The 142,329-nt window shown below is 48.3% G+C and overlaps 3 protein-coding genes and 3 long non-coding RNA genes across 7 annotated transcripts; 5 read left to right on the plus strand and 1 right to left on the minus strand.

Annotated features, from left to right (window-relative positions):
- The first annotated feature begins 3,625 nt into the window (after positions 1 to 3,625).
- LOC118727964 (sulfotransferase 1C4) lies at positions 3,626 to 9,309 on the plus strand. 2 transcript variants are annotated; one of them, XM_045587240.1, is made up of 8 exons: positions 3,626 to 3,966; positions 4,601 to 4,726; positions 5,177 to 5,274; positions 5,514 to 5,640; positions 6,067 to 6,161; positions 8,052 to 8,118; positions 8,328 to 8,441; positions 8,989 to 9,309. In XM_045587240.1, exons 1-8 carry the CDS (start codon positions 3,813 to 3,815, stop codon positions 9,093 to 9,095), a joined length of 888 nt encoding a protein of 295 aa, XP_045443196.1. In that variant the 5' UTR covers positions 3,626 to 3,812; the 3' UTR covers positions 9,096 to 9,309. The 2 variants fall into 2 exon arrangements, with proteins under 2 accessions (XP_045443196.1, XP_036309920.1); XM_036454027.2 differs by having other exon boundaries at positions 3,627 to 3,966; positions 8,052 to 8,112; positions 8,322 to 8,441.
- Positions 9,310 to 14,681: 5,372 nt separating this feature from the next.
- On the plus strand, positions 14,682 to 34,597 carry LOC118728004. The gene is made up of 3 exons (XR_004990745.2): positions 14,682 to 14,694; positions 23,587 to 23,594; positions 34,492 to 34,597. It is a non-coding gene; the product is annotated as an uncharacterized LOC118728004 (long non-coding RNA).
- A 7,962-nt stretch (positions 34,598 to 42,559) lies between these two features.
- LOC118727974 lies at positions 42,560 to 43,688 on the plus strand. Its single transcript, XR_004990738.2, has 3 exons — positions 42,560 to 42,630; positions 42,755 to 42,937; positions 43,281 to 43,688. It is a non-coding gene; the product is annotated as an uncharacterized LOC118727974 (long non-coding RNA).
- Positions 43,689 to 52,357: 8,669 nt separating this feature from the next.
- Positions 52,358 to 100,302, plus strand: LOC118727992 (protein Daple-like). The gene is given in 23 exon segments (XM_045587239.1): positions 52,358 to 52,417; positions 53,147 to 53,241; positions 57,525 to 57,630; positions 73,772 to 73,820; positions 77,214 to 77,272; positions 78,047 to 78,130; positions 81,329 to 81,504; positions 81,627 to 81,634; positions 81,878 to 81,995; positions 82,692 to 82,773; positions 83,035 to 83,196; positions 85,201 to 85,338; positions 86,934 to 87,006; positions 87,009 to 87,352; positions 87,820 to 88,021; positions 88,187 to 88,276; positions 90,873 to 91,038; positions 93,154 to 93,201; positions 93,529 to 93,627; positions 93,733 to 93,772; positions 96,564 to 96,718; positions 98,311 to 98,400; positions 99,960 to 100,302. Coding segments are annotated over 23 exon segments (2,787 nt in total).
- Positions 100,303 to 103,349: 3,047 nt separating this feature from the next.
- LOC123653030 lies at positions 103,350 to 109,852 on the plus strand. Its single transcript, XR_006742663.1, has 4 exons — positions 103,350 to 107,382; positions 108,280 to 108,348; positions 108,552 to 108,657; positions 109,005 to 109,852. It is a non-coding gene; the product is annotated as an uncharacterized LOC123653030 (long non-coding RNA).
- Positions 109,853 to 128,912: 19,060 nt separating this feature from the next.
- On the minus strand, positions 128,913 to 141,347 carry LYG2 (lysozyme g2). Its single transcript, XM_036454080.2, has 5 exons — positions 141,305 to 141,347; positions 132,911 to 133,051; positions 131,559 to 131,755; positions 130,436 to 130,574; positions 128,913 to 129,188 (listed from the first exon to the last, which is right to left on the minus strand). The coding sequence occupies exons 1-5, from the start codon at positions 141,345 to 141,347 to the stop codon at positions 129,070 to 129,072; spliced, it is 639 nt and encodes a 212-aa protein (XP_036309973.1). The 3' UTR covers positions 128,913 to 129,069.
- Between the last annotated feature and the right edge of the window lie 982 nt (positions 141,348 to 142,329).

Here is a 142,329-nt window from a genome sequence, read left to right on the forward strand (position 1 = left end):
GTATTTTAATATCACTATTCACCCTTTCTCTATAATAGAAGTGTCAACCAAATTCACAATCGAGAATGACAGATTGAAACACACATGTGATTGGCACTAGTGAGAGCTTTGTATGTACCGCACATGTGCAAGTCAACTTAGCCTTTTATAGACATAGAATAAACTTGCTTCATTAGACCTGCTTTGAGATGTAGCTAAAACTTTTCCAGCTTAGGAAAGCACCCCAACTTCTCTTTCAGGTAATTGTCAGCAACACAGCAGTAAATATCATCACAAAGCAGGTTATTATTGTAGATCACACACGGAGAACAAAGGGTAAAATATTTAACTGTAGCAGTTTTTGACTATATTCTGTGCAGTGAGAAAACCTGAAGTCACTTTCAAGGTCCACCATTTCTTACATCTCTTCAGTTGGGTCAAGTTTCTGAACTTTCTAAATTTCCATTTTCTGGCTAATGAAAATAAAATAGTATTCCATAGTCTCCTATCTACCTACTCCAGGACTTCTGTGAGGATCAAATGAGATGACACTTCTGAAAATGCTTCACAGACATTGATTGAACTGTCAAATGTTTGCACCTGGCTATAAAGGAAGTCATATTCCTGGGCTGAAGAAACTGCAAGGAGGTTAGTCCCTAGAGAGAGGAAGCCAGGCATTGCTACTTGACGTTGTTATCTGGCACCCACAGTGACTGTTTCTGAGTGGAGGTGGGCTGTGGGCCGTATTTTGTGCCATGGGGTCATAGCAGTGTCAGCTTCCATTTGGTGGGGTGTTGCTCCAGGGTGGTGGCGGGGCCTATGTCACACTTGGGAGAAGCTGAGTGTTGGTTGTCAGCGCCAGCTCTGTGGTGCTGTTTATTTTTAAACTAGAGGCCATTGCACGAAGAGACTCGTGCAATAGGCCTTCCTTCCCTTGGCTTTCAGCACCGGTTTTCCTCCACCTGGGACCCAGGCCTTCGCTCTGGCCCGAGTCTGCCATCTTCATCTTTGCTGCAGACTCCAGAGTCTGCAGTATTGTCTTTGCTGTGGCACTCTGCTCCTGTAGATCCCTTCACCCCCCACCCTCCCTCTCATAGCAGGCGTCCTGTCCTGCCTGGCCACTCAGTGCCTGAAGCAGCTGGGTGGCTACCATCTTTGGCCTTGTAATTTGCATACTCACTCTAATTGGCCGTGGGTGTAGCAGAGATGCGGTCAATTTACATGTTTGTCTATTATTAGGTCAGATGGGCAGTGTGGGTCATGACAGCTCCTGCGTGATGCACCTGCCCCCTGGTGGTCAGTTGGATGGATGGACACTTAGTCTTTTATATATACAGCTATGCATAGTCCATGGACAGACAATAGAGTGGTGAAGGCCTGGTAAGTGTAGGTGTGGGTTAAAGGGGGTCAATGGTGAAAAAATAATCAAAGGGAAATCTACAATACTTTCAACAATAAAGACACATTACAAAAAGAAAAGCAAATGTTATATGATCTCACTCATTCATGGTATACTTTTTAAAAGGAAACCAAAGACAAATGAACAAACTCACAGACAACAGATCAGGGGCTGGGCCTAGGGCTGGGGCTGGGGCTAGGGTGCGAGAGGGTGAAACATGTAAAGGGCCAACTGTATGGTAACAAAAGGGAGCTGGACTTTGGAGTGAGTGCTACGCAGCTGGACTGTATAATGCTGCACAACTGAACCTAGTAGACTGTAATAAGCGAGTGCCATGCCCACTCACACAGCCACATCGGGAAAGATCCGAGAAGGGAAGGAGGTGGGACCTGCACGGGACCTGAGTTCAGGGGGGCCTCTCAGAGAGGGGGCATGGTGGGAAGACATTAGAGCAGTCGAGAAGGAAGCCAAAGAACTCAACATGCGCGACCTGCAGAGCCAATGAGCATGCCAGAAGAGATGTGGTTTCTGCAACCCCAGAGGGAGCTGGTGCCAGGCAGGCATGGCCTTGGGGCTGCCCCGTGAGAGGCAGCGGGTGAGGCTTAGCCTGGGTACAGGGAGGCCTCTGCACGAAGGCCTTCATGGGAGCTTGTGAAGATTTGGGGGAGGACTTAAGCAAGAACAGAACTTCCTGATTTCTGGGGACAATGGATTCTGAGAGCCATTGAGGGTTGCTGGGATGCCAACAGCAATCCCCGACGCCAACCAGGGTCCTAATTCCAATCAGTCGGCAACGACCACCTGCCGGTGTGCAGACCCAACACCCAAGGACAGTTGCTCACAGACTGCCTGTCTGTGGTGCCAGCCAGCCCCAGGCTCACCCGCACCGATGACCAACCAGCCCTCCTGTGGGAGTTCCCGTGTCCCTCTAGTTCACTAACCCACCAGCAGGATCGCAGGGCTCACAGAAGGCTCCATGCTCACAGCTTTACCATGAGGATGCGGTCCGGAGCAGTCCAGTGGGGAGGTGCATAGTTCAAGGTCTGGGGAGAGGGGCAGAGTGTCCAGGCCCTTCCCCATGGCACTGGGCATGTCGCTTCCCCCGCCCCCCACCCAAGAAAATGACGTGCTCATCACCCACTGATGCTTCAGTGGCCAGAGCTTTCTTGGGGCCTTATCCCCTCTCCCCTCCCTGTAGGTTGGGGATGGGCCTAAAAAAGTTCCCACCCTCATCATGGCTGTCTTCCTGGTGTGGCCAGCCCTCTCGCTCCAGCTCAGAGACTATCCCAGGGCCCCGCCCCCTCATTAGCATACGCCCAGATGTGGTGGAATGGCCTCCTTATGAATAACCAAGGGCACTCCAACCACAGGAACTCCCAAAGGTTAGGAGCTCTGTGTGAGGAAAAGAAACAGGAGCAGAGATGTCTGTTCCGCTGCATCACAGGAAGGCAGGGAAGTTGGTTGGCGACCAGTAGCACTCAGCATTGCAAGGAGCAGTGGAGAGGAGCCTGGCCTCTGGCAGCTGGTCAGCCAGGAAGAGGGCGGGCCGGGAGGGAGGAGGAACGCAGCTCCCCCAGGAGCCAGGCTGCTCCCGGGAGAGGAGCCGGGAGCCCAGACAAACCGGAGGCTGTGAGGGAAAGGAGCCCACAGCCGCCTCTGGCTTGAGCCTGGGGCGTGAACCCCAAGAAGGAGGAAGCAGATGGGTCCTAACACAAACCCCCTGCCACTCGTTTGCTTTTGAGACAAACTGTTCTTAGAGCCCTGAAAGACAGCTGTTGGTATGAACACTAAACGGCCTCCAGCAGGAAGGAGCCTTCCCTCACAGGCCGGTCTGCCTTATTCTTTAAAACCCAGAGCGGAGCCTTTAGGTTTCTGGGCCGGGAGGGTCCATGCAGGACCTTGTTGGTCACAGCCAGAACCTGCCCTCCAGCCACCGGGGAAGCCGCTCAGGGCTGTAATCCCACAGGCAGATCCTCTCCAACTCTTCCAGCAGTGCAGACCTTCCAGAAACAGCTGGGGCATCTGTGCCTTATTCTGTGAGCACAGAGATGACACATGAGCCCTGGCACTGACCCTTGCTGCACTGATGCCAGAGGGCAGGGCCAGCAGATCCCAGCGCTCTAGATTGGTGGATTGGCGAGGCCCGGGGTGTCGCTGATTGGGGGAGGGTCGAGGCCTGGAAGTGGAGGGCAGGGCCAGCAGATCCCAGCGCTCCAGATTGGCGAGGCCCGGGGTGTTGCAGTTGGGAAAGGGCCAAGGCCAGGAGACGCCTGAGTGCAAATCCCAAACAGGCCTGGCTCTGGGCGGGACCAGCAGGCCAGCGTCTCTCCCCGCTCAGCGCACAGGCTCCCAGGAGGGTGTCAGACCACAGCTCTGTGCTGACAGAGCCCGCAGCCTGTGGGAACAGCACTCCGGCTCCTGACACCCGAACAGAATGGAGGAGCCGAAATGTGAATGGACAGAGCGCATAGCTGTGGACTATGTGAAGGGAATCCTTCAACCCAAACCCACCTGCGACACCTGGGACCAGATCTGGGACTTCCAGGCCAGGCCCGACGACCTGCTCATCTGCACCTACCCTAAAGCAGGTGGGCGGAGCGGGGGTGCAGGGAGGGGATGGGAAGTGCATTTACAGGGAAATAAAGAGATGATGGGGTTTGAGTGGAGGGCTGCTGGCTGGGCAGTGAGGGCTACAGAAAACCGCTGTGGAAAGTGAAACTGAAACAAGATTTAAGTGTTTAATTCTCCCAGTGACACACGTTTCTTTTTACCTCCTCAGCAAGGAACGCACCGGCTCCAGACTTGTTGATTGCTTTGTTCCCAAGGCAGGCCTTCCGTGTGGGCCGAGTACAAGGCCGCTCTGTGTGAGCGAGCGGGAAAGGGCCCCAGGCTGATTGGGGGCCGATTAGGGAACTGTGGTTCTGCATTGCAGATCGGCTCGGCAGCCTCAGAACATGCAGGCAGGGTCGGAGGGCTGTTCTTCCTGAGCAAAGTGCAGCTCAGCCACCAGGACAGCTCGCAGGGAATGGCTGAGGCAGGAAACAATGAACTGCACACACAGGTCTACTTCACCCTGTAGCCTTTTCATAAAAATCATACTATGCTAAAACAATTCCATCGTAAACCTGGCTTCACAATGCACACAGATGTCTAACAAGCACTTGACCATCTTAAGGGCATAGTACACTAACGGTCTACTCATCTCACCTCCTGCTGAACAAGGGACAACGTGGACTCAGGAGATAGTGGACTTGATACTAAACGATGGTGATGTTGACAGAACTCAGCGAGCACCTACTCACGTGCGGTTTCCTTTCATCGAATGGATCATCCCGTCCATAGGATCGGGTGAGTGTGGAATAACCTCACTTGATTGCACTCCTAAACGCAGACTCAGAATGCTGACTGTCAAATGGCCTCTCACAACTCCAGACATTCGCACAAGTAATGATGGGTTTTGTGACTCTGTCTTTTTAAAAAACTGTATCAGGCCAATGCTGTACTCCAGCCACCTCTTCTAATGAGTCCCTGCTTGTACGGAAGGAAGGTACATTTTGATCCTCCAATTAAACATTAATTTTACTCGGCCAGGAGGACTTCCTGGGCAACAGGTTTGGGTTTTTGGGTTCTTATTCGTTTGGCTTGGTTAGACACTGTTCAAGCCAGAACATTAACTCACAGGTCAGAGCACAGAGCTGCCTCGAATTGTCCACTTGGCCCTTACGGGGTAACAATGAACGCAGCAGTATTTTGAAGCACAGAGAACAATAGTGGGAAATGATCAAAATCATTTTACAGGCTTGGAACAAGCTAATGCGATGCCCTCGCCACAGACCCTGAAAACACACCCTCCCTTCCAATTGCTGCCCCCGTCCTTCGTGGAGAAAAACTGTAAGGTAAAGGGCGGCAGGAGCTCTGAGTTATGCTCTGGTCTTCACTCTATTTCCTCTGAAAGCACTTCACTTCTTAAAGGGTTCACCTCTTCACCACAACCGCGTGCACACGGCCGTGAGCTTTCCATCTCCCCTCCCGCCTCCCCAGGATCAGCAGCCCAAGACCCGTCCGGAAGGATGCAGCTCGTGGGCGATAGCCACCATGCGGCAGCCTCACCGGCTATTTCTCTCCCCCTTCCCAGATAATCTATGTGGCGAGAAACCCCAAGGACAATCTGGTGTCTTACTACCATTTCCACAGGATGAATAAAGCGCTTCCGGCCCCAGGGACCTGGGAAGAGTATTTTGAGAGCTTTCTGACTGGGAAAGGTATGAACCTTCTGCTCTGAACCCCTTTCTAAGCCTCAAACACCATAAAAAGGGCCATTTTCTGAGGACCCCTGGGGCCTGCCTTCTTGGATGTGAGGGGATCACCACCTGACAGTGGGAACTCTCTCCTCCGTGGGGTGTCAGCTGGTGACCCCCTGGCCCCACCTCATTCCCTGGCCCCCTCCGACGCCATGTCCCCCATCCCATTCCCCTTGATCCTGCCCCATGCCCTGTCCCCCGTCCCATTCCCCTGGCCCCGCCCCATGTCCCATTCCCCTGGCCCCGCCCCATATCCCATTCCCCTGAACCCATCTGGCCCCATCCCACATCCTGCCCCCCCTCCCCCCCCCCTGCCCCGGCCCATTCCCCTGGCCCTGGCCCTCGCCCTTTCCCCCATCCCCGCCCTGGCCTCGCCCTGTCTTGCAGTGTGCTGGGGCTCATGGCACGACCACGTGAAAGGATGGTGGGAAGCCAGAGACCAACACCGCATCCTCTACCTCTTCTACGAGGACCTGAAGACGGTGAGGGGCAGCAGGTTCCTTTTTGACCAGGAAATATTACATCACAGCAGGGGGCTGCCTCAGGGCCTCGCAGAGTGAAAGGGAGCAAGAATGGCTTCATTTCACTGGATAGCTGCCCGTGCGCAATGCCCCGCTGTCCTGGCTCCCGCCTGCCACGTCGCCCGCAGCTCCTGCTGCTGGTCCCTCACCCGCCTTCCAGCACATTTTACATTCTGCTTAGAAGGGAAATGCTTTTCTAACACACTTTTTTCCATCGAGGAACATCAATTTAAACAACAGTTTAAGAAATGATGGTATAATGGGAAAACACTAATGATTTAGAGTCAGAATTATTGAATTCAAATTCTGGCTTTATTGCCAGATACAAAATATCGAGAATGAAAAACAGTATCGTTTTCTATGTTTTTAATTGAGATCACTGATTTGTAACATAGTGTTAGTTTCAGGTATACAACAGGATGAGTTGATATTTGTACTCCTGGCAAAATGAGCACCACAGTAAGTCTACTTAACATTTGCACCAAATAGAGTTATAACTATTTCCTGTAGTTGGAACTTTAAGATCTCGCTCCCCGACTGTCAGGTATGCAGCACAGTATCATTAACCACAGCCGCCTGACTGACTGAGCGGACAGCTGGGAGTCTGTGCCTCCGACCCCTCCCCCCTCCTCCCAGCCCTGCCTGCCCCTGCCACCCCAGTTTGTTCCCATGCCTATATTCTTATTCTGTTTGTTTTAAATTGTACTCTATGCTTTTTTAAAACAAATAACTTACTACATTTCTAGTATTCTAATACACAGGTAGTCTAACCTCAGAGTTCCTAAACCCTTTTACATGTTCTGTGGTCATATTCTGGAATGTTCCCTGAATGCAGTCACACAAAGCTCGCAGTTTTCAGCACTTTTGCCGATCCCCAGTCTGTAAGAGGCCAATTAAATTAAGCACTTTTTGTTTTTGTTGTTAATCCTCACCCAAGTGTATGTTGTTGTTTTTCCCCCATTGGCTTTCTGAGAGGGTTGAAGGGAGAGGGAGAAAGAGAGAAACATCGATGTGAGAGACACATGGACTGGCTGCTTCCCACACCTGCCTTGACTTGGGCCAGGGATCCAGCCTGCAACTGAGGTACGTGCCCCTGAGCAGAATCAAACCCGTGACTCTGCAGTTCACAGGGCGGGGCTCTAATCACCGAGTCCCCAGCCTGAGCAAATTAAACATCCAACCTTTTAAAGCAGAAGTTCATCATAAAACAGAAGATACTGTTGTGAGGTACACTCCTCCACTTGCCCTCCCTCACTCCTTCTAAAAACAGGTATATCCCACGGCCCTCTGATGAGAGAACAGTGGCTCCCTTAGGCACTGAGACACCTACACATACACACCGGGCAGAGGGATGGGCCCGGAGTCCTCAGCGGGCACCTCTCAGTCGCCTCCTGAGTGTAACAGGTCCACTCCATCCACACCAATGTCTGGGCGCGTTTCTGTCAAAGGCAGAGCTAGTGGCAGCCTCCCCTGGTCAGGCCTCACCGCCTGCCTCGTGCCTCTGCAGTACTTTCGCTCGCACAGACTCTCCTGCTGGACACGTGGCTGACCAAGACCCTCCAGTAACTGCCCGAGCAGGACATTTGGAAATAAGTTTAAGTGCAGCTTTCCCTGGATACTGCACATCATCCTCAGCGGTGCTTCCATCTTGGAGCAGGAAAAGCTTAATAATTATAGTTAACTTTTAAAAATCTGTGTCACCGTATTAAAATGAGTCATTTCTGGAAAGTTGAGCATTTGTGAGGCAAGATTATTTTTTATTTTGTTACTTATCAATGTTATTAATTCAATGCAATACTTTAAAAACTATTGTATATCAAATTTTCATGTTTCTTTTCACTCTGAACACAGAACCCAAAGCATGAAATCCGGAACTGGGAAAATTTATTGGAAAAAAAGCTGGATGACAATGTCCTAGATCACATGTGTCAAACACAAGGCCCGCGGGCCAAATCCGTCCCGCCAGGCCTTGCAATGTGGCCCGCACCGCGCTGTCATCACTGCACTCCGCTGCGTTTCCATCACAATGACAGTTTATGAGTGTTCAGTAAACCATTCGGCCCGCGATTTAGGCTGGATTTTAGATTTTGGCCCCTTCTCTGATTGAGTTCGACACCCCTATCCTAGATAAAATTGTCCATCACAGTTCGTTTGATGTCATGAAGCAAAATCCCATGGCAAACTACACGGTAGTCCCCGCTGAGGTCATGGACCACTCGGTCTCTCCGTTCATGAGGAAAGGCGGTTCTCTCTCTGTTGGTCATGACCCTAAAGAACTGCGAGGACCCCAGGGCCTGTGGGGCGGTTTCCATGGATAAGAAAAACAAGGCCCATAATAAATGATGCTGGGGAAGGAGTATTTAAGAGACCACAGATGAAATGAAACCAACGTTTAGCCACAATTAGAGTAAGGTTTAGTGTCTAAACCCACCGCCTTATCTCACTCCCCTCCAGAGTTCCAGATGATAAGGTGGAAATGCCGACTTCAGTCCAATTGAGCAAAGCATAGATAGCGTGATGCTGCCTGACATGCAAGAGGGCAGGGAAAAGACAGCAAAGCCCCAGGCCTGCGGTTTTAATATGAGGCCCCATCCCCACCCCCACCCCACCACAATGCGGTGCAGCAGGCTCTCCTGGCCCCACAACCAGACAGACGTCCTCTTCCCTTGGACGGAAAGGGACAGGCTGGCAGGAGGAAAGCCCTGCCCCCTGCAGGGCGAGTGGACACCGCACACAGAGGTGGGCAGAGAGCACAGTCCTGAGGCTCTGACTCCCACACCTCTTTCAGGGACCGTCGGAGACTGGAGGAATCACTTCACCGTGGCTCAGAACGAGCGGTTTGACGAAGACTATCAGCGGAAAATGGCTGGGACAAGTCTAACTTTCCAGTTCTAGAGAGAGAAAGAGTTTTAGTTTATTACCCAGCTCACTGGGCAACAACCGATAGAAGTTCCATTCCCCAGACACACGGCATAGGGCCCGGGTTCTCGGACCAGGTGTCGCTCATGTTTGCTTTCGCTCGCTCTACAAAGGAAAGCAGCAGTGACTGGGGACGGTGGGATGGGAACTGTCGGGAGGAGGTTCAATAAGCTCCTAGTTACACACGTGACACTGGTGTTAGTGATCATTCTGCTGAAGCTTACAGGTCGTGAGCTGGCTAACATTAAAAATGCTCCATTCCTCACATAAAACACACTCAAGTTTTCAGATGAAGTGTTGGTTAAAGGTAGGGGTTTTTTAATGGATTGATTTTAGAGCGGCGGGGGGAGGGAGATAAACATTAACTTGCTGTTCTACTTATGTAGAACACTGGCCGCTTCTTGTATGTGCCCTGACTGGGGATAGAACCTGCAACCTTGGCATAATGGGGACAATGCTCTTGCCACCTGGGATACCCGCCAGGGCCAAGCTGAATTTTAATGCCGCGCTGAAATGTGTAAACAGCAACCAATTCCTGCAGTGGCTGACAGCCAGGTGCCGTCCCGTGGCTGCTTCCCCCTGACTCCAGGTCACCCCAGGGCTCAGGCTAGAACTCCGTCCTCCCCATGGACTCGCTTCCACCCAAAGTGCCACTGTTCAGCCCACCCTACTCTGACGCTCCGAGTGCGTCCACAGTCGCCTTCTCACGCTGCACCACGTGCCGCGTGCCCTCCATGCTGCCCCCTCCGTGGCCTCCTCCCGCCAGAACCTGTGCTTCCCGTCTAGGCGACTGTGGGCTTCCTGCCGCGTTGCTCTGCTCATCACACCTGCCAGGGCTCTGCTCCTGCAGTGGAACTGATTACATTCCCCCAGGGCTGCGTTTTCCAATAATGCCCACGTTCCCCTGCCTGAGAGCTGCATCCAGCTTTTCAGCCAGGAATTCAGAGGCAGCTGTAACTGTGTGTGACACAGGTGATCCCATTTTCCAAACCGCCTCGTACTGAAGCAGTCAGCCTCCCACTGAGCCTGCTCACACCAGTCAGGTTCCTGAACTACTGACTTCAGTGTCCTGGGCCTCCACCAGGAATGCCCTCCTTCTCTGGGCCCTGCACACGGGCAGCGTGCCCTGCCCCCACGCCTCCGGCTCCTGAGGAGACTGTCCCTCTGACTCCTCTACACTTGGCATAATTCACCTTTTTATTAATGTTAAAGCATATTGTGCTGTCACTTTCTGTCTGTGTTGTCTTTACTGTGCTTGTTTAAATTTCCTCTGTGTATTTTTCTTCAAGATAGGGACAATATGCCTCACTGCACACCAAACAGCACATACCCTGCACAGAAATAAGGAACTGGAAGAACATTTCATTCAAGAAAATTCTGAAAAGCCAACTGTTTCTATCCTAAGGAGCCCTCTAACGGCTCTCATCTGTAGCTAGCTGTGCAATAAGATGGGACTAACCATGCATGGCTATTTAATTCATTTAAACTTTAGCTCCTCACTCGCACCAGCCAGGTTTCCAGGACTCAGGAGCACACGTGACTGGGCCTATTGTTTGGATAGCGCGTTTTATAAAACATTAGTGGCTGGTGCACAAATTCCTGCACACAAAAAGAAAATTAACCCTTTGCACTCTGCTGTCCCCTCTCAGGGGACATCGGAATTCTAGCATATCACTCGGATGTCCCCTCTCAGGGGACATTGCAGTTTATTAGTGATTACGGGGAATTGAGTTAATTCAACGCACGTGTCCGCCGCAAAGTAGCGTCAAGTAGCTGGTAGCCAATGTCCAGAATGGTTCCGAGTGCAAAGGGTTAATTGACAGAAATATTTTAATATCGCTATTTCCCCTTTATAATAGAAGTGCCAACCAAATTTATGATCCACAATGACAGATGGAAACACACACATGATTAGCGCCAGCAAGAGCTTTATATGTACCGCGCATGCTTGAGTCAACTTAGCCTTTTATAGACATAGCATTAACTTGCTTCATTAGACCTGCTTTCTGATTTAGCTAAACTTTCTCCAGCTCAGTGAAGCACCCCAACTTCTCTTTCAGGTAAGCGCCAGCAATGCAGCAGTAAATACTAACACAACACAGATTATTACTGTAGATCGCACAGGGAGAAAAAGTGTAAAATAGTTAACTGTAGCAGTGTCTGACTATATTCTGAGCAGTGAGAAAACCTAAAGTCATTTTCAATGTCCATAATTTCTTACTTTCTTTCAATCAGGTCAACTTTCTAAGCTTTCTAAATCTCCATTTTCTGGCTAACAAAAAGAAAATAGGATTCTACTGAGTCTCCTATCTACGGTACCTTCTCTAGGACTTCTGTGAGGATCAAATGAGATGAGGCACAGGAAAACGCTTCACAGATATTTGGTTAAAGTGTGAAATGTTTCCACCTGTGTTCCTAAAACTCCAAGGAAGCTAGTTGCTAGGGAGAGGAAGCTGGGTGTTGCTACCTGACGTCATTACCTGGTACTCGCAGCGACCATTTCTGGGCTGGGCTGGGCTGTGGGCTGTATTTTGCACCATGGGGTCTTGGCAGCATTGGCTGCGATTTGGTGGGCTGTCACTCCAGGGTAGTAGCAGGGCATGTGTCCTCACTTGGGGGAAGCTGAGTGTTGCTTTCTGGGTGCCAGGTCCATGGTGTCATTTCTCTGTGCACATCATGGCTGCTCCTGCATTGAGCATCTGCCCCCTAGTGGTCAGTGTGCATCACTGTGACTGGTGGGGAAGACACTTAGCATATTAGCCTTTTATATAGATAGACTTGAGGCCCGGTGCACAAATTTGTGCATGGGTGGGGAACCTTGGCCTGGCTGGCAATTGAGGTCCATCGAGGGGGAGGGGGTAGGATAAAGAAAGGGGGGTGGTTAGGGTCGCCAGCCAGCGGAAAGGACCCTAGGAGGCTGGCCAGCTGGCCCCCTAATCAGGGCCTATGGGGGAGGGGGAGGCTGGCTGGCAGAGGGGAGGGACAGTAGAATGTTGGCTGGCTGGTTGAGGAGGCCAACAGGCAGGGGAGAGGGGCCGTGGAGGTTAGCGGGCTGGGTGGAGGGGCTGCAGGAGGTTGGCTATGGGAGCACACTGACCACCAGGGGGCAGTTCATGCATTGAGTGCCTGCCCCTGGTGGTCAGTGCGTGTCAAAGTAACTGGTCGACCAGTGGTTCCACTCATTCAGTTGTAATGGTCATTTAAGCATATCTATATCTATATCATCTATATCTATATCTATATCTATATCTATATAGATATTTCTATCACGAGAAAGAGATCTGGCAGACAAGACCTTTATCCTTTGGGTGCAGCCTTATGTCCCAAATGGGAAACTAACCCTGCAGGTAAAAGGCATTAGTAAGTTCCTCCATGAGAAGTGCTGAAACCTAGCTTGAAATGTAACTCCAGTGTTTCTAAGCCTGGGGTTTGACTTCTCAATTCCAAGCCTCTTCCTTCCTGTCCTGCTCAATCTCACCACAGGCTTCCATCACAATCACACTGATCATAGGCTGCTCACCCATCCTGGACCCTGAACTAGCTCAGGCTGGCCAGGAATTGGCTACTGCCCACCCATGCTCAGGTGACATTTAATAATGTTCTACTAAATGGCTAGCCCACCCCACTGTCGAAAGCTCTGAAGTCAGCAGGGCCCTAAGCGGACTGTTGCCTCACACTTGACTACCAGGCATGAGTCCGTTCTGAACTCTGTCCTTCATGCCTTTACATTTATATTCCTTCCCAGGAACATGCACAGCACGACTCTGCAGGCCTGATCAGACGTGGTGCTTTCTGGGGCTGTGCTCCAGCTCCCCCGACCCCCATTATCCCGGCCTCAGAGCCTGCAGCTCCCTGGGTAAACAACACAGAGATAGAGGGCTTGAGCTCAGGGCACTTGACCTTGTACTCAGGTTTCTACCTCTTACTTTCCTTCAAACCACCCCCATAATCTTGGCAGGTAAATCCCACCTATATATTCTGGTTACTTAACCCTAGGACAAACAAACCAACTCAACCTGGGCTTAACTTGGCCTCTCCCTTCAAATCTCTTAAAATTAGTGATTAGCATATTATGCTCAATATATCTGTATCCCTTCTGATACCTCAAACCTATTAATACAGGGTTCATGCTCTGTGTTTTATCATACCTGAGCAATGTCCTTGGACTCCTGTGGAGGAAGTCTGGTTTGAATCAAGAAAATACGTATTAAAACAAACTGCACGTAAGAGATGCAAGAAGTACGCTACACAGTGCAGTTGCTGCAATGATCTTATGTAAAACATGAAGATGCTTTTGTATCCAGCAATGTTAAGAAGAGACTTGTACAATTGAACAGGCTCCTGAGCCCACTGGCTGTTGCCCATTGGTGAAGGACCAATAGAAACACAGATTTCAAATAAATACATTACGTAAATTCAAACTCAAATCTACACCAATAAAAACACTCTCAGATAAATATCACAATAAGACAGGAAATTAGAAAGTGATTTCTGCATCAACAGACTCTGAGCGCAGATGAGAAAGGCATGTACTCAGATCACGGCTGCTGGGAACAAGGTAGCGCAAGTGCTTCCTACAGCACCAGAGAGCCTGCAGGCCTACAGGGCGGCACTAGTGTGAGCAAGAGATGAGACGTTCTTGATTTAAACCAAACTAAAACAGGCAGATCCCTGGCCGGGCGGCTTATGTGGGCATCGTCCTGTGCAGCAAAGGGTTGCCCTTGGGACCAGGTTATGGGCTCAGACCCCAGTGGAGGTAAACTATTGATGTTTTACTCTCACATCAATGTTTATTCTCTCTCTCCCTCTCCCTTCCTCTCTCTCTAAAATCTCTCTATATAAAAGCCTAAATGACTGGTCAACGAACTAACCAGCCAGTAGCTATGACATGCACTGACCACCGGGGGAACTGCCGAGTGATAGCAACTTTGCAGAGTGCCCTCTCGTATTACGGGACCCCTCAGGGGATATTGGACTTCTGGTTTCAGCCCGATCTCCACAGACCAGGCTGAGGGATCCCACCGGTGCATGAATCTGCACACTGAGCCTCTAGTCAACAATAAGAAACACAGAAAACAAAACAGGGACAACCACTTTAACAGGGAAAATGCATGAACAAGACCACAGAGGTCATTTCCACGGAAAAGGTTTGAGTGGGTCTTTGAATTTATAGGTGGACTGATGGGTGAAGGTTTTCTCTGGCACAAGGCATAGCTATAAAGACTGGGAGACGTGACAGTTTTTTTTTCAAATGACCAAATCTCAATGTAATATCCCAAGGCATACAAAGACAAAGAGAAACATACTCAATCAAAAGAACAAAATGAACCCCCAGAAATCAATCCTAAAGACACATATATCTATGACAAATAATTCAAATCCCCTTAAAGATGCTCGAAATAAAAGAGACACAGAAAGAACTAAATTCAATAGGACTTAGGAGACACCATTATAGGACTCTCTTTCCTAGCCGGCATAGAAAGAGTTCCAATCTAGGGTTCAGCTTCTGGAGAAGGGCCGCACACAAATGAAGAGACTTAAAGAAATTTAATTTGGCGACTTGGGGGGCCAGGCGGTAGTCCAACTCTAGTGGGAGAACTACTACTGCTCTGGTCCGGCCATCCTCTTTTATTGAGGCTTAACAGCTGCTTCAACTTAACAATCTCAACTAAAGGTTTAAAGCAATTGAGGTTGTTGACCAGCCTTCCTGGCTTCCTGTCAACATCTCTTTCCCAGCTGAATAAGATTTGGTTTCCAGCATCTCCCCCGTTTTCTTTCCCTAAAAAATTTTACATATGTAGACTACAAACAAAAAATGAAATAAGCAACAATGGCTATGCTGAGAGTCAAATGAAATCAGTCTGCAGTACATTTCTTTCTGGGCCAACAGTTTTTAAATCCCAGATTCAGTGTCACACAGTTTTTTGAGTCCAAATTTTAATGTCCAACAGTTCTAAGTCCATGACAGCAATGGTATCCGGATGGTGGAAAAATGGTGTCAATGCAGGTCCGACCTCTGGTTTGGTCCTGGACAACCTGCAGCGACGTACATCTGCTGACTGCTAGTATGGCAAGGCGTCCTCAGCATCTTCCATCTCTGGTCTGTTTTTCCTCCTGCCTTTATGGCTGGAGTATTCCTGTCAATTCTTCTCTGTTGCAGGAATTCACATGGTCTTAGAGTTGTTTTCTGAAAATATACAAACATATCTCGACCAAAATTAATAAAGGAATCTTTTCTATAAATTTTACTTGGGATACTTTTAATTTTTTGCCCAAACAATTTTTCTTTGACTTATTTTGGTACTATGTGTGTTTTTCATGGCTGTCTTACTGTTATCATTACAAATGATTTTGAAAAATTGGTTTTCAAAAGAAGAAAAATTTTTCTAGATGTAATTTACTTACAGGACACTTTTTTTTTTTAACATGGTATTTTCCACTATCCCCCTTTTTCTATTTAATTATTAGGAGGCTTTTGGAAAAATTTTATAATGCTGTTTTGATAACTTTTAACTTTTAATTTTTTGTACAAAAACTATGACTGCTTTAGGGTTTATTGTATGTTAAACAATTTTACCATGAAATGGACTACCAATAGAAATTTTGGTTAATACTTTAGGAACAGCCTGTTGTACAATTAAATTTTCTTGAATATTAACTCATTTCATTTAGCCAATTTAAATTAATTTGAAAACTTGACTATTTTACTGTCAAATTTAATACTTTAACAACATTTTTAGTTTACTCTGTAAATATTAATGGAAAAGATTATATGCATCCTTAAGAAAGCCCTGAACACTCATAGATTTAGGCTGGATTTAGATGTAGGACAGTCGCCATCAGCCACTTTTCTGTTGCTTAGGTCTCAATAAGAGCCGTGCCAAGTCTCTTATTTGTAGCTGGGTCTCAATCTGAGCTGGACCAAATCTGTTTGTTGCCTGGGTCCCAATCTGAGCTGGGTATGAGAAGCGTGAAGCAGCCATGGGGCAGGAGACATCCCTCAAAAGGGCGAGTGTTCAAGCCTCTGCAGCGTTGGGGGGGTGAGGATCTGTGCCCCACCTCTGTTGGCCCCCAGGTCCTCTCCTGATGGCCCTCTGCGGCTGTGCCTGTCTTAGGTTGTCCCTCCCGTGAGGAATCTTACCCGTCATTGGCTAACCAGCCATCCTCCAGGGCCAAGCAGGGTGATGTGAGGTTCAGTTCTGTCTCCTTGTAGCCTATGCCCCTATGGCCTCCATGCCCAGTACCTGCCTTGGGATCCCCTCGCCTGCTGGCGGGGCCCCGGCATTGATCACAGATCTTAGGGAACCCAGGTTTCTTCTCCAGGGAGGATCCAGCTCACCCCATCGTGTGAGAGACGGATCCATGGTACCAGCCACCATGAGGTTTTAACCTCAGCATGAACTGAAAACTCAAGCAACAGCTGTGGGCAATTATTGTGACGAGAGGGTCCCTCTTCGCAAATAAGGCAAGAAAGGCCAATATAGAATGCTCAAGTGCCTTCCCAGTGAGGCTTTCCACGCAGTGGAAGGGATTAAATCCTTTCATGTCCTTTTCCAGGATTAGGACATGGAGGTGAAGGGGGCCATAAAGGCCATTCCTTCAAGTTTTCTTCCTGCTCTTCTCTGGGAGGGGCAGAGGGAAGCTGGTGAGGAGCTTCCTCCTCAGCCTCTCTAAAAGGCTCTAATAATCTAGATACTGCGTTCCCCATGGTAAAACAGTTTTTCTGAGGTGCCTTGTTTCCTGCTGCTCTTCAAATTTTTTTTTTTTTTTTACCACCTTTTGCTAAACACTCAAGATCTAATGTACCTTCTTCAGGAAACAAAGGGTTGTATTCTATATTTTTATAACCGAATTCTTCCCCATTAGCCTGGCTGAAAAGAGACGTTCCCACCCTGCTTACAGTTCGCGACGCTGCAGCTGGTCGTGGGCTTTGAGTGCGGTGAATTTCCCTCACCTTTTTTCTGGTGAATCTTCCCTCACCTTTTTCTGGTGAATTTTCCCTCACCTTTTTCTGGTGAATTTTCCCTCACCTTTTTTCTGGTGAATTTTCCCTCACCTTTTTTCCGGTGAATTTTCCACACCTTTTCTCGGTGTATTTTTCCTCCTTCGCTCTAGGCGAAAAATACCTTCTCCTCCAGAAGTCCCGCGTTGAAGGCGCCAGATATAGGAGTCTCTTTCCCAGCCGGCGTAGAAAGAGTTCCAATTCAGGGTTCAGGTTCTGGAGAAGGGCCGCACACAAATGAAGAGACTTAAAGAAATTTAATTTGGCGACTTGGGGGGCCAGGCGGTAGTCCAACTCTAGTGGGAGAACTACTACTGCTCTGGTCCGGCCATCCTCTTTTATTGAGGCTTAACAGCTGCTTCAACTTAACAATCTCAACTAAAGGTTTAAAGCAATTGAGGTTGTTGACCAGCCTTCCTGGCTTCCTGTCAACATCTCTTTCCCAGCTGAATAAGATTTGGTTTCCAGCACACCATCAAACAATGTACAGTCATCCAGTACCCACAGTTTCCCTTTTAGCAGTTTCAGCTGGCAGATCAATAGCAGTTTCAAATAGAATATGGAAAATTCCAGAAATAAGCAAGTCTTGTTTTAGATTTTGAACTATTCTGAGGAGTGTAATACAATTACACATCAACTCACTCCATCCTTCCTGGGACATGAACCATCACGCTTCCCAGCACACCCACACTGTGTACACTACCCACCATCAGTCCTGGTCACCATCTAGATGACAAGGTTGTCATGGTATCAAGTGCTCCTATTCCAGGAGCCCTCACTTTCACTTAACAATGGCCCCAAAGTGCAGAGCAGTGCTGCCGGCAATTCAGACATGCCAAAGAGAGCCAAGAGGTGCTTCCACTTTTTAAAAGTGAAAATATAAAAGTTATAAACTTAATAGGGAGGAAATCACATACTAGGATTCCTAAAATATAAAGTAAGAACAAATATTCTATTCATGAAACCGTAAACAAAGAAAAAGAAATTTATGTTAGTCTTGCTGTCAACCCTCATACTGCAGGAGTTATAGCCACAGTGTCTAAGTGTTCAGTTAAGATAAAAAAAAAAGTTTTAAATTTGTAGGTGGAAGACATGGCATAATGGCTTGATGATCTTTTGCCACACAATCTGACAGACACTAGTGGTCTACTACCAAGCTTACAACATCTGTGTCATTCTCTGCACTTCATCTCATCACATAGACATGGCATCATTTCGTATCAGCATCAGAAGAATCCTATATAATAAAGGGTAATATGCAAATTGACCCTAATGGCAGAATGACTGGTTGCTATGACACACACTGACCACCAGGGAGCAGCCGGCAGGGCGATCAATCTGAAGGCTCCGTGATCACCCAAAGAGGGAGGTCCAGGCCACCCTCTGGGTGATCAATCTGGGGTCTTCGCAGAACTGGGGAACCAGGCGTGTATGGTGGCTGACACAGGTGTGCGAAGGAGAGTGGTGGGAGGGGGCAGACCACAGGGCTATGAGGCAGCTGGAGCCGTGCGGCAGCTGGGGCAGCAAGGGCCCCAGCAGCTGGGGCTGTGAAGGCCTATTATTGCATGAATTTTATGCATGAAGCCTCTAGTATAACAAGAGAACAAACTCTCTGGTTTTTAAAATGACCAAACTGAGAAGTACAAACTAGAACATGTGAAATAGAATCAATAATACTGTAATGACAATGTTTGGCACCAAGTGGCTAGTTGAAATAACCACTAAGCTGTACACAAATTAACATTGAATCTAAACTGTAATTTAAAATAAATATAATTTTTTAAACAGCATGAGAATGTATTTCAAATGAATAAATAGTTTTCTTCAATAAATGAGCTCTTTATTAAAAAAAAAACAAAAAAAAACAAAAGACCTCTTCACCAACTACCTCAATGAAGTATTGTACATGGGAAAGTGCCCTTATCGCATGCCGTCAGGGAAAGGGAAAGGAAGGACATCCACTATACACCTGCTGGAGGTCAAACCTGGACCTGTGCCAGCATCAACAGTGCTGGGATGTGGACACACAATAGCTCCAGGCCAAATCCTGGTAGGAATACAAAATGGCACAGCCATGTTGAAAAGTCGTTTGACAGCTTCTTACAAAACTAAGCACACTCTTACACATGACCCAACAAGTATACCTCCTGGTATTTAACCAAAGGAGCTGAAAACCTGTACCCACATGGAAGCTTGCACATAGATGCTTATACCAGCTTTATTTATAATTGCCAAGCTGGGAGGCACTGAGGCTATACTTCAGGACATGCATGGATATATTGTGGCATGCCATTTTATTAATATGAAATGTCTTTTCATCTATATATATAAAAGGCTAATATGAAAAATGTCTCCTTGGGAGTTTGACCAGAGATCGGGAGTTAGATTGCTCACTATGATGTGCACTGACCTCCAGGAGGCAGCGTGGAATGAAGAAAGGCCCCGATCAGCCCTGATCACTGGCCAGGCCTAGGGACCCTACCCATGCACAAATTTTGTGCACCAGGCCTCTAGTTAGTATATAATGTTCTTCTTTGACTCATATACCTTTTTAAAATCTATTTTGTCTGATATTAGTGTAGCCCAGTGGTTCCCAACCTTTTTGGGCCATGCATCTCTAAAATCCTGATGCCGCCGAAACCGGATTGGCTCAGTGGTAGAGCGTCGGTCTGCAGACTGAAAGGTCCCAGATTCGATTCTGGTCAAGGACATGTACATTGGTTGTGAGCACATCCCCAGTGGGGGGTGTGCAAGAGGCAGCTGGTCAATGTTTCTCTCTCGTTGACATTTCTTGCTCTCTATCTCTCTCCCTTCCTCTCTGTAAAAAATCAATAAAAATATATTAAAATCCTGATGCCCTCCCCAATGCCCTCCCCCTTCCCCCCCCAACATATAATTCTTATTCAAAAAGTGAACTCCTATTCACATGGAAGAAGCCTAAAAGGCTATGAACTTGGTTTAAAAAAGCTTCCAAGGAACATAGCATCCATGAAAGAGAAAAAAGAATGAAAGGACAGTTAAAGTACTGAGAAAACAATCACTAAGAAATTGTTTAAAAAATAATAATATGAAGTGATATGAAAAAATAGCAAATGAAGTTTCCAGACATATAATAGAGAACTGAACTGAAATGCATAAATATGTCACACATGTATTTATATACTATGTTTGAGGCCCCTACAACAATAAGAAAGACAAGAAATGCTCTGTTAGTAACTCATTCTCTAATTGCCCGGTTTAACAATCAAACTGCCTTCCTGTGGGGCATGTGCCTTACTCTGGGAACCTCTAGTGCAACCATTCCTGGGTGTCTTTGGTTGTCATTTGGATGAAGTATTTCCCCTATCCTTTCACTTCCAAACCCTTTTGTCTTTGGATCTGAAATGTGTATCTTACTGGCAGCATATAATTGGATCATGGATTTTTCCTCCTATTCTTCAGATTTTGTCTTTTCATTAGGAAATTTAAGCCATTTACATTTATTTATTTATTTATTTATTAAATATATTTTATTGATTTTTTACAGAGAGGAAGAGAGAGAGAGAGAGAGTTAGAAACATCGATGAGAGAGAATCATCCATCAGCTGCCTCTTGCACTGCCCCTTCTGGGGATATGCCCGTAACCAAGGTACATGCCTTTGACTGGAATTGAACCCGGGACCTTTCAGTCTGCAGGTCAACGCTCTATCCACTGAGCCAAACCAGTTTCGGCATAAGCCATTTACACTTAAAGTAATTACTGATGAGTTAGGACTTCTGTCATTGTGGGGGCCTGATGCGGTGGGGACCAGACATGGCGGGGATCTCTCTTTTCCATGTCCCACACGGAAAGAGAGATGAATGAACCAGTTCTAAGTGGAGGCAGCCAGGGATTGAGAAATATTAGAAATAGAGAAGACACAGAGATAAATTTTAAGCTGGGAGCTGGGTGGGTAGTCACCCTGTCTGCTGGAGAGGTAGGAAGAAGAGGACGATGGCCCCTCGCAGTGCATTTATTTTATATCCCCAATACCAGGAAGTAATATCAACTTATTTGTATTCTTAAGTAGGCCCTAGCATGCCTGGTTCCTCCCCTGCTGACACCTGGGCTGATATGAAGGCCAAGCTGACAACATGTCTGCCATCTTGGGGAAACATGTTCCCAGGGCGTGGCTCTGCCTATGCCTTGAGTTCAGCTGACGATAATTAAGGAAAATTGCCCATGTGCCTTCCCAGGCAGCCATCTACATATCATATTACTGTTTGTTGTTTGTTTGTTTTTCCTATAAACCTTTCTTTCATTTTCTGCATTACTGCCCTCTTTAATGTTTAGTTTATTTTCCATAGTGGAACATTTAAATTGCTTTTTATTCCTCTTATATATGTTCTATAGCTATTTTTTGTGATTACCACAAGGATTAAATTTCCTACAGTTATAACAATCTCATTTGAATTATGCCAGCTTAACATTAACACATTAAGTGTCCAGCCTGTTTTATCTTTGGGATGGAAAGTATAGTGTCAGTCACCGGTGACTGACCGGGCATTTAATGTGTTAATAATATACAAACTCTACTCCTTTCATAGTTTCATGCCCACCCCTATTTGGTTGTTGATGTTACAAACTTACATCTTTTTACATGATTTGCCCAAAAAACATCCTATATAATAAAAGCCTAATGTGCTAACTGTCCAGTCATCTGTTCAACCAAAGCATAATATGCTAATGATACATTAAGGCTGCTCAATTGCTCATTATGACATGCACTGACCACCAGGTGGTAGATGCTCTGACTGATAGGTTAGCTTGCTGATGGGGAGCAAGACAGACAGACTTGCCCTGGAGCCCTCCTATGATCCCTTCCTGGCTGGCCAACCTCCCACATTCCTCCCCGGCCTTGATTGTGCATCGGTGGGGTTTCTTGGCCTGGCCTGTGCCCTCTCACAGTCTGGGACCCCTTGGGTGATGTCAGAGAGCTGGTTTCAGCCTGATCCTGCAGGCATAAAAGGCTAATATGTAAATTGACTGAACAGCTGATCAGTATGATGCGCACTACCAGCAGGGGGCAGATGCTCAATGCAGGAGCTGCTCCCTGGTGGTCAGTCAGCTCCCACAGCCAACCTCCCGTGGTCCCTTCCCTCCCAATGGGGGGTGGGAGGGATGGATTAACCTACCTCATGGGGTTTTTTCCCTCGGCCAGCCAATCTCCCGTGGTCCCTCCTTCTGGCTGACCAACCTCCCAAGGCCCCTTCACGGGGAGGGGTTGTGGGAGGTTGGCCACCGACCCCAATCAGGGCTGAGCGAGATGGCTCCAATTGGCCCCAATCACCAGCCAGGCTGTGAAACCCCACCTATGCATGAATTCGTGAACCAGGCCTTTAGTAAACAAATAAATGCATTACTCTCTCATATTATGTAGATAACAAAATGTATAATTATAAACCAAAGTTACAATAATACTATCTTTTGGATTAGTATTTTTTAAAAATGAATTAGTTTCCTAAATCATATAGAAAATAAAAACTGTTACAATATTCCTGCCATGTATTTACCTTCATTGAATAAATAATTCTTTATTTCATCATATGGCTTTGAGTTACTGTTGAATTATTTCATCCTACAGGTCTCCCTTGAGCATTACTTTTGGTTATCTGGGAATGTCTTAATTTCTTTTTCACTTTTGAAGGACAATTTTGCTGACTACAGAATTGCTGGCTGGCAGAGTTTTTTGTTGTTGTTGTTGTTTTTTTCGTTTTGTTTTGTTTCTTAACATTTTGAGAATATTGGCCCACTCCCTTTTTACTGTTAAGAAATCTACTCTTGTTGAGGATCCCTTGTATATTGAGTCCCTTCTCTTTTGTTTCTTCAAGGTTATCTCTTTGTCTTTTTCTTTTGAAAGTTGATTTTATTGTGTCTTGGCATGGTTCTCTTGGAATTCATCTCACTTGGAATTTGTTAAGCCTTTTTATATTTATCTTCATGTATTTCATCAAATTTGGGACATTTTTTAAAACCATTATTTCAAGTATTTTTTCTGCTCATTTTTCTTTCTAGTCTTCTTCTGGATTCCCACAATGTATATGTTGGTATCCATATACATTGGTGTCCCACAAGTCCCTTTGGTTCTGTTCACTTTTCTTCAATCTTTGTTTTTCCAGTCCTCAGATTAGATAATTATTGTTATGCTATTTTAAAATTCTGATTGTTTCTTCTGTTTGCTCAGATCTACCTTTGATTACCTTCAGTGAATTCATTTCAGTTATTGTATTTTTCAGCTCTAGAATTTCTTTTCCATTTCTTTTTAGGTTTTATATCTCTTTTTTGATGTTTCATTTTGTTCATAACTCACATTCTTGATTTTCTTTACATCTTTCTTTAATGTTTTAGGACCCTTAAGGTGGTTGTTTTCAAGTTTTTATCTAGTAGAGTTGCTATCAGTTCTTTTTCAGGAATAGTTTGTGTTGGTTTATTTTCTTCCTTCGAAGGAGCCATGGTTTGTGTTTCTATGTATGCCTTGTAATTGTTTTTGTTGAAAGCTGGACATTTGAATTTAATGATGTGAATAACTCTGGCAGACTCTCCCTCTTCCTTAGAGTGTTCTGGTTTGTTGTTGTTGTTTTATTGTATTAGGTTGCCTCTGCCAAAGACCTTTCTTTAGGCATAGATTTGAGGTCTTCTCAAATCTCTTCTGAGCCTGTACCTTTCCCTGGGTATGTATGACCACTTTCTAATATTTCCTGTAGGTGCAATTGCTTTTTGTATGTCCTAGTCTTTAATATCTGAGTCCCAAAAGACAAAAAAATGAGAAAAATAATGGGGAAAAGGGCACTGGCCCTTTAAAACCCTTGGGAATCACTTTATATAGACAGGGAGGGGCTTGCAACAATGGGGGAAGGCACTAGAACAATGACCACCTGCTCTCTTGTCTGCTCGTATTTGCTCATCAGCAGCAAGCAGTGATCAGAGGACTAGCTCATCAGCAGCAAGCAGTGATCAGAGGACTGGTATTTGGAGGATGCTGTTTTTCCCCCAGGTCTGGCTCCTCCACAAACTGTGTGCATGATGCTTCAGGGACATATGTAGACTTGCCTGCCATGGTGCTTGGGTGATTGTGGAAACTGTTACTATACTGAGGACTGAAATTGACTGACATTAACCACAATGTGTCTTCTAAGCTTGTCCTTGGAAGTGCAAGACTTCAGTGGACTTCAGACTTCCAAAATGGTTACTTAATACCTTTTATAAACTTTGATTAATAACATAGGCATAAAAGATTAAAACAATCTATACTAATAAAAGCCCTTGTGCCCTCGCATGATGCCCTCACATCATCATAACATGGCCGCTCCCACATTATCACAAGATGGCTGTCACAGATGGCTGGCAGGGGAGGGCAGTTGGGGGAAAACAGGCCAGCAGGGGAGGGCAGTTGACAGCGATCGGTCTAGCAGGTGAATGGTTAGGGGGTGATCAGGCTGGCAGGCAGGCTTGTGGTTAGGAGCCAGCAGTCCCAGATTATGAAAGGGATGTCTGACTGCCAGTTTAAGCCATATCCTGCAGGGGTCCCAGATTGGAGAGGGTGCAGGCTGGGCTGAGGGAAACCCCCTGAGTGTACAAATTTCATGCACTGGGCCTCTAGTAATCCTATATATTAATAAAGAAATATGCAAATTGACCGTACCTCCACTACACCCACAAGCCCACCAACCATGCCCACCAGTCAATCAGGAGCAAATATGCAAATAAACCCAACCAAGATGATTGTGGCCACAGAGAGCAGGAGGGATGCTTGGGTTTCCCTGGCAATGGAGGAAGCCAAGCTTTCCACCTGCCCTTGCCAGCCTAGGCTTCCACTCAATGCTACAAAGTTTCAATGATAGAAGATGAATAAATTCCAACAGAAATGGTGGCAGCCACAGAGCTGGAGAGAGCAGGAGGCTAGGATTTTCCCTGGCGATGGAAGAAACCAAGTTTCTGCAGCCCTGGCAGGCCTAGGCCTCCACTCCAGACTACAAAGTTTCAATTATAGAAGATAAATAATCCCAACAAAAATGGCTTCTGCCACAAAGTGAGCAGAAGGCTTGCTCCACTCCAGGCTACAAAGATTCAATGGTCGAAGATAAATAAGTTCCAGATACCAGGGCCTCCACTTGGGTCTCCAGGGATCGTGGCCAGCCTGCAAACCACCATAGGCCCCTCACCCAGGATGCCCCACGCCCTAAGGGAACCCCTACCATGATCCAATACACCCTTCAGGGCAAACCAGCTGGCCACCACCCGAGCACCAGGCCTCTATCCTATCTAATGAGAGTAATATGCAGATTGGCCATCACTCCAACACACAAGATGGATGCCCTATGTGGTCAAAGATCCTGCCCCCATGTGGACACAAGATGGCCACCACAAGATGGCCAGTAGGGAAGGGCAGTTGGGATGCACCAGGCCTGCAAGGGAGGGCAGTTGGGGGCAATCAAGCCTACAGGGGAGAGCAGTTAGGGGTGACCAGGCTGGCAGAGGAGAAAAGTTGGGGGTGACCGGGCCTGCAGGGAAGGGCAGTTGGGGGAAACCCAGGCCTGCAGGGGAGAGCAGTTTTGGGGAAACCAGGCCTGCAGGAGACAGCAGTTAGAGGTGACCAGGCCTGGAGAGGAGGGCAGTTAAGGGCAAACAAACTGGCAGGGGAGCAGTTAGGCATCAATCAAGCTGGCAGGGGAGTAGTTAGGGGGTGATCAGGCTGGCAGGCAGAAGTGGTTAGGGGCAATCAGGAAGGCAGACAGGAGAGCAGTTGGGAGCCAGCAGTCCTGGGTTGTGAGAGGAATGTCTGACTGCCTGTTTTGGCTCGATCCCAGCACTGGGATCAGGCCTAAACAAGCAGTTGGACATCCCTCAAGGGGTACCAGATTGGAGAGGGTGCAAGCTGAGCTGAGGGACATCTCCCCCCCCCCCCCCAACCTGTGCACAAATTTTGTGTACCCGGCCTCTAGTTAATAATAAAATGGTACAATTATAGCAATGTAATAAAAGTGGTGTCAATGTGGTCTCTCTCTCAAAATGTTTTATAGCATTCACTAGAGGCCCAGAGCATGAAAACTCATGCACTCCAGGGGGGGGGGGGGGGTGTTTCCCCTCAGCCCAGCCTGCACCATCTCACAGTCTCAGGAGATGTCCACCTGCTGGTTCCAGAGAGCAGGCCTACACTGGCACTCAGACATTCCTCTGGAAGCCCAGGATCCCTCAGGGGATGTCCACATGCCAGCTTAGGCCCCTTCCCCCCCCCCCCCCCCAGGCAGTCAGACATCCTTAGTGCTGCTGAAGAGATAAGAGAGACTCCTGCCACTGCTGCTGCACTCGCAGCCATCAGCCAGGCTCGTGGCTGATCGATCTCGCCCTGCAGAGGGAGGCCTCACCTACCCGCCCCAGCCCACTGGTCAGTGGCCTGGGCATCTCTCTTTGAGGCAATCATGGAGCCTTCCGCATTGATCACCCCACCGGGCTGTTGGCCTGGTCCTCCCTTTGCGGTGTGATCATGGGGCAATGGCAGATTCTGGACCAATTGCATTGCACCATCCTTGGGTGACCTGGCGCCAGTGGGTGTCATAGTGTGGTCATCTGGATGGTCATTCTGCCGTTTAGTTGATTTGCATATTATACTTTTATTATTAAAGATTAGCAAGTTATCTGCTAATATAACAAGAATCTATACTAATAAAAGGATAATATGCTAATTAGACTGGTAGACCTTCCGGGAGCCCTTCAGATAAAGCCATGGTGGTGGCACCAAGGCAGAGGTGGTTAGGGGTGATCAGGACAGGAGAGGAGGACAGTTGAGAGTGACCAGCGGGCAGGGGTGTTGTGGGCAATAAGGCCAGCAATGGGGGGCAGTTGAGGGTGAGAAGGCTGCCACGGGGGAAAGTTGGAGGTGAGCAGGCTGGCCGGGGGTAGTTGGGGGAGATCAGGTCAGCAGGCAGAGTGGTTAGGGGCAATCAGGTAGGCAGGCAGGCAGGTGAGCAGTTAGGAGCCAGTGGTCCTGGATTATGAGAGGGTAGTCCAACTGCCAGTTTAGGCCTGATCAATCGAGCTGTTGGACATCCTCTAAGGGGTCCCAAATTGAAGAGAATTAGGCCAGGCTGAAGGACCCCTCCCCCCCCCATGCACGAATTTCATCCACCAGGCCCCTAGTATAATAATCATTGTAAATATTTACACAACTAATAACAGGCTGTCAAAATATATGAAGCAAAAACTGACAAAATTAATGGGAAAAACAAACAGTTCTACAATAATAATTGGTTATTGCAATAATGAAAACAACAATCAGGCAGAAGATACCAGTAAGTAAAGAAATAGAAGACTTAACACAAAAACCAGCTGATTTAGCAAACAAATACCCTTTACTGTGCACTCTATCCAAGAACAGTACACACATATTCTCCAGTGCACATGGGATATCTCCAGGGTAGAGAATATGTTATACCACACTTAAAGCCTCAATAGATTTTAAATATAGATAAATACAAAGGATGCCCTCTGACTACAACGGAATATTAGAAAACAATAACAGAATGTAAAAGAAAAACTTCTAGAAATTAAATAACACAATTATTAAACAAATGATCAATGAAGAAATCACAGAGAAATTGGAAAATACTTAGAAGTTAATGAAAATGAAAATGTAAAGTGCCAAAACTTAGGGGAGGCACCAAAATGCTGCAAAGAAAGTTCCTAACTCCAGATGCTTCTTCTATATTAAAAGTAAGAAGCATCTCAAATCTAAAACTTAACAACTTAAAGAACTAAAAGAAGAACAAACAACATCTAACACTAGCAGAGGGAGGAACCAATAAAGATTACAGATAAATAAAATAGAAAAACAATACAGAGAAAACAATGAAATCAGATTTTTTTTAAAAGATTCACAAATGTGACAAATCTTTAGCTGAAAGGACTAAGATAAAAAAGAGCCCTAGCCGGTTTGACTGAGTGGATAGAGCGTCTGCCTGAGGACCAAAAGGTTCCAGGTTCAATTCTGGTTAAGGGCACGTACCCAGGTTGCAGGAATAATATGATAACCAAGTGGGTTTTATCCCTAGAATACAAGGATGATTCAACATATGCAAATCAATGTAACACATCACATTAACAGGTTCAATTCTTGTCAAAGCTCGTACCTGGGTTTTAGGAATAAAAGGAATATGTGTGTACATATGTGTACACACACACACACACACACACACACACACAGATATATGATAATCAAGTGGGTCTTATTTCTAGAATACAAGGACGATTCAACATATGCAAATCAATGTAACACACCACATTAACAGCATAAAGGGAAAAACACACATGATCATCTCATTGATGTAAAATAATTTGACAAAATTAAACACCAATTTAATATAATAATACTCAATAAACTAGGAATAAAAGGAAACTACCTCAACACAAAGCCTTTAGTCTAAAGTCAGGAACAAGGCAAACAGCCTTATTTCACCTTTTCTAGACAACATAGTACTTCAAGTTCTGGCCAGAACAATTAAGAAAAAAATGAAAAGAAGTAAAAGGCATCCAAATTGGAAATGAAGAAGTAAACTTGTCTCTGCTTTGGAGATGATATAATCTTATTTGTAGAAAATAATAAAAATTTTACTAAAAAAAATTTAGAACATAAATAAATTCAGCAAAGTCACAAGATAAAACTCAACACACAAATATCAGTTGCATTTCTTATACACCAATAATGAACAACCTGAAAGGAAACTGGGAAATCAATCCCACGGACAATAGCATCAAGAAATAGCAGTTAGGGGTAAACTTAACTAAGGAAGTGAGACTTTAAAGTAAAAACAATAGAACAGTAGTGGTTGAAAAAAATGAAAGAAGGTATAAATAAGTGAAAACACATTATGTTCATGGATTGGAATTCTTAATACTGTTACTCAGAGCAATCTACAGAGATGATACAATTGCCATGAAAATCTCAATGACATTTTTGCTGAAATAGAAAAACTCATGAAATCTCTAGGGACCCTGAATAGCAAGATAATCTTGATAAAAAAAGAACAAATTTATGGGTCTCATATTTTTTCATTTAAAAACACATCATAGGTTTAGCTCAGTGGATAGAGTGTCTGCTACTCAGGTCCCGGGTTTGATTCTGGTCAAGGGCACATACTTCTATTGCAGGTTCCTCCCCAGCCCCAGCCACTGTTAGGGCATCTGCAGGAAGCAACCAATTCATTTGTTTCTCTCACATTGATATTTCTGTATTTTCCTCTCTCTTCGATTCTCTCTAAGAATCAATGGAAAAATAAAAAAATAAAAACATATTATTAGCTACAGTAATCAAAACAGTGTGGCACTGGCAGAAAGACAGACATATAAACCAATGGGGAAAACAGGGCCCAGAAATAGCCCTCATGCACCTGGCAAATGGCCTTGAACAGACCCCGAGATTCTATAATGGGAAGGAGAGTGTCTCCCTCGCAGGGCAGTGGGAGAAGAGCACATCCACGTAGACCAGCATGAAGTCAGACTCTCATAGGTGTTTATAAAAATTACCACAAAATGAATAAAAGGCCCAGCTGGCAGGGCTCAGTGGTTGAGCGTTGACCTATGAACCAGGAAGTCATGGTTTGATTCCAGGTCAGGGCAGATCCCTGGGTTGTGGGCTTGATCCCTAAGAGGAAATGTGCAGGAGGCAGCTGATCAACGATTCTCTCTCATCATTGATGTTTCTATCTCTCTCCCCTTCTCCTTTTCTCTCTGAAATCAATAAAATAATATATATATTAAAAAAAATTAATAAAAGCCGAAACCGGTTTGGCTCAGTGGTAGAGCGTCGGTCTGCGGACTGAAAGGTCCCAAGTTCGATTCCGGTCAGGGGCATGTACGTTGGTTGCGGGCACATCCCCGGTAGGGGGTGTGCAGGAGGCAGCTGGTTGATGTTTCTCTCTCATCGACGTTTCTAGCTCTCTATCTCTCTTCCTTCCTCTCGGTAAAAAATCAATAAAATATATTTTTTTAAAAATTAATATTGATAAAAGACCTAAGCACAAGACAAATACATCATATAAATTTATATATGTACTACACACACACATATGTGTGTGTGTATATACACATATATACATATATACATATATACATGTATACATATATACATATATACATACACACACACACACACACACACACACACACACACATATATATATATATATATATATATATATCTCCAAGAAGAAAATATAGAGAAAAGGCTTAATGAGATTAAATTAGGCAATGATTTCTAGGATTTCATTTTCCTAGCCCCAAATCAGGGGCTAGGAAAATGAAACTATTTCAAAGACAATTATCTGCCAAAACAGGTTTGGCTCAGTGGATAGAGCGTCGGCCTGCGGACTGAAGGGTCCCAGGTTTCAAAGGAGGCACGAATATACAATGGAGTCAAGACAGTCTCTTCAATAAATGGTATTGGGAAAATTGGACAGACACATGCAAAAGAATGAAACTAGATCACCAACTTACACCATTCACAAAAATAAACTCAAAATGGATTCAGGACTTAAATATCAGATGGGAAACCATAAAAATACTAGAAGCATCCACAGGCAGCAAAATCTCAGATGTATGCCAAAAGAACTTCACTGATACTGCCCCTAGGGCAATGGAAGCTAAAGAGAAAATAAACAAATGGGACTACATCAAAATAAAAAGCTTTTTTGAAGGGTCCCAGGTTTGATTCCGGTCAAGGGCATGTACCTTGGTTGTGGGCATATCCCCAGTGGGGGGTGTGCAAGAGGCAGCTGATTGATGATTCTCTCTCGATGTCCCTCTCGCTTCCTCTCTGTAAAAAATAAATAAAATATATATATATTTTAAAAAAGACAACTATCAACAGAATTAAAAGACAACCTATGGAATGGGAGAAAATATTTGCAAATCATTTATTTCACGAGAGATTAATGTCCAGAATACAGACTGAACTCCTAAAACTCAACAAAGCCACCTGAGTTTTCAATGAGCAAAGTACTTGCATAGGTGTTTCTACAGCAGATGGAAAGATGCTCAGCATAGCTAGTCACCTTAGAAATGCAAAATAAAACCAAATGAGACATCCCCGCACACCCATTGGGATGCCCATGACTTACCCAGTGCTGGCCAGAGCGTCGAGATGGAATCACACAGCTCCAGAGCAAGCTGCCTGGGCGCTCTTACAGTGCTTCCCATGCAACTACCACAGGACTCGGAGGCCTCATTTCCGGGTCAAGTGATTAAAACATGCACCTCAGATATTTGCAAACCCATGTTCACTGTGGCCTTTTTTCACAACAAAAGATAGAAAAAAAGAAAAGAAAAAAAAAGGAGCATCCAGGATGGGCGAGTGGACAGTAGCGTGGGACGCACAGGACGGCCGGTGCTCCGCCTTAAGGCAGGCCGGGCCTGCGGGCCGGAACGGGGGGCGCTTGGGGACCTTAAGTGAAAGGAGCGGACACACTGGTGAATAACGCGACTCCACTTACAGGGGACAGGGAAACCTCTCAGGGGAATGCTCCTCAGGAAGCGAAGTTTCAAGTTCCCTTCTGGCACTTGACTCAGAGCTCCACTGGGCTGCACCCCAACTCTAGCTGGGGGTGAGGCAGGGGTGAGCCCAGGGAGCTGAGGCCTCCCGCCTCCCGCCTCCCGCCTCCCGCCTCCCGCCTCCCGCCTCCTGCCTCCCGCGGTCCTCAAACCTCCCCCCTGTCCGGGCTGGAGCGTCTGGAAGGGCCCACACTGAGCGCTCCCCTGCCCCCTCTGCCTTCCTGTTACTGAGACAAACCCCACCCCTGAATCACCATGGCAACTCTGGGAACTGATCAATAAGGTCAGCAAAGGCACAAGACAAAAGTCAATACACGCTCACACTAGGCACACCCCTAGCTGGAGAGGAGGGGCGTGAGCCCTGCCACAGCTCTGGCTGGGAACCACTGACCCCCTCCCGCCCCCCCCCAGTTCAATGAACCCCCCTTCCCCCACCCGGATGGGATCTCCCCTCCCAGGGCTGCTGCCCCCGCTGCCCAGCTCATTAATGCGCTTCCTGTGCTTTGCTGAGTCCTCCTGGGTCTGGGAACTGGTCTTGGGCCCTGGTGTCCAGCTGACACACACACACACACACACACCCGCCTCCCCGCACCAGCAGGGCCTGGAAGCGAAGAATCTACCCCAGATGGCGCCTGTGGGGAAGGCAGTGCCGCAGCTCCCACGGTTATCCGGTCCCCCCTGATTTCCACCTTGGGGGGCGGTAGAATCCCTTCTGTTCTACAATCAAATACCTAAAGTTGTCAAACTCACACAAACAGTAAAATGAGGGTTCCCCGGGGAGGGGGAGGGGGAGGGGAAGAGACTGTTTAACGCACCAGCCCCAAGGTCTGTGCCCACAGGAGACTGTGCTGCTCCCTGTCGCGCACACTGGAGCCGGTTATGTGGTTCCTGTGTGTCAGGTGGTTTTTACTACAACTGGAAATAAAAACAAGTTGTTACAGGAATCCGACCACCTGTGAAATTGAATGATGTGGTAAAGCTCCACAATTCAAAGATGTGAATCAGCCAAAATAGTGTTTGGAAGGCAATTTAAAGTGCATGTGCGAGGGGACAGAAGACTGGAATGAAGTCCATAACCAAGACACTGTGAAGGAACTAAACTGAACGAGGAGTGTAGGAAGGGAGTAATAGCGACTAAAGCAGTTCATGAAATAGAGAACAAAACTGCGTAGAGAAGATACACAAAAACAAGGGTTGAATCTCTATATTTTCAAAAAGGCAGTAAAATAGTTCTGACCCACAAAAAGACAAGTAGTAACACACGTGAGGCATTTCTTGCTTAACGTTGATACTCTTTTCCAGAAATGTTGCCTATGTGAAAACACTCCCCAGAAAACCTAGGGCTCTTACTTTTTAAGACTTTTTCCCAAGCAGTTTTATGTTCACAGCAAAAGTGAGAGACAGGTACAGCGAGGGCTGTGCAGGTGCCTGACAGCAGTAGGAGCAGCAGCAGGTGGAACAGAGCGAGCTGGGCGGACATGCCCTGGACGGGCACTGCTGGTGGGAATGGACATTGTTGCAGCCACTGTGCGAAGCTGTGTGTAAAATCCGCAAAAAATCAACAGTAGAACTGCCACTTGACCGAGCAATTCTGCCTCTGGGAGCACACCCAAAGGCAGAGGGGATTGGTTCTAAAGGAGTCTGCATCCTGCGGGTTACTAAGTGCCCATCAGCCAGGGCAGGGACAGGGACGTGGTGACACATACGCACAACAGATGGGACTCAGCCTTCACAAGAGAGAGTCCTACGCTTGGGACAACATGGATGAAGCATAAGGCGTTATGCCAAGTGAAATGACTCAGACAAAGACCAACACCATATGATCTCACATATAAGTGGATTCTTAAGCAAATGAATAAATAAATGAATGAATAAAATAAAATAGCAACCACAAAAAACCTCAACCAAACTTTCAGACAGAGATCAGACTGGTGGTCCGCGGCGGGGAGGGAGAACTGGAGAAAGGGCCCAAAAGGCATACGTTGCAGCCACAGGCATGCTGGATGGACCCTGCAGCATGGTGCCTGGAGCTAGCCCTGCGGCCAGGAAGTTGTTGGAGAGAAAATCACAAAGAGGAAGGTTTTTCTTTTCTTTTTCCTGCACCCCCGGGAGCAGATGCTGCTGGCGGAAGCCATGGGAGAGCAGCGTCACAGTGCATGGAAATGGGCCATCTGCTGACGTTCAGGGTGGGGCAAAAGCAGGTTCACAGCTGCTCATCTGGAAAATTATACAATAATTAATAAATAATAGCATGAAAATAAACTATTTAGCATGGTCACAACTATAAACCTAATTTTGCTCCACCCTATATAGACTTTGTTTTATCAATAGAACTCACTATCCTATATTACAAAAGACTAATATGCAAATGGTCTGAATGGTGGAACAACCAGTTGCTATGATGTGTGCAAACCACTAGGGGGCACTTTCAGAACATGGCAGGCGCCAGCAGCAGGCAACAGAGTGTGGAACATGGTTGGCTGTAGTGGTATGGTGGTGCAGGTGAGCCAGGGCACCAAACCAAGGTGGGGCACTGGTCGCTGTCATCAGGGTGAGCCTCTGGTGGTTCCTGAAAATTCGCTTGGTGCCATCAGCAGCAGCTGCTGGCTCCAATCACCCCTGAGGGTTTCTCCACCTCCCCCTGCTCCTAAGGGGCAATCAGCACCAGCCCCACTTGCACCCACTGCTGGCTCTGATCCCAATCACTCCACATTGTCAGCGGCTGTGAGCATAGCCTGTGCCATTAGCCCATGGGACCTGCGGCAGCAGGGCTGCTGGCAGACAGGAGACCGGGAGCCAAAAGGTGACAGGAGGATGGGCCGAGATCTGCCCCTGAGATCACTGCAGCCTCTCGGCCCACAGTTCCTTTCAAGGTGCACGAATTCATGCACTGAGCCCCTAGTTGAAGCATAAAATTTGTACTTGCTTTTTTGTGTTTTCTCCTCCCACACTTCCAACCTTTTTTAATTCCCACCTGAGATATTTTTCTATTGCTTTTAGATAGAGTGAAAGGGGACATGGGGGGAGGGAGAGATAAAGGGGGAGAGAGAGGGGAGAGAGAGAGATGTGAAAGAGACATATAGATTAATTGCCTCCTACAGGTGCCCCAACTGGGGCCAAGGATCAAACCTACAACCCAGGTCATAAGTGCCCTTGACCAGTAATTGAACTCCAGTGAATGGGCTGACCCTCTAACCACTGAGCCCCCCCAGACCCCCTTCCCACTTTGTGCATCTGCACTATTGTCTGTCCAAACTCATAATCCTTGATAGAGTGCTTTGAAAAATGCCAATATGTCTTCTTTAGGCATATAAGAAAATGAGCATACTTAACCATAACTTAAAGAGAAGTTACCATCATTTTAAGTTAAATTTTGTCCCAGGTCAGTTTTTCCCTCTGTCGCTATAAACACAGCCCCTCTGATTGCCTCTCTGCCCTCTCCCTCTCTCCCTTCCTCTTTTCCTCCAGCTGTGTTATAGAAAACCAAAGAAGAACAAAGCAAGACTTAGAGAGATGGAGTTACATTTATTACGCGCGGGTCCAGAGGAAAATGTATCTCAAATTCTGGGCCCCAACATGCAGGAATTCTCCCTATTTATATGATTTTACCTTCTTTGTCTCCCAAATAATGAGTGTTTCCAGCCCCCTTTTGCAAGTTCTTAAAGAGCCAGTGTGTACTGGGGCCTTGAGACCTAAACCAGAGGCCTGGCCCGGCACCAGCACTGATGACCTTGTCTGGGGAAGGTTAAATCCACAGGAGCCAAATAGCAGGGTTAAAATTTCAAACAGCAGTTTTCATACAAGATGGATGCTTCAGCTTTGGGCACTGACACTGGAGCAGGCGCAGCACTGCTTCCCTACCTACCTACCTCCCCCATCCCCGCCCCGATCCCCTTTAAAGCTTCAGAGGACTTACTGCCTGGAATGCCCACAAGTTCAAGGGTGTGACACCCCCACCCTCCTATGGAGCATAAAGGGCACACACTCTCCCCTCAGTCCCTCCCAGCTTGCCTTCCAACTTTCTCTGCAAGACTTTCTTCTCTGGCAAAACGAGTGGACGCCTTGTCCACTGCCCCCACCAGCCACCTCCATGGTGACCTCCTGCTCACCCAAAGTCAGGGGTCCCTTCCCTTCCCCTCCTTGGGGCCCAGAACACTGGAGTTACCCTCCACCTCCATGTCCATAAGGAAAGACTGCCAGGGGCTGAGGTTGTGGTGGGCACTGTGGGCATCACACAGGAAGGAGCAGCTGTGGAGGGGAAGCTGGCACGGCAGCCTGGCATGAGGGGCGGGGTAAACGCGCCAGGCCCCTAGGCAGCAGTCACCTGCAGGCCCAGCGCGGCCCCCAGAGGTGCGGGTTTGCCCAGAGTGCTCTATGGACGCCTGGCTACTAATGGACATTTTTAAAAACTGGAGCTTACACACAAATGTGACCTCGGTTTTCCTTGAAAGTCCCGGACATCTGGGCTGGACTCCGGAAGCCTCTGCTGCCCACCCTGGTCTCAGTCCCCTAACACACACCTCATTTCCCAGCGGGCAGTCCTCGTTCGGGCCGGTGTGGCTGCTCTTCGTGGTCACCTGGGCGGATGGCCAGGAGAGCCGCGCTCTCGGCCCTGGCCGTGCGCCTTCCGTGGCGGCTGCAGGGCTCCCTGCCATGTGGTGGCCAAAGACGCCCTGAGCCCAGGAGAGCAAGCCCACTGCAAGGGTGTGAGCGTCTGCTGCCTCCCAGCAACAGGGCCCATTGGCCAGAGCAAGTCCATGACCCAGCCCCCAAAGCCTCTGACAAGTCCAGGGATGCGTTTGCCATCTGACAGCCACATGGCCGCCCAGCCAGGTGGGTAGTTGGCCAGCAGCAGGCCCTTCAACCACCCCCGCCCCCTGCCCTCCACCCAGCCCCTCAGTGAGGTTCTGCCTGACCCTGGGGGCATTCAGCCATGGCCACCTGTCTGACACCCTCCCAGACTCCTAAAGATGCCATCGCCCCCCAGAGAACCTCTCTGCAAACTGCTGTAAGGGGGCCCCAGGGGCCGAGAGCCCGCACAGAGGTCAAGCCAAGGCCCAGAAGAAAGGGTCAAGGATGAGAGCATTGAAAGAGTCACACAGTGAGCAGATAAAAGCCCCAAAGAAACAGCGGGGAGGGGGAGGTACGGGGCGGGGGTGTGTGTGTGTGTGTGTGTGTGTGTGTGTGTGTGTGTCTTAGCAGGGGCTGTGCTTTGGTCACTGGGCGGTTTTAAAGTCCCTGATGCCCAGGCGGCACCCAGGCTGATGTGGTCAGAATCCCTGGGTCGGGCCTGACAGGACACAGTGTGACCATGAGGACTGGAGGGTCCCTCGGGTCCGACTGTCTGTTTCAAGCTGCAGCGTTGGAACCACTGCCAGGGACATTCGCGGCAGGGCGGCCCGGGAGCTGCTGGGAGGGAGGGGAACCTTTGCAGGGCAGGGCAGTGTCTTGCTAAGTGGCCCAAACTGACTTGCAGCAGCTCAGCGAGGTCGCAGTGCCACCAAGTGTGCAGCGAGCCTGGCGGCCGAGGAGGCCCAGGGCACCCTGGCTGGAGGGCGGTCAGCGCTGGGACCTCTGCACACAGGAGGCTCCGCCGAGGGTCCCGGCGCCCCTGAGAGGCACACGACTGCCCTCAGGCTCCTGCAGGCAGCAGTGAGCACAGGCTCGCCGGCCTCCCAGATCTGCGGGCCTCAGCCCTCCTTCATGCTTGAGGCTCCAATGGTCAGTTCTTCCAGTTCTGCCCTTACTTACCCCAGAAGCGTGAGGCGGGGAGGCCGCAGGGAGGGTCTCAATGGAACACTCACCAGCTTCAGGGTGGTCTTCAGGGTCCTGGCCTCCAAGGATGGGTCAGCCCCGGGGCAGGGTCGTTACCCATGCAGCTGGGCCTGAGGCAGCCACTGCGTCCCTGTCTGGTTTGGCTGCTTTTCTGGGCCTTGAGCCGATGTGCAAGGGAGGCCTCTAGGGAGGAGAGGTCAGGGGTCCAAACCGCAGGAGCAGAGATCTGCTGGGAGGAAGGCCCCTGGGGCGAGCGCCCGAGCCATCACCTGGTGAGCTGGGTACCTGGCCTCTGGCCACATGAGCCTCTTAAGTGGGAGAGGAAGACAGAAGGGGGACCTGGGAGGGTCCTTGAGTCTTGCCGCCCCAGCACCCTCCTCCTTCCCTCCCCCCTCCTCCCTGGAGCTCCAGGAGAACCACACGCTGCCCCTGGGTGGCAGGGACTCCGCGCAGACCAGCCCTGCCTGCGGGACGCAGAGCTGCGGGGTCACAGATGCTGTGGTCTTAGGCCCTCACGTGTGGCCACTTGTCACACGAGAGAAATAAACAGGGGGTGCCGCCTGCCATGCAATTCAGAGTCCCGCGAGGCTGGCAGGCGGGCCCTGCAGTGTCGTGTGTGTGTCCCCCCCCCCCCCCCCCCCCCCCCCCCACATTGTTCCCTCAGTTACAGCTTCACTAGCTCTGCAGCCCAGCGGCTCCGCCCACCCATGGCTTCCACTCCCTGGCCCTGTGTGCCTCCTGCAGGCCACAGGTGCCTCTTCTCTATTTGCTTCTGTTGTTGTCTCTCCCACCCTCCCACCCCCCAACCACCACTGCTGGTGGAGGGGCAGGAGGCCTTCCCCTTTGATCCCGGCTGCCACCAGGGGGCGGGCAGATGGCAGGTGAGGGCAAAGCAGGGCTGAGAGAAATGCTTGTAAGGCCATCATGTGGTAACTGCGCCTGCTTTGGGGTAAGACAGTTATTTAACCCTTTTCCAAGTGGGGATTTAGGGAATGGCTGCTATAGGGTAGGTCACTAAAATGGCCTTTTTCTTTTTGTAAAATATAAGTGTGTTAATTGTAGAGGGAAATGGCTACTCAAAGAAAACCACTGTCAGCCCAGCGGCGGAGCGTAGACCTGTGAACCAGGAGGTCACAGTTGGATTCAGGTTGGCGCACAGGCCAGTTCCCGCTCCATCCCCAGCGTGTGTGTGTGTGTGTGGGGGGGGGGGGGGGGGACTGGGGAGGGGCAGTGCAGGAGGCAGCTAGTCAAGGATTCTCTCGCATTGTTGATGTTTCTCTCTCTCCCTTTTCCTCTTAAATCAATACAAATATATTAAAAAATAAAGACAAGTGTTTGTGCGTTTTGGGTGAACACCCTCCACATCACTCTCCCTACAAAAACGCCAACATATGTCTGCCCATCTCACTGGTCCCACACGTCTGTTACCCCCCTTCCCCCCAGGCGGGGCTTCCGGTCCTCTCACCAGGAGAGGGTCCTGCTGGCTCCTGGCCACCCCCAGGGCGCTTTCCCAGCTTCACCACCGCCCGGGGAAGCTCAGGGCACTCTGGTTAGCAGGCCTGGCTGGAAAGACCCTGTGGGCTCAGAGGGAAGGCCTCTTCCTCCTCGGCCCCCTTTTGGAATATAACCATTTAAGTTTCTTCAGCGCTGGCAGCCAGCCTGCAGCCCCCTCAGGAGATGCCGGGCAGGGTTCACAGAGCCTGGCAGCCGCCTGGGATAGCCTGGGAGAGACGCCCCTGAACCCCCAGCCTGTGCACCCAGTGGGCCTCCGTGGGTGACAGAAAGGTCTGCAGAGATGAAGGGGCCCGAGGGGCAACCCTCTGCTTGGTTTGACACAGGAATGAAACCCTTCTGGCAGGGTGGGCGTGGCCTGTCCTCGGGGCTGCCTGTGAGCGGGGAGGGGAAGGGGGTAAAGCGTAAAGGGAGAGGGTCTTCTCCCCATTGCATACCTGCCTGTAGTTTCATTCTAATCATGTTCTTAGTTTACTTTATATGCTTGCATATGGAAAAGAAATTTAGATCGCAGGCTTGTCTAATAGAAAACATGTTTTTGTAATGCCCAATTGTCATAAACCCCAAAGACTACCAGGCAGCTGAATCTGATGACATTGCAGAAAGCCTGTATTTATTTCGGACTAGTCCGAGCTCACTCAGTCCCACTACACCAGCGATGGCATGGTGGGAGAGAGAAAGAATTTAACATATCAATGGGTTTTATAGGGGGGTAGTGCCACTACCTTGGCTGACCTGATTGGTTGGGTTAGGGCTAGGGTCCAGTTACTGGGAGCTGGCCCTGCCCTTTCAGTTTTGTGATGAAAAAAGTAACCCCTGCAGTTATGCCTGAGCCGCCTACTCGCAGGCTCTCTGCCAGGGGAGATCAAATCGGATGCCAGAGCCAGTTACCAAACGCCCACCTTAACCAGATGCGGCCCTGGACGAGTCTCTCAGGGCTGCATCACAGCCAGAACTCTGTGTTCCCACAGTCCCCAGGCTGGAAACCAGACCAAGCGCGGGCTTCCAGTGACTGAGTCCCGTGTCCTAGACAGCGGCGCCTCCTCCAGCCGCGATGTACCTACTGCAAGGAGCACAGGTTACCATCGAATGAGGAGCTCATCCAAAGCCTGTGTCCGCAGCTGTTCCCCTGGCAGACCCCACACTGCCAGCAGGGTGGCCCGTCTTCCCCAGGGTCCCCTGCCAGTCCAGCCAGCCCTGTGGTCCGCGTCCAGGCAAACTGACACCCTGTGGAAGCATCCATCTTATACAAAAACTGCTGTTTGAAATTTAACCCTGCTATTTTGGCTTCTGTAAATGCTTGTTTGCTTAAATAATAAGGAAAATAAGACTACTCCCATTCCAGAGAGGCCATGAATCTTCCCCGATGAAGTTATCAGTGCTGGCACCGGGCCAAGCCTTTGGTTGAAGTCGCAAAGCCACAGCACATCTGGCTCTTTAAGAACTTACAAAGGGGACCGGAAACACCCCATATTGGGAGACGAAGAAGGTAAAAACATATAAATAGGGAAAGTTCCTCCATGTTGGGGCCCAGAATTTGAAATACAGTTTTCCCTTGGCTCATATGTAATAATAATAATAATAATAATAATAATAATATGTAATGCCATCTCTCCAAGCATTGCTTGATTCTTCTCCAGTCTTCTGTAACATTAATGGTTCCCTGAAATATAGAAATCACTTTTGATTTCCCATATTTGGCTTTTTTGGCCTCTGGTGAGTGGACCTTTTTGGCCTTTTTGGCCTCCGGTGAGTGGACCGGGTTTGGGGTCTGGGGGCGCCAGACAGGCCTTCAGGAGGCGCGCTCTGCTGATTTATCAGAATTGAACCAGGGGACGGACCCTAAGTGCTCTGGACATCAGCCCAGCACCCGACTGGCATTTGGAGATAGTGGACAGATACTTCTGGACCTGTCAACAGAATTGGTAAGGTAGGGGCCCCAGTCAGCCAGGTGCACCCAAGTGAGTGGAAGGGGAGCTTAATCAGGAATCCGGTGGACTGTTTAAACTCTGAGTAAATGTCTGGTAGAAAACTCAGATTTTCAGGTGTATAAAGTAAGTGTGAGAGTCTGTGTGAAGTGAAAGCTACTTTGTACCATCTGGTTGTACACATGAGAGCATTTTTTTTCTCTTTTTGTGGTTTAATTTGTTTAAAGGGAGGGCAAACCCTACTTTAGGGAGAAGCCTAATTGTGTATAGTAAGGCTAGGTGCTCTGGCAGACTGCAATAACCCCTAAGCAGCTGCTGGGATCTCCTTTTTCCCATCTTCCTTCCCTTCCTTCCCTTCCTTCCTTCCTTCCTTCCTTCCTTCCTTCCTTCCTTCCTTCCTTCCTTCCTTCCTTCCTTCCTTCCTTCCTTCCGTTTTTCTCTGTCAGAGAGGGAATCAGCCAATTCAGCTAATGAAATTTCGGTCTATGTTTGTGATTATGGTTGGGGGTCCACAACATGAGGAACTGTATTTAAGGGGAAGGTGGATGCTTCTGTTCAAGGTTTTCCTTCTCAAAGAGGAAGCTTGTTCTGCTTCTGTGCTCTTCACAGAAACCAAGCACTTTGTGGCTCCCCCCGCCGCGCTGCTGACGGGATTTTTCTGAGGCCTGCTATTTGGGGAGCGCGCCAGGGCTGGGGAACTGGGTGCCCTGTGCCCAGTGAGTCCAGAGCAGACTGCTGGGTGGGGCGAAAGCAGAGCTGCTCCTAGTGTGCCCGGTTCTCAGTGCAGTTCAGCTCAGCTGTGTGCAGGGAGGACGGGTCCCCAGCTGTGACTGTGCAGTGGGACAAGCCCTGATGGTACACGGGGCGGGGCCTTGGGACTGCGTGTGCTGGGAGCATGGACAGGAGGGGAGGTGTGCAGGCCTGGGAGGGACCCCCTGCCCTAGCCGGATGGTGCCGCCTTCCCTGCAGCAGGTGCTCCCCCTCTGATCCCGGGGGGCAGGGAGGGCTGCCCTAGACGCCCTCAGGCAGGCGCACACCTCAGCCAGGAGGGCGGCTGCCCCACACTTGTCACCGTGAGGTCCGTTTCTTTTCCCTTTGGGGCAGCTGTCAACTTGAGACAAAAGGAGAAGGAGCTGAAGGACAGCAAACATCCATGGAAAGCCAGCACATTCTTTCCTCCTGAGGCCCCAGCACCCACCCCTCCTCCCCCGAGGCGAATGGCCCCTGAAGCCGGCTCAGGCTTCATTGTGCGCTAGTGGGCGCACACTGCCCTGTCCTGGTCTAGGCAGCGTTTTTCCACGTTCTAGAAGCTCCATGTGTCCTAAGGGTGGGCTCCCCACCCCTCCAACCCTTCCTTTCCTGGAGCCACCCTGTTTGGTCTATACTGGAATTCTGTGTGAAATTCTAACACTGAGCCCCAGGCCCAGACTTCACAGACACAGAAGCACAGGCTGTCATGCCGCACAGCCATGCCCACTCGGCACGGGGCCTGGCACTCATGGGATGTGAGACCTGGGGCATCTCCAGAACCTGGGTCTGTCCCTCTGAGGGCGCTGCCCGAGCTGTGGCAGAATCGCTCTGCTCTGTCCTCTGTGCAGACTGGATGATGTAGTCTGGGCTATACTGGTTCAGTGGCCCTTTGGTCCAGGGTGGTCCTCCTCTCAGGGTCCCGGCCAGGCAGCTTAGAGAGCCGCAGGGATGCTGCCAGTGACCGCTCACCTGGCGGCCTGAAAGGTAAGTCAGCCTCCTTCTGCACTTCCTAGTGCCCCTGGATCTCCGCTGTGGGCTTGGTGTGATTTCTGTGATTTAAAGAAGACAATTAGCAATTCTTCAAAGCTTTATGGGTTGGCCTCCACAGGGCACATCATGCAGTTTCAGGCTCAGGCCTGGGAGTGTTCACGCATTTGGGGTCAGGTCCCTTCTCCTCTCTGGCCAGCTCTGGGCGCCTGTGTGAGCCACCCATCCTCCAAGCCTGAGTTCCTGCAGCTTCCAGATGGGGACAGCGCCGGGAGTTCCGGTCCATCATGGTCAGAGGACACGGGTGAGTGTGATTCCTTTATGGTGTATAAGCTTGTTAATGGTGCAGAAGATGGTCTGTCTGCGCTGTCCCAAGGGCTGTGGGGCCTCACAGCTGTTGCTAATCTCAGCTCTAGAAGCTCTGCATTTCCTCCCACCTTATTTTGTTTTTAAACCCCAGCGTGAACTTCTATTGAATTCCAGCATGTCCTGAAACCCCCAAAGCCAGCCTGGGAGAAGTGTGCTCTGGTGCCCCAGCAGGGCTCCCTGTGTTCTGTGAGCAGGAGGCAGCACAGCCCACCGGAGGCAGGTGAGCAAGAGTGAGAGACTGATGTGTGTTGCTCTGTGTCCCCTCACCCTCACACCAGGTTTCTCCCAGGCGCCTGCTCCAACGCAGGCTCGAGAGCTTCCACAGTGAGGACCTGATGCCCAGCAGAGACACAGCACTCTGCCCCACGATGCCAGCACCCCAGAACACAGTACCCTCAGCAGCCAGGAGAACCTGCCACCCAGATGGGCCTCTCCACCAGGAGGCATCCAGAAGAGGGGTGTGGCCCAGCACCAGGCCTGGGGGTCCCTGTGCCCCAGGAGCAGAGGAGGGTCACCCTGGAGTAGTTCCTGGAGGAGCGTGACCAGGCTCTCCCCTACTCTGTGCGGCCCTGGAGCACTCTTTCCTCACTCCCCCCTCACATGGACCTGGACCAGAGGGGAGACCTGGGCAGCAAAGTCACAGAGAGGGATGGGGTGGGCTGGCAACCTGGCGGCAGAGCTGGCTGGATGGGACATACACACCACCTGCTTTCCCCCCAGCCTACTCTCCCCTTCCTCAGTCCCTCTCCCCTGTATCTCCAGTGATTTCCCTGCTTTGGGTGTGCTCCTTAAAACCTATTTTCTCAATTAAGATAAAAGTCTGAAAATATAAAGGTGGGCTGGCTATTATTTTTAAATCTTTATTGTTGGAAGTATTACAGGTATCCCCTTTTTTCTCCCATTGACCCCTTTATAGCCTGCCCTTGCCCCACAGCCCCAGCCTCCACCACCCTATTGTCTGTCCATGGGTTAAGCATATATGCATACAAGTTCTTTGGCTGATCTCTTCCCACCCACCCATCCACTCCCACCCCCTCTGACATTCCACATCTGTTCCATGCTTCTGTGTCTCTGGATTCATTTGGATGGACTATTAGATGACATGGAAGACTCATTGGAAACTGGTAAGTGTGACAATGGTGCTGCAGTTAGGTGAGGAACTGCCCTCACTTTTTAGAGACACACTGAGGTATTTGGTCATTACGCCGCATTTTCTTTTTCTTTTTTAAAATATATTTTATTGATTTTTTACAGAGAGGAAGAGAGAGGGATAGGGAAGTAGAAACATCGATGAGAGAGAATCATCTATCAGCTGCCTCTTGCACACCCCCTACTGGGGATGTGCCCACAACCAAGGTACATGACCTTGACTGGAATCGAACCTGGGACCTTTTGGTCTGAAGGCCAATGCTCTATCCATGACCTTTCGGTCTGAAGGCCAACGCTCTATCCACTGAGCCACACTGGTTTCGGCACGACACGTTTTCTTTAAATAGCTCAGCATACACAAACTCCCCCTCGACCCAGACCTGTGTTTGGCTAGTTGTGTATCCTCACGGGCACTCAAAGGCAGACTCCTTAACACAGCCTTTATGTCCATGTTCACGTCCTCAGCCCATTTCCTTCCTCCCCCCACTCCTCACGGCCTCCTGATCCCCAAGTGTTCAAGCCAAGGTCCCTGTGCAACCCGTCAAAAAAAAGGGGATCTACTCTCCGTTCTCAGGCCTCAAGACTCCAGAAGGAGGATGACTCCCTGTAAGCCTCATCCACAAGGAAGCGGAGATTGGAAAAACAGTTTTAGAAACTAAGACATCTATTCTTAGTTGAGACAGAGGAAAATGGACTCGGTCGCACATTGCTGCCGGGGGTGTGAATTCCCTCCTAGAAAAGTCTGGCAGAATCTATGTAAAAATGCCCATGCTTTCCCCACATGCTTTGAGAATCTAGTGAATAAGCACAAATTATATAAGGAGATTTACTGTACAGTTATTTGTAACGGTAACACCCTGGAAACCACTCCCATTTCATCAACAGGAAATTAGATGAAGAACTATGGTATCTATGCTATGAAATATTATGTAGTTCTTAAAAATAAAGAGATGTGTGTATTGATCTGGAGAGATGGCCATGATATGTTATTAAGTAGAAAAAAGTAGTAAGTGTAAAAAGCAAGTTACCAAGTATGTGTAAAATAGCCTCCCATTTTTCACTTACAGAAGAAAAACTGCTTATACAAGTATATAAATGTACACATGCACAAATATGTATGAAAGAAGAAACACATATATATTTATGTAAAAATATGGAATAATACCCACACACAAAAACTATTAATATTGGTGAGTATGAAGGAGAGGGATTATTAACTGCTTGTATACTAGTATCTTCTTGTTTAGTTTGATTTTTTGCAGTGATTCTACATTATTTTTATAATGTAAAAATATAATAAAATATTTTAATTGAATATAAAACATTCTAATTCTGTACTATCAATAATTTAAATAATATCAACATCCTCATACTTTTTTCCTTTTTTAACAATTGAGATGTATTAGATATGTAACATTATATTAATTTGGGATATATAACTTAATGATTTCATATTGCATATATTGCAAAGTGATCACCACAGTAAATCTAGTTAGTATCCATGACCACACAGTTATAATTTTTTTTCTTGTGGACACCACAATTCTTATATCATTAGTTTATTCATTCACTAGTTCAGCCCATGGGCTCTGCATCCAGTTGATCCATATTCAGTGATGCCTGAAGTTTGCTACATTGTAGGGCACAGCCGGGAATGAAACAGAGCCAGACACCACCTTCAAAGTCTACAAGGTAGAGCAGATATGAAACTAGTAGAGCATGTGAACAGAGTGTGACAAGGCCACAAAATAAAAGCATGGGGTCCTGTGAGGAAATCCTGGGGTGTCTATGAAACTGCTTGGACCAGAAAAGTCACTCTGAGAAGAGCACGTATGCTTGACCCAAAGGTTGAGATGTAACCAAGAGGTCAAGAGCTGAGAGGAGCATCAACCCACTCGAAAGGGAGAGCTGGCTGGAAGAAGCCTCTGCTCGATGTGCACAAGGAAGCAGAGAAGGTCAGAGTGTCTGGAGCCGCCAGAGATGAGGTCAGAGAGGGGGCTGGACACCGGGGAGCTATATGTGCCAGGGGGAGTGTGGCTCTGGTTGTGAAGCAAACAAAAAAGGGTGTAACTCCCAGAGGACTGCCAGGACGGAAGTTATGTTATGAGGCAGGTGCCAGTGACACAGCCCCAACGCTGAGCGCCCCAGTCTAGTGGTGGGGACATCCGAGAAGTCACTCTGGTGTGGTGCTCACAAGTTTAGGGCACAACCCTTGTCTCCTGAGGGACATCTCCATCGCTTTGAGCCACTGCTTTGAGCCAGCACCATGGCACAGATGTCCTTCCACTGCAAATTACTAGAAGATAAACCCTCCCTCAGGCCTCTGTCCTGGCGTTTCTCACATGGTGCAATGACTTACAGTGTGAAACTATGAATACAAGATTTTATTAAAGAGCAGATCTTTCTTTCACTTTTATACCAACCATTTCTCTAACGTTCTGAAACCCAGTAGTTGTTCTGGCCAAAGACCAAAGAGCCAGACGGTGGGACAAGTTGGTCACCCCACATGTGCACCTACTGTGTGCTACGCACCCTGAGAGAGTACAGGGAGAAAGTGAACTATAACCTTTTTCCTTGAAGACATTGCCGGAATGGCAGTGGTGTTGATGCTCAGGTGCCTTTATCTTTTCATTTCTGTGTGTACGACCACCTCTCACCACCCACAGGCACCCATCTGCATGGCAGGGAAGGGGTGCTTTCCTTCACACAAGAGGAATGTGTGTGACTGGGACTCTTGCAGCAGAAAAAAGAAACACATTTGAAATTCAGCTTTGGACTACTAAACCAGAATTTCAGACAGTGTTTTGGAAGTCATACTTTATTAAGATATAAAGTAGATATTCCCTAAGAGTAAGGTGACCAGACCTCCCGCTTTTGGCGGGACAGTCCCGATTTTTAACAATCTGTCCCAAGTCCCGCGGCGTTTTAAAAAAGTCCAAAAGATTTAAAAGAATCTTTCCAAAAATCGGGACTTTTGTAAAACGCCGCGGGCCGCCGGTCAAATTGTTGGAAATCGGGACTGTCCCGCCCAGAGAGGGACGCGGTCACCTCGCTGAGCGCCAATGAGCCTGTGAGAGGCCGGCGCCCGACTTGCCCTGAGAAACCTCCACGCGCACCGCCAGCGGGTGGCTGGCTCCGAGCGGAGACGCACTGCGGCTGCGCCCTCCGCCAGCAGGGGCGCCCGCCCCTCCCGGCCCCAGCCTCCACCAGGAAGTCCCGCCCCTGCCGGAAGTGAGAGCCGGTGCTTCCGGAAGGTGCTGGCTTTCCAGTGCGCCTGGCCTCAGGCAGCACGAGGCGGGCAGGGCTTGTGGGCTGAGGGCTGCAGACGGCGGGCAGGCCCTGGAGCTGCAAAGCCCGCGGTGAGGAGTCCGCGCTGGGACCTCTGAGAGGAGAGCTCATTGCAGGTAGTCCCTTCCCGTCCCCTGAGGGTGGCCAGGGCAGAGGGCAGGCCAGGGCAGAGGGCAGGCCAGGGCAGAGGGCAGAGCAGAGGGAAGGGCAGGGCAGAGGGCAGAGCAGAGGGTAGGGCAGGACAGAGGGCAGGGCAGAGGGCAGACCAGGGCAGAGGGCAGACCAGGGCAGAGGGCAGGGCAGGGCAGAGGGCAGGCGGCTCTGCAGCCACCAGCTGCTTAGGGAGCCGGCCTTCTGCAGTCAGGGTGTGATTTCATCCTCACCAGGGCTCCTCCCTGCACAGTGTGATGGGGTCCGGGCGCCTGCTCGTGCCCCATGAGGATCCAAAGTTTCCTGGTGTCTCCTACCTCCTCCCGCTCCTGTGTGAGCCCGGGATCCTCCACACCAGATGGTTCTGGCTGGGACAGAATTTCAGGGAGATGTAGTTAAAGCCATAGACCTGACCACCTGCAGCAGGCCAGGCATCCACTGGGCATTAACACAAGAAGTTAACGGCCCACTTCTCACTTAACCTTCACTCATGGCATGAAGGACACCAGATCTGACTGGTTCCAGGGAAGCCGTTGTGGTGCTTCAGCTGATGGCTTCCCCTGAATCCTGTGCCCCAGCCGTGAGCTCTCCGGATGCTGCGCCCATTAAACTCCAGTCCTCACGGAATTGAGAGTGGGGCACGAAGCCCTTGGGGTCAGTCACTGAATTGCTCTTGAGTCACTTAAAAATAAAGTCAGGTCTCTGCAGATTTGTGTTGAAATCCCATCAAATGAATCGATTGCTTAAATAACTTCAGTAAAATGAACTATTTTTAAATGCTATGTAAGTACTATGCAGGGCAGGGCAGAGGGCAGGGCAGGACAGAGGGCAGGGCAGAGGGCAGGGCAGGGCAGAGGGCAGGGCAGAGGGCAGACCAGGGCCCTCTGCCCTGCCCTCTGCTCTGCCCACTATTTTATTTTGAAGACATCAAATAAATTTAAAATTTGATTTAATTAAATAATTTAATTTGTGTATTCAAAAGACCCATACCATGTTCATGGATTGGTAGAATAAACATCATTACAATGTCCATACTGTCCAAAGCAATCTATAGATTCAATGCACTCCCCATTAAATACCAATGGCACATTTCACAGACCTAGAAAGAACTCTCCAAAAATTCAACTGGGATTAAAAAAAAAGACCTCGAATAGCCACAGCAATCCTGAGAAAGAAGAATAAAGTAGGAGAGATCTTAATGCCATATTTCAAGCTGTATTACAAAGCCACTGTTATCAAAACAGCCTGGTACTGGCACAAGAACAGACATATAGGCCAATGGAATAGAATAGAGAACCCAGATATCGACCCAAACCACTATGCTCAATTAATATTTGACAAAGGAGGCTTGAACATACAATAGAGTCAAGACAGTCTCTTTAATAAACGGTGTTGGGATAATTGGACGATATATGCAGTAAAAATGAAACTAGACCACCAACTTACACCATACACAAAAATAAACTCAAAATGGATAAAGGACTTAAACGTAAGATAGAAAATCATAAAAACACCAGAAGAATCCACAGGCAGAGAAATCTCAGACATATGCCCAAGCAGTTCCTTCCCTGATACTGCTCCTAGGGCAATGGAAACTAAAGAGAAAATAAACATGGGACTACATCAAAATAAGAAGCTTTCATACAAAAAAAAAAAAAAAAAATCATCAACGAAACAAGAAGGCCCACTGTATGGGAGAGCATATTTGCAAATGTTATCACTGATATAAGTTTAATCTCCAACATCTACAGGGAATGTATACAACTTAATAAAAGGAAAATAAATGATCCAATAAAAAAATGGGCAACAGACCTAAATAGAATTTTTTAAAAGAAGACAGAAGGAAGGCCAAGAAACACATGAAAACATGCTCAAAGTCACTAATTATCTGAGAGATGCAAATCAAAATGACAATACAGTACCATCTCACACCTGTCAGAATGGCTATCATCAACAAATCAACAAATGACAAGGGCTGGCGAGTATACCAACAAAAAGGAACCCTCATGCACCGCTGGTGGGAATGCAGACTGGTGCAGCCACTGTGGAGGATGGTACAAAGTTTCCTCAAAAAACTAAAAATGGAACTCCCATTTGACCCAGTAATCCCACTCCTAGGAATATATCCCAAGAAACTGGAAACACCAATCAGAAAGGACATATGCACCCCTATGTTCATATAGGCACAATTTACAATAGCTAAGATTTGGAAACAGCCTAGGTGCCCATCAGCAGATGAGTGGATCAGAAAACTATGGTACATCTACACAATGGAATACTATGCTGCTATAAAAAAGAAGGAATTATTATCATTTGCAGCAACCTGGATGGAACTGGAGAGCATTTTGCTAAGTGAAATAAGCCACTCAATGAAAGAAAAATAACACATGATCTCACTCATTTACAGATAATAAAGAACATTATAAACTGATGAACAAAAATATAGATATAGAGGCAATATAGCATCAAACAGACTGTCAAATTCCAGCGGGAAGGTAGGGAAAGGTGGGGATGTAAGAGATCAACCGAAAGACTTGTATGCTTGCATATAAGCATAACCAATGGACGCAAGACACTGGGGGGTTAGGGCATGTATGGAAATGGGGTGGGGGGGCAATGAGTAGATATGTACACATGTAATACCTTAATAAAAAATGGAAAAATAAAAAAATTAAAAAGAAGGAATTCTTAGCATTTGCAGCAGCATGGATGGACCTGGAGAGCATTATGTTAATGAAATAAACCAGGCAATGAAAGAAAAATACCACATGATCTCACTCATTTATGGAAAATAAAGAACATTATTATCTGATGAACCAAAAGATAGATACAGAGGCAATAAAGCACCGAACAGACTGTCAGATTACAGCAGGAAGGCTGGGGAATGTTGGGGAGGGGGAAGAGATCCGTCAAAGGACTTGTATGCATGCATACAAGCGCAAATGGACACAAACACTGTGGGGGGAGATGGGATGAGGGAATGTGACAGTGGGTAGGGGAGGCTGGGGGAAGGTCAATGGGGTAATAGAGAAACATTGACTGGTTGTCTCTTGTTTGTACCCTGACTGGGGATTGAACCACAACCTATTGTAGATGTGTGGCCTGACTGGGAATCAAACCGACAACCTTCAGGGCCTGGAACCCGGGATCTGGTTTTTAGGAAAGAAAACTTTATAATAGTCCTAGAATTTCTGCCTTCCAGAGGTCCAAAGTTCAGCTAAGCCAATGGGAGTTGATGGATCTCCTTGAGGCATTTGAGCTCTGAAGTATGCAAGGTGCTGTTCATTGTGCCTGCTTGCACGCACTCTTCTGTGATTTCTTCCTGTTTTCTATGTCACTGTTACATGTTTTCTTTAAAACAGTTCAAGACATAAATTTTTCTGCGTTTCTCTGAAACTCTGGCCCTGAAATTTGGAAGCAGAGAGTTTAAAATTTTAGCATCCAGTTAATATTTCATTGGCATAAGCTCATGCAGTCAACCGTTATTCAAATCCTGATTTGCATAATTATAAAAGAAGTAATTTTCAACATATCAAGAATCTCTAAATTATATGTAATTTGCTGTGTTCTCAGTTCAGGTCACTACATTTATAAATTTGTTTCCTGTTTAGATCACATTTTGTTTTGCATTATTTTAAATCTCATCATGCCTCCCACAAATGAAGGCTATTAGATTTGTGGTAGATTCTATAAGTGGAATTGATTTAGGTGGTTAGGAAAAAATAACACCTTTAGGTAGTATTTTTTTCCATTTTTGTTCTTGGACTTTAAGTAATTTGTAATATTTATTGGAGCTGGATAGTTAATAAAAATGCTCATTGGTACTTTGTCCCCCTCTATCATAAGTCCAAAGATTTCATTTACTTAAAATTTTTAAATTTATTTTAAACAAAATAAAATTTTTAGTTAACCGAAAGAAAATCATTACTAGTTTAGAAAATAATTAAAACACTTTTAGTTCATTGATTGACAGCCTAAATATTTAAATTTTGTTCTGACATACCTGCATATCTGTTCTCTAAATGTCTTTCTTGCATGTGCTAGTTTAATATTCCTTGCTCAGAAAGCTATGTTCAGGATCTTTATGTTAAAATATTTCCCAAATGTGCAGCTTAATTTTGTTCATTTTTCTTTCTTCTAAATTACTTGCTAATATTCTATCAAATTGTTTTGTAGGCAGTTGACTGGTGGGTTTAGGTGTTGTAATGTATGAACTACTAACTGGAGCATCTCCTTTCACTGTGGATGGGGAGGAGAACTCCCAAGCTGAGCTACTAGGTAGGGTTTAACAAAAGAAAATGAATGGATACTTAAAAGGAACTGATCAAATTTCTGAATTTGGCTGGTAGAAAAAAAATAATTTAATGTGGAGATTGGCAAAATTATGTTTAAGTGCTTAACTTACATTTATAATTACATAGGATGTAGATATAGACCCTTTATATTTCCTTATATTTTATGGGCCCAGAGAGATGTTAAATTTCATAGAGAATGTGTCATAATTTTGGTGTATTCTGAAGCACTTAGCATTGTTCAGGAGCTGCCACAGCCCCCAACCCAGCTGTGTTGCCTGCCAGAGCCCTTTGGAATATGGGACCTAGAGCCATTAGGAATATATGTTCAAGAGCCGATTAGAATGTGGGGTGAGGAGCCGTTTAGAATGTGGGGTGAGGAGCCATTGGCAGTGCGTGGTGCTGAGCTGCTGGACACAGAGACTGTGGGCCCAGAGCCGGTGTGCGCAGCGATGAACCGTGGACACAGCCTAAGGATGGACAGTACTGTCCGGGAGCTCATGGAGCGCTTCCTTCAGAGCCCGCTGGTGGCGTGGGTGAGTGCACCTGCCTCCCTGTCCCATGGCTGGTGGCCTGGCTCCTCTCCCGCCTCCTGGGATCTCCACAGACCCCACCCCCCGGATCCTGGCAGTCCTGGGACTCGGGGGTCTTCACAGGTCTCCAAGCTGGAGGCGGGGTCCTGGTTTGGGGCCTAAGGGGTTTCCTACTCTGCAGCCCATGCACCAGTGCAGGACTGAGGTGGGTTCACCTGCTCCTGCCAGGGCGCCAGGCTGCCGGTCCCGGAGTGGACAGGGACTGAGGGGTCACCCGGCCCATGTGGCTGAACCACTGTGGAAAAGCACTCACTCCCCCAAATATCCTGGTTTAGTGTTTGAACTCGAGACCAGCTGGTGGATGGTGGTGGTCGGTGAGGATTGGGGTGTCTGAGTGGGAACGTGTACCGGATGGAATGGGCATGGTGATTCCAATAGATCAGAGACATGAGAAATGCCTGAAAGCTCCTTTTATTTTTCATTTTCCCCTGTCCTGTGACGCTGGAGAAAAGTGGCGAGAAAGTTTGCCTCCTGCTGTCTCCCATCTGTAGCCGAGATCAGGGCAGGGAGACAGGCCCTGGGGAAAGGTGGGCTTGGTGCCAACTGAAGCGAGAGTGGGCGCTGGGTGGCCCTTCAGCCCACAGGGGTCCTGCCCGCCGTTGCCACGGAGACCTTCAGAATGTGCATGTGGGGTGATATTTGTGCCTTTCTGCCCGCACCCCCTCCTTGCAGGTGAAAACTTTGAGCCCAGTCGCAAGTGGCAAGGATGAGGACATGTACGTGCACTTGGTGGATGGCATCATGCTGAACCAGGTCATGATGGAAATGTAAGTTGTCCTCACAGGCCAAGCACAAACATGCTCAGAAGGTGTGACTTAGGGTGTAGAAACGAAGGAACCGGAGTTGCTGTGGGAGGGTTTCTCCTGCGCCAGTGCTACCTCAGCATCCGGGCCCTTTTGCTGCCATTCGTTGGGGATGAAGAACTGCAGGACAGTGGGTGGCAGTTTGTTTGATGAAGGATATTTGGAACTGAAGGACTGTCAAGCACTTGGTGTAGATGGTTCAGTTAACTTTAAACTCAGGTATTAATGTGGTTTAAACAATGAAATTTAAAATTAAAACTTGGGGGCTCATGGAACTGTAACGGTCAGGGTCTGGCCACAGGAAGTGTCGGGAGGGTCGGGAGCAGTGAGAGTGACTGAGGGTTCACTCCTGGGTAGGACCCTGTTTCTGAGCTCTCTCACTCATCTTCCATGTTCAGTTACTCCATAGTGAGTGGCTTCCCAGGTCCTGGATTGAAAGCCACTGTGTGAGGAGAGGCACAGGGCGTCAGAATGCTGAGGGACCGACCTGGAGCCTCTGAAACGGCCTGGGGGCCACATTCTCTCCTGCTGCTGAATTCTGCAGAGCCTGCCTGCCTGACAGCCCGCCCCACGGAGGCTCCTACTCCGACTCTGTTCTTAACTCAGAAATGGCAGGAGAGATGCTGGAACTTAGTGTCGGTGTGGTTCTCGGGAACTTGAAGGAAAAGGGAACATCCTAGCGTTCTCTGTGGACCAGCCCCTTATGCTCACCTTCTCACCTGCAACTAAGCTCTCCGACTTGGGCATAAACTCTTTGGCTAATGAGAATCAGCTTCTTTTGTGGCACACGCAGGAGGAGTTAGCTTTGGCATATTCAGAAAGTGGTTTAGTCCTAACCAGTTTGGGTCAGTTGATAGAGCATCGGCATGCAGACTGAGGGGCCCCAGGTTTGATTTCGGTCAAGGGCATGTACCTTGTTTGCAGGCACATCCCCAGTAAGGGGTGTGCAGGAGGCAGCTGATGGATGTTTCTCTGCCATTGATGTTTCTAACTCTCTATCCCTCTCCCTTCCTCTCTGTAAAAAATAAATAAAATATATATTTTTTAAAATTTTAAAAAAGAAAGTGTTTTAAGTAGACTTACCTAAAAAGATCTGTTTTGAGAAATTTCCCAAGAACATAGCTCCTTTTGTTTTAATACATCATGTGCTATCAGGCTGTGGGAGAGGTAGAAGTTTCATTTCTAATGTTTGTTTGTTTTCAAAAGCCCTATCAATCTTACCGATCTTACCAACCCTGTGTTTGCTTAGATATAAACAACAAATCTGTTAGCTTTGGCAGCACTTCTCTGAGAACACTGACGAAAATGGGTTTTCATGGATTGTCCCGAGGCATAGACAGGTCCTGGCAAGTAGTGGGGGTGAGGATTGACTGGAAAAGGGTGCAGGAGAACTGGGAGGGTAGAGGTTTTCTACCTAATGATTGGAGTATGTTTAATTTTTAAAAACTCATCAAGATGTAACTTATGATATATGCATGAAATCCCCTAAAAAAAAACAAACAAACAAAAAACAGCCCTGTGTCCACACGTAGGGAGCCAGTGGGGACTGAAGTCCAGGTATCTCATCCTGGCTGCCTGATGCTGGGTGTGGCACTCACCACCTCAGTTTGCTCATCTATGAAATGGGAAGTGCACTGCCCCCTTAAGAGATGGTAGTGAGGCCGAGACCGGTTTGGCTCAGTGGATAGAGCGTCGGCTAGGGGACTGAAGATTCCGGGTTCAGTTCCGGTCAAGGGCATGTACCTTGGTTGCGGGCATGTCCCCAGTAGGGGGGTGTGCAGGCGGCAGCTGATCGATGATTCTCTCTCATCGATGTTTCTGGCTCTCTGTCTCTCTCCCTTCCTCTCTGTACAAAATCAATAAAATATATTAAAAAAAAAAAAGAGAGATGGTAGTGAGGATTAGATGTGATGATGTGTGAGCATGTAGCACAGCGCGTGCAACGTGAAAGGTGTTAGTGTCAGTTACTCATGTGTATACCCTCCTGATCCAGGAAGGACTTGAGGCAGCCAGTAAGAAATGTTTTTGTGTTCCTTCAGTCTTTCTCCCACATTCTTAGTCTCCTAGATTATAACTCACAGCGTTAGCCTTCTCCCAGTGAGTTCTAGGACAGAACTGGACTCTGGGACTCAAGTCCTATCCCCACATCTGACACAACACTGAAGCTAAGCCTGTGTTTTCACTCCTGCCAAGTGGAGAAATGTAACTCACCAGCAGGTAAGGCTGTTCTGCTTTACTGTCCATGCTGGGAGCTCCCAACTGCGTGCTGTTCACCAGTTTGGATCAACTCTCCCCAGGCCGATAGGACCTGAGGAAAGAGCAGCAATATGCTAACGGGCTTGCTGGGGCCCAGATAAGGGGCGTATTACCTAACACCTCAGACCACCAGGAGGCTGGCAGGGGCTCAGGTGCGCGTACCTGGGCAACTGAGGAAGGCTGCGGTGGTCTCTGAGCCCTGGCCTCCCAGTGGGTGGGTGTGCCCACATGCCTGTGCTGGTGTGCATGTACTTGTGGGAATGGACACCATTTTGATTTGGCCCAGGTTGGAGTCAGCAGTTGCTCTGTTTTTCCCACAGCAGGAGAGAAGAGGGTTCCCATCCTGAGCAGAGTGGCATAGACTTTCCTTAGTTGTCTTGTTTGGATTTGGTTCCTAATAGCTTTTCTCTGCCCTGAGAGCCTTAAAGGAGGGAGTATTGGTTAATGATCAGGATAATTAGTCTGATTGCTCAGGTAGTAAATGCCAGGGCTCTTGTGGAGCGTAGTTTCAGCTAGTGCTGCCTTCAGAGCTGGTGGGAGAAGCAGAGGGTCAGACCCAGGCCCCTACTCCAGTGCTTGGAATGCTTTTCAGGTGCAGCGAGCGTCCCTGTGTGCTGAAGCCCGTTGGCTGCTGCCTCTCCTGGGGAGGTCCCATGTGACTTAATCGGGCCTTCCTTTGCCAGGGAAAGATTTCAATTCGGTCTTGACAGACACCGCATCTCATTCACAGACTTTCTGCAGATATTCACTCCTGCTCCCAAAAGGGCAGTCGGGGCTTCCCAGCCCCAGCCAAGGTGTCCTCCTCTCCACGTCAGCTGCTGGTGTCCCGGTTGAATTGCAAACACCTTGTGGTGGTGGTGGTGGTTTTTAAATTGTACTTTCAGTGACATTTGAAATGTTGATTTGTACATTTTTTTCCTATTTGTCAATTTTGTATTATTGGCTTCAAGTGAGCCAAATGGCATTGAGATCGATTTCCATAACTCTCCAATCGCCCCTTCATTATGGAGGGGTCAGGTTACTGCGGAAAGAGGAAGAGGCCTGCCTCTCTCCCATCAGACCGGCTCCCAGGAGGCTCAGCGCCCTCATGAACCCATGAAGACAGCCCTCCTTTGAATCATGCCCCTCCCTGTGTGCTGGGACAGTAACTGTGGGGGAGGGCTTGGTTATGAAAAGCAGGAGAGGCGGCAGCTGAGGCCTCCTGTTGAGTCTCTTCAGATAGGAAACCTGTTTTGAGCCTGAGAATTCTGAGAAATACACTGAACACATATCAGTGAGTGAAGTTATAAGTCACTTGATTGAGAATTCTGGTTTCATCACGACCAGACCTGACTTTTGCTGGAGAGTGGAAGTCAATAGGCTTTGGGGGTTCCCTCATGAATTGCTTGAGTCTCTCCTGTTAGCATGGCTCCTAGGTGGCGTTGTACACCATATAGTGTCACAGACCCATCATGTCGGCTTGACCAGGTGGAATTGTGTCCCTAGAATGTAAAATCTCAGGACCATCCTGAGACCCAGGCTGGTGACAGAGGAGGGGAACCCGTGTGAAGTAGAACATTAATGATTTTTATTGATTTAAGTCAGAAAATGGGCCATGTTTTCCCTTTTTCTTTCTTGATGGTTCATATATTTTGGCGTGTTCAGTTCCTAACTCTCTTAATCTTTAACCATATTGTGGGGTGGGTTGTCGATTTTCATACAGTGTAACCTTTTGGGTCTGCCCTGCATTTGGTGGTGGTTTGTGGGAACTGCTGGGAGTGGGAGTGGAAATGACATTGATTAAGGGTCTGAGGAGGGCTTGTCTTATAGTTGGGAGGGATGTGTACTGTCTAAGGTCCATGGCTCGGCAGATGAAGATTTTGGGTTTGAATGGAGCACACTGGTTTCAGCCTCACACTGACCTTGGCTCAGAGAGGGCTGCTTAGCGCTGGGAAGGGAAGTGAGGCAAATGCTGGGAGATTCTGTTTCCAGTCTCCTGTTTCCTCCCCTAGAGACTCCAGGCCTAATCAGCGCTTCCACCAGCACGTGAACAACGATGTGAACCTTCGCATTGAGAACTTGAGCATCCTGGTCAGACACATCAAGACCTTCTACCAGGTAAGGGCGGCCTCTGTTTCCAGGATGTCTGTGCTTCTGGCAATGTCCTCACTCAAAAGGTTTCCCCGCAGGAAGCCCAGAGGAGATGGTGTTCACGGTGAGGCAGCTGCTTGCTGACACTTGGGGTTTCTTACTTGCACCCTTTATCCCCCTCCCCCTGCATTGTGAGAAGGGACAGAGGGGGGAGGGGGATAAAGGGACGCCATTGCTTTACTTGTCCAGCCGATGTCCTTTGAGCGGTGTGCATGGCATTGGGTCTGGTGCTGTGAGGGCCCCAGAGATGAGTCGGCACTGTGGCCCCAAGCACCAGTCTGGTGGGAGTGGCTGGAATGGGTTCTGGGAGGGGCACGCTGACCTGGTTATTGTCCGCAGCTCAGTGAGTCTTTGTACAGCAGCAATTCAAGGGGCTGAAGGAGGTATGGAACCACAGAGGGTTATGTTGGGTCAGGACTGTAATGGACGAGTCCCCAGGGTGCGGACGGCAGCACTGGAGTTCAGCGTGCAGAGTGTCCACTTGTCATGCTCACAGTATCTCATTCAGATAGTCCGTGCAGGAGGACCTGATGGCGAAGGGCTGTTAAAATCCCCACCCAGGCCCTGACCGGTTTGGCTCAGTAGATAGAGCGTCGGCCTGCGGATTCAAGGGTCCTGGGTTTGATTCTGGTCAAGGGCATGTACCTTGGTTGCGGGCACATCCCTGGTGGGGAGTGTGCAGGAGGCAGCTGAATGATGTTTCTGTCTCATTGATGTTTCTAGCTCTCTATCCTTCTCCCTTCCCTCTCTGTAAAAAAATCAGTAAAATAAATATTAAAAAAAAAAAAAATCCCCACCCAGGCCTTGGGAAGGTGGGGTGAAGTCTCTGATCTTTATGGTCTATATGACCAGGACGGACGCCATATGGACTGAACCTGTCACCTGGGCCCTGGTTTTCACACTTCTGAGCACTGACACTTGTGTCTCCATATGAGTTTTCTTAAGATCTCAGGTGAAGCCCCATAATTCTGATTGATTGGGACTTGGGGGACCATAGTGCCCTCTGCTCAGCCCCCACCTCTCCCTCCGGGGCATTTCTGTGAGTCCCTGGGACCTCAGGGAACGTGGTTTAAGAACCACTCCCCAGCCCAGCTTGTGTGGCTCAGGTTGTAGGCTCAGACTCCAGTTGGGGCATACAAAGGCAGTCGATGAATGATTTTCTCTCATCTTTGATGTTTCTATCTCTTCCACTCTGAAATAAATAATATATATATGTTGAAGAAACACCCACTGTCCAACATGTGAGTGTTTATTCTGTGGTTTCACTGAGATCTTGGGCAGCCTCTGTCCCTGGCCCTGTTCCCAGCTGGCAGCTGTGCTCATTCCATGGCCTGTTGGCAGCACAGCACCCAACCCTCTGGGCTGGGCCGGAGGGAGCTCAGATGATGGGGCTGAAGTGACCTCGTTTCTTGGTCTGAGGGGAGCCACACTCAGGCCCAGGCATGCTGTAGGCCGGTGGGTTTCAGCTAGTGCTGCCCTTGTGATGGTCACGGACAGGGGAAGGGGTGGTGCTGCCATTGGACTTGGGTCTGGTTTTGAGAGACCTTGATTCCTGGCTGCAGGCACCATTCATGGTAAGCCGGTGCTTTTGCTGCTGTGTGCTAAGTGCCAGGGAGGCAGATGGTGCCAACAGTTCAACGGACAGGTCTCCTAACTCAGGCTGCGTGGGAGCAGCTGGGAGTCTTCTTGGAGGAAATGACACCTGAGTGGAGTGATGCGCAGCTGAGTTTCCCTTTGGGAGGGTTATGGGCAGGAGACGGGGAACAGGCATTGAGGTGGAGGCAGCCCTGTCCACGTCTGTCACCGGCAGCACTTGCCCCAGTTGCTGGGATGGAGGCCTGTTGTCCTGGTTCCACAGGAATCAAAACCACGGAGGTGCCAACGTGGGACCCTTGACAGGCAGGCCTCTCGCCTCAGGGCGTCACCTCTCCCTGTGGCAGCGATGAAGGCCTGGGGCAGGGGGGGAGGTTTCTGAGGCTCTCTGTGAGCAGCAGGGAGCAGGCGGGCTCCGGGGCAAGCTATGTGGCCATGCGCATGCCTTCCCTGGTCTCCCTGGCCCAGGAGAGTGCAGCTGATGGCGGTCCGCTGCCCTGTGCTCAGCTCTGGGCTGGCCAAGGGGCTGGGCCATGTGGAATTGCAGGCAGTTTGCTGCTCTTGGGCACCTGGTAGTGCTCCAGAACACGGAACCGTCCCAGGAAGGAAAAGATGGCCAGTCCACCCTCAGGGCCCAGAGAGGATCGCAGGGAGAAGGAAGGACCTGCCTCCTGGCCCGGCTTCTGCACTGGCAGCTCTTTGAGGGCAGGCAGGGGTGCGGGCAGCCTCAGCCCCGGGGCCCAGAGTAAATGTTTGCTGCAGCACTTGCTAAGGGCCGCAGGGCGCCCCTGCCTCAGGCCTGCTCACGTGGAGAAAGCCGCAGGCACTTGCCTCTGGGCTGACACAGGTAGGTGCGGGCAGGGTTGTGCTGTGTATTTCCTTCTCATTTATTGGAAAATAAAGTTAAGTTCTGGTCATCTAAGTAATATGTGCTTTTTACAAACAGCTAGGAAAACACATAGTAATACCGGATCCAGCCGGTATTACAGGTCCTGAAGGTATGGCTAGGAGGCTGAGAAAAAGAAAAGACAGGAACAGCGGGGCTTCCGGAGGACTGGAATGCTCTATGGCACTGCAGCAAGTTTATTAAGAGCGCAATCTCTTTTATAACTAAAGCTGGTTGTTCCTCCAAATGGATTTCTCCAAGGACATGATGCTACGTGCCAGTTCCTTAAAACCTATGGCAGGAAGATATCTGGCCGGAAAAGTTCATCTGGCTGTACTCTGCTATGTTAATTCAAGGACATGTTTGCAGATTCCAATCTTGCACACACAGCAGAACGAAGGACACTGTTGCTTGCCACATCCCCAAGTGACCCGACTTCTGGGGGAGAGCAGGCAGGGCTACCTACCCTTGCTCCATCCCCCGATTCTCAGGTCGGTAGGGGACTCGGCTCCCAACAGCTCCCCCCTTTTAACTATATTTATGCATGTGTGCGTTATCCTTATTTTGATACAATTATATCAGTTTTATATCAGTTGCCAATTGGTAGGTCTGCCTGCATATAACCTTAAGGAGGACCGGCAGAAGCGCACACAACAAAACCAGTAGCCCAGTGGTTATTACCAACCCAATAAGGCCATACATTGTGGAGGTTACAGATGGAAAATTATTTCGAAGCTGAGTGATGAAATCTGAGGCTGCCTTGGCAATATCAATGTCTAATTTAGGCCCGTGCGCCAATTCTTGAATCTCCTCATGTAAAAGTCGGAGATCTAGAGACGTATTTGCATCTTGCCAAATGCCGGTTAAATGTCGTTTAACATTCTCCCAGGAAAACTGGGTGTCATTGTACCCTTTTGGAGTAATACAAATCCAATTATATGCTGCATGACAGTGCAGATTCCCTTTAATTTCAAGGGCGACTATCTCATCTCCCAGAATCTGGACAGCGTCCTAAAGGGCGTTTAACCTTTTTTCTACTTTCTGGTCCCAATCTTCTTGTACTTGTAAGGCTTTTGTCATATTAAAGGGTAGCGCATTAACATACTCAGCTGTCTGGATAGTTTGTGTTAAAGAGATGGCAGATGCAGTAGCAGAGGCTATTAAGGTTACTAATGCAGTGATACCTGCTACAAGCAATCCAACAAACCATTTTGGGAGGCTTAGGGCCTTCTCTACTTCTCGTAGGACTTCTAGACCTGAGTCATCATACCATGCATGTGTAGTGTTTACAGGGAGCATAACAAAGGTAGGCTGTTGTAGTATCATCAAGGCCATAGTAGAACCATTAATACAGTTAGTCAAGCTGCAAGAAGGACAGCTTATGTTGTATATGTTAGTAACATTGTCCAATACCTCACACTGAGATTAGCTCCTACCAAAAGGACATAAGGATCAGGTACACAAGATGATACACTGACGTTATAACTATTCCCGCTCCCACTAATCACTCCCCGCGGGGAAATGGAGACATTTTCTTTTTCAACAGTGACATAGTCCATGGTGGCAACCAATTTCCACAATTCTTCCTGAAATGTGATATTGTCCATAGTCCACAGTCCAGCCACCAGGTTCTGGGGGCGAAAGTCGTTATCAGTGTCGGCCCAGTCGCACAGCTTTCCCTGGCACACTGTCACATTACTGTGGCAGGTCCTCCACATTAGTCCCATTTCATTTCTAGATGGCCCCAGCCGCAGGCGGTCCAGTCGATCCCTCAGCTTTGCCACCTGACTTCGAGGCATGGCGCACACACCGCTCGGGTAGCCACCGAGGGTTCTCACACAAACACAACCTCTGCCCCACATTAGTACGGGTTTGGGACCATGCATTTTCATTAGTCAGTGGGTCTCTCCAATACCCCTCAGGGAATGCCCTTGCCTGTGGGTTCCAGAACCTTTGGGCTGCCGACTGGCCCTCGTTACCCACTTGCAGGAAATTTAAAATGAATATAGTATGATTAAGTATATTTTGAGGAGTTAGGGGGTAATACTCCCCCTTCTTAACTTTAAAAATTTGATTCTTTAGAGTCTGATGGGCACGGTCCTTGGGGATTATAGGCGATGCCGTGCTTGAGTTGGATACGGTATTGATGACAGAAATGAGAAAAGGCTTTGCTACAATAGGCGGGGGCATTGTCGGTCTTCAGTTGTTGGGGGACCCCTAAAATAGAAAAACAGTAAAGCAGATGGGCGATGCAATGTTTAGCTCCTTCACCCACCCTGGCAGTGGCCAGGATGAAGTGGGAAAATGTGTCAATAGTTACATGTACATAGCGAGAACGACCAAATTCAGGAATGTGAGTGACATCCATTTGCCATAGTTGATTGGGTTTTAGTTCTCGAGGATTAACCCCATGATGCGGTACGGGAAGTATTTGGGGGCATCACGTGCACGTCTTTACTATTTGTCGTGCAGTCTTAAATTGGGAATCTTAAATTGCCATCGGAGGGCTCTAGCTGATTGGTGATGGATAGAGTGGGATCGTTTAGCTTGCTGAACATTATCTAGCGCCTGAAGAACACAAACCTGGGTATGTAAGTCAGCTGCTTGATTACCAGTAGCTAGGGACACTGAAAGGTTAGAGTGGGCCCGTACATGTCCAATAAAGCAGGGGCTAGACCGGGAATGTAGGATCCCTTGTATATCTTGAAATAGCTGTTGAATGGTGTCAATACAAGCTGAATTAATGTGCCTTATAGTAGCTGTTTTAATAATTTTTGCTATACTTACCATATAAGTACTATTATTATAGATTGATGGACTCTGTAGTAAAATCTGTTAAGGTATAAATAAGAGCTTGTATTTCTACTGAAATATAAGAGGTTTGAAGGATCTTTGCTTCTTTGCTGTAGTATATCTAGCCTTTTTGGAACTGGATCTATCTGTAAAAATGGTTAATACTTGGGATAAAAAATTTTCTTTTAATGTGGTTGTTAATACTATTCTCTGTGTTAGAAATAAATCAAGCCCCTAAGCCAGGGTTCCCGGTAGAATATAAAATATTAAGTATTTTGACTTCTATGTAGAAGGGTGTGTACACTGACCTTCCTTGGTCTTGGGCAACCAGCCCTTGGTCTTGGGCAACCTGTAGTAATGTACAGGTGCTGACTGCTATCATGGTAAGGTATCTTTATTTTAAAAATAAAGCAAATTTACTTTTGAATTTATAAGCCATAAATGTTGCCTTGCCTTTAGCTTAATGAAAATGTAGGCGGCCATATACAGTTAGGATTCAATTATTTATAAAATATTGGCTTCTTATGTAACTTAATTTATATGATATTGATTATATTGTAAAAGCTATTGTAATTTATAAAGTAACTTAAGTAGGTATTTTTAATTAAAAAAAATAATGGCAAAGAAACTTATTCAGTAAAACTTATAGGTTTGATACTTTATTGGTCTGATCCAAAAGCATGGCTTTTGTCTTTCTTGAAATTCTATTGCTGTTGAAAAATTTTGTTATATTTAAGAACTACCGTATTTTTCGGACCATAAGACGCACTTTTTTCCCCCCAGAAGTGGGGGGAAAAAGTCCCTGCGTCTTATGGTCCAAATATAGCCTACACATATACTTTAAAAAAAAAGTTTTTTTACTTGCCCGGCTCTGTGTGGTCTCTGTGTGCTTGCCCAGCTCTAAAATGGTTCTAAATGCTGCTGTTTACTTTACAGGGTTGATTACATGTGTTTATGACTGTGATGTTGGGTTTTAATGCACATAAAATATTTTAGGACACTATTTGTTTCAGAATCTTTTTTTCTTCATTTCCCTTCTCTAAAAACTGGTGCGTCTTATGGTCCGGAGCGTGTTATGGTCCGAAAAATACGGTATATTGTTTTTGCCTTTCTTACAGGAGAAAACTTTTATAATATTTAATATATACCTATTAATTTTTATTTGATAAGGCTTTCCATGCAATTTCAAGTATATTAGATCTGTTTTAAAAAGTTTTCCTATAAGAAGAGAGAATAAATTTCTTGTATTACTTTGGGCCCTTGGAGCTTTCCAAGAATCATCTCTGTTAAGGCCTTGAAATTTTAACATAGAAAAAACCATCAAATAAATATCTATATATGATTTAAATATTTTAATACCTGTTATTATTATCTATTATTATCTTAAGATATTAATTAGGTTTAGACTAGTTTTTGTACAGAAAATTTTTGGTTGAGATCACAGAATTAACACTTTTTTAAAATTAGATCAATAATAAGCAACTTATTTTGAATTCCTAATTATTAGAGGAAATATAAGATTTTATTTTCTTAAAAATAAGTTTTTATGCTTTAAGTATTTAATCACTATAATTTTATAATTTCTCCTAATTTAATTTGTACTTTGAATTTTTGAAGCTGGTAAGTTAAATATATTTAGTAGTTCTTAGATTAATAACACTTTATATTTCTAAGAAAAATACAAGACATAATCAATTAATAGATTCAATTCTGACCTCTAGGTTTTTTATGAGGTAAATTTAAACTTTAATTTTTATTTGCCAGTGGTTCTGGGAAACTAGGTTTTGTTTATTTGACTGTAAATGATCACATTCTTTAAGATGGCTACTGGCAGGACACTATATTAACTGTCTGCTGGGGGAAGGGCCTTTACCCTTTCCTCCCTCAACAAAGGATGTAGCCAATTACCTGGACTACTTAGATCTTTATAATTAATATATTATTTATTTATATTTCAATAATCTCTTTGAGATTCTAGAATCAATTATAATTATTTTAAAGTATTTACTTTGGATAAATTCTATGACAGAGACAAATTTATTTATTTTCTTGAAGGCCTTAAAAGTTAACTTTTTAATAAGGTTCACTAGCATTTTGAAAACTACTCTTTCTTATGGAAATGCAAATATTGTTGCTGGAATTAGCTTGAATTTCTTTCAAGAAGACTTTTTCGCTGCTTTTCTCAGAAAAAGAACCAACTCTGGGTTTTTCATTTCTGTAGCCCTTGTAAAGAGTTAAGTCTAGTTCAAGACCTATCTAATATCCTAAATCAAACGTGTGCACATTTTGTCTTATGCTAGCTTTCTCTTTACATGTGTACAGATATCCCAGACATATTTCTAAATTTTTAAAATTTTTTATGGCGAGAAAGGAAACTTTTAATTTAATATACTAGGAGAGCGGGCTTCTATATTTGATCACCTCATGTCTCTCCCTTCCCCCACATCTTGCTTACTTCAGGGGAAGCATATAGATCTGGCTGAATTTCTTTTCATGCTTAAAAGATAGACAGATCTCAATTTTTTTTCTCTTCCTTTTTGGCTTTCTGAAATAATAACTAATACTCAATTTGGCCAAGATTTGCATTTCCCTGTGAGTTTTCTTATAATTTTTAAACAAGGCATTAAGTAGTCTTTTGCAAGTAATCTTACTGTGGGAGAGCAGATAGCCCTGCCCTCTCCAGCTGCCTTTGAATTTATCTGCATCAGAGGCAGTTTCAGCAGTGGAGTTCCACTTATTACAGATTTCAAATTCTATACATATACTAAGATTCTAATTTCAACAAAAACAACATTATTTTGTGATCACATAGACTTCAACATTCACTCTAAAGAGCACTTTCACTTTGTCCCATGCTTTACCGACTGAGCTAGCTGGGCTTCTATATTGTTAATTTCCTCAGCTTTGCCTATCGGAGTGACAACTGTAAGGGGGACAAATAATCATCCAGGGTTGACTTCAAGCCACCCATCGGCAAACTCCACTTATGAGGGTCAACCTTGACAGTAGCTATAATAGGCGTAGAAAGGCGCTGGAACGTTGGGCATGGGTAGTGGGGGTGGTTCGGGCAAAAGTGCCTCCTGTGAAGCCTTCTCTTGGGGAGTCGGGCAGCTTTCAGGCCGCTGCTGAACTAATTGCTTTAATAAATCTGTCACGGCCATGAGCTCTTGCTGTATCTGGCAGAGTTCCATGGATGAGGGGCCACTTAACGACTTAGTAACCGTGACCCCAGCGGCCAACTTAAATTCATCCTCCGGATCGTACCGGGCAGCTTGATCCGCCAAATCCTCCCAGTCCCCTGGATCTAACTCGTCCCTTGGCCTCTGGCCCAAGGGAGCTGTAGCCGTGGGAGGAGGGATTTCGGGATAAATCCTTGGAACCTGCTCTAAGGCCTTTATAAATTGATCGTAAGTCTGTGTGGCAGCGGCTTGTATGTTTCTCAAGGTCTCATAGGTCTGCGTCCCCCCTTCTGCCTTTATTGTTACCTTGGGCTGCTCATACCTTGGAGGTGAAGCCGAAGCCCCAAAAGCTGCTAAGGGCGGAGGAGGTAAAGGAATGTTAGGAGGAGCAGATGGAGCAACCGGCGGAGGCGGTGGTGGGTCAGCAGGAGGGGAGTCTAAGGACGAAAGAGAGCGCGACCGAGCCCTAAAGCTTTCCCTAGTTGCTTTCTGCCTCTTAGTAAGCTCAGTATCTGTGCCAAGACAATCCTTTATAAGAGACCATAAAGCAGAAACATCTACAGGTGCCTTCCCCGGCCCGTGAACACTATAGTAATTCCTTTGAACAAATTGCACAAAACGTGTGAGCTGAGCCTTATCTACACGGGCACCACGGGAAGTTAGCAGGTTATACAGCACTTGTACAAAAAGGTCTTTGCTAGAAGCTTGCTTCATTTTTACTCCCGAATCACTAATCCACCGCATCTACTCACAGTTTCTGTCGACAGCACCCCAGCGGTGGTCTTCCTAGAATTTCCCAAGTATCTTCAGGTCCCTGTTCGGGTGCCACCTACCAGATCCAGCCAGTATTACAGGTCCTGAAGGTATGGCTAGGAGGCTGAGAAAAAGAAAAGACAGGAACAGCAGGGCTTCAGGAGGACTGCAAAGCCTAATAGCACTGCAGCAAGTTTATTAAGGGTGCAATCTCTTTTATACACTAAAGCTGGGCTTTCCTCCAAATGGCTTTCTCCAAGGACATGATGCTACGTGCCAGTTCCTTAAGACCTCCGCAGGAAGATAGCCGGAAAGGTTCATCCAGCTGTGCTCTGCTATGTTAATTCAAGGACATGTTTGCAGATTCCAATCTTGCACGCACAGCAGAACGAAGGACACTGTTGCTTGCCACATCCCCAAGTGACCCGACTTCTGGGGGAGAGCAGGCAGGGCTACCTACCCTTGCTCCATCCCCCGATTCTCAGGTTGGTAGGGGACTCAGCTCCCAACATAGTAAGAATAAGAACCACCCAGAATCCCACCACTGAAAGACAGACACTGTGAGCGGTTCTAGTGTTTCCTCCCAGTGTTTGCATTGGGACTTGTGTTTCACACCCTGCCTTTTATGTTCTGCCTTTCCCCCTCCCTCCTGACATGACAGCATGAGCATAACCTCTCATTGTTGTGAAGCGACAGTCAAAAAAGTTTTCCAACAGAAGTACCACCCAGTGTCCCCTTGTTGTGAGAGCTTGGACCAAGCCAGACAGTCATTCCTTACTCTGACCAGGAAGGGTGAGAGGCCACCCCCACGTAGAATGGATCCCTCTGCCGGGGGCTTTTCAGCGAGACATGCAAAGTCACAGAAGCCAGCCCAGGTCTTGTTTGCCAGGCAACGCTTCTGCCACCCTGGCTGTCCTCTTCTGAGGCATCAGGGCAGGCACTTGGGAATACCAGAGGCCCCTCTTGAACAGGTCCAGCTATTTAAGAAGCTCAAGTTTTGCCTCTGAAAACCTGGGGAGACTTTGTCCTTGACCTTTTTCAGAGGGCAGGAGGGTGAGAAGCAGCATGGCCAGGCTCAGACTGGGCGCCAGTGTTCAGCCAGGGTCTCCGGCCTCCTCCTGGCCTCCTGCTTGGTGGCCCCTGGGGTTAGGGCCAGGATTCTGTATTTTCAGAAGTTCCTGGATGTTGAGTCTTATGTCCTTCCTGTCTCACTGGGAATCAGTTGGCTGGAGCGGTGGTTCTCAAAGGGGGTTCCCAGCCCAGCAGCAGCAGCACCTGGGAACTTGTCAGCAACCATCTGGGTCTGCGTCTCTAAACAGACCCGCCAAGACCTGCTGTGGAGGTCCTGCCTCCTTCTGAGGAAGCCTGTGGGGATGCTGACGTGCCCTCCCACGGGAACCTGGGCTACAGAGGACGCGGAGTGATGCAGGAAAGGAGCATCTTCCCCTAGTTCTCCTGGGGCCGAGAGCCCCAGTGACTCCTCTGCATCAGACAGCGGACACATGGCTCAGCTGCTCTGGGGCAGAAAGGTGGTCCTGGCAGCCCTGTGAGGAGGGCAGTGATGCCCAGGTGACCCGAGGGCTCAGTGAGGGAGTTGCCGGGAAGGGACAGGGCCTTGGGAGAAGGCCACACTCAGTCTCTGCTTTTAAGGGAAAAAGGCTGGTGGGGACCAGGGGGCACCAGCTCCAGCACAGACACTCCAAGGGGTGAGAGGCCTGGAGGAAAGCTGAGCCTGGAGCAGAGCCGCATGCTGCCTGCGGGTCAGCTTTGCATCAGTGCCACACAGCCCTTGTGTACTTGCTCAATAGCCAAGCTCTTTTTCACCTGAGTCTTTTTAAACTAAATGTTGGGGCGCAGTGATTCATCTTTTACATCAGAGCCTGGAGTCCTTACATGAAGCACAAGTTCACTCCATAATGGAGCCAGTAGGAAAACAAGGCCAGTGTAGGGGGAGTTCCCCGTGCAACAAATAGCGGGCGCCTGTTTATTCTTTGGGCTGTGCATTGTGTCCACCGCCGTTCCCTGCCCTGGAGGCCTGCGATGTGGCCCTTCCTCGGGGCAGTCAGGGCCTCGCTGTCCTGTGAAGCTGCTGAGGCTTCTCTGGCTGCATGGTGGGGGGGCCCTCAGTCAGCGGCTGAATACATCCCGTGTCTGTTGACGGACATGTACATGTTTGTTTTGAGTCCATGTAGGGACCTCGATCCTGACACCTGGACCCTTAGATGGATGTAGGGACCCACCTGCAGGGCTGACTCTGAAATGGGAGGTTTGCTGAGGTTCTCCAAGCTCCTCCCCTCAGGTGCTTTCCTTCTCTGGGCCTCTGAGTTCTCATCTGTCAAGCAGAGGATGGGCCTGGGCCTGATATTCCACATCCCATGGTGGCCAGGGACCACATACACTGGTTTTCCAGTTAAGAGCACCTCCAGGAAGTGTGGTTTATGATTTCTTGAACTTGGCTTCTTTCTTCTGAACTCTCACCTTGGTTAGTAGGCGCTGCAGACCCCAATATTGTTTTATGTCTCTGAGGAAACAGCAGAAGAAGTAGTCTGGGGTTGTGTGATATTCTGTAATCCTTTCTTACCGCCATTGCTTTGAAAAATTAAAAATCAAACAGTACCAGTGTTTATAATGAACCCCCGAGTATCCTTTTTTCAAATGAATGTGAACATACTAGAGGCCTAATGCACGGAAATTCTTGGAATGATAGGCCTTCCTTCCTCCTGCCAGCACCTGCCTTCCCTCTGGCATCTGGGACCTGGATGGCTTTCCTCCAGCCCCAGCTTCGTCCGGAAGGATGTATGGTCTAATTAGCATATTACCCTTTTATTATTATTATAGATTATAGATGTGATTTTTTTTTTAATAAATAAATTTTTTGCCTGGTAGGTGGAGCCCAATAGTTGAGAGTCAACCTATCGATATTAACCAGAAGGTCACTGTTCGATTCTCAGTCAAGGCTCATGCCTGGGTTGAGGGCTTGTTTTCTTGTTGGGGGCATGCAGGAGGCAGCCAATCAATGATTCTCTCTCATCATTGATGTTTCTATCTATCTCTTCCTCTGCCTTCCTCTCTGAAATCAATTCAAATATGCTTCTTTTTTTTTTTTAATAAAAGGAGAGATTTTTTTTTTTTTTTTTTTCCTGATAGAAGTCCCCAGGATGCCTCTACTGAGTCCAATTATCCTTTCCTCCTTCCCTGGAGATAACCGCTGTCACCAATTTGCTGGGTATCAGTTCAAATTTTTATGCTCTTGTCAGGTGTGCCTGTATGTGTGCATGTGTGTGTCACTGTACATATCCACATGCACACACACTAGCATTACTTTGTGTGATGTCTTTAGATAAAACTTCCATACACTGCTTGCACCTTTTCCCCACTTCGCCTTCTTTTTGAGACCTGTCAGCTCTGTGTGGCAGTTGTATTGGATGAGCATGGGGCTGACGAATAAACATTGGAATTTCCTTTAGAAATGTGCACACTCAGTTTAAAAAGTGGAAAGTTCAGTTCCAAGAATAGAAGGAAATGTACATCTGACATTGTTGGAGGAACATAGACATGGTTAAGAAAATGTTAGTCACCTCTGATGCGGTGACATGGGACCCCAGATGGCCAAGAAGCACTCTCCAGCACTGAGTGGAGAGGGGCCTGGCGTGTTGGGACTGGGTATGCCTCATGGTGTAGCATCCCTTTCCCCAAGTTCTGGTGTGGACAGAAGCCACAGAGAGATGACAAGACGGGTGGATAAAGTCAGTGCATAAATGTTCGATGGCACTGCAACTCCTGGCCTGCCTGCCTAGGCCCATTCTAATGTGAGGATTCAGAGAGAGTTCTGGGCCCAGGGTGTTTTTTTTTTTGTTTGTTTGTTTGTTTTGACTTTTTATTATTATTTTAAAATTTCTTTATTGATTATGGTATCACATAATTGTCCTCATCCCCCCATTTCCATCCCAAACCCCTCACCACGTATTGGGCTCATGGTGTTATGGTCCCTCTTTTCTTCATCACTGCTAACTGGCAGGACATTGAATGCAGACATTTAACCAGTTATGCAATAGAGTGACTCCTGAAAAAAGTTGGAAACATTTTTTAAAAGGAATAAGAAGAGCTTTGTTGGTGAGAAATGTCTCTAGCGACACTGTCTAAGGCCAAGAATACCTGTGAAACCTACCCCCTTACTTGTCTTCTGAAAAATTGGGTTTCTATCTTCTGATTCATAAACAGCAAGGCCCTTCTGGACACGAAAGACCAACTGGTGGCGCTCTGGGGAATGCAGTGGAAGGTCAGGGTGAACCTCACACTCCAAGGAGGGCTGGTTGAGACCCCCAGGCCCAGGGCTGGTTCCTGGGCCTGCTTTCAAAACCCTTCTGTGAAGGCAGCTCCATTCCGGAACCACCTCTCTAAGGGTGCACTGTAGCTGTGATCTATCCCTCTCCCAGGGAGGGCGCTGCTGTAAAGGAGAAAAGTCTCTGAAGACCTGCTGACACAGCATCCTGAATCATCCCATAGAGACCCCCGTAGCATCTCTTTGATTTTCATTCTTTACTTTAGTTGCACCAGCAAATCATACCATGAAAATAAAGAAATCTTTTCAAAAGACACTCACAGCCCAGCTGCTGAACCAGGAGGTCATGGTTGGCTTCCCAGTCAGGGCTCATGCAGGGGTTGGGGCTCAATCCCCCAGTAGGGGGAGTGGATGAGGCAGCCTATGGATGGTTCTCTCTCATCATTGATATTTCTCTCCCCAGCCCTCCCTCTCCCTCTGTGAAATCAATAAAGACATATTTTAAAAAATTGAAAAAGGCACTCACACCTGATGCTGCTCTCCTGGCATGTAATGTAGTATCTTATTCTTCCCAAGGTGTCTGCACATATTCAGGCATAATGTTTATTTGATTACTAGAAGCCCGGTGCATGAAATTCGTGCATGGGAAGGGGGTCCCCTTGGCCTGCACTCTCTCCACTCTGGGACCCCTCAGGACTTCTAGCTCCTAACCACTCACCTGTCTGCCAGCCTGATCCCCCTAACTGCTCTCTCCAGATAGCCTGTATGCCCTAACTGCTCTCCCCTGCTGGCCTGGTCCCTCTAACTGCTCTCCCCTGCTGCCTGATCACCTCTAACCTCCTCTGCCTTGGCCCTGCCAACATGGCTTTGTCAGGAAGGATGTAGGGAATGACATCCGGAAGGTCACCCTGAAGATGTTCAGTCTAATTAGCATATAACCCTTTTTATTAGTATAGATGCCACCTTGTCCTAAAAATGCAGATTGTTCCCAGGTTTTCCTATCTTGGAAGGGGAGCCCACAGTAGCATCCTGGGTTCTGATCAGGGCTTATGCGCTTGCGCTTTATCTCAGCAGATGTGATTCCTAGAAGAAGACTCTTGGATATACCTTGAACATTTCTACTAAATTTGCCAAATCATCCTCCAAAAAGGTTGAACCACTTTAAACTCCCACCAGCAAACAAGCCACTTTGATGCCAATATCATTGATTTCTCCCTAGAAGCTTCCCTCCCATCAGCCAGGATTGCTTGGTACTTGAGCCAACCTCATTGTTCAGCTCCGGACTTGATTTCCTGAGATAGAATTATGGAGGAAGAAAATTAGTTTTCCTCTACCTTTCTGAGTTCTTAGTGGAGGTCCTTGTAATGAAAGACAGATCACTAAGAGAAAAACAAAAGTTCGTTAACATTGTACCTTGTATATATGTGGGAGATCTCAGGGGAAAATGAGTAACTCCCCAAGGTGGCTTAGAATGCAGATTTAAATACCTTCTTCCTAGGAAAGGGGACGGGAGATGTAGGCCTCTTAGAGGAGAGTAAGTGATTTTTAGGAAAGGTGAATGGGAGTGAGGGGAAATAGTATGTAACAAAGTTTGGGTGTTATGTCAACTTCTACTCTCCTGTCCTGTGACAGGAGTCAGTCTTCTCTGCCTGATGACACTTCTCCCGTCAAGGGGACCTATGATATTTAAGCTTCTTTTGGGGGGTCCGATTTTAGGCAGATCAGGAGACTTTAGTGAAATCCTCTGCATGCATTTGCTGTTTTTCAAGCATCTGCAGCTCAAGATCATCAATATAACAGCATATGTTGGGGTGGTATGCTCTCTGACTTTCAGAATAAACCCAACAAAAGCTTGTTTCCTCTCTGAAATGATGTGTCACAGAAGCATTACTCCCTGGAGATGGTATTCTGACCAGACTTTCCTGGAAGTGGTCATAACATACCCTGTGTTTGTAGAAAGGTGTGGGCCACATCACTAAATAATCCAGCAGTTTTCTCATCTCGTGGAAAGGGATATTAAATTATGATAGTTTATCTCCCTTTCCACAGGTTTCTTGCAGATTTGTGTTTCCGCTGCCCCCTTTTCCCCCACAGCAGCCCCAACGCCTCCACCTCAGGCCTTGGGGCTGCTAGGTGCCAGGCCTGCGGGTTTGTGTCTCCAATGCACTCCTTCCCCAGCCCAGGTCCAGGATGGCAGGGTTTGGGACGGCTGGGTGCCTGCCCTATGCGGGTTTGTGTCTCCAGTCTGGGGGCTGCTGGTTGCTCGCCCCCTGCAGGTTTGTGTCTCCTATCCAACCACTGGCCACTATGGGCCTCGCCATCTTGGTTGGGGTTAATTTGCATATGTGCTCTGATTGGCTGGTGGGTGTGGCTGGTGGAGCGGAGTGATGGTTAATTTGCATATTACTCTTTTATTAGGTAAGATGATGAGGGCAGAAGTACAGGTAGCTCTGGCTTTTCACATTTATTTACATCCTAACTATTCCTTCCTCTTGCACAGCATGTTCCCAGTTACCATGCAGTGGCTACACTCACCCAGTGACTTGATAAGCTGTCATGTTGTTAGTCATTCTTTATTTCCTTTCCTGTTCTCAGTAGTATCTTTCCTCTTTGTTTCTGCAGTAAGTTCTCAAGCAACTAATTGTAACGAGCTTGTCAGATGTTTTGATGAGTGAGTGAAAGCCCCCCCCCCCCCCCATAGGCCTGGCCAGTGCCAGCGGCTCTAGGCAGCTGCTGGACACAGAGCTCTGGCTGCCAGCTTGGAGCCAGCACTGAAAACTCGTGATCATCCTGGTGAGATATTAAAGATGGGTTTGTTCCTCTGAGCATGAAGCAAGGCCCCAGGTTCAGTGGGCTTAGGGGATGAGTCATATGTGGCCTCTCGGGGGTCTCTCCTCCTCAGTAAATGTGGAGTCAGGCCACCTTCACAGGGTGGGGCCTTTTGGTAAGAAAGGAAGAATCTGTGGAGGAACTCGCATCTCTCTTCCCTGGGAACCCTGAGATGCCCTTGTCAGTCCTCAGTGAGTCTCACCAGGAAGTCCTGGCATGTCTGCCACTGCTCCCTGAGGCCCGAGAGGGCAAGGGTTTCAAATCCTAGAATTGGACACTCGCTGTGACCTTGAAAAAAACAAATGAAATGTGCTCCTGGGCATCTTCCAGAAAGTCAGAGTGAATTCATGCTTGTCAGGTGGCTCCCTGGGGAGACAAACAGGCTACGGATCTCCTCCCACCACATCCTGTGTGTCTGCCTGCACCAGGGCTCTGGGACAAGCACATGTTCTCTCACCTCTGGGCCTTTGCACATGCTGTTCCTGTGCCTGCAAGCTCTCCCTCACTGTGTCCTAACCCCGCCCCTCACCCAGAAGAGGTCAGGTCCTTTAAGAAGCCTTGCCTGATCTCACTGCAGATTAGAGGCCCTTCTTCCAGGTTCCCGGGGCACTCTCCAGCTTTTGTGCATTGTCGGTGTTCTTGGTCTGAGCCAGAGGGCTGTGTTGATTAAGACAAAGCTCACAGCAGCCAGAACACATGGGTGCCTGGAAGGGAGCTCTCTGTAGGTTTGTTTCTTCTTTGCCTGCTTAACTGTCACTGAGCCAATCTCGCTGGTGTGGACCCACTCGAGAATCTTCTGTATGTTTGAAACTATTCAAAACCCACAGTCTGGTAGATTTATGAAAATACCAGTTTTTGTTACTTCTGAAATCCTGAGAGAAATTGGGTATCAGCCTCCCCCCAAAATGAGAGAACTGCTGCTTCTCGCTCGGGCTCCCGGTCCCTGTAAGTTTCATTGGAATCTGTGTAGGAAAACAGTCACAGGATGCCTTTGTTTGCAACACATGTGTTTACTCACTCACCCTGGTGAGAACAAACACAGCACTGCTCCACCTGAATCTCCTAATGCCCTGTTTATTGCCCCAAACTTATTTTAAATCATTTTTTCCATGAAGATTTTTCTAAAATTCTCTACCTGTAAACTTTCCTCACATTCCCCCCTCCCCCTCGTTAACAAAACTTAGCAAACAGGAATTCCATACTTTTCTAACAGTGCTCTGGATCAGATTTTGTGTTTTTTTTTTGTTGTTGTTTTTGTGTGTATGTGTGTGTATGGTTTTTTTTTGGTTGTTGTTTTTTTATGTCTGATGGGTGGGAATGAATGAATGAATGATGATTTTCATGTGTGTAATTGCCAGTGCTGATGGAGTGGAGCTCTTTGCTCTTTGATTGAGCTACCTAAGACTGTAGATTGAACTCATGTGTATCTGTGTGTGTGTGTGTGTGTGTGTGTGTGTGTATACAGGGTTTCTAGTCTCCTCCTTGCTTATGCTCTTGCTATTAGTAGTAGAGCAGTGGGCCTATCCCACATGGGTCTCCACTTTTAATGCTATTTTCCTCTGCTGTGGCTGGGAATATGGACCCTCAGAGCTGTTGGAGTTATTTCAAAGTGTGGTACACTTAGACAATCTGCCGTGAACATCAAGATTTTCTATATGAACGCTGCCTTCTGTGTCTGCTGCTCCATGCCTTCCAAACACTTTCTCTCTGGGTATCAGCTCTCTGCTGGCTACAGCACCATAGACAAGCCTGGGGGAGGTGAATCGCTGCAGGAAGAGGAGCTGGCGATGGCTGGGAGGGTCTGTGCCTCTAATTCCCACCAAAGGGCTTACAGGAGGCACTTGCCTGTCATCTGGGCACCCATTGGGGGAGGGGACAGTCACATGGGCACATGGGCTGGTGGACGAGAGCACTGTGGCCATGGAAAGGTTTTGGTGGAGCTGATGGGAGGCTTTTACACTCCCGTGCTCATTCCCTTATATTTTAATCAAAACTGAGATGTGGCTGATCATCAGCTCAGCATGAATAGAGAAGTGAGTCAGGGTGGTGATTATTTTTATGAATGACTATGGACTGGAGTCCTTAGGGCCAAATGAAATGCCTCAAGTGAAATAACAATCATAAGACTTTGAAATTATTCCCTTTTAAACACTGAAGAAGTTCTAGACTTATTAGCAAAGGGTCGTCTTTGTCTGTGGTGGATGGCTCTGCAGCACCCACCCTTACTGAGCATGTTGTTAAGACTGGGATCTGCATGGTCCATGGGGGCCCTATGGTCCAGCCCTCACCCCTCCCGCCCTCCTTCAGGCTGGGAGGCGGCAAGGAGAGTGCTGTTTAGGTCAGTGAATGTCCAGCCCCCAGATCTGAGACTCAACCGTAGTGTCTTCATTGCAGGAAAGGTGGTTTTTAGCTATTTCTCTTTTGAGAGCTATTAGGACGAGGTCACCTATTACTCCATACACACCTTACAGCCCAGGATCTGAAATAAAGCCCAGCACTCATTCTTGGGACACGAGTTTGTTTTCTTCATCCCAGGGATCGTTGGTAGCACCTTGGGCCATTTAGCACAGTGCAAGGGGAGTGTCTTTCAAAAACAATGCTTTTTCTGGCATGTTCCTTCTCCCCAAGTAGGACAGGATATGTTGAGAAAGCTGTAAAACTAGATACCTTTTTTTTTTTTTTTTTTTTTTTTTTTTTTACCCCAAAGCCACTCTGCACATCACCCAGGCCAGCTGTCTCCATTTCAGAGATGGGAACTGAGGCTGGGGGACAGATTACAGCGGCGGGCCGGACGTGCAGGATGTGGGCTGCATGTCTGGGGCTTGGCTATTTGCAATGCTGCAGGATGAACAGGTGAAGGTGTGTGCACCTCATCCCAGCGCCACTCCGCACTTCCTGGGGAGCCGCCTCTCTGCCATTGGGCTTGCTTCCCGCACACACTAACAAGAGGTGCTGATGTTGAAGGTCATGGGTTATCGTGGGAAGATGTTGATGACATATTTGAGTGGGAAAGGATCACAAATACTGTGTACAGAATTCTCATCTGGCTTAAATAATACACAAGCCCATACGTAGAAAACAGATGGCGGCAGAGTACACCGAAGTTGAAATCCCTCGGTAGAGAAATGATTTTTTTTAGCTTATCTGATTTCCCCCCCACCAGCAGAGTGGTGTATCACTGGTGAGATTTTATGAGGAGATGAGTTTACTAAAATATGTTGCTCTTTCGATTTAGCAAAGAGTATGAAGCAGATGAAGAAAATGCTGGTGCTGGTGCTGGGCTGTGCTGTCCAGGTAGGGATTGGGCAAGGGTGGAGGGGGCCTGCCCTTGCCATCTTGTGTTGGTGTGTGGGGATAAACTCCCCCGTTGTGAGTGACGTAGGAGGGAAGCTGCCCTCACTCCCACATGACACATCCCGGCTTCCTGAGCGAAGGGACCACTCATTAGGTGGCAGCCGATTCTAGTCCCAGGGCACCTTTGGCAAGAGGCAAGTGGGGATTCCTCAGCCCAGGGTGCCCGTAGCACATTGTCCCCAGCATAGGGACGTGTAGACCAAAGATCAGAAACTCCATGCAGCCTGGGGCCCCATCTGACCCTCCCTGGTTTTGGAAAAAACTTCCATGGGCACAGGGCCCCACTGGATTCTTCATGTATTATCTCTGGCTGCTGGCTCAGCACAAGGGCAGAGCTGAGACTAAATGGCCCGCAGACTCTGAGGTGTTCCTACCATCCGGCTCTTCGAAGAGGAAGGCTGTCCCCCTGGAGCTCTTGCCCTTATCTGGTTTAAGTCACTGGAGCTTGTTTAACGTGCAGATTTTTGTGCTTCAACCCAGGTTTTCAACCTGATGGGCTTTTTGAAAACAAGTACCCCTGGTGATTCCTCTGTGGTGTTCAGAGCAACTTCTAGAGAAACCTCAGTCTAAGCGACAGGAGGGAGGACAGATTCTCGGTCATAAAGGAGGAAGCCAGGGGCCGGTGGGCAGTTCATTTGGAAATGTTCGTGGCTGCGGTGGGCCCAGGTTGCCTCACTTGCAGAATGCTTCCATTAACACGTGTTACCTCCGCAGTGCGACAGGAAAGGGGAGTTTATTGACAAAATTCAACAGCTGGACATGGAGACCCAGAACAAGATTCTGGCCCATATTCCGGAGGTAGGTTGTGGCTGCCTTTGTGGGGCTTAGCCGTGGACCCCCACTCCCGTGGCAACCAGGAGGCAGACTCTCACCACCAAGGGAAAGTTTAAAGACTACATCACCCATTAGCGATTGTCCTGATTTTAGGTTTCATACACCAGATGTATTGAACCTGTTTGGAAAGGTAGTCCTCAGCAAGCTAAAACAAAATGGGGGTAAAAATGTAAAAAAATTTAAAACACCTCAATCAGGTGTCCATTTGCCTCCTATTCTTGCCTAATACGGAGCCAGGCTGGTTTTAAGTACTGTCAAGGGGTTTGGACTCAGAATTTGATTTGCCCTGAAAATGTGCTCTGGCCCATGTGGCTCTGCTTCCCATGGCTGATCTTCCCAGGGGAAGGGTCTCTGTGTCAGTGAGGTGGCAGAGACACAGGCTGCCAAGTCCCAGAAGGGCAGTCGCTGTAGACTGGGCCCTGGGTGGGTCAGGAGGGCTCTGCACTGAGGGCAGCCCCTCTGCCGTGGACCTTGGCAGAGGTGGTCACATCAGAGAAGTGGTTTCCCTGGAAACCAGGCCTGTGGGGCAGCCACCGAACTGAAAGTGTATTTCCCTGACATGCCCCTCCCTCCACAAGAAGCCTTATGTGATTTAGTTACCTTAGGAGATGTGGTTCAGCCTTCAGTCCGATTGGACAGATGAGAGAAAGGCATGAGCAAGCCATGAGCAGGAGCACGTAGGAGCAGGTGTGGGCTGGCAGGGGCCAATGAACACAGCACCCCAAGCCGGTGCCAGGGACAGGCTGGGCTGAAGGGCACCAAGGGTGGTGAGTGCTGAGTCCGCACTGGATCCTGAGAGGGAAGGGACTGGTGGAAGTGGAGGGGATGTCAGCATGGTCCTAAATAGCTCAGCCATTGTGATGGTGAGCCGCCACCTGTTAGCCTGAGGACCATTCTGCTTTTGTTAAATCCTCAACGGGGGGTGGGGGGGGTGGGGGGGGGTGGGGGGGGGTGGGGGGGCTATTTCTCCATTGATATCTAGAGAGAGAGAAAGAGAGGATAGACTAAGAGAAATATCAAAGTGAGAGAAACAAATGAATTGGTTGTCTCCTGTGTGCTTCCTAACCAGAGCCTGGCCAGGGAGGAGCCAGCAACCAGGTACATGCCCTTAACCGGAATGGAGCCTGGGACCCTTCATTCCCCGGCTGGTGTTCTATCCGCTGAGCCAAACTGGCTATGTCGGTTCTGCCTTTCAGTTTTCCTGGTGTGTCCCTGTGTTGTGAACATGTACGTATCCGGGGATTAGGTCTTTGCTACTCACTGTCTTCCCTGCTCAGACAGAAGAATATTTAGAATAACAAAAGGGAGGATGCAAAGCAGCCTGAGTGATTGTCACTCAGGGCTGCCCTGGGGATGGGGCTTCAGAATTATTGGGTGCTTCTCATACAGTCAGGTGCCGGGCCCACCCAAGACTCACCGAGTCAGAGGGGCAACACAAGCCTTTAATTAAAGCTGCTCTTGCGCCCCAGCCAGTGTGGCTCAATGGTTGAGGGTCCACCCATAAATCAAGAGGTCATGGTTCAATTCCTGATTAGGGAACATGCTGGGTTGTTGGCTTGATCCCCAGTAGGGAGTGTAGGAGGCAGCCAATCAGTATTTCTCATGAAGGTTTCCATTTCTCAACCTTCTCCCTTCCTCTCTGGAATCAACAAAAATGTATTTTAAAGAAATAAAATATAACATTTTTAAAAAGCTGCTCATGGACTGCTAAGCAGCTGGGTTGTGTCCCAGGATCCCCTTCGGACATCAGAGGCTCCCCCAAGCACTGGCGGGGCAGCAGGCCTGGAGCCCAGCCTGGGAGCCCCATGCCCCTGCCTTTCTGGTGCCGCGTACCACGGGCTGAGATTTCTCCGAATTCTCTGCGACCCGCTGAATGCCAAGGTCCTCTTTGTGAGGAGGGAAAGGTGAGGAAGTGGGTGGCAATTGAGGGACTGAAAGGCCCCGTTTTTTTGTTGTGGGTTTTGTGTTTTGGGGTTCTCTAATCCTCAACAAGGATATTTTTTCATTGCTTTTTAGAAAGAGTGAAAAGCAGGGAAAGGGAGAGGGAGAGACAGACAGACATTGAGGTCAGGGAGTGACATTGACTCCTTGCCTCCCACATGGGGCCGGGATCAAACCACCAACTGAGGCCTATGTCCTTGACCAGGAATGTAGCACGAGACCCTTCGTTCCCCAGGCTGACACTCCCACCACTGAGTGAGCCAGCCGAGCAGGGGAGCGGGTTTGGAGGTGCTCCCCCTGCATTTGCCCCTCGGGAGAGGGAAGAACTCCGTTGGTTCCCCTCACTCAGGGGTTGCCGTTTGGTTCCCCTCTTGAAGCCTGAGTGCTCTGACACTCACCTTCCCACCCCGAGAAGACGCGGACTGGAAACGGACCTTCTGCCTCCTCGGGCGGGGCTGGGGCTCCGGTTGGGAAGGTGAGGCCAGGCTCTAGCTGGTTTGGCTCAGTGGTTAGAGTGTTGGACAGCCGACCAAAGTCACAGGTTTGATTGCCCGTCAAGGGCCTGTCCCTGGGCTGGAGAAGGTGATGTCGGCAGTTGGAGGAGAGGCTGCCCCGTGAGGATGAGGCTGGGCCTGCGCTCACACCCGGCGGAAAGGGAAACCAGGTGGGCCTGTGTGGCCTGTGGGGAGGGGATGCAGGCTCACCTGAAAAGTGTTTCAGGTTATGAAATGTTTCCTCAAGATGTAACATATGATTGCCATGGGCCCACCATTCTGACGGAAGCGTTCTAATATTTTGCCATCTTCACATTAGATATTATTTTGAGAAATAAGATGCTGTTCCCCCTCACCCTCCACTCCCAAGGCCCACCTTCTTTGTGTGACACATGGAAGGTGCGGGACTGAATCCCTGGGGGCAGTTAGGGAGCTCCACTCTGTGAGAAGCGCTGTCCGGCGGGAAGTCAGGGGCCTCCTGGAGCAGAGTGCCAGCAGATTGCTGAGTGAGTAAAGAGCTCGCTGCAGAGTGCGGCTGGGCTGGCTGAGGGGCCTGCCCGCCCCACAGACACGTGGTGGCTGCGGGTTACTGATGTCAGTGAGGTGGGTCAGCGGTGGGAGAGGCGGCCTAGGTCCCAGGGGTCCTGTCCTTGGAGGTGTGTGCTCTCAGGGACCCCACAGCTCCTGCCTGCCCGGCCTACGCAGCACCGGCCCCATGTCCCCCCAGGTGACCCGCCACCAGGAGAGCCTGTTTGACCTGCAGAGGCTGGAGGTCCCAGGCCTGACCCTGGAGGAGCTGCGGTCCCTCTCCAGGAACATGGCGTCTCGGCTCAGGAGGCTCGTGGATGAGCGGGACAGCTGCAGGGAGGTGTGTTTGCGGGCGGCCCTGCAGCTGGGGGACAGGTGGGGAGGGGTTTGGGCCCTGGCTCCTCATCCTGACTCCCTCTCAAGCAGCACACTCTGTCCTCCTGGTCCATTTTCCTTGGGGGCAGGGCGAGGGCCCTTTCCCTGCAGTCCCCTCCCAGACCCCTGGGTGAGGACAGAAGTTGAGCTTGGGGGCCCCGCTCCATTCACTCGGCCCTGCTGTCTCAGTAAATGTATGCTCGCGTTTTAAAAACGCCTGCTTTCTCCTGCGTCACTCCTGGCACTGCAGTCTCGGCTGCCACCTCCTCTTTTAGTTCTTCTGTCTTTTGCTCATCCTTCAGCAGGTTGAAGTGCGGGCACTGTGCCAGGCGCAGGAGCACGCAGGTGAGACCCCTCTGTGTGCCCTCTGCAGCTCCTTGTGACCCTGACCCTGGAGCGAGACACGGCCACCGCCCCGGCGAGGACACACAGCACCTGGCCAAGGAGCTGGCGGACACCAAGGCCAGGCTGCACGGCACCAGGCAGGAGCTGTGAGTCCCCAGTGACCCCGTTCTTTCCGCCCCTGTGCCCCGTGTCCCACACCTGCTAGCACCTGAGCTTCACTGCCATGCGGGGCAGCAAACTGGGGCGCTCTCACACTTGCCCGGGAGTGACAGGGCTCTGCTTGGAGCTGGGTCCCTGTTGGGCCCTGAGAAGCCCGCTCCCTCCCCTTCCCTCCCTCAGCTCCCTGGGCCTGCACAGCAGCGTTCTGCTGGGCCTGCAGGGCTCCTGCCAGTCCAGACATGGCAGGCTCAGAGCAGCAGCCTGCTGTCCACCCTCAGGCCCAGTGTGGCTGCTCTTGGCTGGAGGGAGGATGTGTCTCTCCTGTCCTGTCCGGTGGGCCTGCTCCCCCTTTCCTCAGCTGGTGATGGCACCGTGCCCGGTGTCTCGGGAGCTGCCCACCTTCCCCCACCCCCCGCCCGTGGGCCTCGCTGCCTGCCTGTCTGTGGGCTCCTCCCTGTGCCGCACGCTCACAGGAAAGCTCAGGGCTGCGGTGTGCTCTGAGAGCAGACATTGAAAACTTAAAGCTCACCTTGGAGTGGGGAGCGTTTTTGCAGCCCCGCGTGCAGACGCCCTTCTCACGCCCAGAAGCCAGGTCCCCTCTCCTTCCCCGCTGCAGATCCCAGGAGGTGGGCTTTCGGCGCGCTTCTGAGGAAGCCCTCACCACGTCCTCCCATCGCCCCCAGGGAGGAGAAGACGGAGAAGCTGGCAGACGCTCGGCATACGGTGTACCAGCTGCAGCTGGAGCTGCGGGAGGCCCAGTGCCATGTGCGTGGGAAGCTGTCCTGTGGGGGAGCCCCCCAGTCCCCATGGCCCCAGGTCCAGGAATGTGACCTGGGACCTCTCCTCCCCACTCAAAGCAGCGCTGCCTGAGAGCCAGTTGTCCTGGGGCTGCTGTGGGGGACATGCTTCAGTGTCAGCATGGGGGCCCCCCTCGGGGGTCTGCACATGGACCAGCGTGGCCGCCCCTGGCTTCTCCTGGGGCTGCAGGGACTTGGGCCAGGTCCCCTGCCTCTGCCCACCTCCCAGAGGTGGAGCTGGCGGCCAGCGCCCAGTCCTGCCGCCCCCTCTGAGCTGGACTCCCTGAGGGAGAAGGCGAGCGGCATGGAGAGGCTGGAGATGGAGATGGAGGCTCCGGTTCCAGGGCAAACAGAAGCAGCCGAGAAAGATGGGGGTGTCCGGCAGGGGAGGGTGGGCCGTAGGGCTGTCACATCTTCAGAGCAGAAGCAGCCACGCCAGATACGCAAAGGTTGGACATAACTTTCCTTTCCCTGGGAGAGAAGGGGCCGCAGGGGAGAAGGATTAACAGCAAGACAGGGAGGGGTGATCAGGCAGGAGTTTGGGGCCACACACCCCAGGCCCTGACTGAGAGAGCAGACCTGGGCCGGCCCTGCCACGTTGGGCTCTGTGGCACCCTCACTGTGGGCTCTGGGCAGTCACGGGACCCCCTGGGCCGGTGCCCTTCTCTGAGTGAGGGCGGTGACCGCTGTGCAGGGCCTTCCTCCTCAGGGCCGGCCCCGGGGCAGGGGCTGCTCAGGGCAGATGCCTGTCTCCCTGCCGAACCCAGACCTGGTGCTGGGAAGTGGGGCAGCGATCAGGAAGGAGAAGAAGGCTGCTCTCACTTGTGAGAAAGACTCAGACACGTGCTGAGCGGCCGGTAGCCCTGGCTGGGCGGGGCTGCCCCGTCCTCGGGCCCCCATGTTGGGGCAGGGGCGCCATGTGCCCTCACAGGGTGATGTGAGGACAAGGATGTGAGCCCCACTGTGCCTGACCTTCCCTCATGGGGAAGAAGCTGGCTGCCTGCTGCTTCCGGAGGAGCCTGGAGACTGCCCAGACCTGTGGGCTAAGGCAGGGCGGCCCTGGGCCCGGGAGAAGGGGGCAGAGCTGGCATTAGAGCAGGTCCTTCCGGGAGTGTGTGACCTGCCTGTGCCGGGCCGGCCCAGCGGGTGAAGGAGCAGCTCTGGGTTCTGCTGCACGCTGGGCGTCTGGAGGTCCTGCCCCCAGAGGTTCTAGCCGGTGGCCTGAGGTCTGCGGGGTTTAAAAGCTCTGAGAACCGACTGATCTTTGATCACAGGGATCCTCTGTTTTAGTTTTAGAGCCGTCATCCCAAACCAGCAGTGTCAGGGTCACAAGTCCAAATGCAGGTTCTTGGGCCCCAGCCCAGACGGACCCTGTCAGGAGCTCTGAGGCGGGAGGGGCCGGCACTCCCAGGAGGGGTCAGCTCTGGTTGGACCTGCCACCTGCCAGGCGTGTGCTGAGCACTTGGCCCTGGCAGAAGCGGGTACCTGCCTGCTGCTTGCTGGCCCTGTCAGTCACGGAAACCGCGCGGTCACATTGTTAGTAGGGAGCAACCCTTTCCCGTCCCGGGTGATTATGAGTTTGGTGTCAGTGGGAAGGGACAGCACACAGGCCTTGCCTGGGAGTCACACCTCAGGTCCCAGCCTGAGTCTGAAGCTGCGTCCGTCACGGTGGCCAGTGTCAGGCACAGAGTGGGAGCGTGCGGGCCCAGGCGGGTGATGGGCAGGGACTGGCGCTGGTGGGTCCCGCAGAAGAGCTGTGTCGGGCCGCCGAATGGGCAGTCATGCAGGCAGGACGGAGGAGGTCCGGCCGGGCGGCAGCGGGTGTGGGGGAGGAGCTGCGTGGGGAACAGGCCTTGGTGGCCCCTTTACTTGGAGCGGGGAGGAGGGAGAGAGATGGCAGAAGACGCCTCTGAGCCGCTGGATGAGAGGAATGTCACCAACCGGGTGAAGTCCCTGTAGGACATCCAGTGGTGGCTGCTGGGCCCAGAAATGTGGCCTGACCCTAGGACAGGAGTGGGCAGGCCTAAGATGGAAGCAGTGACAGTAAGCAGTGGGAAGCTGGGAGGGAAGCTGACCGATTGGTGTCCGTGGCTTTTTCCCTACCATGAGCTGGAAGTGCATGCCGTGGGCTGAGGTCAGGGTGTGGGGAGCTTACTGCACAACTAGGCCTGACGTGGGCAGCGGCTCAGGGATGCCACCCGGAGCCAGCCTTCTCCCTTCCTGCTCTGCAGTCATGGCAGTGGCTGTTGTACCTTCCCAAGAAGTGGGCAGAAAGGCTTTCCCCTTCAGAAAAGACAGGCTAAAGTGTTCTGTGGGGCTGACAGGTTGTGGGTTTGCTTTAAAAGAGTTCACTTCCTAAAACTGACTTTTGCACGGGCTGGGTCTTTGGCTGCAGATTGAAGACTTGCAAGTCCAGATGGAAAGAGGAAAGCAGACCAGACAGGATCTGGAGACCCCCAGTGAGGAGCTGGTGAAGGAGAGAGAACAGCTGCTCCGTGACATAGAGACCCTGAAGGCTGAGGAAGCCCAGGAGGTAGGCCCTCCAGCGCCATGCCTCCCCTGGCGCCCCTGCCTGCAAGAGGCCGAGTCCAGGATCACAGCCATGTCCTGGGAATCCAGCAGTCCTTACCAGTTTCCTCCCTCAGCTGCAGTTCAGACAGCAGTTCCAGCCACTGCAGGGGGTGGGGACAGTAATTGCCTTCCAGAGACACTGGCAATTTTTTGTTTGTTCAATCTATTTTTTATTTGTTTCAGAGAGGAAAGGAGGGAGGGAGAAAGGGACGGAGGGAGGGAGGGAGGGAGGGAGGGAGGGAGGGAGAGAGAGAGACAGAGAGAGAGACAGAGAGAGAGAAAAACGGCAATGATGAGAGAATCATTAATCGGCTGCCTCCTGCACACCGCCTACTGTGACTGAAAGGCAGTGCATGTGCCCTGAGCGGTAATCGAACTATGACCTTCTGGTTCATAGGCTGATGCTCAAGCACTGACCCACATCTGCTGGGCAGCACTGTCCATCTTGTTTCTGATTGCCATGACTGGGGGGAGGGGAGGGCAGTGGTCCTGCTGTGGTGGGGAGGCCAGGATGCTGCTCGATGTCCTGCAGCACATGGGACAGCCCGCAGGACAAAGATCCCCCTTCACATGTCCAGCTTCTCGCTCGGAGCCCAGGCGTGGAAACCTCAGGGCCGGTTGGCCTCGCACTACAGGAAGTCCCAAGCTAGGCAGCCCAGTGCTGGGGCAGCAGCTCAGGGACACTACCCTGGAGCCAGGCTTCTCTCTCCTTGCTCTGCCAGTCTTGGCAGTGGCTGTTGTACCTCCCCAAGAAGTGGGCAGGGAGAATGTGGAGGGTGAGGAGGCAGAGGGAAGGCCTCCCAGTACCCTCTGGGGACATCTCATTGGCCTCCCCTGACGCCTGACTCACCCTAGCTGCAAGGGAGGCTGGGTATCAGGTACTTGAGTTCTTCAGCCTCTCTAGTAGAGCAAAACGGAGGGCTTGGGATGATGCTGTGTAGACTTAAGAGACTTGCATCCACCTCCCTGATATGGCTTCCACTGTAGCAGGCTGCATGACAGGTGACAAGCCAGGTGACTTCAGACGAGCTATTGAGGAATTATACTTGGGTCCAGGGAAAGTCTTGTTAGGTGCAGGATGTTTAGAACCCTGGTGCAGGGCTTCCCTGAGGACCTGTCACTCACAATGAGCCCGGCAGGGTGAGGAGGAGCCAGTGGTGCTGGAGGCCAGGGTGAGGGCAGGTGAGCATGCACAGCAGAGGGACGATCACGTACAATGTCTGCAGGGGAAAAGTGTGAAGGGCGGCCAAGGGGTGGGCGGCCAGCTTGCTGGGCCCCTGTGGATCAGGATAAAAAGCACCAAGGAAGTCACTGTCATTATCTTAATAAAGAGGAGCTGTGGTTTCTGTTCATAAATCATCAGCTGCTGTGAATGTGTTTAGACTTGAACTGTCTGGGTGGGGATCTCCATGCCCTTCACCTTGTGTCTATATAAGGCCTCTGGGAAACGTTAGGACGTTCTTTGGGTCCATGCGGAGATGGTCGTCCAGGCCTACACATTAGGCCCCCAGTTTGGAATGGAATCACGCCTGTGTCTTCCATTGTGTTTTCCTGCAGATGAAGGACCTTGAACAAGTGGTGCATTCGCTGCGGGAGAGTTCACAAGCCAGCAGCAAGGCCCGAGTGAAGGGCAACAAAAATGGGGAAAAGTCCTCCACCGGGCGGTCCTGGAGACCAAAAGCAAACTGAGCATGAAGCAGTGGGAGCAGCGGCAGCTGTGCGGGGAGCTGCAGCGGGGGAAGGAGCAGGTGGCGCGGGCACAGGAGCTGCAGCAGGAGCTGCACCGGTTTCAGGAGGGGAACGAGAAGCTGGACACAGAGGTCAGAGCCGTGACAAAAGCCCCCAACAGGGTCCGTGCCCTGGAGCAGGAGAGGCAGGACCTGTTGCTGGAGAACCAGAGGCTGCACACGTCTCTGGACCCCCTGCAGCCCGAGGGCCTGGCGCGGGACCAGCAGCTGGACACCAGGGTAATTCTGGCCTCAGAATGAGTGAGGACTGGTTCCTCCCGGTCAGCTTTCGGAGAGTTTGAATGCTGTGGGATAGGTGTTCTGTAATATCGGCTGCCTGGGTGAGGAGTGCTGTGCAGGTACCCTGTATCCTTACTGATTTTCTGTGTGCTTTTCAAAGTAGTCAAAGAGGAGCTTATCCAGAGAAAGGGCATAAATTGCCCAAGAGGGGTCACATGTGCAGAGAGGGGCCCAGGACTAAGCTTGGGTCCATGTGACAGTCGGTTTATGCCTCGGGCCCTCCCAGAGCAGCTCCTTAAGAGCTGGTACAACTGTCCTCAGCACGGCTGGGTTTTGTCTTCCTGAGGGTCCTGCTATTTGGTGTCTGCACTTGACCCCCTCTTGGCCCCGCACTGCTTGTGGGATGTGGGGATCCAGAGCCTGTGGTTCCCCTGGGCCTGTACCTGGTGAAGCACCATCCCTTCTCCCTCCGGCAGGCGGAACATTCCACGCTGAGCTCCCAGAGGGCCTCGCTCACTGCGCTCAGGGAGCAGAACACGCAGCTCCAGCAGCAGCAGGCGGCCTCAGAGAGGGAGCTAGAGACCCTGCAGGAGCAGCACGAGCAGCTGGCGGCAGCCCACGAGGCTCTGCAGTGGACCATGCCCGCCTGGGGGCGCTGCACGAGGCCCTCAGGGACCAGTACTGCCGCCAGAAGCCGCTGCTGCGTCCGACCCTGGAGCTGCAGAGCAAGGCGCTGAGTGACAGGTGCGCGCCTGCGGCTGGTGGGTGGCTGGTGGGCTCTCCAGGCTCCTGTCCCCCTTCACTCTGGCCCCTCATGTGTCCACTGGTCCCGCTGCTTCACAGTGAAGAGAAGGAGATCCACCATCACCCTCAGCGATGTGGAGTTGGTGCAGCTGGAGACTGAGGGGGAGGAGGGTCCTCCAGAAGAGAAGGGTGTGCCCAGCTAATCCCAGCTCAGGGAATCCAGGCGTCAGCATTGGGGTCCCAGCTCTCCTGGGATTTTTTTCCTCTTCCTTTGTCTCCAAACCAAGAACAAGGAGGGGAAGTTCACCAGAGCTGCCGATGTTTAGGGCGTGCCTTACCCAGCTCCCCGGACCTTTTACCTGCCAAAGTCTCAAAGTCTGGGCTTCTGATTTTCTTTTTTTTACTTTGAACTTTGGAAACTGCTGAATATATGGAAGTGTACGCAATATAGTGAAAGCCCCGTGTTCCCGTCACCTGCACCAGTACTTATCCATACTCTGCCATTCTCATGCCACCTTTACCTCTGACTCTTCATACCCCTTTGTTGAGGTACAAGTGATGTACCTTAAATACATAAATCTTAACTTTGTGCTTTTGACAAATCAGGGCTGTGTGTGCATGTAGCCAGCCAACGTGGGCTGAGCGCCTAGATCTGTGATTGCAATGGCCCGGCAGGTGCAGCAGGACCAGAGCCTGGCGGAGGTGGATGTGCATAGAACTCCAAGGTGGGGGGAGAGGGAGAGATGCACTAAGGAGAGGCTCCCACACTTGGAGCAGCACAGGAGGGAGCTGCCCACTTCCTGTGCTTGTGAGGGGCCCTGCTGAGTATTTCCCTTGCCTCTGCCTCAGCAAGATGCTAGGCAAACAGTGGGGCTTCCCTGGGAGCAGCTGAGGTGCAGGGAGTTGGCATCTCCCTGGGAGGGCTTTGAGCCTGCAGAACCTGCTGAGGTGCCTGCTGCTACCTGAGCGTGGGGGCGATGATGTTCATCTATTCCCTCACCCAGTGCTTCCTGGGGACTCTCTCCGGAGCCTCCACCTCCTTTCTCCACCCAGATCCCCATCCTTCGGGGGGGCTGAGATGTCTGCTCCCATCAGGCCCTCGTTCCTTCCAGCCAGAATGAGCATCTTCTGCCTCTTGGCATCTCCATCTCTGCCTCCTTCGCACCCATCCTGTGTTCACGAGATGCTTAGTGAGCACCCACTGGGCGTGTGGTGCTGTCTGACACTAATGGTGGGAGCCTCCTGTGGGGCCCACCCCTCCCCAGGCTGCGGGCCTTACCCTCAATGCCCTGTGGTAACCGTGTGGATATATTCTTTTGTCTGTTCACATGGGAAGTTTTGTGCAGGTGGCATTTGATTAGTCTGAAGGAGAAGTTCATTGTTCTGCCTGTAGCTCCTTGCTTAATGGACCTACTGTGTGACTCAGTAGATTTTGCTGGTTGGACAGAGAGCTGGAGGCCCTTGTCTGTCTGCAGAAGGGCTGCAGGTTGGAGGTGGAGGTGCCTAGAACACAGGCCAGTGGCTCTGTATTCATTTTACTTGACACTTGACTGGGACACTCGCTCCTTCGTACCCCTGGCCCATGTACTGGGTGGCAAGCCTCGTATCTGGGTTTCAGTGAGGAGTAGGACTCAGTTTCTGCCCTGCAGCAGCGTGATTACTAATGGTTGCCATATGTTTGCTCCGTGTGTTTTTCCAAGACACAACAGGGACGCAGTGGTGGGGACCCTATGGCCCGTGGCCCTGTTTGTCAAACTTGGATGAGAAAGATGGCCGCCCTGAAAGCCAGGCAGAGCCCCCACCCCCACCTCCCACTTCCCAGTCCTATGGCTAAAGGCCATATGAAGGAACCTTTGTCTTCCAACAGCCGCCCAGCAGGTGTCTGAGTCTGAGTCCCCACAAGTCTTGGCTCCAGGCAGATGGGACAAGCACAGCTGATATGGGGGGGCCGGTGGAGGGGTAGGTGGGGATGGAGGCTGCAGACAGAGGCTGAAACCTGGAACCCGGGTGGACTCTGTCAGCCTGACTCAGGAAGGGGGTCTGGAAAGGGATTGTCTGCACGGGGAAAACTGAGAGGATGACTTAGTCTCACCTTGGACCTGGGGAGGCTCCCGAGTCACCCTGAACAGGGAAGGTTCCTGCAGGAGGAAGAACAGCCTGGGGCTGGTCAGGGGCTCCCTCTTGTGCTCTGCTGCCCTCCAGGGGGGGCTGTCGGGACCCTCCACAGACTGAGACAGGAAGGAAATAGAAGCCCGAGCTGAGGGGAGGCTGTGGGAGAGAGGGGCAAGGGCTGGACTGGGGGTGCCTTGAGGAGCAGGGTGTGTGCATGTGCATGTGCATGTGCAACTGCCCCTAGAGGCTGCTTGGACCCCACCAGGCAAGCCTCTGGCCCCCACGCTGCCTGGCTCAGGGCAGGGAGAGTTGTGCTCCTGAGCTGGGGGAAGAGCTCACCCAGGGCCTGGTGAGCGCGATCAGCTGTTATGGGCGGTGGAATTCTGCTGTGTGTGGTGGCTTCTTTGAGAAGGGCGTACAGCTCAGAAACTGGTTTTGTTCCCCGTGGGATAAAGGCGGGAGGCTGCTCTGACAGGGACTGGAAGGGACTAGGGAGACACATCGGGTGGAAGAGGGGCCTTGGCTCCTGGGCTGGAGGAGACCTCCGGAGCTGGCCCAGTGTCTGTCCCTTCTCTCTGTCCAGCCCCGCCCCCTTCGTATCCTCCTCTCCCTCAGCTCTGCAGAGAGAAGCCGCTCACCCAGGCTTTGCAGTTTCCCTGGTGTCCATTGCTAGCGGGTGTGTTTCCCTTCAACAGCTACAAGGACCAGCTCCAACATGAGGCGGCGCTGGAGCAGCTGTGGAGGCTCTTGGACACCGAGCGGGAGGCTCTGCAGCAGGAGCAGAGGACGAGCGCCATGGCCGCCGAGGAGAACCAGAGGCTGCAGCTAGAGCTGGACAGGTAACCATCAGGCCCCTGCAGAGCCTCTGCCAGGAGGTCATTCACACCCACTCACTCAGCACCTGCTGAGCTGAGTTCAAGAGAGACCCCTGGTGATGCTGCATCTTTACCAGCCTGCCATGGTAACAGCTGGTGGCAACATGGGAAAGGGGCTCCAGCTGGTGGCTGGAAGGAAGGACTCGGGCAGCTGGGATGGTGCATTGTCTAGGTTTGGATTACCTCCCCTCTCACATTTATGGTGCCAATGACTGTTGGGCACGGGCACCTGCACCCTCTAACACCAGCGCTCCCTGGAGGGAGAGAGGCTCAGTCCTCAGCATTCTGCCGCTCCCATTTGTGAGTTCACCTCCTCACTGAAATGTACTGGTGACCCCCAAATCGGTGCCCGTGGCCTTTCACGGACATGCCCAGTGTGGGAGATGCTGGCGTCACATGATGTGCACATTTGCAGCTGAGGTTGAACAAGGCCTTTGACCCCGGCCTTCTTCCGGCTCTCACAAAGGAGCGGCCTGTTCGTGGTCCATTGAGTGCCATGGTGTTCTATTTGTGCTCTGTGCGGGCGATTTCCCTGTATGAAATGGCCCCCAAAGGGAGTGCTGAAGGGCTGTCTAGTGTTCCCTGGTGCAAGGCTGCCCTGGGCCTCAGGGGGAATATACGAGTGGCACACGGGGTCATTCAGGCCCAGGTATGGTGCTGCTGGCTGTGAGTGTACAGCAGGCATCTTTATGTCTTCATCAGTAGACAAAATGTCACCAGAAACTCCCAGGAACCGGTGGGAACAGTCAGTATACACTAAGTCAGTGTCCAGGTGGCTGGGTAGAACTTTATACTGGGAATCATGAGAATTGGCAGAGCTATTGCTATCCCTTAAGAAAACCGCAGCAACAGAGGGGGAAACAGGCTCAGGGAGATGACACAACTTGTTCAAGGTCAGTGCTCCTAGTTAGTGGCACAGGCAGGATTTGAATCCAGATCTTGCCTCAACCCAGAGGCAGGACCATATGAAGCCTCCCTTTGCACGGCCCTGCTTTCACATGTGTTGTGGGGCTGTAAACTCAGCGGCCTGCAGTGGCCGGGCAGGTCCCGAGGGCGGGGAAGGAGAGGCAGCCATAGGCCAGCCCTGGTGGAGAACACTCCCAGGCTAAAGGCTGTCAGCTGGGAGGCAGGCCAGGCTGCAGGTCATCATTCTTCAGGCTTTTTTTTCCCCCTGAGAAAAAGATACCTGAATGTTGATGTGAAACTTGAAATTTTTGAATGCTGATAAAATACTTCGTTTGTTTGTTTTTAAAAAAACAAAGCTGCTTGTTTGGACGGGCCAGAGGGCCAGGAGGACCTGGAAACATTTTTGAATCTGGGGACTCTTAAACCGGGTTTAGGTTACAGGACCACAACGGAGAAATCTTTTCATCTTTTCCTGTTTCCTTCCTTTATGTATTTTATTTTTTTGTAGTTGACTTTATTGGGGAGACATCAATTAATAAAACCATACACGATTTAAAATGAAATAAAATAAATGTTTAATTAAAAAAAAGAAAGCTGTGTGGGCCAAACTTCACACACCTGTGTTCAAATTGAGTCCATAAGCCTCTGGTCATAGGAGCTTTTTGGTATAAATCTTCCCCCAGGATTCCCAGTTGGATAATGATGATGATGATGATGGTGATCATTTCAGTGAGTTTACGTAACGCTGCAGAATCTCCTATTTTATTGATCTCAGGTGTGGGAATTAGAAAGGGGTTGGAATTGGGGAGAAGAGCTAGGCAGAGACAAAGCGCCTTAGAGCAAAGCTTTTCTGATCCCCTGCTTAAGTGTTTGAATCAAAGGACCCTTTTTTCAAGTAGGCAGCCGTGCCAAAGCCGCACATAGTAAGGACTCCAAAGGGATGCTCTGTGGAATAGTGTCTGAGCCTGCTTGTCCTGTCCTGTCCCACAGCCCACAGTGGGACACCTAGAACCCCAATGAATACAGTTTGAAAACCGCTGATTTGCTCCACCCTTCATTAATGCATGAAAAAGCTGAGGCCCAGAGAGGTTGTGGTTTTGATTAAGGTTGCACAACTGGGACAGAGCCTGGGAGTGCTCCTCAGCCCTTGGCCCTGTGTCTTTCCAACCCCAGGGCCAGTTTCCTGCACCAGCAGCTGAAGGGGGAGCAGAAGGAGCTGCAAACCTCCCTGGAGAACTCACAGCTGCAGGTAAACCGCCTGAAGGCCCAGTGCAAAGGACTGAAGTGGGAGCAGGAGGAGCAGACCAAGAAGCTGCAAAGCTCCCTCAATGACAGGCAACAGGAGCTGAAGTGCTGGCAGGAGCAGTGCAACTGGCTGAGGAAGAAGCAGGAGAACCTGCAGGTCTACAACAAGGTCCTGCAAACCTCCCTCAGTGCCAGGCAGCTGGAAGTGAACCGCTAGCAGGCCCAGTGCAAGGGGCTGAAGGAGGAGCAGGAGGAGCTGCATGCCCACAGCAGGGAGCTGCAAGCGCATAGCAAGGAGCTGTGTGCCCACACCAAGGAGATGCAAACCTCCCTGAACAACACACAGCTGGAGGCCATTCACTGGCAGGCCCTGCATGAGGAACTGAAAACGGAGCATGAGGAGCTGCAGATCCACACCAAGAAGCTGCAAAGCTCCCTGCATGACAGCCAGCTGGAAGTTAACAGCTGGCAGGCGCAGTGCAACTGGCAGAGGGAGGAGCTCCAGAGCATGAACATCTCCCTGACAGAGATGAGCAACCACTGCCAGGTGAGGCCTGGGGCTGGAGGGCACAGCACCCTGGATGGGCCTTTTCCCCGGGCTGAGGCCTTGGGCTCAGCCTGGTCTGAATGAGTCCTCATTGGCATCTCTGCTCAAAGGGTGTGTGTGAATGTCACACAGAGGCGGAGGGAAAGCCGGAGGCAGGTGGCTGGGATAAACACCATGACTGGCAGGGGTGTGCTACAAAACACCGTTCACCCCATCTTAGCCTATTGCAGGGTTGGCGCAGTGCATGGAAACAGCCAAGTACCATTTTATTTCCATCCTTTCGACTGGCACTCTGCTCTCTGTTGTTGTGAGGTCCAACCCTGGGTTCAAAATAAGACCACCAGAGGCTGATGATTGATTAAAAACAGCAGGCAAGGATTTATTGAACTGGCCAGGACAGCCGTGAGAGCAGCACACGTAGGTGGAGTCCACACGACTGCACTGTTTCAGGTGTAGGCAGTCCTTTTAAAGGTCCAAGTCACAAGAATTTTCCTTTGTTCTGAATTCTAAATTCTAAAGGCTGGGAACAGCCCGCAGGGTCGATCCCGGCCACATCCTTCTGGACATTAGAATGTGGCCCTATCTTGCAAAAGCAGATAGTACAGAAGCAGAGCTCAGCGGTTAATCTCTAAAGGTTATCTACAGTTTCTACTCCTGAAGCTACTGAGTCAGTGGGAATCAGTCTCCTGTGGTCCTGGCCCACAGGCTCAGGAAAACTGCCTTAGCCTCCAGGTCTCAATCTGGAAGCTGAGGCAACTACCCTATTGTTTAAGCAAGTAAGCGAGTGTCAAAGCCAGAAAAGCAGGGTTAAAATTCAAACAGCAGTTTTTACCTAAGTATGATGCTACCATACTTCATCTGTGTCATCTCATTTAATTCTCACAATGACCTATGAGCTGAGATTCCCATCCTTGTCCCTCTGAAGTAGCAGGTTGGAATCCCATTTGTCTGAAGCCAAAACTTGGGACTTTGCTGCTCACCAACAAAATGATATTCTAGAGCAGGAGCTGGCCAGCCTCAGCCCCAAATTCAGGTCCAGCCCCATGCCTGCTTGTGTAAGGCTGTGAATCAAGATTAGCTTTCACAGTGTTTAAAGGTTGGGAAAATCAAAAGTAGGGTAATATTTGGGGGCAAGTGAAAATTATATGAAATTTAAATGTTGGTGTCCATGAATAAAGATTTATGGTTTGATATTTAAACACAGCCACACCCATGTGTGTACATTGTATCTCTAGCCCTTTCCTGCTGTAGTGACAGAGTTGAACAGCTGCAGCAGAGACCACTATCGGCCTGGAAAGCCTGACATATTTAGTGCCTCGCTCTTGACAGGAAAAGTGTGCCAACCCTGCCTAAAGCAGAGATGTCCAATAAGAATATAATGCAGGCCACCACATGTGATACTCAACTTTATAGTAGCCATATTAAAAAAGTAAAAGGAGACAGTGGGATTAATGCAATGGTCTATTTTATTTAACCACTAAAGGCCCAGTGCACAAAATTTCTGCATAGGGGCGTGCCCCTCAGCCCAGCCTGCACCCTCTCTATTCTGGGACCGCTCTAGGGATGCCCAAATGCCCATTTAGGCCCAGTGGGCAGATGGACATCCCTCTCACAACCCAGGATTGTTGGCTCCCAAAGGCTTACCTGCCTGCCTGCCTGATTGTCCTTAACTGCTTCTGCCTGCCAGCCTGATCACTCCCTAACCACTCCCGTGCCAGCCTGATCTATGCCTAACTGCTCCCCTGACAGCCCAGTTGCCCCTAACTGCCCTTCCCTGCCAGCCTGGTCACCCCTAACTGCCCTCACCTGCTAGACTGGTTGCCCCCAACTGCCCTCCCCTGCTGACTTGGTCATACCTAATTACTCTTACTTGCCAGCCTTGTCACCCCCTAACCACTCCCTGACAGCCTGATCTATGCCTAATTGCTCCCCTGACAGCCCAATTGCCCCTAACTGCCCTCCCCTGAAGACCTGCTTGCCCCCAACTGCCCTTCTTGCTAGCCTGGTCCCCCCTAACTGCCCTACCCTGCAGGCCTGGTCACCCCTAACTGCCCTCCCCTGCTAGCCTTGTTCCTTCCAACTGCCCTCCCCTGCTGGCCATTTTGTGTGTGGAATGTGTCCACATAGGGGCTGCCATCTTGTGTGTGGAATAATGGTCAATTTGCATATTACTCTTTTATTAGATAGGATTATATCTAAAATGTCACATATAACCCCAAAAGTTTATTAATGGGATTTTTAAAATAATGTTTTTATTGATTTTTTGAGAGAAACATCAGTCAGATGCTCCTGCATGCCCTCTACTGGGGAATGAAGCCTGCAACCCAGCCATGTACCTTGATCAGGAATTAAACTGCTGATTTCTTGGTGCATGGGGAGACGCTCAACCAACTGAGCCACAGCGTCGGGCAGCTTATAAATGAGATATTTTACATTATTTTTAAGTTGTTAATTGTTAGTAATTGTTACTAACAATTAAAAAACAATGTAAAATATCTCATTATATATTTTGAACCTATTATATATTTTGCACTTATGGCACTTCTCAGCTCAGACTGGCTGTGTTTTCAGTGCTCAGCGGCCACACGTGGCCACTGGCTGCCTGATTGGACGGTGCAGTGGCAGAAGGCTTGGCTGTCTTCGTGGCATTGGCCACATTGGTCATTCCAGCAGATAATACCAAAGTGGCCATCTTTGTGCACGTGGCCTGTTTCTTCTTTTGGAAGTAGCTTCCCAGCAGTGGAATCATGGGAGTGTGTGGTGTTTGAGACATTGCCCATCTGTGTTTTAGCGTCTCTCCAGTCTCAGGAGGAACGTGGAGGAAGAAAATTCTCAACTGCAGAGCCAAGTCCTCAGGTTGAATGAGCAGAACCAGAGGCTTCTCCAGGAGGACATGGAGAACAAGGACCAGCACCATGAGGAGCAGAGGCAGTATGTGGGAGGGGTGTGGGCTGATGGATGCCCTTCAACAGAGGGGGCGTGGCTTCCAGCTCCAAGACTAACTGCCCCCTTCTGCGCAGCAGAGGACCACTGGGCGCATTGGGGGCCCCAGGGCAAGGGGACAGACCATCTAACCAGCGCATCTTTATCTTGCTTTCCCTGGAATGGTTCTAGATTTCTGCAAGTAGGGGTGGTTGGCTTTGTTGGCTTTTCAAAGACGCTGTCCCTGCCTGACGTTTCTTAATCTGCTTTTGGGACGATCTGATGATGGTTTTGCATCGAAAGTGTCTGCAGGAGGCCAGGGAGTGGGCAGGCTTCCTGAGCCTGCTCTAAGCTGAGACCTCCCCAGCCCTAGGATAGCTAGGCTATGACTTTATAGGACTGGGGGTCGGCCTTGGGAAGAGAAAAACACAGACTATAAGAACAGAGGCCGAGCCAAGGGCACTGGGAACAGACCAGGTTAGGGGCCAAGGGCCCAGCAGTTAGCAAGAGATCACTTTTCACGGGGCTCACTTTGCAGTGGGGCCTGGGCACCCTATGACCTAAGGAGCCTGAGCACCTGCCTCGATACTGAACTCTCACTCTCAAGCAGGGAAAGCAGGGGTCTGAGCTGTCACGGCCACAGGGGTGAGGAGAAGCAGGAAGAGGACTGAAGCCAGCGGCCCAGTGGGGGAAGCTGTGCAGCGAGCACTGCAGGCACGGCTCCTAGACACCCAGCAGGAAAGCACCCATGCCATCAGCTTCGGGAAGGCCAGGCTCCCTCTCCCAGGAGCGGGGAGCCCTCTGGAAGCCCAGGACTTAAGATGTGTCTCTCTGATCCTTTCAGCTTTTTGAAAATGTGCACTGACTTCCCACATTTAGAAATGAAGAGATTGTATTTCAGAGCCTGGGCTTCTGGATCCTTGGAGAAAAGCAATCAGAAGCTCTGCCACATGGAGAGCGGGGCTCCGATTGCAGGCCCTGCGTTAGGTCCCACCTGGCACCATGCACCGAGCCTCACCGCAGGTCCCACCCCCTCCTGGTCCTCCCAGGCCGCTTTGCTCCTATCTTCTCTGTCTGGCCCCCGAAAGGCTTTGAGTTTACTTCCCTGGAAGTGTGAGCAGAAGCCTAACATTGGAGTGGGACCAGGTCGGAAGTCTGACGTTGCTAAACTGACCTTTGTCACCTGATGCCCGTCTAACTCCCGGAGGGCAGACCCCTCCCTCACTAAAGGCTTCGTTGGTCTGCACCCACAGGAGCGAGCCTAGCCCTGTGTCTGACCCGAGGACCTAAGCTCCTGAGCTGACCACTCTGGAATCCTCGGGGTTCCCCAGCTTGAGTTTCAGGTGGTTCTGGGTCTGCTCTCCTGGGGTGACGTACAGCCTGATCCTAGGTGTTCAGCCAGCCGGTCTCCTCAACATGTTAGGGGTCCTGGACCCACGTCACTTGCTTCCACCCCCAGATTCCCAACTCAGCGGTCATGGTGGCCATGAGCACTGTGATGTCTGAGTCCCAGAAACACACCAGCTCCTTCTGGGCCAGGTCCCAGGCAGGGCTGATGAATCAATTCATGTGTTTTATTTTAAAAACCAGATTGTTTTTTCTCTCTTCTCTGTTAGAGACAAATTACATTCCTCACAGAAAATGAATGAAAACCTGGAGGAACAAAGCATGGCTGAGCACAAGTTCCATGATCCAGCGCCAAAGAAGTGAGTTGATCTAAGCGTCAGTAACTTACACACGGAAGACAAGCTTGATCTTTTACGAGTAGGGAAAGCTGTAGCATCTAGAGCAGTGACCAGTTTGTTGGGCCCATACATTCCACTGTATGGCAGCTGCCCTGTGTGCAGGTCCCTCCCAGCACCGAAAGAATTTAGCGTTTCTTTGAGTCCTGCCCTCTGTACTGAGGGTTATCCTATGCTGATGGTGAATGACAGCTGGCCAGGAGCCTGATTAAGGGGAAGAGAGTCTGAGCTTTTAGAGCCACTAAAACAGGCGTATCAGGCTTGGTCTCAAGATTGCGGGACCTAGAAAACCATGTTCTGTTTTGGGAAGGAAGCTTGGGTCAGAATCTGGACGCCCATCCCTGTCTTCAAGCACAGGAACCTTTTGTTCAGACTTCCGTTCCTCTGGGGTCACTGGACCCCCCAGGGCGGTTCACACACACATTCCCTTCTGCAGAGAGCATCAGCCCTGGCGGTGAGCCTTCTGGGTCCCCAAGTCTGCCAGCAGCAGGGCTTCCCCTGGGCCCGGCCTGAGCCCAGGCTCTGGGCCTTCCCATTGACCTGTCCCAGCCCAACCTTGAGGTCAAATCACATGAATCCGCAGGGCCTCTCTGTAGGAATCACAGAACCACAGAATTCTGCCTGACCCTTTTGTTGACAGGGAGATTGAGACACAGATGAGGAAATGGAGTGGCTGTGTAAGCACAGTGCTGTTTATGGCAGAGCCAGGATCAGAACCCAGCTGTGGTCCTTGTGACATTAGAATGCCTCATTTCCTGTTAGCTGTAGCGTATTACCTTTACATTCACTGTTTCCATTGATTATTTTTTTAATCCTCACCTGAAGATATTTTTCCCATTGATTTTTAGAGAGAGTAGAAGGGAGGGGGGTAGGAAAAGGGGAGAAAGAGAGAGAGAGACATCGATGTGAGAGAGGCACATCAATTGGTTTCCATCTGCACACACCTTGAGGCTGGGGATTGAACCTGCAACCCAGGCATGTGCCCTTGATGGGGGCTCAAACCCGCCGCCCTTCAGTGCTCAGGCCCGCACTCCAACCACCGGGCTCCCGGCCAGGCTTCGCTGTTTCTACTTGAAGCGGCCCACTCTCCTGCCCTCTTCCTCTCACCCAGACTCCTCACTGCCGGGAACGGCCAGAGTATACCAGCCCCTTCCACGTGTTATTAGCTCTAGCAGAAAATGGCATTTTGGTAGAATTTTGCCAACCAGCATGATTCGGTCAGCACGGCACCGCTTCCTGCACCTGGCACAGGAACAGAGCTGAGAGCTGGGTTGGGGGTTCTGTTTTCCCGAGGGGCTAGAGTGGGCTCCTGCCAGGAGGAAGGCTTCACCATCCCTGGGTCCGTGTGCCCCTCCTGAGCCCCAGGTGGGATGAGCGTGGCGATGCTGAAGAGCACCCTCATCCTGAACCAGCTAACCGCCACCTTCCCAGGCTGGTGAAGGAAATCCCAGCTCGTGTAGGCACCCAGGGACCTGCTGGGGGCAGTGAGGCTTGGCTGTGTCCTGAAAACCTTCCTCTTAAAGGAAGAAGCGCTGGATTGGAGCCAAAGCCATTCTGAAATTCATCAGAAGAAAGAAAGGGAGTTCCAGAGAACAAGCAGAGCCGTCTGAGCTCAACACTTCTCAGCCTCTTCAATCCCAGCCGGAGCCCCTGGAGGCCACCTCACGCTGCTCAAAGAGGACAGAAGAGCAAGACGCCTGCAGGGGGCACGAGGGAAAAGGTAGGAGCGGACCTGGCTGCAGGCAGGAAGTGAAGGGGAGCATCTCAGGTTGCCATCAGGGACAGGGGAGAACCAAGGAGACTGCATGCTGGGTGTTCAGACGTGTGTGTGTGTGTGTGTGTGTGTGTGTGTGTGTGTGTGTGTAGGAGCCTGAAGGGGGCGTGCTCCACACACACACACATCTGCCTCCTGAGGTATGTGAACACCCACAGTGTTGCTGCACTTTTGTCTCAGAACAGTTCAGGGCCTGTAGCAGAGGAGCCTCACGCATCATGGACACTGTGTGCGGGACTCGGATATCCAGAGCTGATGTCCACACAGTTGCCACAGAGGCTGTGTTTGGGGTTCCCGGTTTCCTCCAGGCCTACAAGAGGCCCTTTCTGTAGGGAGCTCCGCGGTGCATTGAGCGCCTCATGGACAGAGGCAAGGTCTCCAGCGAGGCCTCCCGTGGCTCTGATCGTTCTGTCCCCGAAAAGCGGTCCGCTTTCCTCTCCAGCCTGATCTGGAGAAGTCCGCCACCACGGGGCGCGCTGTACTCGTCACTCTGGGCTGTCCTGTGGAGTCGCCGTAGGCTCTGAATTGGATCTCCAGTTGCATGTGCTCTATGTATTTCATGGCATCTAGAGGCTGTCAGGACAAGGGCTCACATAAAAAGAAGATGAATGGGTTGTGGCAGTGGAGATTTTGTCAGAATTGCCACCTGGGCAACAGTGACTGTGAGACAGGCTCGAAGCTGCAACCTGATTTCAGGGATGTTAAGGTTTGGGAGATGGGGAAAGCGCATCTTACTTGCCTTAAACATGGTTTAGTTTTCAATTTACTTTTAAATATTATATCCTACATGGCTTACCTAGAAGCCTGCCAAACGTGCACCCTGAGCATTTACATTGATGAAGGACACCAGGACTTCCTGAGACCAGCCCATGCCTGGGACTCGGCCCTCAGGGGCGGCTGTGACAGCATCGAGGGCCTGTGACCAGCGCCTGCTGAGTGTGACCTGTGCACTCACCTTTCTGGGTGACAGTCACCACCGCAGGTCCTGGTGTGTCCCTCCAAACACAAAAAACAAAGTGTGCACACGCATCCATACCAGAGTTTGGGAATCATGCTTGCATTCCCAGTCTTTATAGGAGGTGATTAGGTAAAACACTCACGTGCAGGTAAATTATATCGAAGCTTATTAACATTGATCTAGAGGCGTCTGTTGTCTCTGGTTTTCATTCAGGCTACATAACCACTTGTGTTATTGTCTAAGTTGACTTAATCAACGATAATCAGCCTAACTGAGCTAGCGAAACTCAGAAAAAAGACTGCCCTGGCCAGTCTGTCTCAGTGGTTAGAGGGTCGGCCCTCAAACTAACGAGTCCAGGGTTTGGTTCTGGTCAAGGGCACATACCTCAGTTGCAGGCTCAATGCTGGGTCCAGTCAAGGTGTGTGGGTGGCACCCCATCAATGTGTCTCTCGCACATAGATGTTACTCTCTCTGACTGCCGCTCCCTTCCACTCTTTCTGAAAAAAATATCCTCGGGTGAGGATTAACAAACAAACAGCTGTTTGGATCTGTGAATGTGCAAGTCAGTGGTAGATATTAGTAACAGCAGCCTGTAATGGTGCTCTTTCTGGGCTCAGCACCCTTTAGCTAGTTTCACACTTTATGTCTCTCCTTTAGTTCCACATGCCATGTGAGGCAGCCAGGATTCCTATCCCCTTTGCAGGGCTGGGCAAGTGAGGTTTGACAAGGTTAAGTGCTTGCCCAGAGAATAAGGGGTGGAGCTGGGTTCAGAACCAGGGCCTGACAGATTATGGAGCCTGAGCTCATAACCACTGTGAGCACTGCCTGCAGTTAAAGCTGCTTTGGCCCCTGAAGGTGCTGACAAGCCTGGAGCACCAGCATTGCGTAGTGGGTCCCTTCTGCTGTGATGTGAGCTGTGGCCACCAGGTGGTGCTGTGGAAAGAGAAATAACAGGGGTCCTGCTATGGACTTGAATCAGAAATCAGAAATCAGATAAAACAGTTATGCTCAGGTACATGTTCAGGAAATTAGGCCAATTGTCTGCTCTGATAAGACTCCATAATTCAAAGGTCATGAAGTGTAGGTTTGCAGAAGATGCATAGGGATCTAAATGGGAATAATTCTCAATGTGTTCACAGTGTTTTGGTATGAAACAGAGGTATTTCAAACTCATCCTTCCATAAGAGGCTGTTTCAGATGTACAAGGATCATCAGTGAGCAGTTCAGGTAGACTGTCCTGTTGCAGCAGCCAGAAGCATCCCAGGAAGTGTCCCAAGGTCTTCGAACAGGAGCAGGAATTACTAGTTGTGTGTGAGCCAAGTTGTCAGGGAGGGCAGAGGAGTAAGAAAGACCAGGTCCTAAACTAATAAAATTCTTATTTAATAATTCAACACATTGACATTGAAAAATAGTCTAAGGCATCAGCTCCTAGAGCAAATAGAATCCTCCTCATGTGCTCAGTAAAGCATTGGCACAGGACGCCACTAAATGAATTAAGCAGAGTCAGAGCATAATGGTTCACCGAGTCCTGATTCTGGTTGTGCCGAGGATATTGTTTCCAACTCTCCTGGGCAGGAAGGACTCTGATATCCCAAGAACATTTAGCTAATGGAGTCCTTTGTTGTTATTCATTTCATTTATTTGCTGTTTTGTTCTGTTTTTCCCTTCCTCTCTTGTGTTATTGGGGGGAGGGGGGGGGTGTAACAATTTAGTAACTCAGCGCAAAAAGTATCGCTTTTGGAGAAGGGGAAAGAAGGACAAAGCCTAGTCTCCATCTGCCCACCTGGCTTTCTCTACAGCCCTGAGGTTCTGGTCTTCCTCTGACATCGCACCTGCTTCTGACTAGCCCCTCCCTTTCTCAGACACTGGGATTTCTAATCCTTTCCCTTCAGCAGTGTCTTCCTTCATGGCTGAAATTCAGACAGACAAGCAGAAAAACAGTAGCTAAAGGCCAGATGACCCATAGTGGACCCCTCCTCCTGACCCAAATTCCAAGCCAAGCTTCAAGTACCAACGTGGATTCTGACTGAAAAAGAGAACTGTTGTCACAGCCTCTGAACCGTATTCTAGTGCGGCCAGTGTGAGGGGAGCCTCGGGGCATCCCTGCCCAGTTCCCTGGGCCAGAGTGTCCATGCTGAGTGAGTCCCGGGCCCAGTGCCAGCCCCTCATTGCACCTGCAGCACAGAACGCATCAGCTGTTGCTAGGCTTCCGGAACTCTGTGGTCCCTGTCAAGTGAGATTTTTTTAAGACTCGTTTTTGGGCAGCTAACTTTAAATCTGCTGCCCTTTTCTCCACTTCCGGTGTCAGAGCACAGAACTTGGCTTTTGTGGAGCAGTCCCTTTTTAGATGTGCTCCGTGTTTTGAAGAATTTGCTGCTCCACTCAGCACCTCAAATAAAATTGGGTCAATGTTGCCAAGCCAGGGCTCATCCCAGAGTGATGTTGTAGGACCGTGCTGAGGTCCTCTGATGTCTTGGATGCTGCTGGGAGGGCAGCTGTGGCCAGACAGGAATCAGCTCACAGTCACCATCAGCCGGGAGCGCTGGTCCACGGAGGCCTTTAGCTACTGCATTGTTTTCTGTCTTCAGCCTTCCTCGTATCACCTCCACGATTTTGCAAAGTCTATATCATATTATAGATTATTCATATTCTATTCATATTATTACATATGACTTGCTCTGTCCATTTTATTTTAAAAGGGAAGATGTTTATCAGTACTGTGAGTGGAAAACCACTGTCACTATAAACACAAGGTCACTGTAAAAGTAAACGGGTGACTATTGCACTGTTCTTGTCAGTTGATGTGGCACTGACTTCATGGCATGCACCGCTCTGACTCCTGGGCTGCCATATGCTGGACCCCACCTGCCTGCCCAACATGCTGTCGGAAACACAGTCTCTCTGCCCTGGCTGCTGTCTGGCATCTCCACCTCTCCGCTGCTCCTCATGCTGACATCATGCAGTGGACGCCTGCCAGATTCATCCCACCAGACTTCAATCCTGCTCCTCATGAAGCTTATCCTTCAGAATCCAAATTTTTCCATGATTTCAATTTGCAAGGCTTGGCTGCTTTCAACTTCCCAGTGAGTCCAGGCACTGGGTGGCTGAGGGGCAGAGAAGGGTCAGGTCCTGGGAGAGTGTGGAGGGGCCCAAATACCCTCAGTGGGCGTGGCTCTGGGTCCTTAGGCCTCCGGCTGCCTGGAGCAGGACACTGTGCCAACCAGCCTGTCCTGATGCTCCCTGGAACTGCAACCGCATTTTTTCACTTGTATTTGCAGAGCCCATGCCCTCTCCTAAGGAGGTAGGTGAAGGTCTTTTAGGTGTGTATTTCTCCCCACTGTGGGTGTTGTGTTTACTAGTATTTTATTTAACTTTGCCAAGAGTATATGTTCACAGTAAAAAATTCAGATTGCAACAAATAGAAGGTAAAAATCATTCTTGAGTCAAAGTCACCATGTAGAGATGAAAACTCCTTAAACACATGACTGTTAGGGTGACAGTGAACTTCTTTGTGAAATCATAAGGGAAGCCTGTTGGCAGGGTTCCCCTCCTGAGCTTGAGGGCCTGGACCACAGGTCGGGGTGGTCCCAGCAGCCACAGGCCTGGTCTTCTCACATCAGGGATTGAGTGGCTCGGCGGGTGGGCCCAGTAGTTAACATGTCGGACTTTTACCAACATTTTGTTGAGCCTCCTGAGCTCATCCTTTATTTTCTCCCAGCTGCTGGCGGCACACACTGTGAGCCATGGTTAGAGTCGGGGCCAGCAGACCGGGGCCTCCAGCTCAGGCTGCCGCCAGGGCCTCCCCTTAGACCCCGATCTGTGAGGCACACAGCCCAGCTCTTGTCCCTGGGCTCCCTGGGCCCTGCTGCCTCTGCTTCTAGGCCTCACTGTGATCGCCCCACCTTGGCATGGGATTTTGCAGCTCCATTTCTCACTGCCCTTCTCTGCCCCAGGCCCTGGGACCTCATACCGCAGGGAGTGGCTCCACCCAGAGGCAGCCTTGAGCACATGGATGTCGCCGCTAACCATCAGAGCTGGGCTCCGGGGCCTGTTCATCCGCAGCCATCACTTCAGTTCCTTCCAGCTCCACCTCCACGTCCATGTCCAGGCACCCAGGCTGCACCCACGGTGAGTCACGGGTCCCTCTAGAACTAAGTGGGTGAGCATCTCAGCCAGAGGTCCTTCCCAAAGACCCCGGTTCACAGGGGCAAGAGGCGCCGCTCAGCCTGAGAGGTGGTCAGCAGGTGGGTGAAGCTGTGGACAGGTTTGGTGTCCCACAGACTCAGGTTCAGAGCTCAGCTCCGCCTACAGCTGTGCGGCTTTGGGAGGGTAACTCTGCCATCTGGAGACCTGGGCCTGAGACCTGGAACCCACACCACTGGTCAGAGATTGGTGGCACCGAGTGGCTCCTGAATAGAGATGAATGAACAAGAGTTTGGGCTAAAATCAGGCAACATTGGAGATGTATTCTCCAAGGAGGAGACTTGACAGGGTCCCTGCACTGGAGGCTGGTCCATGGAGTGGAGGGCAGGGGTCCTAGATGGAAAAACAAGGGATTCAGAGGGATGGACAGGCTGGATGTCTCCGGATGCCAGTAGCCATGCGTGCTCACACCTTAGATGGGACATTACATCCTCTTCAAGGCATCTGATTAGCAGGAGACATTCCCAGCAGAGCAGTCGGGTCACATCTTGCCAGGGGGAGCCATGAGAGGTCAGGGTCCCCGGGCACCAGAGGAGACAAACCAATGTGAGAGCAACAGAGCCAGCGGGCATTGGGCAGAGACAAAAGCTTTCAAATGCCCCTCATGACCTCAGAGTGAGCCACTCTGCCCAGTGAAATCCGAGCAGGATGCTATGAAAAGGAGCATCTGGGGAAGAGCACTCAGAAATTTAAAAGATGCAACAGAAAGGGAGAAATAAAGCTGAACACTTAAAAAGACATTCTGCTTCTATGAAATATCTGAGGACAGCAGGAAGCTGAAAAGGACTGTCCTGGGTGTTAGAAGCTGACGAGAAGACACAGGGTTATGATTTTTCATAATCTTACCTCCCACAGGACCTGGCAGCTATGGTTTGACAAGCCCAGCAAGACAGCCAGGGTTCTGCCCTCAAGGCTGCATGGGGCAGCCTCAGGACCTGGCCCCTTGTTTTCAAATCAGAAGCTCCCCTGGGAGAAGATGAGGTGAGTGAGCATAGGGCAGGAGGCAGTCTCTCTGTGCTCCTGGCCAGACTCTGAAACGGCAGCCACTCACTTTTGGGTGTCAGAGTCACGGTGCCCTGTGTGGCTGGGGCAGGCTGTCCCTTGTGGGCACTCAGCAGTCGGTCAGGTCTCCCAGGCTCGGCAGAGCAGGAGCCCTGCCTGGGCTCCAGTAGGAGCCAGGAGCACCACCTCCCCTGGGTCTGCCAGCAGCCTATTTGGCTCCAGACCCACCCCTCCAGGCTAACCCTTGGGCTGTCTCAGCCTGGATCCCACCCTGAGCCAGAGCCCAGGCCTATTCAGATGCCTGTGGAGCCTGCCGAGGGCCCCTCACACTGCACACCCAGCACTGCCCACGGCCATTTCCCTGGCAGCCCAGTGCTCACACTCAGGTGGACCTAGAGCTGTCTGCATAATGGAGACCCTGGTGTCAGTTTGGAGGGGTCCAGGGCTGCTGTCAGAGAGCAGCTGGCAGGCCTGAGCACAGGGCATCTTAGTCCTTCTCAGGGAAGAGCAGTGACCGGTGGCCCATGGATACTGGCCGTTGCTGGAGGAGCTGCTGGTGCAGGCTCAGTCTCTAGGGAGCCCACATCCTCCCTCAGGTGGTGGTTCTTTCCTTTTCCTTCCTCCAGCCCCGGGAGAGCCCAGGCCCTGGGAGAGGGTTGCTCTCAGGGCCCTGCTTTCGGTGCAGCTGGTAGGAGGGGCTCCCGGGACACTAAGTGTCAGCTGCCTGTGCTGCAGGGCCCTCAGGCCAGGACACTGCTGTCCTTTGGAGTGCCAGTCATTGTGCAGGCGGAAGTGTGACTTAAAGTTAAGTCACAGAGAGTCCTGAGTGTGAGGCTGTCCCAGCAGGAGAAACAGAGGAGCGATAGGACAGGCAGGCACCTGCTCCCTAAGGGCACGGTCCACCTGTCCCTCCCTCCTCCAGGAGCTGGACACAACCAGGACTCAGAGGCTGGGTCAGAGTCAGAGGTGCTTCTCGCAAAAGGCCCAGGATTCCCCATGGATGTTTCATGTCTGCAGGCTCTCCAGCCTTATGTTCTCCGCAGGCTAGAATTCAGATGCCAGCCCCTGAGAGAGGTCCCTGGAGCTGGAGTTCCCACCGCAGGCAGCACGGGGAGGGGGCTGTATGTGGTGCCCTTCAGCCTGGGCTCTTACACCTGTTTCCATCAACAGTGCTTTTCCTTCAAGTAAGGCCTGTGTGCAAGCCCCATACCCACAGGAGGTAAAGTGGAGGTGTTAATGCTGAAGGGGGAATGGGGACCCACAGCTCCTCAACACCCCTTCTCTTACCCCCCCTCCCCCCACACTGAGAGGCCTAAGCTGCAGCTCCTGCTTACATCCCTTCAGTGAAGCGGAGTCTTTCCTCTGAGGCCCCAGCACCCACCCCCTCAGACCACCGAGGCGAAGTTGCCCCCAGAGAGGGCACCGGCTCTATTGTGCACTCATGGGCACTCACACTCTGCCCTGTCCTGGCTCCTGCCCTCACCCGGTGCCACTGTCCTGGTCTAGGCAGCGTGTTTCCACATGTTCTAGAAGCTCCATGTGTCCTAAGGGTGGGCTCCCCACCCCTCCAACTCTTCCTTTCCCAGAGCCGCCCTGTTTGGTCTCTACCGGAATTCTGTGTGAAATTTCCTCTGTTAACAACACTGAGCCCCAGCCCCAGACCTCACAGACACAGAAGCACAGGCTGTCAATCTCACACAGCCATGCCCACTGGGCACAGGGCCTGGCACTCAGGGGAGGAGAGACCCCTCCTAGGGCGTCTCTAGAACCTGGGTCTGTCCCTCTGAGGGCGCTGCCTGAGCTGTGGCAGAATCGCTCTGCTCTGTCCTCTGTGCGGACTGGATGGTGTAGTCTGGGTTAGACTGGGTCAGCGGCCCTTTGGTTCAGGGTGGTCCTCTCCTCTCAGGGTCCCGGCCAGGCAGCTTAGAGAGCCGCAGGGATGCTGCCAGTGACCGCTCACCTGGCGGCCTGAAAGGTAAGTCAGCCTCCTTCTGGGCACTTTCCAGTGCCCCTGGATCTCCGCTGTGGGCTTGGTGTGATTTGTGTGATTTAAAGAAGACAATTAGCAATTCTTCAAAGCTTGATGGGTTGGCCTCACAGAGCACGTCATTCAGTTACAGGCTCAGGCCTGGGAGTTTTCTTGGATTTGGGGACAGGTCCCTTCTCCTCTCTGACCAGCTCTGGGCGCCTGTGTGAGCTACCCATCCTCCGAGCCTGAGTTCCTGCAGCTTCCAGATGGGGACAGCGCGGGGAGTTCCGGTCCATCGTGGTCAGAGGACACGGGGTGAGTGTGATTCCTTTATGGTGTGTAAGCTTGTTAATGGTGCAGAAGATGGTCTGTCTGTGCTGTCCCAAGGGCTGTGGGGCCTCACAGCTGTTGCTAATCTCAGCTTTAGCAGAAGCTCTGCACTTTCCTCCCACCTTATTTTGTTTTGAAATCCCAGCGTGAACTTGTAGGGAATTCCAGCATGTCCTGACACCCCCAAAGCCAGCCTGGGAGAAGTGTGCTCTGGTGCCCCAGCAGGGCTCCCTGTGTTCTGTGAGCAGGAGGCAGCACAGCCCACCGGAGGCAGGTGAGCGAGAGTGAGAGACTGACGTGTGTCCCTCTGTGTGCCCTCACCCTCACACCAGGTTTCTCCAAGGCGCCTGCTCCACTGCAGGCCCGAAAGCTTCCACAGTGAGGACCTGATGCCCAGCAGGGACACAGCACTCTGCCCCGCCCCACGATGCCAGCACCCCAGAACACAGTACCCTCAGCCACCAGGAGAACCTGCCACCCAGATGGGCCTCTCCACCAGGAGGCATCCAGAAGAGGGGTGTGGCCCAGCACCAGGCCTGGGGGTCCCTGTGCCCCAGGAGCAGAGGGGGGTCACCCTGGAGTAGTTCCTGGAGGAGCATGACTGGGCTCCCCCTACTCTGTGTGGCCCTGGAGCGCTCTCTCCTCACTCCCCCCTCACATGGACCTGGACCAGAGGGGAGACCTGGGCAGCAAAGTCACAGAGAGGGATGGGGTGGGGCTGGCAACCTGGCGGCAGAGCTGGCTGGATGGGACATAACCACTAGCCACAAAGTGACTGAGCTGGCGGCCCGCCCAGACCTGGGAGGCTGTTCTCTCCATCTGTGCAGGGAGCGGCAGAAATGCCAACATGGAAGGTTAAGCCATGTAGTCTCTGTGGCAGTGAGTCTATGCTGCCGCTGGGCAGGAGGTGGTCCTAGGCCCTCTGTCAATAAATGGGCAAGGCTGTGCTCCAATGACCCTTTCCTCATGGACATTGTCCTTTGAATTCTATAGAGTTGTTTTTAATGCCATTCTTTAAAAAAAAAAAAATTAAATCATTTAAAATGTAAAGACTTATTAGCTCCCAGGCCATACAAAAGTGAGTGGCACATCCTAGCTGGCTTGGCTGAATGGTTAAACCATCAGCTCGTGGACTGAAGGGTCCCAAGTTGGAATCCAGTGTAGGGCATGTACCTCAGTTGCAGGCCAGATGCACCAGTCTTGGTCAGGGCATATGCATGAGGCACCAAATCACTGTGTCTCACTCACATTGATGTTTCTTTCCCACACACCCCTTCCCCTTAACCCTTTCCATTCTCTCTAAAAATCAGTGAAAAAAATATCCTTGGATCAGGATTAACAAAAACAAAAAAAGGGTGGTGAGCTGGAGTGGGCCCACAGCGACAGTTTGCTGAGCTCTGCTCTGCAGCTCTGAGCCCTGGATGTCAGCTGCCTTAGGAAACCCTCGTGTCTCCGTGTAGCTTTCCTGACGCTGCCCGTGCGCCTGTTACTGAGCTGGTGCCTCCGTGCACCGGTGATGGCCCCGCCTGACCGTGAGACCCTTGGAGGGTTTTAGTGCTGCGGAGATTGTCTTGTTCCCTTAGCAAACATGGTTGAGCTTTCTCTGGGCACATAGCAGATTCTCTGTCCTGCAATAGTAGAGCCTGGAGACACAGAATACAAACTATTTGTTCAGTAGAGATGTATTGAGTGTGTCCTATGTGTTAGGCAGCACGCATGATGCCTGCTCCCCACCCCGAAAACCAAAGGAAACGCGTTCAATAGCAAGTTTTGTCACATACTTGCTAGGTGCCTGGTCTTGTGGTTGGTCCTGAAGGCAATGCAGCAGGTCCACAGGTTATGTTGGCGATCTGCTCCTACAGCGCCAGGTAATGCGGTTTTCTTCGTGAGTCGGAACCCACCTACATAAGCACCGGCATCACTCTCAGGGAGCACATACACAGCAGTGATGAAGTTAAACAGTAAAAAGAATTTAAGAGAGAGAGAACAATTCTTGAGTTTTACTTGTGGTAAACAAAATAAATAATTTTAAAAAATCAAGCACATACTTATGTACATACATCAAAATGATGGAATGAATATATATATATATATATATATATATATATATATATATATATATATATATGAGGCTCAGTGCACAAAATTCGTCCAGGAGGTCCCCTCAGGCCAGCCTGCACCCTCTCCAACTCTCCAATCCGGGACCCCTCGGTGGATGTCCAAATGCCATTTTAGGCCTGATCATCTGGCAAGCAGTTGGACATCCCTCTCACAATCTGGAACTACTGGCTCCTAACTGCTCACCTGCCTGCCTACCAGATCGTCCCTAACTGCCACCTCTGCTCACCTTCTCACCTCTTGCTAACCTGATCGCCCCTAATTGCACCCCCCCCCCCCCCACCAGCCTGCTTGCTCCTCAGTGCCCTCTTCTGCAGGCCTGGTTGCCCCTCACTGCCATTTCTCTCATTCACTGCCCCCCACCCCCCCACGCCCTGCCAGCCTGCTCACCACCAACTGCCCCTTCTATGGGCCTGGTCACCCCATACAAGCTTCTGCTTAGTCCTCTTGTCGGCCCTCACTAACAGCTCTGCCGGCCTGGTCATCCAATGCAGTCTGCTGCTCAGTTGTTTGGTCATCCATCACTAACACCCCCACCCCCACCCCCACCCCGAGGGCCTGGTTACCCCATGCAGCCTGTTCGGTCATCTGTTCAGTTGTGATGGTCTCTTAGGCTTTTATTATTATAGATGGGTGAGGGAGATGTAACCACAAAATGACGTACATCGAGTCCCACGTAACCCAAGGACTGCCTGTATGTGCATGGTCTCTGCCTCCTGTCATTTCTGTTACTGTCTGCAGAGCACTGTGTGTCAGGGGCTGGAGAGAGACCAAAGCCCTGGTCTGGAGTTCATGGTCTGATGCCTGCTTCTCAGTCTGCAGCCTGCCCCACGCTCACCTGGGCTGCCTGGACACAGGCTGGACCCGGGGTTCTGGCTCAGGGTCTCTGGGGTGGGGCCCCCTGAGAATCGGCATCACTGTGTGTGGAAAACCACAGGACAAGATTCAGAGGACACCCGGCCCTTTCCAGCCTCAAAGAGACCAAAGCAGCCTCGCTGTAGGAGTTGGCTGTGGAATCTGATGCTCCCTCCTGAGAGCCCCTCCCCCTGTCCAGCGTGCTCCCCCACTAACGTGACACCTCTGCTCCTGCCCATGCTCCACTCCCTGAGTGTTGATGCTGGGAGAGGGTGTCACAAGATGGGCCCTCTGGGTGGCCAGGGAGGGTGCACTCATGAAGATGGGTGTTAAAGATTTAGAACTGTGTAGAGAGGGGCCGGTGGTGTGACAGACAGCTCCAGAGCCAGACAGCTGTGGGTTCAATGCACACCTGCCACTCTCTGGATGTGGGACCTGCTGAACTGTGGCCTCACTTGCCTTACCCATTGAAGGGTGTGAATACAGCCTTGCCAGGTTGCTTTGAGAATGGAATGAGTTGGGGGGTGGTTTTTGTTTTGTTCTTTTGCAATTGCACCTGTAGTTTCTATCAAAGTGCCTGGCACAGGGGAAGCAGGTGATAAATGGTACCTGTTGTGTTAGTGACCGCAGGACTTCCTGGACAAACACCCAGGACATGTGACTCCTAACCAGCATGTGAAGCAGCAGGCTGTGTCTCTGGCAAGTTGAGCGTCCAGATGTCTTCATGGGCCACGAGTTGGCAGGTGGAGGTGTCCCCTGGGCTGCTGAGCCATCCCGCAGACTGACGCTGCCTGAACCAGGTCTGGGGGCCTGGGTCTGAACCCTGACTCATCTTCCCCATGCCCTCCTTCCCTCCCTCTTCTCTGGGTGGCCCTCCTTATAGGAGATGCTTGCAGTAGGCTGCTCCAGGCTGGGAGGTGCTGGCAGAAGGCAGCAGTCAGCAGAGCAGGGGCAGACCTGGGCCTCCATGGGCTCTGCTGAGTTCCTGCAGCTTCCAGATGGGGACAGGGCTGGGAGTTCCGGTCCATCATGGTCAGAGGACACGGGGTGAGTGTGACTCCTTTATGGTGTGTAAGCTTGTTAATGGTGCAGAAGATGGTCTGTCTGTGCTGTCCCAAGGGCTGTGGGGCCTCACAGCTGTTGCTAATCTCAGCTTTAGCAGAAGCTCTGCACTTTCCTCCCACCTTATTTTGTTTTTAAATCCCAGCATGAACTTCTAGAGAATTCCAGCATGTCCTTGACACCCCCAGTGCTAGCCTTTAAGAAGTGTGCTCTGGTTCCCCCAGCAAGGCTCCTTGTGTTCTGTGAGCAGCTCAGAGCCCACTGGAGGCAGGTGAGTGAGAGTGAGAGATTGATGTGTGGCTTTTTGTGTCCCCTCACCCTGAAAACAAGTTCCTCTCATCTGGCCCACAGGCCAGAGAGCTTCCACAGTGAGGACCTGATGCCCAACAGGGACACAGCACTCAGTCCTGCCCCACGATGCCAGCACCCCAGAACGCAGTACCCTCAGCTGCCAGGAGTACCTGCCACCCAGATGGGCCTCTCCACCAGGAGGCATCCAGAAGAGGGGTGTGGCCCAGCACTAGGACTGGGGGTCCCTGTGCCCCAGGAGCAGAGGGGGGTCACCCTGGAGTGCTCTCTTTCCTCACTCTCCCCTCAGATGGACCTAGACCAGAGGGGAGACCTGGACAGCAAAGTCACAGAGAGGGATGGGGTGGGGCTGGCAACCTGGCTGCAGAGCCGGCTGGATGGGACATAACCACTAGCCACAAAGTGACTGAGCTGGCGGCCCGCCCAGACCTGGGAGGCTGTTCTCTCCATCTGTGCAGGGAGCGGCAGAAATGCCAACATGGAAGGTTAAGCCATGTAGTCTCTGTGGCAGTGAGTCTATGCTGCCGCTGGACAGGAGGTGGGCCTAGGTCCTCTGTCAATAAATGGGCAAGACTGTGCTTTAATGACACTTTACTCATGGACATGTCCTTTGAATTCTATAGATTTTTTTTAATGCCATTCTTTTAAAAAGTTGTTTTAATCATTTAAATGTAAAGACTTATTAGCTCCCAGGCCATACAAAAATGAGTGGCAAGTTCCAGCCAGCTTTGCTCAGTGGTTAGAGCATCAGCCCATGGTATGAAGGGCCTTGGGTTCAGTTACCAAGCACTGTTTCACATCTTGAAGTGGTTTCACTACAAGTAAAAATTACTTAATGAGCTACATTACACTTCCCTCTGTGTGTGGCTTGATTTGTTATTTGAGCAGCAACAACCACCAGAGTAGCTGTTTACAAAATTTAAAATAACTAGGGATAGAAAGAGCATTGGGATTTTTTTTCTCTTCAGAGAAACCAAGATGGCAGCATAGTTAACTGCCTAACTGCAGCCTCACACAACAATTTCAAAAAAATACAACTAAAATACAAAATGGACATTATCCAGAACTACAGGAAAGTTGACTGACTGGGAATTCTACAACTAGAAGGAAAGAGAAAACCAGAAAGAAAATCAGAGGAGCTGTAAAAGCCTAAGGTATGGAGACATGGTGCATGCATGGAGAGAGGACAGAGCCGGAGAGGAGGGGGAGGCTGAGTGCCTGTCTGGTGTTTCCTAGTGGGAAGGTGATAAAGGCTCCAGACTGTGCTGAACCCCAGTTCCGACAGCACTGAACCCCAGTTCTGGGAGAGACCCTGGGGACCCAGGCTCATACGGAGAGAGTCTTAGCTATAGGCTGAAACTCAGGGGAGCTGCGAAAGGCAGTCCCGGAGGCGCACACATTGTGCGCAGAGGATGGACTGTTGGCTCTGCTGCCAGATTGCCCTAGAGCACATGTGTCAAACACAAGGCCCGTGGGCCAAATCCGTCCCGCCAGGCCTTGCAATGTGGCCCGCACTGCGCTGTCATCACTGCACTCTGCTGCGTTTCCATCACAATGACAGTTTATGACTGTTCAGTAAACCATTCGGCCCGCGATTTAGGCTGGATTTTAGATTTTGGCCCCTTCTCTGATTGAGTTCGACACCCCTACCCTATAGGGAAGGAGACAGAGGCTCTGGACTGTGCTGAGCCCCAGTTCTGACTGCACTGAACCTCAATTCTAGGCCAGACCCTGGGGACTTGGGCTCATACGGAGGAAGTCTGGGCTGTAAGGCAGAAACTCGGGAGCGGAGAAAGGAAGTCCCAGAGGCGTGCACATTGCGAGCAAAGAATGAACTGTTGATGGAAGCCAAAGCTATAGGCTCTACCTTGAAACTCTGCCCCATCCAAGCTGAGCACAGAGGCTTTTGAAATTTTCCAAGTCTAGCTGAATAGGGCTGTGTCCTGACATAGACACAGCTGATCCTCACAGCCAATTGGCCTGGAGGTCAGTTCCTCCCAGTGATACCAACAACAATCAAGACTTAACTACAACAAGGCTGTACATACAAAAGGGGGCACCAAGAGTGTCCACCTCAGGTAACTGGGAAGCTGACCCACAGAACCATATAGGACACCTCAGCACACAAAGCCACCCTACCAACTCAGGGAAGCAGCAAAAATGCTGAGACAAGGAAACAGATCATAAACGAAAGAAATGGAGGACAAAAAAAGATTGGATATAGAGTTCAAAACCACACTTATAAGGTTTTTCAAGAATTTCCTAGAAAAGGCCGATAAAATAAATGATATCTATGAGAATATGAAAAGGGATCAACTAGAAATAATAAGGGATCAACTAGAAATAAAGAATACAATGTCTGAAATAAAAAATATTATACAGAGTCCTAAAAACAGAATGGAAGATCGCAATAATCAAATAAAAGATTTGGAACATAAAGAGCCAGAGGACATTCCTCCACAGGAGCAAGAAGAGAAGAGAATCCAGAAAGTTGAAGATGATGTAAGAAACCTCTGGGATAACTACAAGCAAACGAACATCAGAATTATGGGGGTCCCAGAAGAAGAGAGAGAACAAGATACCAAAAACATACTGGAAGAAATAGCGACAGAAAACTTCCCCCACCTGGTGAAAGAATTAGATGTACAAGTCCAGGAAGTGCACAGAACCCCAAACAAAAGAAATCCAAAGAGGACCTCACCAAGACACATCATAATTAAAATGCCAAGAGCAAAAGACAAAGAGAGAATATTAAAAGTAGCAAGAGAAAAGCAGGTGCTGTAGTACCTATAAAGGTGCACCCATATGATTGTCAGCTGAAACCATGCAGGCCAGATGGAAATGGCAAGAAATATTCAAGGTGGTGAATAGCAAGAACCTATAGCCAAAAATACTCTACCCAGCAAAGCTATCACTCAGAATCAAAGGCCAAATAAAGAGCTTCACAAATAAAAAAAAGCTAAAGGAGTTCATCACTGCCAAACCAGAATTATATGAATTGCTGAAGGGGGTTCTTTCGGAAGAGGAAGAAAATAAAGATAAAAATTATGAACAACAAATAAGTAACTATCAACAAGTGAATCTAAAAACCAAGGGAATTAAAAAATCTAATGAACAATACTAACTGGTGAATATAATAGAATCAGAGGTATGGAAGGGGAGTGGACTGACGATTCTCAGGGAAAAGGGGAGTGGGGGGGTGCGGGAAGAGATGGAACATAAACTGTACACCTATGGATGAGGACAATGGGGAGTGGGGAAAGGGCAGAGGGTGGGGTGGGAACCTGGTGGAGGGGAGCAATGGAAGGGGGGTGGAAGAAGAACATTTGTAATAATATGAACAATAAAGATTTATTTTTAAAAATCAATAAAATATATTTTAAAAAAAATAGGAAGAGCATTGCTTTGGTGCAATAGATACCCTGTTTTCCAGAAAATAAGGCAGTGTCTTATATTAATTTTTGCTCCCAAAGATGCGCTAGGTCTTATTTTCAGGGGATGTCTTAATTTTCCATGAAGAATACGATACACATTTATTGTTAAATGAAAATAAAGGAAATTTATTACCTGTATACGGTACGGTAGCACGGTAGTTGTCAACACAAACCAGACAAACTGTGAATCCTACAGTATCAAGAATTTACTCATTTATTCAATGACAATCATGTCATCATCTTCTGGAACATCATCATAACAATCCAATTCCTGAATTTCCTGGTGAATTTATTGCAACTCCATTTCTTTCAGAATCAGTGGACCAAATCTCTCATGTTTATGTTTAGCAATAGCACTGTCTTTTTTTTTTTTTTTTTTTTTTTTAATATATTGTATTGATTTTTTTTGTACAGAGTGGAAGGGAGAGAGACAGAGTCTGAAACATCAATGAGAGAGAGTCATCGATCAGCTGCCTCTTGCACACCCCCCACTGGGGATATGCCCACAACCAAGGTACATGCCCTTGACCAGAACCGAACCCAGGACCCTTCAGTCCCCAAGCCGACGCTCTATCCACTGAGCCAAACCGGTCCTGGCAATAGCACTGTCTTTAAATGAGTACTTCTTGTCAAGGTAGCCTGCTCTCAGTGCATTTGCAATGCAACTGCCAGTGATTTTCTCCCATGAATTCTTCACCCAAGTCACAACTTCTTGCAGTTTAAGTTTCACAAAGTTTCCACACTGATTTCTCTCCATTCTACTTTCAATTTAGTCATTAATTTCCATGTGCAAATTGTCTTTGAATGGCTTGTTTATTGCAATATCAAGAGTCTGGAGATAGGCCGTCATTCCTGCAGGAATAATTATCTGATATATTTTTCTTTTGTGAAGAAATGTCTTTATGTCTTCAGCATGGTGAGTGCTGGCTGCATCCCAGACTAGCAGATCTCTTTGGCTCCCTCGCATAACAAGCAAAGCATTAAATCGACCCACTTCCTTATAACTGCTGTGTGGCCCAGGCTTTTTCAGTTTCAAGAATAAAAACACCCAAAACACATTCAATCTTTTCCTTCTTGCCCTTAGAAATGATTAAAGGTGGGTCTACAGCCATACCACCCTGAATGCGCCCGATCTCGTCTGATCTCGTAAGCTAAACAGGGTCGGGCCTGGTTAGTACTTGGATGGGAGAAATGATTAAAGGTAGGATTTTAGTGCCATCCAGACGAATTGCCAAAATACAGGAAACAGGTGCACTTTCGTGGAGGGAATGTGCACTAAGGAGGCACCCTGCTGTTCAATTGTTGTTTGAGATGATTGGCCCATAAACACTGCAGTTTCATCCATAGCAATCATGTTAAAAAGATTGTATTTAGAGAAGTCAGCATCATCAATAAAGGACTTGAATGCAAGTGCTCGCTTAATAACTTGAGTATCTTCCAACCTAAACAATGTTATAGATCTTAAAGACAGTTCACTTTGCTGAAGGAAATTATCCAGCCAGTGTTGTGATGCTTTGAAGTCTTTGGGGGCTATGTCAAACTGTGGTGCCATTGCAAGGGCAAATTCTTGAATCTGAGCCCTATTCACAACCAGAGCCTTTGCTCTCTTGTCAACAACCCATTCACAGATCAGGTCTTCCAGCTCAGGAAATAATGGTTGCCGACCTGATCCACACTTGCACTTGTTCAATGAGGTTACCATACTCTGCTTTTATGTGGGTACATTGACAAAGTTACATGTAGTGTTTAGAAAATACTAATTCAAAGTATAAGATAAAAGAATAGGGATAAACAAATGTGTGCTCTATTCATACAATGCCTACCAAGCAATAAGAAGGAATTACCTAATGATGCACACAACAAACATAGGGAGGAATCTCAAAAGCATACCATGCGAAAGACTTACACAAAAGAGTGCAACTTCCTGGGCACGTTCTGGGGTAAAGGCAATGTTCTATACATTGATGGGATTCAGGTTACACAGGTGTATACGAACTTATATTTAAGATTTGTGCATTTCATTGTACGTAAAGTTTACACCAAATATTGAACTCTAGTTAGCAATACCTATCATGCGTTATTTTGGTTACATTATTGCAGTTGATTTTGAAATACATAAAAAAATAAGGACTGATGAATAGATGGATTATACGGATAAGTTTAGTAAAATGTTAATGGAGGAATCTAAAGAGTATTCTCTGTAAAATTCTTTGCACTTTATATTATGTGCTCATCTAAAATATTGGGGGAAACATTTTACTTCCTACAGTTACACGGTGCTTATGAATGTGCGATTTTAAGGTCTACTTAATGCAGGTTGGTCGTGTGCTTTCTGAGTGTCTATTGAAAGGAGCTCTACAAGCCAGAAAAATGTGAGATATTTACCAAAGCAAAGCATGCTCAATGTTATAAGTACCCAAGAACTGTACTTGCATTGCAGTGAGCTGTGTTCACAGCATTGAAACTGTTTGCTTTGCTTTCTTTTTTTATAAGCACAATTTCTTAAACACACACACACACACACACACACACACACACACACACAAACTAATAATGAGAAATAATATTGAGGCAACAATGAATGAAATTTTCCAAAATGCATCTAAAATATTCCTTGAAATTAGAAACTAGAAACACCAATCAGAAAGGATATATGCACCTCTATGTTCATAGCAGCACCATCTACAATAGCTAGAATTTGGAAACAGCCTAGGTGCCCATCAGCAGATGATTGGATCAAAAAACTATGGTATATCTACACAATGGAATACTATGCTGCCATAAAAAGAAGGAATTCTCATCATTTGCAGCAACCTGGATGGAAGAGGAGAACATCATGCTGAGTGAAATAAGCCAGTCAATGAAAGAGAAATACCACATGACCTCATTCATTTATAGATAATAAAGAACATTATAAACTGATGAACCAAAAGATAGATATAAAGACAGTAAAGCAACAAGCAGACTGTCAAATTATAGCGGGGAGGGTAGGGAGATCTGGGGGAGAAAAGAGATCAACCGAAGGACTTGTATACATGCATATAAGTACAACCAATGGACACAAAACTCTGGGGAGGGAGGGTATGTATGGGAGGGGGGTGCAATGTTAAAATATGTACACAGATAATAATTTAATAAAAAAATAAAATATTCCTTGAAATTTTATCTGCCAGATCTAAATACAGAAATGCTAAGGTTAAATCGAAGTTACAAATGTTAAAAAGAGGTAACAATTTATTTTGTACTCTGTAGGTACCAAGCAGCGTGGTCTGCACTCTGAAAACTATTCCAGATTAATTTTCACGATACAGCAGGAGAAACTGAAGGTTCACAGTGGCCCATTAACTTCTCTAACATTACTTTGCTCTGAGACATTAGAGTGAAGGAGCAATAGGAATACTTTAAGTTTGCCGAGAAGCGCAGGGCTCAGGGAAGCAAGAGGAAGGACATTGTGACGTTGCTGTGGAGAAGCAGGCTTTGGTCCATTTGAATCCCGTGGAGGAATTACGTCACGGCCTCACTTGGACCGAGGAGAAACCGCCCTCACCTGAAGGTGGTGGGCTTGCTGCTGTGGCAGCAACTATTGAGGGAGGTGCTTGGCCCTTGTAGGCCCAGGTCCTGTGACCTGGTCAGAAATCTCTAGTAACAGTTCCAACTTCCTTAAAGTGGGAAAATGGTTCTCTTGATGGATAAGTGGTTTTTTGTTGTTGTTTGTTTTGACTTTTTTATTATTATACCTGGGAGAGTTTAAAATTAAATATTGATAGAATTTAAAATCATATAGTCATGATGAGCTAAATCGAATTAGAATAGTAATATGTTTGAATTAAGTTTAGGACATTATTAAGATAATCTGGGAGCACTGGGGCTGGGTAAAGGAGAACAAAGGGAAAGAAATTGGGGGACATCTGCAATAGTATCAGCAATAAACAAAGACAATCTGTGTGTTTGGGATATTTAGAGTTTATAACATTCAAAAGAAAATAAGGTTCATTCTACTAGTGTAAATTATAATCGCTTAAAGAACTTTTACTTAAGTCAGGCATGCAAAGTCCTAAAAGCAGAATTGAATTTATATGAACTTTAAAATATCAAGGGAACTCAACTACGTTTATTCCTCAGAGTGATTGTTTAAGGAATTTAGTTCAAGTTAAATTAAACAATAATGACAGAAAGTGAAGATGATTGTATTTGCTTTGCTAGAATTGAAATAGAATAAGATTTATATGCTGAATTTTAAGCTCCAGGGTAAACTATGTTTTTAGAGTTTATATTCTACTAAACTAATTCATTTTAAATCCAAGTAACCATAAAATAGTCTTCCCTGTGTATAAAAATATCCCCTTCACAGTCCATATATATATATATATTTTTTTTTTAATTTTTATTCATTTATTTATCTATTTTACAGAGTGGGAGAGAGAGTTAGAAACATCAATGAGAGAGACACATCGATCAGCTTCCTCCTGCACACCTCCTGGGGATGTGCCCGCAACCAAGATTCATGCCCTTGACTGGATTGGAACCTGGGACATTTCAGCTCACAGGCTGATGCTCCATCCATGAGCTGAACTGGTTAGGGTCACAGTCCTTTTAAAGTTTCACATTGAGATTTCCATGTCTGATAAGGTGATTTAGCCCCTATGTTGAATTAATAATTGGCTGGAGGGAAATAGAGTAACAATGACTTCTGCTGAAACCTTTAAAGACATTGTCAGGCTTCCCTGCACCCAGTGATACTAAGTGATGGCCATTCCTTTCTGACTGACTGCTGGGGCTTCGCTTCTCAGCTTGGTGTTTTGAAATTTTATCCCGATGTCTTTGTCCTGTTTATCTTGCTCTGCACTCAGTGCGTCTTTTCACTTGGAAAACTTGTGCCTCTCATGAGCTCAGGGAGGTGTTCATTTACTAAAGTCACTAAGTTATGTGTGTGTTTTTAAATATATTTTATTGATTTTTTTTATAGAGAGGAAGGGAGAGGGAGAGAGAGTTAGAGACACTGGTGATCGAGAAACATCAATCAGCTGCCTCCTGCACGCCCTCCACTGGGCATGTGCCTGCAACCAAGGGACATGTCTTCGACCAGAATCGAACCTGGGACCCTTGAGTCCGCAGGCTGCTGCTCTATCCACTGAGCCAAACCAGTTAGGGCAAGTTTTGTTTTTTATTCTGCGCCTCTGCTTCTGCCTGAAACACCTGAGTCAGGAACTGAGCTTCCTGGATGGTTCTGTTGGTCTCATCTGCCCGTTAGTCGTTTTTGTTTCTTTGTCTTTCTGTTTGCACCTGGAGATTCTCTTGACTTTTTCTTTTGGCTTTCTATGGAATGTTTGGTTTCAGCAGACACATTGGTTATTTACAAGTGTGTGTGTTTTTCCTTTTTGTTAATTGTTCTTTTTTCACAGCCGCATGTTCCTGTTTTCAGATTACCTCCTTATGACTCTCGTGATTAGATTTCTTTGGAAGGTTCCTCTGTTCTCTGAGTTGTCTTTGTTTCCTCTGGGCTCACATTATTTGTTTATTTAATGTTGGTGAGTCTTAAATTTTATCTTCCATGTTGCTGATTTTTGTGATTATATCTGGTGGTGCTTGGGTTATCCATTTTTATTTAAGAATGAGGGACTAGTTTGATTATTGTAGAGAGTGTCATGGGTTTTTCCACTGTTATATGTCTAGGTCTCTTTCCTTCTGGTACTCCCTGCTGAGAATGAAGTTCTCTGTGGGTGGGCAGGGATTTGAAGGAGCTGGGCATGAGCCGTTAGCCTGAGGAGCCCGCAGTGCCAGAGTAGGTGGGCCGTTTCCTGGTGTGCAGGGAAGTTCTTTAGCACCTAGAAGTCTTCCCAAGTCATTTATTAACTTTTTTTTTTTTTAGAGAAGAGTGACCTGGTAAGGAGGGAGAGCAGAGAGGGGAGAGGTAAGAGAAAGGGAAGCTAACTGTCAGGCTTTCTGTACGTTTACAGGCTTATTTAATAGTCAAAGACTAAATCTGAACTTAGTCAGCATCTTTACTCTCTTCCTGCATAATAGAAAGAGCTTAGATTGCCCTAAGACTGATTTCCCTCTATATAGCTTAGATGTTATGGACATGACTTAATTTACATAATACACTGTAATATAAACAACATACTAATATATAAAGCAAGCCCCACCTATAGCCACTTTTGGTTGTGTTTATAGGTCTCACTTGGATGTTTAAGATTGAAGCTAAATGCTATGAGCTGTCTGTGGAATACCTAAACCCCAGGTGAACGGACAGGCCAAGATCAAAGGGGACGTACACTGTGATGGGAAGAGGCCGCTGTGGAGTCCTCTGCTCTGCCTCCACGTGGTTACTCTCCCACTGACGGGCTGTGCTCTCCTGTGAGAACCTCACTTTCTGCATCTGGAGGGTGTTCTGAGGGTCGAATGAGGCGATGCCTATGCACTGCCCAGCCTCCCCTGGTGCACACGGCCTGTGAGCCTTATCCTCATCCTCAGAGTCCTCTTGGCTGGGGCCTCGGCTTATGGATTTAGAGGGGGTGGAGGAGCATTTTCAAGTCTGGTGCTGTGCTTATTTTAGAGGCAGGACCCTGAAGCCAGAGTCACTCAGCTTTCTGAGCTTTGCTTTTCATATCTGTGTGCCTCAGAGCTGGGCTGGGAGGATGCCAGGCTGATGGGTGGAAAAGCATTTACATGTGCACTTGTAAGCATAAGCCATACAATCATTAACTGCTTGCCTGCTTAAAGACTTCTGTGTGATTTTATAAAATAACTTTCTGGTTTTGACAGTAAAAAAACCCCAATACTGTTCCTTCTGTAAAAATTTGGGTGTATCAAATTAAATAAAGAAGAATTACAGTCACTCACATCCAGGAACATCTGTGTTCACAGGTGTTCCCATGCAATGGGAACTCACTGGAGTGGGAAGGCCTGGGTTTGCTCAGTGATGAGGTCTGACGGCTCAGTGCTGCCCCCCACAGGCTCACTGAGTGTGACCTTGGGACCAGGAACGCCCGGGCTCCAAATACTGACAACAGTTCAGCTCTGATGAGCTCGCCCAGGGTGAGGATTCAGGAAGTTGGGAAGAAGCCATTTTCATTTTTGTGTTGTGTGGTTTTGCAGTTCAGGTTTGTCTTCATTTGAATTGCATTGTGGGAGGGAGCACACTCCTGCCCTGAGCGGGCATGTAAAGCAGCTGCTTGTGTCCCAAGGCAGCTCGGATGTCTGTGACTCCACCTCAAGGGAAGAATAAAAGAATCTTGTGGTCACGTGTGGGGGAGGCGTGGTGTGGAATTTTAGTGCCCCTTTCCCTCTCAACACGAGCATTTCCTGGAACCTTCTTCCTATTAAGTATCTTTTATTGCAAGTCAACAAAGATGTGTTAGGTCTGTTTAGGGTACTAGCACTGAAATAAACAGCAGTTACTTTTATGAACTTGTATCCAGAAAACTAAATATTTAACTCTCGTTTCTTAAATTGAAAAGCTTTTACATGACTGAGTAGACCATTTGGGGGCTATGGCACCGTGTGGTGGTGAACAGGCAGCAAGTGTCACCTTCAGGAAAACAAACCTGGAGACAGCCTGCCAGGATCAACCCTGGCTCCATCAGCTGCTGAGTGTGGAATGCTGACCAAAGTACTTGACCTTGCTCTTCCTCTCATCAGTTCACACCTATTAGGGTCAGTGTGAGGGTTATTTAATGAGTTAGCATAAACACAGGGACATAGTAGGCGTGTGAGAGATGATGGTGATTACTTAGATGAGGAAGGTGGAGGTAGGGATGAAAGAGGTAAAACCAACAGGACTGGTGATGGATTGGATGTGGCTGATGAAGGAGAGTGGGCTCTGTCCATGGTGCTGATGTACAGTTTGGTGGAGACACTGAAAGCAGATCAGGTCTGAAGGGTTGTGGGCTTTGCTTTACTTACCCTGAATCGACCTCTAACTCATGTCCTGGATCTGGGTGGGGGTTTCCTTGGGGTGTGGGGTGGCCTGGGTGGGAGATCTGTGGTAGCTTGCAGGCCAGCCACCGCCATGGGGTGAGGGTCCCTGTTGGGGGGGCATGGCCAGCCTGGGTGAGGGGCCGATGGCTGTTTGCAGGCTGGCCACGCCCCCCAGCACGGACTCTTACTCCATGGAGGTGTGGCCAGCCTGGGTGGGGGCTGAGGACTGTTTTCAGGCTGGCCACGCCCCCTAGCAACCCAGGCCCCCAGCCACTCCTTGAGTGGTGGTCAGGGTGGGTGGGAAGCTTGGCTTCCTCTGTTGCCAGGGGAAACCCAAGCCTCCTGCTTGCTCCAGCTCTGTGGCCACCGCCATCTTTGTTGGATTAATTTGCATACTTGCTCCTGATTGGCTGGTGGGTGTAGTTGAGGGGTGATCAATTTGCATGTTTCTCTTTCGTTAGTGTAGATTAGGGGTGTCGAACTCAATCAGAGAAGGGGCCAAAATCTAAAATCCAGCCTAAATCGCGGGCCGAATGGTTTACTGAACAGTCATAAACTGTCATTGTGATGGAAACGCAGCGGAGTGCAGTAATGACAGCGAGGTGCGGGCCACATTGCAAGGCCTGGCGGGACGGATTTGGCCCGCGGGCCTTGTGTTTGACACATGTGGTGTAGATAATAACCTGCTTTGTGTTGATATTTACTGCTGTGTTGCTGGCAGTTACCTGAAAGAAAAGTTGAGGTACTTCACTGGGCTGGAAAACGTTTAGCTAAATCAGAAAGTAGGTCTAATTAAGCAAGTTTATTCTATATTTATAAAAGGCTAAGTTGACTCACATATGTGCGATACATATAAAGCTCTCTGGTGCCAATCACACACGTGTTTCAATATGCCGTTGTTGATGATGAATTTGGTTAACACTTCTATTATAGAGAAAGGGTGAATAGCAATATTGAAATATTTCTTCTAATTAATTTCCTTTCAGTGTGCACCAATCCATGCACCAGGCCACTAGTAAATTATAAGTGGATGGGCAAATAGCGCATGAAAAGATGCTCAATTTATTTGACATTAGGTAAACATAAATTGTCCTGGCCAGGTAACTCAATTGGTTGGAGCAACGTCCTATACACCAAAAAGATTGCAAGTTCAATTCCCCATCAGGGTACATACCCAGATTGTGGGTTTGATCCCAGCTGGGACTTGTATGGGAAGCAACTGATTGATGTTTCTCACATCAGTCTCTCTCTCTCTCTCTCTCTCTCTCTCTCTCTCAAATCAATAAACATATCCATATCTTTGGGTAAGGATAAAAAATAAAGGAGGGAATTTATATTTTCAGGGTCTACTGTGTGTGTGCACCAGAATCTATAGAGCTTCATTCATATATCAACTCTTACTTTCAAAAATCACTATTTACTTTTTTATTTTAAATGATAAATAGATTATTTGTATTATTACAAGGTCACAAAATGTGTTTTATTTAATAAACTAGAGGCCCAGTGCACGAAATTCATGCACAGAAGAGGGTCCCCTCAGCTCAGCTTGCACTCTTTTCAACCTGGGACCCCTCAGGACCTCTGGCTCCTAACCGCTCACCTGCCTGCAAGCCTGATCCCCATAACTACTCTCCCCTGCTGGCCTGATCTCCCTAACTGCTCTCCCCTGCCTGCCTGATAGCCTCTAATCTCCTCTGCCTTGGTCCCGCCAACATGGTTTTGTCTGGAAGGATGTCCGGAAGGTCGTCCAGAAGATGTTCAGTCTAATTAGCATATTACCCTTTTATTAGTATAGGTTGTTCCTGGGTTTTCCTATCTTGGAAGGGGAGCCCACAGTAGCATCCTGGGTTCTGACCAGGGCTTATGTGCTTGTGCTTTATCTCAGCAGATGTGGTGGTGGGATTAGGGCTGCTGGGCACCAGGATCCCCTGTGAGTTTGCATCTCCGATCTGGCCCCCAGCAGTTTGAGCACCACAGTAGCAGGCCTTGGGGCTGCTGGGTTCCAGGCCCCTCTGTGAGTTTGTTTCTCTGATCCAGCCCCCAGCAGCCCCAGCATCACTATGGGCATTGCCATGTTTGTTGGATAATTTGCATACTCACTCCTGATTGGCTGGTAGTGTAGCAAAGTGATGGTCAATTTATGTGTTTCTCTTTTATTAGTGTAGATAGATTTTTTTAATTACTGTGAATTGCTAGAAGCTGAGGGGAGTAGGTAATGGGGGTTATTGTTTAATGGGCTGAGATTTTATAAGATTAGAAGAGCTATGAAGATAGATGGTGATGGTAGTTGTACAACATTATGACTGTTTTTAATACCATTGAACTGTACACTTAAAATGGTTACAATTGTAAGTTTTATGTTATGTGTGTTTTAGCACAATTTAAAAATTGAAGGGAAATCAAGGGGAAAAATTAAACAATGGACACATAATTTAACAAAACCTCTTAGTTTTCCATGAATATTTAGTAGTTTTTTTCTTTATGAGACTTGGAATAAAATATTAATGACACTTTATAAAAACCAATAAAAATATCACTTTAGGTAAAAAATATAAAGAAATAAATGGGCCGAAACCAGTTTGGCTTAGCGGTAGAGCTTCGGTCTGTGGACTGACAGGTCCCAGGTTCGATTCCGGCCAAGGGCATGTACATTGGTTGTGGGCACATCCCTGGTAGGGGGTGTGCAAGAGGCAGCTGGTTGATGTTTCTCTCTCATCGATGTTTCTAGCTCTTTATCCCTCTCCCTTACTCTCTGTAAGAAAATCAATAAAATATATTTTTTTTTAAAAAGAAAGAAATGGATGCAGTCGACTACAATAAAAGACTGACTTTTGTTGCAAATCTCTTCTGTTCTGTGGCCAGTCTTCGTTGACACTGCTGGCAGCTTATTTTGCCAGACAGTTTTGTTATTACATGCACTCTTCTGTATGTGTATAATTTCACAACAAGAGGGGATTTTAAGTTCAATATAAATAAACATTAAAGTGACAGCTAAAAAGAAGTGACGGATAGTTCCACTTTCTTTTGTACTCAGTAGGTAGGGAAACAAAGGCCTGTGACACAGGCTAAACCCCAGTCAGGCTGGCAAGGGGGACTATTGCTGTCAATCACTCTATCTTTTATCTTTCTCAGGTCCTTCTCCCAGGAATCCTGTGTACCCATTAGCCCTTGGCTGCCAAGGCCTCTCACTCTGGTTGTGCTGCCACCATGATGCCCAATGATTGCTGAGTGGTGTCTCACACACTCTCTCCTTTAACCTTCACAACAGCCCTGAGGCCAAGAGGATGCTAATTCATGCAGAGGAATGCTGTCAAGTATGGTCAACCAGTTCCTGCTACAAACCCGAGTTGCCTGGTTTCTCTTCACGTTCACGACTTTCTCATTGGTCCTATGAGTCTCCTGATAGCCTTCCAATAATTTCCTTTTGTTGATTACATTTTTCAAAATTAACTTTTGCTGGCAACCTTAAAACCATAACTAATTTGGGCCCTATTGTTTATCTCCAGACATATTTTATAGGGAGCCAACCCCTTAAAAGAGTGCATGGCCCTAGCTGGTTTGGCTCAATGGATAGAGCATCAGCCTACAGATTGAGGATCCCAGGTTTGATTCTGGACAAGGGCATATGCCAGGGTTGCAGGCTCAATCTCCAGTAGAGGGTGTGCAGGAGGCAGCAGATTCATAATTCTCATCAATGATGTTTCTGTCTTTCTCTCCCTCTCTCTTCCTCTCTAAAAATCAATAAAATTTTTTTTTAAAAAGAAATAGAAAGAAGAGTGTGTGGCAGAAACTACTGAAAGTGGAAGAAAAGAAGCCGGTTCCTGGATCTGCAGCAAACAAGAGGCAGAAACCCCCAGGGGTTGGAGTGGGTCTGAGGGATACTGGATACATCCCTCGAGGAAGGCCAGCTTCCTCCCTCCAGCTCTAGGTACCCCGGAGCTAGAATTCCATCCCAAGCTTCTCCGTTGTCCCACAGGTTGACTGGCTTCTGATTCAGGCATTTCTCACAAGCAAAGCCCTAGTGCAGCGTTTTTCAACCGCTGTTCCGCGGCACATGTTGCCTGGTGTGCCATAGGTGCAGACAAGACAAGAATTTTATAATTTTTCACTATTTTGTTTACTTAATATTTCATAATAAAGTAATTATAAAATACTTTCTTTGTGTTTATTTGATTCCTATTCAAGAGAATTACTTCATATATAGTCAATATAGGCACAGAGTTAAATTTTTTAACATTTTCTAATGGTGGTGTGCCTTGTGATTTTTTTCATGAAACAAGTGTGCCTTTGCCCAAAAAAGGTTGAAAAACACTGCCCTAGTGGCTCAGGCTGATACTGGGAAAAGGACAAAGGCGCAGGTCAGACTCCCTTCTGTTAGCAGTTCTGTCAGCAGAGTGTCGGTGGGCATTGACATCATGGGCTCAAATGAGGCCCCTCTGAAATAGATAGACATCACTTACCAAGATGTTCGCTTTTACTGCAAACAGTGATGAATGTGGCTAGGCACATTTCATAGGAACCACGTTGAGAACTGGGCAGGTTTTATTTCTTTAATGCTTATTTGTATTTTAAAATTGTGAAGTGAAGTTGCTGTCGTAGTTGCAACCATTCCTCTGCCAATGTTGGCACAACACATCGTAGCAAACCCTGTGAAGGGGGCACTGAGCACTGCCAGCCTGGCCCATGTGCAGTGCTTTGCCTAGAAGCCGTGTCTCCTATAGAACTGAGCTCGGGCAAGAATATCATTGACCAGGTCAGTCTCTATGTCCATGGGGGTGGCAACAGCTTCGATTCCTGACTTAAAGGCCAAGATACCACCTGAAATGAAACACAGAGGTTCAGATTGAAATATTATCTTTCATCAAAATAAGATATGACCATTCCCAGGATGTCAGCCCTCCAGGCAAATCTTCCAAAGCAGGCATTCCCAGACCCTCATGGTCCTTCCCTCCCTCCCCTCCTAAAGGGGAAAACCCAAGTAGCTTTCCTTCTATCTCTTCTTAAAATACTTTTATTTTTCTTGCTTAAAAAGTCAGATTTGCTTATGTAGTTCAGGTCTCCAAGACTAGATTCCTGGCAAATCTTCAGTCTGAGAATGCTCATTATATTCTCTCAGTCATTTAATAATCCACTCATTTATTCATTCAACAAACACTTTTAAGCACCTACTATGTGCCAGGATGAGTGCCACCCTGCTACCCAGAGTGCACAATGCTACCCAGAGATAATCATTTCCTGGTAAGGGTATGTGTATAATATTCATGTCTGTGCACACGTATATTAAACCTATAACCTTTAATAGTTATTTATGTGTTTATTATAAGTGTGCTCCATTCTTACATCCAGAGAAAAAGGCCTCTGATCCCTGCCTTCAAGGACCTTGAAATTGAAAATAGAACTGTTTATTCTAAATTAGGCCACCATCTGTGGGAGGAGAGAAGTACTGGTAGGTACACACCATGCGTACATAGGAGATAGACTTTTGAATTGGTATGGCTGGATGTGAAGAGAGAAGGAACCAGAGAGCCTCAGAAAATACTGGAGATGACTGGATATATGATGGTGTCTTTCACAGAGACAGAAAGGGTGGGGAAAAAGAGCAAATTTCTAGTGGAAACTAGTGACTTCCGCCTGGGGCATGGTCTGTGACCAGCCAGGCACGGATCTCCACTTGGACAACGCATGGTACCTAAAGCCCTGGTGTCACTGGGAAAGCTCACGGAGTAAAATTTTGTTCAGACAATTCAGAAATTGGTTAATTCTTGCATCAGGAAAGAAACCTACCAGACAAAGGCAGACATGCTCTTTTAAACTACTGCATTCACTTTCAACGCATCACTCAATGGCTCCATAGCCAACGGAGGTCTAATCAGAGCCCCAACATCTGGCAGGAGGGAAGGAAAGCGGGGAAGGAAGACCGCCAGTAACGCAGGCGTTCCGAGAGCTCTTTCCACAGCTCCTCCCAGGCCACGTGACCGCTGGGCACGCCCTGCGCGGCCACCATACATCTGGTCTGCAGGGGCCTCACTCAGCTCTTTTAAACAACGCACCACAATCTGGCCTACCTTTGAGGTGTTGGTCCACACTCCACATGGGGAATTTCCTCTGGATTGCCTTAATTCTGTCTGTCAGAATCCCAACAGCCTGCAGAAGGTGCTCTTTGCTGTCCCAGGTGCCCACAGGGTAATACATTTTTTTATCAAGCTAGAAAATTCAAATAGCAGTGAGAGCATTTGAATGAAGAAACACGTTTTTCTGCTGTTCCTGGGTTCTCCCTTTTCTGCTCAAGTTCACTGGCCTTCCCTGTCCTTTCCCCCCACGTACTCAACTCTGCAGTGCTTTCTTTCACAGAAACAGTCAGAGAAGCAAAGTAAGATTTGGGAGGAGTGGGCGTGGCCCAGTTTTCGTTAGCCCTGTAATAGACACACATACATACAGACATAAATGGAAAAGTTATTTCAAACAATTAGCTCCCGAAGTCTACATGTTTGCAGTCAAAATACAAATTTGTTTCTAACTGTGAGGATGAGTCTGGGTTTCTACAGGCCATATAAAGTTGAACCTGAAAACAGATATCCAGATCATTTGGATCTTCTTCCAGTTTGTCTAAAGAACAAGTTGGCCCTAGCCGGTTTGGCTCAGTGGGTGATGCATCAGCCTGCGAACTGAAGGGCCTAGCTTCATTCTGGTCAAGGGCACATGCCTGGGTTGTGGGCTCGATCCCCAGTAGGGGCATGCAGGAGACAGCCGATCAAAGATTCTCTCTCATCATTGATGTTTCTATCTCTCTCTTCCTCTCCCTTACTCTCTGAAATCAATAAAAATATATTTTTAAAAAATGAAGAAGGAACAAGTTGAGTTATGGGGGGTTTAATCACAGTGTTTTAATCCACATGGATGAATTGACTACTTCATGAACCCCAGTATAAATGCCCTTTATAAGACTTTCTCAATTTAAGTACATTGTATATTACTGCACACTGTAGTTATGAAACTGATATGATACTTTCTTATAGTTATCCAAGAACTGATAAATCTCAAATGAAACACCAAAGCTGTGTTACAGGAGTCACAGTACAAATTGTGCTACAGCACCAGGGTGTTTTGAAGCCTCGCGATAATGCCAGCAGCGTGCAGTTTGGGATGAGCTTCTGCAGGGAGGGGGGAAACGGGGCGAACGAAAAGTACCTGCATCAGGCCGAACTTCACTCCCCGGTGGTCCCAGCCGTCCTGCAGGACAGCTCCGCCGTGGCTTTCTCTGGAGATGATGGCTGCAATGAGGGCGGGGTCCACGCAATGCCTCCGCCCAACTTCTTTGATCAGAGTCTGGTAAGGCTTTAAGGCCCTCAAATCCATTTCAGCAAACATTTCAGAACCACGGATCCCTAAGTGGATGGAAAATAAATTGTCTCTTGCAATCCAGAAAGAACTCTTTTCAGAGTTTGATAAGTTAGTCTACCCCATGACTGTGCCTCACAGCTTGAGATAGTCATTCTAAGATATGGTGTTTTCTTTGTGTTTTTTTTGTTTTGTTTTGTTAATCCTTACCTGAGGATAGTTTTCCCATTGAGTTTTAGAGAAGAGTAGGAGGGAAGAAGGAAGGGAAGAGAGAAAAAGGAAGAGAGAGAGAGAGAGAGAGAGAGAGAGAGAGAGAGAGAGAGAGAGAGAGAGAGAGAGAGAGAGAGAGAGAGAGAGAGAGAGAGAAAGGAGAGGAACATCAGTGTGAGACACACACTGACTGGTTGCCTCCTGCACACCCTGACTGTGGTGGGGATCTAACCTGCACCCAGGTACATGCCCATGAGTAGGAGCTGAGCTGTCACTTTTTGGGGTGCAGGCCAATGCTCTAACCACTGAGCATATCGGCCAGGGCACTAGGACATGTTTTGATCTTTGATTCTATAAAAACAGAAGGGTCCACAACCTCAGACAGATACCATGTCTGTTTCCCTCCCTCATTTTTCTCTTTCCTGCCACACTTCTGCATTGGGGAGATCCTTAGTCTAGAAGTCAGTCAACCCAAGTTTGAGTCTGGTCTGTCACTACTCAGCTCCAAGCCCTGCAGAAGTCTCCCCTTTGCTGAGCCTCGGTTTCTGATCTGTAAGTTGGGAAGGGAGAATTAGCTGACCTTGTTGCTTCCGGCTCTGACGCTCTGGCACTGAGATAACAGAAAGAAGACTTTTGCAAGAGTTACAAAAGTGAGGACATACAAAGAATAAGAGGCTTGCTTAACATGTTCCTGCTCTAACATGCAGCAACACAACAGCAAACAAAAAGACAAAGCCAGCACTTAATATTTGATTTAGGCAATCATTTCAGTATGTAGAAATAATCATCTGGACAAGTTTGGAAATAATGGTGGTGGTGGGGGGGGAGTAGTATGTTAGGTTGGTCAGAATTTTGTTTTCTTCTCATTTTTAATTTCGACATTAATACTATAACGACGATTACACCTTTTCAAAATGGAGCTATTTTTCTAAGGAAGAATCTGAAAATGATGAAAGGGGACAAGCCAGATGTTTGCTTTGCTTTCCACTTACCACAGTTAATCAACCTGGTTACATCACAGGCAGTGCCAGGAGTCTCCATGGTCATGATGTTGCCATAGCAGCCGCGGTTCAGGTAGGGATGCAGGTAAGGGCCCACTGAGTAACGAAAAGGATAAGAGCCCCTAGAAGCGCCTAGAGAGGGGGAAGGGGATGATAACTCACACGGAGTCTGTGAGAAAATATTGCTTGAGTTGCTAAAATGAACATTATTAAACCTAAGAAAAAGCCATAGACTTAGTTCTCCCCAAGGATCTCCTCAGGACCTAGAATGGCTCATCAGACAAAACGGAAGATTTCTCCTTCCCACTCTACTCCAACCTTAAAAAGTATAATAAAACACAATTCTAAACATTGTGCAAGACTTCCAAACCATTTGGTGCAATCTAGATCAGGTAGAATATATTTTAAGCTGGAACTTTGAGATAAATTTTAAGGTACTTCTGACACAAATACTTCTGTGGATGTGAGCATTGGGATAACAATAGACTTTGTTTAGTGAGAGAATAAAAAAGGATACCATTAACATAAAGTATTTGTTTTTATACCATGTTGCTGAGCAATTGAGTTTCTATCTAGATCTGATTAGAAATAAATTTTAAATTACCATAAAAATGTAACTTAAATCTATTTTTACTTTTTTTTTTTTTTGGTCATATGAAGTGAGTTTCCATCCAATTCTATTTAGTTAGTTTTAAGTTTTGTTTATTTTTTTAAAACATTTTTTATTTTTTAATTGCAGTTGATATACAATATTATATTAGTTTCAGGTGTACAGCATAGTGGTTAATATTTATATTATGTACCAAATGATCACCTGATAAATCTAGTACCCTTCTGACACCATACAAGATTCTTTACTATATTCCCTCTGCTATATTTTACAACCCGAGACTGTTCAAATCTATTTACTAAAGGAGATAAAGAGCTTTTCTGTAAGTTGAAAAATTTATTCTAATAGTTTCTAGGATTATTGAGTTGTATCTTAAGACTATAAATATTTGCTGTAGGAAATTATATTTCTTAAAATGTTTGATGTAAAAAAAAAACTGTGTTTTTTCACTTGGTGTTATAAATGTGCTTTCAATAGAGAGGTGGATTTAATCCATTCACCATAGGCCATCAGCCTAGTTCTGATAAACTTGACAGTATAGAGAGACTCTTAGAATTTGGCACACAAACAATGGAACTCATCATTACCAATATTTATTTTAAAAGGAAACCAAAGCAACTCTAAAAACTAAGTTTTTAAAACTACTTAATTTTTAAAAAGAAAAATACAGTCATGGTCTGCTCTCTCACATCTACATACAGGCAAAAAAGGAATTGTAAATGGACCCACAGTCCAACAGTGAACTAGCAAGTAAACTCTGGACACTAAGAAAGCTATCTAGCTCATGAAAACAGCAGAACTGGCAAAGTCAGTAAGCCTCTCTGAGCAGTACGGATTCTGCTGTGATACAGAGAGCAGGAACCATTATCTTGGCTTTCCACACCACCCTCAGTGTAGCATATACTGTGACTACAATGTGTATGGGAAATATATGTGAGTGACTAAATGGATGAATTCCTATGACACAGATCACATGTACAATTGAGGTGTGGGGGTTGGGAGTGCAGACTAAAGTTTGTCATCACCAAACCATCCCTGTAAGAAATGTTAAAGGGCTACTGTAATAATAATAAGATATAATAATAAAAGAAAGAGAAATGTAGGCATAAAGAATTTAAAAATGGCCGAAACCGGTTTGGCTCAGTGCATTGAGTGTCAGACTGAAAAATACAATATAAAAGATCAACGAAACCAAGAACTGGTTCTTTGAAAAGAAAAATGAGATTGATGAACCTTTAGCCAGACTCATCAAGAAACAAAGAGAGCCAAAACCGGTTTGGCTCAATGGATAGAGCGTCGGCTTGGGGACTGGAAAGTCCTGGGTTCGATTCCAATCAAGGGCATGTACCTTGGTTGACGGCACATCCCCAGTAGGGGGTGTGCAAGAGGCAGCTGATCGATGACTTTCATCGATGTTTCTAACTCTATCTCTCTCCCTTCCTTTCTGTAAAAATAAAAATATATATATTACAAAAAAAGAAAAGAAAAAAAGAGAGAGGACCCAAATAAATAAAATCAGAAATGAAAGCCATGAAGTAACAACTGACACCACAAAAATACAAAGGATTATAAGAAAATAATATCAATAATTAAATGCCAACAAGATGGATTGTGTGAGCGAAATGGACAAATTCCTAGAAAAATGCTATCTTCCAAAACTAAATCAGGAATAATCAGAAAACCTGACTAGGCCAATAACAACCGATGAAATAGAAGCAGTAATCAAAAACCTCCCAGCAAACAAAAGTCTTGGTCTGGACAGTTTCACAGGGGAGTTTTACCAAATATTCAAAGAAGAACTAATACCTATCTTCTCAAGCTATTCAAAACAAACAAACAAACAAAACAAAACAAAACAAAAACAAACAAACAAACAAACAAACAAAAACCAAGAGGAAGGAACACTTACAAGCTCTTTTTATGAGGCCAGCATCCCCCAAATTCCAAAACCAGATGAAAGGCTGGTACAATACTCACAAATCAATAAATGTGATTTATTGCATAAACAAATTAAAACAAAAAAAATCACATGATCATATCAATAGATGCAGAAAAATCATTCAACAAAATCCAACACTTATCTTTGATAAAAACTTCAGCAAAGTGGGAATAGAGTAAGGTGACCAGATTTTAACATTGGTAAAGCGGGACACCATTGACTGGGGGAGTGGGGGGTTTCTTGATTAAAAATTTGGTCTATAAGGAGCAACAAAAATTTTCATAGAACGCAAAAATAGTATTGTAATATATATTTTTTAATTTCAACATAAGTACAATTTACAAATATAATAAGTAAATAAAAATTATGTATAGTTGTAAGGGTCACTTTCAAGGCCGGCACTAGACTTTTTGCCGCCACTATAAAATATAAATAATTCAAGTACTGTCTGCTAAGTTCAAGAAAATTTATGAAATAAATAAATAAATTACTTACCTAAATTATCTAAATAGCTGATTTGTAATGACATCACTTATTTAACTAGCTTACTAGCACGCAGTATGATGTGTATCGTCTGAGAGACAGTTACAAAATGTTTTCATCGTTGCCAATCCCAAAAAATGCCATTGTTCATTAAGTCCAAACAATGGTGGTCGAATTCTAACAACTGATCAACAATTCGAACTTTGATAAGCAGTTCTCGATAATCAGTTCTCAACAATTATTTGTTATTATTAAAGTTTAACATTATAAAATTAACAAAATAATATTAAACTCATATCCTGGCTAAATAGCTACATGGCCACCGAAAACTATATATTCCCTTCTCGTTCTCCTGCCATTTCCTTGCTTGTCGTGCATTTTTTGCTAAAATTGGGACTTTTCAAAACGCTGAGGGACAAATTGTTAAAAATCGGGACTGTCCCGCCAAAAGCGGAACGTCTGGTCACCTTAGAATAGAGGGATCATACCTCAACATAATAAAGACCATATATGACAAATCTACAGCCCACATCATACTCAATGGGCAAAAACTAAAGCCATTTTCCCTAAGAACAGGAACAAGATAGGGATGTCTGCTTTCACCATTTATTCAACATAGTATTGGAAGTCTGAGCCACAGTGATCAGAGAAGGAAACATAAAAGACATCTAAATTGAAAAGGAGGAAGTAAAACTCACATTATTTTCAGATGACAGATATTGTACATAGAAAACTCTAAAAACTCCACCAAAAAAAAACCTACTAGATTTCATAAATGAATTTGGCAATATAGCATGATACAAAATCAACACCCAGAAATTGATAGCATTTTGTTATTGTTGTTGTTGTTGTTGTTAATCCTCACCCAAGGATATTTTCCCATTGACTTTTTGAAGACAGTGGAAGGATAGGGGAGAAACATCGATGTGAGACAGACACATTGATTGGCTGCCTCCCCACACACCCCAGCCAGGACCAGGAATCAAGCCTGTAACTGAGGCATCTACCCCTGACCAGAAATGAACCTGAGACCCTTCTGTCCATGGGCTAATGCTTTATCCACTGAGCCAAACCGGCCAGGGATCAATGGCATTTTTATATGCCAATAATGAATTCTTGGAAAGAAAAACTAGCCCTCACTGGTTTGGCTCAGTGGATGGAGCATCAGCTTGCGGACTCAAGAGTCTGAGGTTCAATTCCTATTGGGGGCATGTATCTTGGTTGCCAGCACATCCCCAGTAAAGGATGTGCAGGAGGCAGCTGATCAGTATTTCTCTCTCATCGGTGTTTGTAAAAAATCAATAAAATATATTTTAAAAAAAGAGAAACTAAACAATCCCATTTACCATTGCAACAAAAAAATTAAGACACTTAGGAATAAACTTAACCAAGGAGCTAAAACACCTATAATCAGAAAACTATAGAATATTGAAAAAAAAAGAGATAGAAGATATAAACAAGTGTCTATTTAGGTCCTTGTTACCTTGTTCATGGATTGGTAAAAATAACATCATTATAATGTCCATATTACCCAAAGCAATCTATAGATTCAATGCAATCCCTATTAAAATACGAATCGCATATTTCACAGATTTAGAACAAATACTCCAAAAATTGATATGGAACAGAAAAAGACCTCAAGTAGCCACAGCAATCTTGAGAAAGAAGACCAAAGTTGGAGGGATCACAATACCAGGTATCAATTTATACTAAAAAGCCACTGTAATAAAAATGGCCTGGAGCTGGCACAAGAACAGGCATATAGATCAATGGGACAGAACAGAGAACCCAGAGATTGATCCAAACCATTATGCTCAATTAATATTTGACAAAGGAGGTAAGGCACACAATGAAGTCAAGACAGTCTCTTCAATAAATAGTGTTGAGAAAACTGGACAGAGACATGCAAAAATAAAGAAAGAAAGAAAGAAAGAAAGAAAGAAAGAAAGAAAGAAAGAAAGAAAGAAAGAAAGAAAGAAAGAAAGAAAGAAAGAAAAGAAACTAGACCATTAACTTACACCATAAACAAAAATAAACTCAAAATGGATAAAAGGTCTAAATGTAAGTCGTGAAATCATAAAAATCTTAAAAGAAACCATAAGCAGCAAAAATCTCAGACATCTGTTGTAGCAATATGTTTGTAGCTACATCTCCTAGGGCAAGAAAAACAAAGGAGAAAGTAAACAAATGGGACTACATCAAAATAAAGAGCTTCTGCACAGCAAAAGAAGCCATCAATAAAATGACAAAAGAGCCACTGTATGGGAGAACATATTGTCAATGATACATCTGGTAAGGTATCATTGACATCTGGAAAGGTGCAAATATCCAAAACATATAAGGAATTCATACAACATAACAAAAAGAATACAAATAATCCAATGGGTAAAGGACCTAAATAGACACTTCTCCAAAGTGGACGTATAGATGGCCAAGAGGTATCTATATGTATGAAAAGAATGCTCAAAATCACTAATTATCAGAGAGATGCAAATTAAAATGACAATGAGGTATCACCTCACACCTGACAGAATGGTTAGCATCAACAAATGATAAGTGCTGACAAGGATGTGGAACCCTAGTATACTGATGGTGAGAATGAAGATTGGTGCAGCCATTTTAAAAAACAGTATGGGGTTTTCTCAAATAATGGAATATGGAACTGCCATTTGATCCAGTTATCCCATTTCTAGGAATATATCTCAAGAAATCTGAAACACCAATCAGAAAGAAATTATGCACCCCTATGTTCATAGCTATGCAACTTACAATAGCCAAGATCTGGAAACAGCCCAAATGCCCACCAGTTTATGAGTGGATAAAAAAAAAACTATGGTACATTTACACCATGGAATACTATGCAGCTATTAAAAAAAGATATCTTACCCTTTGAGGCAGCATGGAGGGACCTGGAGAGTATTATGTTAAGCCAGTCAGAGAAAGACAACTATCACACAATCTCACTCATGTGAAATCTAATGAACAAAATAGGTCCAAATTCATAGAAGCATGGAACAGACTGATGAATCTCAAAGGGAAGGCAGGGGTGGGTGGGTGGAGAGGATGAACCAAAAACTTTACATGCATATATGTATAAGCCATGAACACAGACAATTGTGTGGTGAAGGCATGGAGGATGGAGGGGTCAATGAGGAAAAAGAGGGGGACATCTGTAATACTTTCAACAATAAAGATACATTTTTAAAAATGCATATCTTGGTCTGGTTGAAGGCTGAGCTTTCAAGACTTGCTTCCAACATGGCCCAAGACAACTCTCCAAACCACACCATAGCAATTAATTGTAGATGAAGCTGCATCCAATTCACAGATCAATTGGAAATCCTCATCAAAGCATCCAGTCAAAAACTTTACCCAGGATATGGTACCAAACCAACATATGTTTTAGAAATCAACACTGAAGAGTCTAGAATCCAGATTTGAGGATAAAAGATATAGGCACCGAGTCCAGAAAATAAAAAAATCCAAAGAGGAATTAGAAGCAAACCAAGACCAAGATGACCTTGTGGAGAAGGTTCAGTGCTGTACCAGTTACACTCTGCTGATTACACATCTTCATCATGGCATTGCCAACTACCCTTTTCCTGGGATTGATTCCAAAGAATCACTTGCTAAGGAGATTGGGTTCCAGAGTCAAGAGTCCAAATTTGGCTTCAAAATCAAAGATGTAGATTCCATGTCCAGAGAAAATGAGAACCCAACGTGCCTGTAGAGTAAAAACAAAACCAGGAACAAGAGCTCTGACATGAGAAAGTTCAAGAGACAGAAACTGCACACAATGGCACCAATCTCATTAGCAACTGCCTTATTTCTCTGAAGCCAGAACAAGATGGACCAAGATTTGATGTCGCCAGCCTGGACTCCACACCTCTCTCATTTTCCTGGGAACATACCCTTCTAAGCATTCCTTCAGCTTCTCCAGAAGCTGAGCCCTGAAGATGGTGAACAGGATTTCAGGAGGCAGATACAAGGCACCACACGCAGTGCTGCCCACAGTGCCTGCTCCAGTCCCACAGGTGTCGGGACCATGAAAATAAACCCATATTATTTTTAAGTCATCTTAGTACTGAGTGATTCAGGAAAAAAAATCATAAAAGTCTTGTGATTGTTGTGATCTAAAAGAAATATATATATTTGCTCTTCCTCAACAGAGCTCCTAAAGCACTTGGAGGTTCCCAGGATGACAGCAATAAAGTATTCCTTGTTGTGTGTGTGTGTGTGTGTGTGTGTGTGTGTGTGTGTGTGTGTGTTTTAAAGCCTATCTCAGGCTCCTATAGTAGGTCTGTTGACCTAGAATCTAGGTATAAGGACAAAGAACCTGAACTTTACCCAGCATCTCCAGCAGACTCTTCTGCATAGGGACATTTGGGAACCACTGCTTTAAGGTGATTGGAATATGACATTGGGCTTGCACTACCTGTGCAGCATCGAAATGCCTTAGGCCCTTCTTAATTATACAGGTAGTCACCTGTCAGTTAAGCACAGCTGGTGTGGGTAGCTCATAATTAGTCTACTGGCTCTATAACTCTGCTCCCACCTGGCAATTAAAGGAGTAAAAATGTAGAGCTATATTCCCCTGCCTTTGACCATAAGTAACTGGACTTTGTTGCTTCTCAGTAGCATCATTTTTTCCCATATTTAGAATTAAACACGAACATTTCTTAGATTTATAGTTAAGCACTTTAGAAACACTTTCTTCTCAATTTAATTTATTAATTAAAGGCAACTTGAACATTGTTTACAACAGCTTTTCATTTTTTTCAAGCTAAAGTCTTCACGGTCCCTTACCATCTCACCAGTCTACAGTTCCTGCCTTCCCCATGGAAATCTCTCTTCTGGTTACACTGACCTGCTTGCTGCATCCCAAACACTTTCCATGCATTTCTGCCTCTGTGACCTTACTTTAAATCCAGCAATTTAAACACCAAGCATTCTTCACTATCACGACCCCCACTTTAAAAAAAAGCCTTTCTACTGGTAGTTTCAATATCCTGACTAGATGTGAACTCTTCCTCTTAAACTCCTCCCAGGTGAACTTTTTCTATATATGCTCATTTAATTCTTATTTCTTATTCAGCGCCTTGATCAGTTTCTCTCCAGGTGCCTTGCTTCCCAAAGCACTGTCCGATAAATTCCCACTGATCCCACCTTCACCTGCTTGGCAAGCAGGACACACTTGTAATTGAAACAATAAGCAGCTGCTTAATGGCCAGGCTGCCAGAGGAGAGCTCACTCCTCCACTGCATGAAGGCACTGCCCTCAAGTTCATGACCGTGCTGGATGTTTTCCTGGACATCCTGCAGACAATGTTCAGTGTCACTGATGACTTACTCACCAATGAGGGCCACGAGTCCCCCAAACAGGACAGAGGATAACATGGTGGTGAATCTTATCCTACAGCACCTGGTACAATTTGAAAACAAACAAAAACTGGTTAATTTTAAAACTTGAAAGTTCCTCAAATAGAACTTCTTTGATTTTTTAAAGGTTTAGAGTCATTCCTAATTCAATACCCTTTTTCTAGTTCCAATACGTTATTCTCAGAGAAACCACTGAGAGAAGAATTAGAGATTCTGACTCAGGGTTGCTGTGCTCCATTTCTTTCTCTATCGACTCTACTCTTAGTTTTATTCAAAAGGCAGCTGACCCGAGAAGGCTGGCACTGACCTGGTTTAATGCCAGCCGTCTTGGGTCAGCAGAGGAAATGTCCCCTCTCTGTTTACAGCCTTCTGTATTCAACAGCAACCTGCATGTCAATCTTTTACAAAGCGGTGGCTTTTGTCCTGTAGCACAGGCTTAACAATTCCAGAATCCATTCCCCAGCATATCACTGAGCAACGGGCGCCAATCCAAGTGGACTTCAGTGTGGCTCTACCGCTGTGAGGAACTTCTCCACGCCAGCATGTAGACTCACTCACCTGCCTCTTCCTACCTTCATCCTGTACCACTGATCACTGGAGGAGCCTTATATATGGCTTAAAGCCCTCTCTTAAACCACTGACCTCATTAAACCTAATTATAATAGTACTTTGGACTTAGGTGACCCTTTTAATAAAAGGATTTAAAGCTTAATTAAATAATCCAAAGAACCCCCAGGTTGTACTGGAAACTTATATTTGGTGGATTGTTTCTGGATATCTAAAATTGTGCTAAGCAAGCAACCTTGAGAACAAGAAACAGATAATTAGCCTAAAAAAGATAACTAAACAGGAAATGCTAGCAACTCACATTCCTGGATTGGTTGTTTACTGGAAATGCTCAGCCTCCTGCTCTTCATTCTTCATTTCATCATCATATGATCCCCACACCAATATATCACATAAACTCCATATGTGAACTTGGCCTCGGCCTTACCCTAAT

Source organism: Pipistrellus kuhlii, unplaced genomic scaffold (genome assembly GCF_014108245.1).
Source record: "Pipistrellus kuhlii isolate mPipKuh1 unplaced genomic scaffold, mPipKuh1.p scaffold_m20_p_27, whole genome shotgun sequence".
Classification (NCBI taxonomy): domain Eukaryota; kingdom Metazoa; phylum Chordata; class Mammalia; order Chiroptera; family Vespertilionidae; genus Pipistrellus; species Pipistrellus kuhlii.

What these genes read in the sequence shown, in the direction of transcription:
- LOC118727964 (XM_045587240.1), top strand. Translation starts at nt 3,813, where the DNA reads ATGGAGGAGCCGAAATGTGAATGGACAGAGCGCATAGCTGTGGACTAT. An exon ending in TCGTGGAGAAAAACTGTAAG is followed by an intron (nt 5,275 to 5,513) that starts GTAAAGGGCGGC and finishes CCCCCTTCCCAG; the next exon opens with ATAATCTATGTGGCGAGAAA. An exon ending in GAGCTTTCTGACTGGGAAAG is followed by an intron (nt 5,641 to 6,066) that starts GTATGAACCTTC and finishes CCTGTCTTGCAG; the next exon opens with TGTGCTGGGGCTCATGGCAC.
- LYG2 (XM_036454080.2), bottom strand. Translation starts at nt 141,347, where the DNA reads ATGTTATCCTCTGTCCTGTTTGGGGGACTCGTGGCCCTCATTG. An exon ending in AACCAGGTTGATTAACTGTG is followed by an intron (nt 131,756 to 132,910) that starts GTAAGTGGAAAG and finishes CCATCCACTTAG; the next exon opens with GGATCCGTGGTTCTGAAATG. An exon ending in TGAAGTTCGGCCTGATGCAG is followed by an intron (nt 130,575 to 131,558) that starts GTACTTTTCGTT and finishes TGAATTTTCTAG; the next exon opens with CTTGATAAAAAAATGTATTA.